Source organism: Fringilla coelebs (assembly GCF_963513975.1).
Source record: "Fringilla coelebs genome assembly, chromosome: 2".
In the NCBI taxonomy this organism is placed as follows: domain Eukaryota; kingdom Metazoa; phylum Chordata; class Aves; order Passeriformes; family Fringillidae; genus Fringilla; species Fringilla coelebs.
In genome coordinates, this window is record NC_140029.1 from 61,486,041 (window position 1) to 61,630,219 (window position 144,179).

A 144,179-nucleotide genomic window follows, 5' to 3' on the forward strand; every position below is an offset into this window, starting at 1 on the left:
CAAGATCCCAAACTTTGCCAGTTTGAGCTATGAAGATATTTTCTGAAATGCAGGGACAAAACCTGAGCCCAGGAACCAAGGCTATCCCAGCAACAGCTGTTCGGAAACTGGGATCTAAGGATGCTTGACAACCCTTTAGCATATCCAAAGGATGCCTGTTAAGGTCTCTGTTGTCATCTAGCTGGCCTAGTAAGGCTCCTTCTCCATGAGGAAATGCACAGCAAACCACCCTGGGTGCGCCAGGGACATGAAATCAGAGCAGTAACACATTCAAGGACTCATAACCTCTAAGAGAGCATCACATCACTGTTCTCCTGATCTGTCTGTGTGGAAACTTACTCTGTGGCAGGAGCATCTGCAGGCCTTGTGCAAATTCAGGAGGCTTTGTGTCTGCTGAAATTGTTCTGTCAATTTTCACTGGAGATTATGTCTCTCAAAGTGCAATGAGCATGTACCAAGTCATTCTGATCCGGTATCACCCCAGCTGTAACAATGAAAGAAAGAGCGGCTTATCTTTCCCAGTAATTAACTCTAATCTGACAAGACATAGGTGAATAATTGCAAGAATAAAGGCTATTACATCTCCAAGAAATGAAATTTGATCTGCTTTTTTTTCAGCTCCAGTCTTCAGCTGGACCACAAAATTGTTTCTGTTGCAAATCAGAAGTGTGATATGATTAAACAGTAAATCTACTATTACTGCTTTTAAGGCAATACTAACTTTTAATATCCTAAGCAAGTAAGCTGGAGATAGAAGCTGCAAAATTCAATTACAATTTCTGGAACAGAGTCTAAGCCATAGGGAGCAAATGGCTCAACTTTAGAAAAACTTACTTTCTTATTTAGGGAAAAGGGGGCTGGGTGTTAGGCTAGTACATAGTCCTAAGTGCTGCTTCAAAACAAAAAATCTGCATATTAAGTCTTTCACTCACTATCATGCATATTATCAAAGGAGTGGACTTTCAACTTGCTAGATGACCATGACCATCATAAATTGCAATGAAACTTTCTCCCAGGGAGTTTGTCAGTAAAGAGGAATTCTGCAGAAACTGCAGGATGAGAAGAAAAAGTGAAGAGATGTTTCCTCAGCACACCTGGTTCTAACTGGTATTGAGGACACTCTATGAGCAAAACCCTGAGGGGCACCACCTCCTACATTCCCAGAAAAACAGTCTAGAGAACAGCTGAGCTTTTAAAGCGCTTGGAAGTGCTGTGTGCAATTTAAAATAAAAACTATAAGGCTAAATGAAGTGAATTGTTTAGCCATAAGCCTAAATTAACAAATAATACAGAGGATAATACTTTTCACCATGTAGCCATATTAATTTCTATACAAAACAGTGTATTTTGAAAGCAACATGATTTGGAGCCACCAATAATATGTGGCTGCTGTGCTATTTCAAATGGCCTGTCTGTGCTGAGGACAATGCAAAATATGATTTTATTAATCTTTCATTCTAATTTCATGGCGCTCGGCAGTGTTTGTGACTGTGCACAATGGCAGGCACCAATCCAGAGGCTGTGCTGGCACAGGCTGGGTTTGTTCCACTGACCCCAGCAGAGCCATGCTGATTTACACCAGCTGAAATCTGGCCCACGGTTTCTGCCTGGGAAGGATTAAACTTAATTAGTTCTTTATGTTTGACCCACAGCACGGGGATATCCCAGCGTCTCGGACCCGAGGGTGTCCATCTCTGCCCTTGGCTGTAGTAAACATCCCCATTTAAACCAACATCATGACAGCTGCCTGGCAAGAAGCAGAAGCTCTGCCGGGGCACCAGGCCCACTGACTGGTTGGGATGGCCACGAGGGTCACACAACAGGTTTCTCAGAGGTGGGAGGGCTCCATAGGGGTCCCAATTTTTGCCCTGACGGAGGCAGCTCTCAAGACCAGCCCTAGAGGACAGTAGCCCCTGAAAACCATCTTCTGAGACTTTCTCCACAAGGAAGAGGGGTTTGACCCTTCCAAGGGATCCTCCTCATGCTTGGTGTGGATGTGCTCTTGGTCTGGTGGTGCTGGAGAAAGGTGAGTGTGGGGTCCTTGTCTGCCTCTGCCACGGCACATGTGTTGTGGCACTCCATCACATCACCCTCCTGCTGGCTGACTCTGCCTCCTTGTTTTTCTACTGCTCAATTACCCTCCTTGAAAGCTAATATGGGGTGGGCAGACTTACACAACTGCTAGCTTTGCAGGATGCTCTGAAAGTTTCCAAATCTCTGACCAACAGGGAAGCAGAGAGCACTTTGCAGGGAAAGATTTAACACCCAGGTCCTGCCACCCAGACAGTGCCCCTGCTGCTTGGGCCAAAATACTCACTGCCGACCCTCTGAGGATATCAGAAACCAAATAATTTGGGATTTTAGAGGTTAAAACACAAGCACCTTAGCTTGCCTTGCTGTGCCAGAACCCAGCAGCAGTCTGCCCCGTTCCCAGCATGATCCATGGCCCGTGGGAACCACTGTTGAATGAGGACACATTGCCACACTGTCCTGTGCTCACTCCAGTTTGACAAATGCTTCTAAGGAGCAACTTACATAGAACCCATTGTAATGCTCATGCCTTGGGGCTGTGTCCCTTCTTTCCAAGCAGAAGGAGCTGAAAGCATGTATGGAAACTATTCCTCACTGGGCACACTGGTGCAGAGAAATCCAAAGGCCTTTTTTCCTGTGCTTCTCAGCCTGCCCTCCCCGCCTCTCCTCACTGCCACTCCTCACTGCCACTCCTCACAGCCTTCTGGTTTATCAATCACAGAATCATTAAGGCTGGAGAAGATGTCTGAGATCATCAAATCCAGCCATTAACCAGCACCACTGCACTCAATATGCAACTGTTATGCATAGGACAGCTTAGGGCACCTGCTGCTGAGCAATTTGCAGTTGAGGGACTATTTTCTGGTCCTCAGTTGAACAGGCTCCCTGTGATGGGTCTACAGAGTGAACAGGAAGAATAATAAATGCAAAACTCATGGCATTCACCCTGTGCAACCCAAGATGAGGCAACACACGAGGGAAATCCTAACAAAGTCAATGGTCATCTCTTCCTACTGCGTTAGGATTTTGCCTCTTTTTTTTTTTTTCTTTTTTTTTTTTTTTTCCCTGTTTGGTACTCAGCAATCTGTTAAGCCAGGAATGGTGGCTGGGTTAGTTCTGCAAAACATAGCCAGGAATGTCACAATGCCTGCCTTCCATGTAGGCACAAACAGCTTCAGTATAATCATATAAAAATCCCCCGCTGCTAAGCTGTACCTTTATGGAGTTGATTTCACTGTGTCCCTTCACTTGAAGACTTGCTGAAATGCAGCTGTTAACCCTAAGGTATATCTCCTTACAGATCTGAAGACTCTACACTGCTTCAGTAATTTTGTCATTTCATCTGGGAAAGATCAAGTCTGGAAACTTTTTTTTTTTTCCTCTGTTCTCTTTAACTTGGTAATTACACTGTCTGTGAGAAAACAGAGCGGAAAGGAAATTGCTTCGAAAGGACATGGTAATAAACGTGTCACGTATATCACCGAGCTGGGTTGTGTTTATTATTAACTCAGAATGGAAGAAGACTCGAGCTGCGGTGCGGGAGCGTGATGGACTGGTTCTCCCCAGAGCGCAATTCCAAACTGCCCTGATTATCCCACATTTGCACCAAGGGGACCCAGCCCATGTCGTGCACCTCATTAGCTGAGCGAGGGACCTGGGAATCCTATTTCTGTGTACAGTTCTCCACAGTTCAGCAGCAGAGAATTCCCTTACCTTTCCCTCTTTGATAATTTCCACTGACTGAGGATATGACTAATTTTAATTAAGCCAATATGTGCTGAGGATTACTGCTCTGATTTCACACTAATGCCAGCCAACAGAGGTGAAAATCCTCCTTGTGGGGACTCCTCTTTGGGAGTCGTCAGCTCCATGAACTTCAGTTGTGAGGTTCATCTGTAGAGATGAACCTAAAGCTGTTGGCTTGATGGTGAATCTCAGACAGGACTCACAGGGTAGTGAATGCAAACACTCATAAATTTCCCTGTAACCAAGATTTCCCCTTTATGTCTTCAAAGTGTATGTATTCAGGATAGGTATGCTATGCTACTCCTTTAGATCAATCCCAAGCTGTAAAACAGAGATACATGTGTTGAACAAGTAGCTACTTTACTTGTGTTTCCCGCTACTTTGCATAAATGAAATGGCAAAAAGCAGCTTGGATGTGTAATTGAATCTGGCCAAAGGTTGTCTGGAATTTCCTGTTGGAATATATATGTTCCTGTATAGACAGACCATGGATGGGCAACCAAGCAGCTGGGCTTTTGGCTAACACTGGAGCTAGAGAATTGTATTGTGGATATCCTTAATTTTTATCAAAACCCAAAGCAGTCCTGCTCAGAGGCATGAAAGTGAGGCAGCTGCACCAGGGCACGCAGAGCAGACATTCCTGGGCTTTGAAAATGGGGGCACCCATCCCAAGACACTGAAATATCACTCAGATTTAGGGAGGACTTTCAGGTCAGCTGGGTTTGGGTCACTTCAGGGGGTTGAGTGCAGATCTACTGCTGAGTAAGGAAACATGCTGTGATGGGGGCTGGATCACAGTGACAGTCAGATCAAACAGGGCCAGTTTAGTCTCTGCGGCCAGTCCTGGGGCAAATACTACACACCATCAAAAAACAAGAAAACAAAAAAACAAAAAACCAACCAACCAACCAACCAAACAAACAAAAACCAACAACAAAACAAACAAACAAAAAAACCCCACATATATTCACACATATATCTTTAGCTCCTCCCTGGTCAAATGAAGCACATCTCTCAAGGCACATATTTTGAAAGCTGTATATTGGCCTTTTTTTGTCCAGGAAATTACAAAGGCGGCATCCATTCACAAAATCTCTTTCTGCCTGGTTTAAGTTAATAAGCTCCACCAAGACAGCAATTATTGTCCTATTTGGCTGCTGCCTGTACCCATTATGTGTGTGTATATTATTGTTATTTATCAGCAATCTCCTTGGAGCTATACAGTGACACAGGATTGTGACATGCGCTGCTCCCAACGCTTGCTATACCAAACAAATGATCAGCAACAACCATAACTACAGAGCTTCTGATACAAGTCAGCCAACTTTTGAGCTGTGTTTGGGGATTCAAAGAATCCAACTGTGGCTTGTCAGATTATCAGGACCTTGAGTTTTTATATGATCCATCAGAAAAAGACAGCGCTTTGGCTAGAGCACATTTGATGCACATTCCTTTGAGGATGGTAGGACTCTTTCTTTGTTTGGTTGGGGCTTTTTTTCCCCACATATGGCATTGGTTTTAAAGCATTTAAGTGGTGATTATCCCTTATTTTCCTACTTTATTGGCAACAATGAATTGTGGGGATAAACAGACTATATGCAATGGTTAAAAAAAAATAAAAACACGTTTCTGAGCTAAGAAAATGAACTGTGGAGCAAAGACCACAGCACAATTACACAAGCTTATTCACTGATAGAAGTAAGTGCTGTGGCAGGCAATTATTTCCAGATTCTACCATGCAAGAAAGGCAAACTGTTTGCTGGAGAGCATTCATGAGGGTCAGATGATGGAGGGAAAGGCCAGGAAGACAAGAAGGAAAGCTTTCACATCCCTTTTTCAAGCTGTCACATGAAAGAAATGCCTGTAGTAACCTTCAGCGAATGTGAACAGGGGGATGTTTGCAAACTGCCAAAATGTCCCTCAGTGGGGCAGAGAAAGGAGAAAGAAAATTATCATGAAATAAAACAATAGGAGAATTGTCACCATTTTGAGCTATTTTTGTCATCTGGAGCTGTGGGAAGAGAAGCAAGAAATGCCCTTCCAGTGTGTTCTACCCTGGTGCTGCTGGGGAAGGACATCCCAATGCAGGTGATAAACCTTGAGTGCTTGATGGCAACAAGGAGAAAAGGAGAGAGCGGAGTTAACAAAGGTCTTAGACCTGACTCACCACCATGTGAGCTAAACAGCAGTGTTAAAAACATGTGCCCTGAGCCCCATCCCAGCTGCAAAATCACCTGGGCTTGTTCAGAAACCACACTGGTCCTAGTTGCACGTGTGCATACACCAAATTAGCCACATGTTCTTACAGACTTCTGCCGAGCTGAGGCTGTTGCTGTTTGCTGTTCAGCCCTGAGTTAGTGGCTGCAGGACTCCCACATGACAGCATCTGCCCTGGATGCTGGGCACAGACCAGCCCCTTGGAGAGTCTGGAGTCGTGGCCCCGCAGTGACTGCAGGGGGGACCCAAAACACACACGTTTCTACCAAAGACACCAAGGCAGTGGGGTGGTTCTGGACCTGCTGGCACATATACCACCACCCCCAGGGTCAGGCAAGCTGGGACCAGCACACCACTCCTGTGGGCACAACAGCTCCATTGGCCCAGGAAGCTGCTCAGGATTAACTGAGGCTGCAGAGAAAGCTCCTCAGGAAATGCAGCCACTCAGGCATTAGAGAGCGAGTCCTGCTATCTACAAGTAATGGGCTGAAAAACAGGAAACGGAGGTCAGGAGAAGACAGCCAGTTCTCATATGGCAGCGAGATAGCAGTGACCTTCCACCGGGGTCTGCCTCTGTGCAGTGACCTCGGCTGCTCAGTCCTTCATAAACCGCCTGGAAAAGGGGTGAGGAGGGACGGGAGAGAGCTGGACACTGATAAGGAGCTGACTGAGGACAAGGACAGGCTGTGAGAACTGCAGACGGGGAGGGGTCAAAGGGCAGAAAGAATTCAACACGTACAACTGCAAAACTAGATATTTTGAGGGGGATAAAAAGAGTCCTGGACTCACATGGGCTCTGCACAGACCACTGCTGGTCCAGAGCTGGCCCTGTGTTTAGTGTCCACCAAAGCAGGACTCAGCCCTCGGCAGCAGTCAAGAAAGCAGGTCAAGCACTAGGAACCTGCAGTAAGTGAGCAAAGATCTCAGAGCCTGGCAGGGGAAGAATTACAAACCCTGTCCTCCCTCCTCCCAAAACAACTGGCCACATCTGGAGATGGGTGCTGGGCTGGATGCGAAAGCAGTCTAACCCACACAACATGGCCTTCTCCAACAGCCATGCTGTCACCTCAGCGCACATCCAGGGTGGGAGGTCTGTGCACCACTCAGTGTCACAGACACAGCTTTTCTCTCTCCACGCCCAGTAAATGAGAAGGCGTGCAAATAATATGAAAAGGAGGCCCCTAGCCCTTGCCACAAAGATAGCTCTGTCCCAATCAATAACTGACCTTTTTTTCCCAGCCTTTAACAATGGGATATAAAATGTCAATACTCAAAGCAAACACCAGAATACCAGCCTTGGGAAGGTCCATCACACTCCTTGTTTGCCAGCCAGAAGCTGGCCTAAAAAGCATGGAGCAATAGGTTTATTGCTTTTCAGTTGTCAATAACAATCTACATTATTTACAGTAGAAGTCACCTGGCCATGGAGCTATGCCATGGGCACCCTCTCTCTCCTGCCATCTTTAGTCATACTTTCACAATACAGATCTTGTTGCAGGGCTACTGCAAGCAGCTGGACAGTTTGCCATGTGTTTTCTTGCTACAGCTTGAAATAATTCCTGGGGACGTGTTACATCCTGAAAGCTGAGACAGCCCCAGACCAAAGCAGCCAGTGAGCCCGCTGCACTCTTTCAGGAACTGGTTTGTGTGTCACAAGCAGGCAATTTACACCAAAACACTCAAGATTGTGCTCACATGGGCTTGAAACAAGTAGTGCTTGTCACAAGAGGAAAGGGGTTTTTCCTTTCATCTTAGATGGTAACCTTGCTGCTTCTCCCAAAATCAGAAACTGACACCTCAGGGTTTGGCAGCACATTGTGCCAAGATGTCAGCAGACTCTACTGCCCAGGGACAGTAGGAATGGGGCAGCTGGCAGAGCTGGTAGGGAACACACAAGGAGGGTGCAAGGGATACGCAGGGAGCCGTAGTGGGAGAAGCATTGGGGACCACTGGGGACATGCAGGGGGTTTGGTGGGATGTGTGAAGGGTGTGGGAAGCATGTGTGGCACACAAAGACACTTAATAAGGTACAAAGGGACAGGTGGGATACAGGGGAGGTGCATGTGGGGCACAGGAGAACCATGGGCATGTGGTGGGGCCCAGGGGAGCATGGCAAGACATGTAGGCAAACATGGAAGGACAGGTGGGGAAAGAGAGCAGGACATATGTGGAGAAGTAGTGAGACACATGGGAGAGCATGTGGAAACATGGGGGAGACACAGGGGTTTGGGGGCCAGGCATGGCATGACACAGGTGGCAGGAAGAATGGGGGTCACGGAGTGGGGACCCACTGGGGATTGAGGGGAGCCACAAGGCTTCTCTAGCAAGGGTCCTCACCTCCCATGGGGCTCCCCATGTGTCCCAGTGCCACAGCCTGTGGTGGGCAGGGGGACTCAGGGGGATGTGCACACTTCAAGGGCCAGGGGAAGGAGCACCAGCAGCCCCTTCTGCACCTCCATAGAAAAGGTGGGTGTGAGAGAATTGTACCCAAAACACAGAGATAACACAAATATATGTAATTATTTGTGTATACGTACTCACAATTAATTAATGTACATCTGAAATAAGAAAGCAGTGGTGGCCAAACAGTGGATCTGGAAGGCAAGAGTGAAGCACAGTGAAATCCCCACCCAGGGGGGAAAGATAGCCCAGCCCTGGTAAGGCGATGCTGAGGTGGTGTGGGGGGTGGTGGGGGGCATTAGGGGGGGCTCTCTGAGGGTCACTCAAGTATGAGTATGAGGCTCCCCTGGAGCCTGGAGAAGGCAAGGGCTTCTTTTTCCCAGACTTCCTCTTCAAAAGGGAGGAAAACCTCCTGCCTGTTCATTGCAAAGCATATCTCTGACCCAGTGAGACCAGCAGAGGAAGTGTCAAGCCACACCCTGCCAGAAAAACAGTCCTGTGTGAACGTGTAGGTCTGTATCTGTGCACAGATGGCTCAGGGCAGGGGAGGATTTGTGGCCCAAGGGATCCAAAATCTGCCCTGTGGCCACAGCAGTTGTGCCCAGGCTCGGGCTCTGGCCCTGCTCCATGGGCTGAGAGCCCACCCGGCCACAAAGACCCACCAGCTCTCCAGCACTGGGGCTACCAAAGCTGGCCACAGCCAAAACCTGGCTTATGAAGAGGGCTTTTAACTCCAGCCTAGTGTGCCTTGACTCAAAACTAATTTGCAGTTCTTCCTTGGTCTAAACCCACCAAGAAAAGGAGATAGGTGGAAAAGGCATGGATGTACTCCTTTCCCTTCCCTCCATCCCAGCGGTGAAGTTTTCCCCAGGAAGGCAGGCAAGGAGATTTTCTGGTGTCCCAAGGGGGTGGAGGGATGTCACCATGATATTTTCTGGAAAACCCATTCGCCAGGATTTTTCTCCAGAGAAGCTGAGAAGCCTCAGAACAGAACTGTAAACAATAATTATCTGATTGCTTGGAATGTGGTCTGGAGGTTGCTTACCAACAGGTGCATCTTTGATTGGTTCCATATGAATTGTTTTTACTTAATGACCAATCCCAGACTCTGTGGTCAGTCACAGGGTTTTATTATTCATTCTCGTCTAGCCTTCTGAGGTCTCCTTTCTCTTTCATTGGTATAGTTTTAGAATAGAATAGAATAGAATAGAATAGAATAGAATAGAATAGAATAGAATAGAATAGAATAGAATAGAATAGAATAGAATAGAATAGAATAGAATAGAATAGAATAGAATAGAATAGAATAGAATAATCAGCCTTCTGAGAACTTGGAGTCAATTCTCATCTCTCACCTTGTCCAGGGGACCCTCACAATGCCACAACAATTGGTGACCACGGAGGGAGACCCACAGGCAGAATTTTTGTGTGGCCAAGCAGAATGACTCACTACACCATGGTAAGTGGGACTCTTCCTCAGATATATTTAGCCACAATCCAGCTTTACTGTTGAATTGTCCTCATGACAAACTTTAAAAGAAGTATGGTACAGCTCTTGGCGTTTTCCAGTCCTCAGGAAAAACTTGTTGATTTGCTTTTCTTACAAAAAAATGCAGCTCAAAATCGGCTGTTGCAGGCTAATTTAACCCACAGCATTCCTGCAGCCTGGTACCTCTCTGATAACACGGCGTGAGGGTTTGGGTGGATTTGTTTTTCTCATGTTTACTTTAAATCAAGTCAGTCTGTTTTTCTCTTTCACTTCTGCCGCTCGCTGATGTGTGAGGCAGCATTTTAGCTCCCAGTGCCCCAACCAACAGCAGGAGGTACCGCTCACAGCATAAACAGCCTGGGATTCCACACTGCTGCCCCCGTGCCTCCTCTGCCCACAGCCCCACGCAGCTCCAGCGCTCACCCCCTGGGGTTAAGGTGATGTTCCTGCTGCGGTGCCTTGTGCTGGTTAGCGGGACTTAACACTCCCTGCGCCAAGATTGTGTTTGAAGCTCAATTTCCGTGCTCAGCATCAGGCAGACACGTTACTCTCCATGGGAGGGGGACCAGTGTGGGTGACACCCCTCAGGCTGATTGCTCTCGACCTCCTTCCCTGCTCAGCGGCTGCCCTGGGGACAGGGACCTGCCCCAGGACCTGCACCTGTGGGGTGGGTACCCAGGGTGGGGGGAGAGGAAACAGGCTGTTGGAAGGCACCAGTGAGGCTGAAATTAAAAAAGGCAAGGAAAGGGAAGAAGAAAGGGAAGCCAAAGTAGAAATTCAGAGCTCTGGAGCTGGGAGAAGGAGTCAGTCTATTACTCTGCCTTTCCTCTGCCGCTGTTAAGCTCTACCCACTGAACGAGTCCAATTAGTAATTATCAGTATATGCCAGCTGTTTTTTCAGTACTGGCAACACCTGCATTTAGAGGACATCTGTTTTTTCTGTGAGCTGCAAGTGCCATAGTTAACATATTGGTATTTAATGTTTTTTGGTTTGTTCTTTTTCCTTTTAAATCTTCAACCTGTAGTGCCATGCTAGCAGTACACATGAAAATGAAACTCAGCAGTTCAAAATTACTATAAATTAATTTCTATTAATTTCTATTATTTCAATATTACTATAAATTAACTTCTCCTTTCCACATTTGTCCCCAGCCTCAGAGCCCTGCCTTATGCTGCTTCATCGTACTCACTCAAAATAAACCCAATAGAAGTTGCAACATCTTAGCATATTTCACATAAGGCTATTCCTGGCACATGCTGAAAAACATCTATTTTAATGGGACTTGGGCGGGGGGAGAGTGGGTAAACCATTTAGCCAGTTTTTGGGAGGAGGTGCCTGTATCAATAGCAACTGAAGCATCTCTACAAGAGAAAAAGAAGAAGAAACCTTCTGAGAGAGAGATGCTATTGAGTTGTTGAGGCTTTCAAATCTCAGGGCATCTTCTGTTTTATTTATAGCTCCTCTGTGACTAAATATTATTTTTCAATTACTATATTATGTTTTTTTCAGTTGGGCTTCTTATCCTTTCTTCGAAGCATTGTGACCACATAGTAAACTGTTTTTGAGGAGTGCTTGCTGTTTGAGGTTACAAGATGAAACCACAGAGTTCCTTATCTTGTCTTTCTGCATCTGTTTTCACATGAGCTAGCAGAGCAAAAGAGCAAAGAAGTAACAACCGAAAACTCCTTTTTCCCTTCTCCCCACCCATATTTTTGAAGCCACAGGAGAAGTCCCCTGTAGGATCCAGCTGCTGGCTCTCTCTGGTTTTTTTCTGTCTGCAGACCAGGTAGGAACATGCTTCCAAAGGGTGGGCAGCAAGGGAAAGCAGGAAAGTGGAAAGCAGTCACCAGCCTGGCATGGTTCCCCCTGAAATTTGTGTTTGTGCCTTAGGAACAGCAGCTCTGGAAATAGCAATAAAGTTTGATTTGCTACCTTTCCTCCCCAAACTTTCAGCGTTCAATATTTAATGGCTACTAAGTCTTGACAGAAAACGTGTCTGGACATGAAAGCTGGTGGGAGTTTGCTCTCCTGGGCAGCAGTGCAGGGGGTTTGGTGGGCTGTTCTCCCAAGGGTTGTTATCTGGTGTTGGGAGGGCAGCAACTATCGCTGCTGCCATCCGGAGTAGCTTTAATCCCTCTCAAGGGAAGACTTTTGGGTGAGCCCCAGTGACAAAATCTGCTCCCTATTTATAGTTTTAGTTTACAAGCTCATTAAAGACTTCTAACAGGGATGAACTGAGCCACCTTTTCAGGCAGGGATGCAGGGTATGGGGGACTGGAACACCTGAGCTGTGCTGTGCTCTGCTGGTACCCAGAGGCCCTTCCAACCCACTCAAGCTTCCACAAACCTTGAGTTGCTCTCAAAGGCATGTTTTACATGTTCCAGCGATCAGGCTGGATGTATCCCAACATGTTTCTACAGAAGTGTGTTGGTACAAATCGCTGTGTAAGGCTATCTCCTTGCAAGGGTTCAGCAAAGTCTGGCCAAGCTGGGATTGGTGCTTAAGAACAGCCATACTTGGACTGATGTGGCTTTTTAATCTTGTGACCTTTATCTAAGAGGGAAATTATTTAAGAAAACATTATAAACAGCTTCTTAGACTATGTCCTAAATTATCATTATCTCCAAACTATTGCTCTATGTCACAACAAGGTGCCCAGCAATTTCAAGGATGCTTAGGCAGACAGCACAAAGCTGCCTCTTGTGCTCTCTTCCCATTTGTTCATCACACTGAACCGGTCCTGAAGGAAAACAAAGTGTGCCCCAGAGCACCTGGGATGCCGAGGAGGAGGAGGCAGTGGAGGAAGCAGTGGGCACAGGACCTCAAGCGTGTTCTGGCAGAGACCAAGTCAACAGCTCACACCTGACTAGGTAGTCTCCTCTCCCTAAGCTCATGGCTGGATTTCAGAGACAACACAATTTTTCTGGCATGAAATTACTTCCTCAATCAACAGATTGATTTCTGAGCAAAAACATTTGTAGTATCGAACTCTGAGGGACCTTCATTGTTTGCACACAGCCTCCAGCAAATCACATGGAAATTTTGCCTGATAAACAGAATTAGTGTCATTATCTAGAGACCCGACTTGAAAAGATAGCACTGATAATGACATAGGTTTAGTGCTGTCTCTCAGAAACACCAACTTTAATAAGATGGCCGGGGGAGCTGTTTAGACAAACATTTCCTGCTGGCAGAAGCCATTTCTGAATCATTTGTCAAGCTCCATGTAAGTCCAGGAGGCTTCACCCCAGCTGGTGACTTCTCACTGCTCAGCCCTTATCTCAAAGTCTGACCTGAACCCTGCTCCTCCTTCAGCTTCAGGCCATTGCTACCAACCTGCCACCTTCAAGAGAGAGCAACAGCTTGCTTTTGTTTCTGTTGATATATGTCACTGAAAGCTCTTTCCCATCCTCTTCCCGCTCACTTCTTCCCAGGGAGGACCCTAAGTGACCCCAGAGGTAATATGCACAGTCCTGTATCTTTTATGCATGGTTCTTATAGGCCTTTTCTAAATACCAAAGGTGAAAAACACACGTTGCATCTCAGGTTGGCTGCTACAGATTCATTAACCTTGTGGCTTTTACCCATAAACCCTTTTTCATAGAATGATAGTGTGGTTTGGGTTGGAAGGGGCTTTTAAAGATCACCCCACTCCAACCTCCCTGCCGTGGGAAGGGACATCTTTCACTAGATCAGGTTGCTCAGAGCCCCACCCAACCTGGCCTTGAGCACTTTCAGGGATGGAGCATCCACAGTTTCTCTGAGCAACCTATGCCAGTGCCTCACCACCCTCAAAGAAAATTATTTCTTCCTAATACCTAAAATAAACCCACCCTCTTTCAGTTTAAAGCTTTGCCCCTGGTCCTATCACTACATATCCTTGTAAAATATTCCTCTCCAACTTTCTTGTAGCTTTCTTTTCCTACGGGACAGCTGTCACTTCTCGTCCCGGTGCTTTTCTCCACAACACCGTAGCATTTCACCTAACATCCTCTTCGCTGGTAACTGCTCCCCATCCCATTCCCCGGAGCTGGGTTCACAGCCCCATCCAGCAGGGGTTTGTTACACCCAGCCCCAAAAGGTGAGGACAACCCAGGATCTTAACAGATCCCTTGGGGTGGATTAGCGTGAAGGGATGTTGGATGATCAGTGTTTGTAAATATATATATATATATACACATGAAGGGTTTATTTTAGATCAATTTGGTTGCAATGGAATGCAGGCATGCAGCTGTTTTGGTTACTGTTAACTACAGTAATATGTCAATGTGAAAGCATAAAAATATAACTCACTTAAGAAAATGTGTAAAGAAAAAGAAAGAAAGAGAAAGAAAAGGTAAGAGTAGAAACATATCCCCACCCATGGATGTCACGGTAAGACTTGATTATTGCAATTTAGCGTCCCTAGGTCAAAGTGATGATTGCAGTCTTGATCTGTTGGGGGTGGTGGGAAAAGCCTGTAAAACACAAAGTTCGATGGGTTCAAATACGCTCAGGCTCAGTGGGAGCACCCAAGCACCTCCCCTGGGGGTGAGCTTTCACTCCTCTGGTGGGAAGCCTCAGAAATGAGTCTGGGGGCACTTTGGGGGTCTTTGGTGGTTTGTGACACCTCCTAAGACATGACAGCTGCCTCTCACTCCAGCGCAGTTGAGCCAGGAATGCCCCATCAGGAGGGATGAAAACCCCCAGGACCTTTCCCAGGTGGAGGTCTGGGGGGAGCTTTACAACTGAGTGACTTATGTAAGGGAGGGCAATTGGCATGATGAAAAGCACCGTCCCACCTCACAGGATCTGCCTCCTATCAGCCTCAAAGCCCGGCTTGTAGCCTCTGGTGGTGATTGTTCACCCCCTCTGGATGATGCAGACCAGAGGTTTGCCATCACACACCCAAAAACTCACCTCCTCCCGCTCTGGGGTGCAAAGCACCCTGCCGCCTTCCCAGACGGGCCATTGTTTTGAGTCATTAACCATTAACATTTCGCAGGGCTGGCTGATTGCAGGACCTGATGGAATTGCCTTCCCACCAGGCATGAGTGGTAACCTTCCCCGTGGGCACACTTATCACACCGGGAAGGCATCTTCTTCCTAACTACTTCAGCTCCTACGCTGAGTGGCTTCTCTCTCTCCTTTTCTTTTTCCTCTCCTGCGTTCCCCCGATTCACCCGTGTCATGAAGGGAGGCACTGACCAGCCTTGCAGGAGGCAGACCGAGCAGCCAGTGCTCGCTCTCCTCCCTGCTTCACCCGGACTGCCTGGGGACAGAGCTGACACAATTGCCAGTGCCAGGGGACATTCCCCATCCAGCCCCATCCACATCCCTGCTGTGCCTCTCCAAGGGCACCCAAAATCCGGCGTGCATGCAGAGGTGAGCTCGGTGCTCTGGCCCTGCCGGAGGTAGAAGGCATCCCTCCGTGTGCCCTCTTTGCCTTGACCCATTTCACTCCCTTTCTCTGCTTTACTTCCTGTGATAAATTTGCTGTGCCGGGTCTGTGGAAAGCAGCTGGAAGAGTTTCATGCCGGCACTGTTTTTCTCCTTTATACCACTCAGCAGGCTTGGATCCATTCAAATCTCCCTTTCTTTTCTTTATTTTTTTCATCTTTTCAGTGCAGCTTCCTACAATTTCAGCTTTTTGGCTGACTCGAGGCTTGAAATCTGTCTTTCCTCTTTCCTGTGCTTCCTCCTGCAGTAACCCTTCATGTGCCATGGCCTTGCTCTCCACAGGCACGTGGAGGCCTGGTATGAGCACCAGAGTGGAAAGCTGCTGGCACCCGACAGAGCCACATGTAAGGAATGTCACAGTGAAAAGTTTTCAGGACACACTGCAAGCTGTGCTGGCTCCCTCCTGCAGACAGGTAAGGCAGGCAGATGCCCAGCATCTCAGCAGGCTCAGGCAGGCCCCCAGGGACAGGCAGGAAGCAGAGCCATTCCACGCCACAGCCGCCACTCCTGACAGGACAGCTGTGCCTCGGGCTCGGACACCCCCAGTTCTGATGGCACAAATGCAAACGCATTTCTGGCCATCTCACGTCTTCTGAGGACTTGCCACAGTCTGAGGCAGGAAGGCCAGCAGTCAGCTGCTCTTCCCTTTGGCAGATGCCCGTGCAGCTGGAAGCCTGTGGTAGGACAGCAGTGGGATGTCCCACCACCAGCCAGCCGTGCTGCTGGCAGCTGCAAGCTCAGCTGTTGCTCTATGGTTGGACTGGATGGCCTTTTCCAACCTAAATGATCCTACAATCAGCAGTGAAGGTTTCACATTATTGGATAACAGTTAAAGCAGGGCAGGATGAGTTATCAGAGGGGAATAGGAACCCTCGCTGGGCTTCTACCAACCTACCTAACTACAAGAACCTGCAACAGAAAAGGACATTTTTGCTTTGTCCTGATTTATTGGTAAGCCAGCCTGAAGCTGGTCTGACTTCCCTCTGCTCTCACCGGGAAGCATTTTGTGTGTCTATTTATTTCAGGATGCTGTTCACTGTGTGCACACTATCATATGTTCCCCTTTGATGCTGGAGGAATAAGAAGAAGAAGGAAGAGAAGGAGAAAAAGAAGAAGAAGGAGAAGAAGAAGGAGAAGAAGACAAAGAAGAAGAAGGAGAAGAAGAAGCAGAAGAAGAAGGAGAAGAAGAAGCAGAAGAAGAAGGAGAAGCAGAAGCAGAAGAAGAAGGAGAAGCAGGAGCAGAAGAAGAAGAAGAAGGAGAAGGAGAAGGAGAAGAAGATAAAGGAGGAGAAGGAGGAGGAGAAGAAGAAGCAGAAGGAGAAGAAGGAGAAGAAGAAGCAGAAGAAGAAGGAGAAGGAGAAGCAGAAGAAGAAGGAGAAGCAGAAGCAGAAGGAGAAGAAGAAGGAGAAGAAGAAGAAGGAGAAGCAGAAGAAGAAGCAGCAGAAGGAGGAGGAGAAGGAGGAGGAGAAGGAGGAGGAGGAGAAGAAGAAGAAGGAGAAGAAGGAGGAGGAGGAGGAGGAGGAGAAGAAGGAGAAGCAGAAGAAGAAGGAGGAGGAGGAGGAGAAGAAGGAGAAGCAGAAGAAGAAGAAGTTATTGTTAAATGATTACACATATGAAGTGACGCTGGCACCCTGTTCCAAATAGCTGGAGTCAGATGTGGAGCTCAGCATGCTGTTTCCTGGAACAGGTCCCCAAGTACCACAGATAACTGTCTCAAGTTAATGCTCCAGATTGAGCAGCTCTTCGGGGTTTTATTTTTGTTTAAGAAACGTATTTGCCAAGAATAGGCATATTTGCTGATCTGGAATTTTCCTTGGACATTAAATGAGCCAATGGCAACAACGCAGGAGTCATCCTTGTCACATGGGTCAACCTCATCTCTCTTTTTAAGCAAGTCAGGCATTTCCAGCCTCACAGCCCTGCCAGCTCCATGCCCAGATCCCAGCAGCAGAGTGCAGGGCAGACTCAGTGCCTGGCAAACCCAGCCTGGACAAAAGCAAATGACAACGGAAAATACCCTTACCAAAAAAAGGTCATTTTCTCTTAAGAAATGCTCTTTCCTGCTTTTTATCTCCGGTTTAGGGCTTTTTTTCATATGATTTCATGGCATTTCATTTGTCCTGCATATTATATAGGAAAACCTTATTTTTTTATTCTGTTTCATTTTAAAACTATTAAAACCATCTGCCACTTAGTAAACACTAACATACTTTCTTTTCTAGATCAAAGTGTCTCCTGTCTGTGTTGTAATGGAAGTTTGACATTATTTTTTTTACAAGACAGGCAGGAGACACTTTGATCAGGTGCCAAACTGCTTCACTACAACAAACAGGCAACACTCTGAGCTAGAAATGATAAGATGTTATTATGCGCCGTGATGATTTCATGACATGTCAGCCATGATATTAAAAAGCCCTACGGAACATATAACTTTAAAAATATCACTGTGAAATTCCAGATTTTTTTAAATGAACAACTTATGAATTGAAAGTGTTCCTATTATATTTTTCCCCTACAGATTTATGACCTTTTTGTACCATAATTTGAGTTGTTTTTTGAGTTATTTTAATTTTGATCAGTATCTTCTGTCAAAAACACTTAATTGAAAAAAATTCTGATGGATTCAACTTAAAAAGCTTTTTTGAAAAGCCTATTTATAGACTAAATATTATTGTCCCTGTCAGAGAACAAAGGAATAACCTGCTAGCTCTTTTGTCATTCCTAAATAAGTTAATTGCTTGAGGATTATTTCATCCATATTTCTCAAATGCACTGCTCCAAAGAGCCCCTCCATACATGTCTGCCTCTTATCCTGGGATGCAGGATCATTCCACAGAGAGCCCGTGGCTTTCCAGTAACATAAATACTGCAGCTACACACTGTGGAAAAACAAACAAGCAAACAAAACCATGCACATTGTAATTTCTGTCTAAATTTGCATTCTGAAGAGAAGATGATCTCTTCCATCGTCACCAATGCCAAGCGCGTGGACACCACAGGCTGGGTGTGAGTGTGCAGCCCCTGAGCACGGGAGCTGCAGGTGGAGCAGGTAAAGTCAAACAGCCTCTCATCCTCTCTCCCTTTTCTCCTGCTTTGTCAGCAGAAGCTATTCCAGCTTTCCACGTGGATGGTCCCAGCTGAGGAAGGGTTGGTTATCTTTGATGGACACGGCAGCTGGAGGAGGTGTCTGCAACCCAGGATAAGTGGTAGCAGAAGGGAAGCAGCATGCACAAGGTCTCACCAGTGGGAAAAGATGGGCACTCCTTCTCATCTGCAACTTGCAAATTATTACCACAAATGAGGTGAGAAACTTCAGGGGCTGAGAAAAAAGTTACATCAAAGAAAAATCTGATTTGGTATTAGGAAAAAAACCCAATCAACATTGGAAGAGATTCCCCTGAACAGCTGTGAAATTTTTGTCCTTGGAGGTTTCCAGAACTCAGGTGGACACATCCTGAGTGATCTGCCCTTACGCTGAGATTAGCCCAGCTCTGAGTGAGAAGTTGGAGCACACAACCTCCCCAGGTCCCTTAAAGGTTCAGTCATTCTACATCCATGCTACTTTGTCCCTGCAATCATGTGATGAATCCCAGGCCAGGAGATAACAAGTCTCAGGTTTTCCCAAGCATGATCTTGTATCCTTACCCACATTTGCTGTTCTGGTGGTGCAGGTCATCACCTCCCATTCCAGGTGCGTGCCGTCGGAGGCACGGCACCCAACCCTTCTAGGAAAAAATCCTTGGCTTCCCAAATAACTGCATTTCAAGCACGCATTTGAACCAGTCTGGGGTTGAAGGACTGGTATCACACCACCCAAGGTTAGGCAGACACCCAAGGCAGCACCAGTCTGGGGGCACAGTGAGTTCTTTGTCCAACACAACCACGTGCTGCTGTGGCACCAACACACAGAGCCTGTCTGAGCACAGCCCAGGCCACTGCACACCGGGGTTCTGTGTCAGTACGTGCAGCACAAACAGGCACCAAGCACAGGTCACTTCATGTTTGGGTCTGTTTTCACCCCCTGATGCTTCAGGTCAGCTGGTGTCACAGCCTGGAAAATGACTTTTCAGCATCAGTGGTACAAAGGCTGCTCAAGAAACAATTAAGCCTTAGATCAGCCTTTCATCCTTTAAAAGCAAGTTGTTCAAAACCAAAAGCCATAGGATTGTGTATGTTTGTCATTTCAACCCAGCAGTATTTTAATGTGCAATGAATCATTACTCACAGAATCACAGAATATGCTGAGTTGGAAGGGACCCCCAGGGATCATTGAGTCCAGCTCCCAGCCCTGCTCAGCACCATCCCCAAGAACTGCACTGCGTGCCTGAGAGCATTGTCCAAATGCTCCTTGAGCTCCGTCAGGCTGGTGCTGTGCCCGTTTCCCTGGGGAGCTGTTCCAGTGCCCAGCCACTCTCTGGGTGAAGAACCTTTTCCTGATATCCAACCTAAACCTCCCCTGACACAACTTCAGGCCAGTCCCTCAGATACTGTCACTGGTCACCACAGGGAAGAGATCAGTGCCTGCCCCTCCTTTTCCTCTCACAAGGAACTTGGGGACTGCAAGGTCTCCCCTCAGTCTCCTCCAGGCAGAACAGACCAAGAGATTTCAGCTGCTCTTCATACGGCTTCTCCTCCAGGCCCTTAAATCCAGAGCCTGGGAGGCTAGAGGTCTGGGTTGGGCATTGCCAACCAACCAGAAGCAATGCTATTATTCTATGATTCCAGTTTTTCAAACAACTCTCCTGTCCTTTGCTGTGCTCCTGATGAAGTTCTGATGTAGTAGACTGGAGATGGGGCCATTACTGCCACTGGAAATGGCTGTGGCTGTTTTATCAGTCTCATTAACTTAGCCAGCAGTTCCTGGAAAACAGAAAAGTCAGTGCTTTCTCTTGACCCTCCAAAACATAACCTAAGCTTTAGGAAACCTGCTGTTGGAAAGTTCTGGATGCACAATCCTGCCCCTGCTGTTGGGGCCACTGAGAAAGCACTGCTGGCTGCAGGGTGGCCGTGCCCCTGGGCACTGAAGGGCATTGGCCCTGGTACCTGGGCTCCAGCTCCAGGGAAGCAATCTTCTGCAAAGCAGTTGGTGCCAAACACTGCCCAGGTTGCAGAGCTATAATAAAAGCCCTCCAGATTCTTTTGGGGTGAGTGAATGAACACCACTGCCTCTGAACTAAATGCTACTTTTAACAGGCTCAGTAGAGCTGTAGCATTCTATAACCCCAATCTGAACACTGTTTCTCCTCACCCATCTGCACAGCTGAAAGAGAGTGGCCCCTTGCCTTCCCCATTTTCATAAACAAGACTGCAACCTTTATTCCTGCCTTGAGGAACAGATTGAATTGCTTTTGCTGATCCAGAACAATGTCATCCTTTATTCCCTCTTCAAAAGCAATTAGTATTTCAGCTTGATTATTTGCAGATAATATGAGTCACCAGATAAAACACACTGAATACAAAATGCTCCTTGGGAGGGAAAGAGATAAATGGTATTTAAGGTTAAAAATCCAGCATATGCTTAAATATCACAAAACTGTCACATATCGAGGAAAAAAATTCAGTCCCACTTCATGAAACAGAAAGATTGATCCTGTGTTTGTTTAACCCCAAACCCTTAATTAATTTGTTGCAGGATCAGGGCACCATGACACCAAAGGCAGATTGTGTCACTGTCACAGCTCACGAACAAGTTTGGTGCAACACGATTTCAGAGTTGTCAAACTACCCAAAATTTCAGGTCAAATATGTAATTTAATCTTAAAAAGACAATTTTGGAATTTTCTTCTCTTATTTCTTTTCTGATTTCTAGCTTGGTGTATTTCAGCTCGTTGATATTTTCAGCTCTTTTACCCAGAAACCCAAGGCTAGAAGCTGACTCATTCTTAATAGAATGTACAAATCTCACAGGAGCAGCATTATTTCAGGAACTCACATTTTAATGGGAACATCAAATCTATCTGGCATTATGATAAGGTCATCAGAAATTAGCAATACTGAAGGTTTATCCTGGGTTTGCTTCTAACATCGATGATGGCTGATATATCCTTTCTCTGTACTGATGCTGCCAAGTAGCTTCATTGGCAAACTTTGAAATATATATAGAAATGGACTTTTGTGACAATTTAGACCAAAAATAAACTTTGCTTTTCTCTTTTTCTGAAAAGAAAATTAATGTCTGAGAGTTTTCATATACAACTCAAAAGGGTGTATGTGTTTTCATTTCAACCTTTCCCTAGATTGGAAATGAAATTCCCTAGATTCCATGGCTGGAACAGCCATAAACTGCCAAGCTTTGCTGGAAGAATTGTTCCCTCCCCTGGGATGTACATCAGTGTGTGCAGAACTGCTGTGGCCTTCTACAGAGTGTTTTATATTTACATTAGTTTTTTAGTAATTTAGAGAGGAAAAAAATCTTGTATCAATTTTGCTAACAACTGATACCTGTACTTTCACATCCCCAAAAGGAAACATTTTTAAATAAAGGGGTGCTTGCCACTGAAGCAGTGTGGTGAAATGCAAAAGGAATTGTGGCTCAAATTAATTTGACCTCCAGATTGCCTATGAATAGCCATGCTGAGATGGAATTAGAAAATCCATGGAAAGTGGAAGTGTTTTCCTCTGGGCTTTAGGGTGCAGAGGTGCAGCCCTCTCCTTGCCCCATTTGCCTCACCGGGGGCTGGGGGCATAACCCTCAGGAGGAGCTCCTTGAGGGAGGGCTGGGTGGGCAGTGGCCAGCTGAAAGCTCCTGTATCACCTGTCTTACAGGCCTTCCACCTCCTGGGACAAGAGGCTGAGTGTGTATGGCCTGGGGGGTCTAGGCACATAGATGTGTTCTGCCAAAACCCAGATTGTCCAGGAGCAAGTTAAAACACTGCAGGCTTTGAGGATGCTCCAGTAGAAAAGCAGCCCCAAACCTCCTCACTGTCAACTCTTTAAAACAGAAAGGGACCCCTGCTAGACTAATTCCTTCCCCTGCAAGATTTCACTTGATTTATTAAAAATAAACTAAGAGCAACAATACTGTGAAAGGCAGATGGAGAGAGCCCATGGCTGCAGGCTTCTCACCAAGGCTTTGCTAAGCCCTGTACTCCGGGGCGCAGACAGGTACAGCACTCCAACCCATCTGCTTCGCTCAGCTGCATTATTCTGACCCCCATTTGATTTTCTCCCATCCCAGGTAAGTATTTGGTTTTCCCCCCTATCAACTGGGGGCCACTTCTCCCTGAAGGCAGGGGAGCTTGCAGCGAGCTGCAAACCAAATCCACTCTTCATGCTCACCTTTACTTTTCCTTTCTCTTCAGATCTGGGGTTTTCATCTACTATACATTTTCTACAAAGAAGCCCTTCTGGCTTCTTTCACTTGTGAGTTTGCAAGTCTTTATAATCAGTTCTTACAAATGCTTTAAGCAAGGCCACTGAAGCACTCTGTAACATTCTTCTGGAGCATTTATAAACAAGGTTGTGTCAGGGACCAGCCTGACATCACTTAGAAACAAACATTTACCTCTAGGGTCATGGAAATCTTTCCAAAGAACAGTTCCTTGCAGAGTTTCAGTGGTCTGGCCTGCCCAGATGTTTGGTCCTCACCTCAGTCACCTCATAGGGTCAGTGCAAGCAGGAATGGTGGCCCTGGAGTAGCTGGCACCAGGGACCATGCCACTTACAGCTCCAGAGACTGAATTAAATCAGCGAAAAAGCCCAACTTCTTTTAGTATGGACGTTCCTATAAATTCATCGTGCTTTCATGTCTATGCAAAAGATGCAATAAGTTACCCCTGGAGCACCTTTGGAACTCCTTAACATCCTACCTTCCACAGCAGAAAGATTCTATCCTGCAGAGCAGAGAAGTAACCACTTCCAGTACATTACAAAGCAGGTTTCATGGCTCCCCCGTGGTGCCAAGTTTCCAGCTTCTCTCCGCTATTCAAGGAAGAGGAAATGAGCTCCTACAAGCCTGCTGTGAGGAATGGATCCTCATTTCAAGCGCCTGTAAGTGGGGCTGGCAGGGCAGGAGGGGGATGAAGCGCAAAGCACGGCAGGCTGCAGCCCCAAGTGAGCCCATGGAGGGCACTCTGTTCTGGCAGCGGCTGGTTTCACAGAGATCATGAGTGTAAGCACAGATCTAATTGAATTGCAGATGTCTTCTCTGATGGCTATCTGCTAGCAAAGCTGCAATTAAAGCAGGAGCAAAGGCAGAACGGGGAGGTTCTCAGTAATAAAACTAATTGGAAGGAAGAGTGGCCATTTACAGCAGCCTCCACAGAGAGCATAATGCAGGTAGATTCTTTTGACAAGATTTTTTTTTTTTGGGGGGTGTGGGGCAAGAGATCTGAAACCTCAGCACAGACACCCACTTCCAAACCCTAGAGATCCCGAGTGTATGTTGGACTGGAAAGCAGCTAACAGTAATTTAAATAATACACAAATAAGTTCATCCCCATTGCTTCCAGTACTCCCTGATGAACAACTTATCTGCTTCCCATTCTGAAGGCCATTGAGGTTTGTTCTTCTTAACTTTGATTTTAAAGGCTGAAAGGTTTCCCTTTTGTTACTTCCAAGATTAAGGCGGATTTGCCCTGAGCTTGCATTTGCCAGATCAGAACCTCTCATCATCTGACAGTGCCTTTGGAGCTCCAAAGAGGGAGAACTTTAACAGAGCTCTCAGTGTACCCAAACTACAAGACTATAAATTGGAGCGTTATAACCCTTTTTTTGGGTTGGTTTTTTTTTTTTTTTTTGCCTGCAGCTACTTTCTCATGATGGCTTGAGCCACATCCAGTGTGCATTACCACATACACATCACTGAAAAGCCACCCCCACCCAAGGCAGCTGAAGGATCAAAAGTAAGCTTCAAGATGGCCTGAGAACCTGGTTTCGCTCAGAAATAAGGTTTTTGAGAACTGTTTTCCCTTTCCTCAACTGCTGTACCCTAATTCCTGTTGTGCAACAATTTGGAGGCCTCTTGCCCATGTCCTACCCAAACCCTCTTGCTTCTTGGCGGAGCACAACTCTCCTGGGGACATCTCAATGGACAATCACCCCCTGGGATTCAGTTTCAAGGAAAATAATCAGAGTTTGGCTCATTTTCCCTTTTGAACTGCTGCCCTTTTCCGATGTATTTACAATGTAAGGAAGTCAGTTTATTCATGGTTTGGCTTTTAACTTTGTTGTTGAGCTTGGCTTTGCTCCTGTTGGAAATTGGACCCCAGTTGAGGAGGGCAGTTGCCAGTGTCTGCTGGAAACTCCTTGCCTGGGATTCTCAAGCAGGGCGTTCGTTGACCTAGCTCAGCACATACTAAATAAATGCAGTCAGAAGAGTCTGCTTACTCATCACAGGAAAAGGACTGGCCCAGTGGCAGGAGTTTTTTCAGAATATCCCCGAACATTCCAAATGCCTAAGACTTCTCAGGAGGTCCCTCCAGCAACCATTCTCCATTTATTTTCATACATCTGAAGTAACACTGAACAGCAAAGGCTGGAATTGGGCTGATTTCCTTGAATTTCTAACTTATTTCAGGTTTACTCCAGCAGAGAATTCACCAGAAAGCTAAAAAACATAATCCTAAAGGGAGAGGAGAAAAGTGACAGATAATGCATCACCTGTAAGATGCGACCTGTTACTAATATGCTCAGGATGCTTTACGCGAGGTTTTGCAAATGGCACATATTAAATAAACAAGTATGCCACCAGCCAGCAAGCTGCTATTTCTCCCTGCAAGGAATAAATAATACTTAAAATTCTTTGAGATTTGTAGCTACAAAAAATCATGGGTGGTAATTCCCAAATAGCCTTGTGGGGTTCTTTCTGCAGCTGAACCACAGGAAGCTGCCTCCCAGGCATTGATTTATTCCGTAAGAATTAGGGAGAGGCATCTCTAAGGCACTGCATTTACTCCCCTGCTGCTGGGAGGTTTTGTCTGGGTGCTCTCTGGACAGTTTCCAGGCATATTATTGAAGAGCATTTCTCCTTCCTTCCACAACAGTCACTTGCTCACTCCCCCCTGACTGGGATGGGGGAGAGATTCGGAGAAGTGAGAAGGCTTACAGGTTGATATCAAGACAATCTAACAGGTAAAGCAAAAGCCATGCACACCAGCAAAGCACATCAGGGAATCCATTCATCACCTGCCACGGGCAGGCAGGTGTTCATCCATCCCCACAAAAGCAGGGCTCAGTCACATGTAATGGTGACTTGGGAAGACAAACCCCATAATTCCAAACATTCCTTCTTCTTCCCCCAGCTTTATATGCTGAGAATGATGCCATATGGTTTGGGATACCCCTTTGGGGTCAGCTGTCCCAGCTGTGTCCCCTCCCAGCCCTCTCACTGGTGGGGTGAGAGGCAGAAAGGACCCCGACTCTGCATCAGCCCTACTCAGGTGTAACAAACAGCTCCCTGTGCTCCTTGTGCTCCCAACACTGTTCTCCACACAAAACCAAACTGTAGCCCCACACTAGCTCCTATGATGAATCCTAGCTCCATCCCAGCCCAAACCAGCATATTCTCCATCCCTGATTCCATACCATTTACATCATGCTCAGGTCCCACACTCTCCAGTACATCCTCATTACCCACCACCACTGTCATCATCCTTTGATATAATACACAGGTATCATTTCCTTAGTCTATGGATCACCCCTGTGAAACGTCTGTCAAGCATCCACAAAATGTCCTTTGAGTTCATTTAGTCCATGACTTTGGTCAGGACAGGAGATGTGGTGTGCTGTGTGGAGTTACTGGGCACCAAAGGCAGGTCACGTCAGGTCACTGCTGCACTTGCACTGCTTCCTGTAAGGCTCGTCCTCCACTGGTTTGGGTGATTCCTGCTGCAGTAATTCCTATAAAATGTAAGCCAAATTCCACATTACAACAATTTCAAGATGTTTCCATTACAATCTCCACCTCTGGTTCATTTGGAGCAGACCATGGGGTTTAAAATTGCAGTTAACTCTTCTGCTTGTCCGGCCTCTGGCTTGGACTTTTCCACAGTACTTTAGGAGTGTCCCTGCTCCAAGTGAAGCCTTATCTAGGAACCACAGACTCTTCAGGGGTCTACCTGCTGTGGCACGGACTTACCCACAGCCACAGTTGCTCTGAGATAGACCAGTTTCAGCATGGTCGTTTCCATGGGCCACAAGGCCTTCAGAGATGTTCCTGCTCCAGCGTGGCCTCACCCACAACCAGTCCCTTGGAAAGTAAACCTGCTCCAGTATGGCCTTACCCATGACTGCAGTCCCTCCAGGGGGGTATTTGCTCTCTCCCGGCCTTATCCACAGCCACACACTTTGGGGTAGTCTTGCATGACCTCAAGTGCAGCCTTGGTGTTTCAAGGTGTGCCTCCTCCAGCAACAATTCTCATGCACTTACCCTTGAGCCGCAATCCCTTCAGAGGTCCAGCTGCTGTGGCACAGACATAACCACGGCCACAGATGTACCTGCTCTGGCATGGCCTTATCCGGGGCCACAGATGCCTCAGGGTGTCCAGCTCCCACGTGGGCTCACCCACAGATCCCAGGCCCTTCCACTCCAGCTCATGCTGGAGTTCCAGCATGTCCAGAGCAGCAGTGCAGCAGCAGCTCTGGCTATCTGCCAGCCCGACACATTGCCACGGCTGTTATCGAAATGTTCCCAGGCACCGCAGAGTAAGGAGATAAGCGGCACAGCAGCGCACTGAGCAGCCACTAACGAGCACTAGACTCAGGCAAGCAAACCCTGTGACAAACAGGAGCCTGTCAATTAATAGCAAAACAGCAATAATAGTGACAAAATCGATCGAGCACATTCCAATCACATCTGGTGGTACTTTGAGCCCCACAGCAGGCGACAAAAAGGACTGTTGTGGTTTAACCAGGCAGCTGCTAAGTGCCACAACAGCCACTTGCTCTTACTTCTCTTTCCTTCCACAACAGTCACTTCCTTACTCCCCCACAGTGGGATAGGAGAGAGAACCAGAAAAGTGAGAAAACTCGTGCGTTACGATGAAGACAGTTTAACAGAGAAGCAAACAAGGAATCCATTCACCACTCCCCGTGGGCAGGCAGGTGTTCAGCCATCTCCAGGAAAGCAGGCCTCCACCACATGTAACAGTGATTTGGGAAGACAAACACCATCTTTCTGAACTTCCTCCCCTTCTTCCCCCCAGCTCTGTACACTGTGCACAACACTGTACTTTATAGGACACCCCTCTGGTCAGTTGGGGTCAGCTGCCCAGGCTGTGCCCTCTCCCAGCTCCTTGTGCAGATCCAGCCCTAGCTCTGTCGGGGTGAGAGGCAGAAAAGGCCCTGACTCAGCATCAGCCCTGCTCAGCTGTATCAAACACATCCCTGTGTTATCTGTTTTGGTCACAAATCCAGCCCATGACCCCGTACCAGCTACTCTGAGGAAAAGCAGCTCTACCCAAGCTACAGCCAGCACTTTCAAACATTTAGTATTTATGGAGACCCCAAAATCTGAACTGCCTAGACTTGCCCCAGAATTATTTGCCAAAAGAAGCATTGGATTTTAAAAAAAAAAAAAAAAAGTCATAATAAGAAAAAAGACCAGCAACCTGGTCTCGGTGATAATTTGCTTTGAACAGTTTATCACATTGCTGTTAAAAATAAAGCCAGTGTGCAGCTAATTGACAGCAAGAAATTAAATGGCAAACAGCTTGAATACAGCCTGAAGAGTTACTGAATTGGAGATATGCAGAGAATAAAAAGGTTGACATATAAAAGATAGGTTACATTTAATATGACTCAGTACGGATGAAAACATGAACATTGCAGAGTTTGTAAAAAGAAAAATTTTGGTGGAAAACGACAACACTTGACCACTGATAACATTTGATTTAAAGTTCTCTGAAAAATTATTTGTTCTAGAACAAAAGGAAAAATCAAAACAATTCATTCCAGAAGTATTACAACATAACTGACAAACATGTACTCTTTGTCTGGATTTCAAGCACAATTTTAATCAATTTGAATCCATTTCATGAAGAGGCTGCATCTTTAACAGAGCTATTGCTAAAGTCATCTCAGCAACAAAACATTGCTTGGCCTCAGGTTGGTAATTAATGAACAGCTCCAAGAACCAGCTCCAGAATCTATAACTACTCAGTACATAAATGATCAGATTTACCAGCATTGATTTGCCACTGTTTAGTACAGTGCAGTAAAATTATTAATGTATTACCTAACCAAAGTCCTGAAGTCTTCCCAATAATTTCTTAAAGAACAGTTTAAAAAACCCCGAACTTGAATATAGAATACGATGATGCTGTTCAAAGAAATTCTGAGGTCCATTTAAAAAAAAAAATCTTTGCAAATTTTGATAGCTGAAGTGGTGAAAAAGCTGATCTGTGTAAGTATATTAAAACAGTCAATTTTACAATGTTACGGCCTAGAAACACTGAAGAGACAGAATATAAAGGCAACTGCAGACAATTAAGCCCTTGAAAAAGCACCAAAATTAGCATTCCTTTTGTCTGATCCAAATAATTCAAGTGTTGTTCTGCCACAAAAGCCATCAACAATTTCTAATTTTAGTTTAATCCATTAGAAAGAAAAACCCTGCACTTCTCATTGGTGTTTCCTCATTAAGAGTGCTCCTAAATTGTACACTGAAATCTCAAGAACACAAGCTATGAATTCAAGTTCACACTCCCATGAAGACACACTCACACAAGCTCTTTAATATGGCAATCCCCAAAAAGTCAATTCAACTACTTGTGATTCAGCTAAGCAGTGCCTTAACTGCTACATGGTAAGTATGCACCAAAAGCAAAAATTTGGCTATGAATTACACAAGAGTGACTTGTCCTACTTTGAACCATCAGCTTTCTAGTTTCCTCTGCTACACTTGATTACACTCAGTAACAAGAAGCTCCACAAAAATAGTATCTCCTGTTTTTCATTACAAGTGAGCAGTCATATGACCCTATAAAAAACCCTTTGTAAATAACCCTGATATTTTAAGTCAAATTAATTTCTACTGCTGTAAAATTGCAAATTCATTTGCTCCTCTGGTTGCAGTGCATTGATCACACCTTCACTACTCATTCACCTAGAAATTCATAAGCTCACATTCAGTCTTAATCAGTATTACTAAAAAGGCATTTTTTCCAAACTTACACAACAAAACTGGAAATCATTCTCAACATTTTTCAGAAGGCACAATTAATACTGGTGGGATAGCTGCAGTGCTTACTGCCTTTGTCAGCCCGAGTTAAGGGTGGGAACTGTGCCAGCATGTGCCAGGGCAGACTTTGCTACTAGGAAATAACTTATGTATTGTTATAGGCAACAGATATCTGTGGCCCCACAGTCCTGACCATACAGGACTGGAGCAAACCCAGCATTTTGCTTAGTCAGGTGCCCTACTCCCTCCTCCTCCGTTTAACTTTAGTATCTGTTTTCAAGAGCTGACCTCACTGCCCATGTAAAACTGCATTGCAACATCTTAAAATCGGCTGTGGTTAACACCAGTACACTATACAAACAGTGATTTATCAACATTGTATGCTTTATTGAAAGTTGACAAGTGCAACAGTTAAATACATTGACGTGTTACAACTGTAGAGAACATGCACAAAAACATATGCATACTACTATACAGATCATATGCAAAAAATCCATACTGGGAAATCCAATTTTTTTTCTTTAATTCTTTGCTAGCAGGGCTTGATAATTTTTGGAGTGGTTTTCCCCATCTTGAACCAAACTACAATGAACAATGATTTACTTCAAGATAATCAGCAGCCAGGGAACTTCAGAAGTTACACAAACAGCATTAATTTGCCAAATTCTGAACAGTTGCGTAGGTGCATTCTTATTTATGTAGCATAAAAAAAAACTTTTCAAACTTCTTCAGATCAGCCAATGAAACAACTAAACTTCAATCTGTACAACCTAAATAGTTACAGTTTTCTATTTTACAAAGTAATTACACTAAATACACAAATATACAGTAGGCAAATAACCTTCATGGTAATAATCCTATGACCCAACAACTGTATTGTCACCTACCTGTTTTCTATATATAATACAGCTTTATGCACCTGTCCACTGGTTCAGAAAACGGTGCAAATATTTGCACTTAAGGTTTCAGGTGACAATTAAGTGTTAAACACTGAGATTACCTTTCTCCCTCTTCCTCTTAGATCCTATGCACCAGTCCACACTTTGGAACCCCAATGCACTACAGGGGGTTGAGCCATCACTTTTTACTCCAGTCTATTTCTTCACGTTTCCAAGTTTGAAAAGCACTTGTATCAGCTGTAGCACTGGATGAGTGGAAGATTTAAAAACAAACCAAAAAAATTCAGGCATGCAGCTTCGTTTCTCAGCCATTTGCAGAAGCTGCTTGAGTCCCCAGTGTACTTGTGCTAATTCTCTGGAAGAAGTTTATTTTATTCAACCAACCTAAGAACACAGACTCCTTCAAGCCAAAGGGGTAAGGGAGGTAAGAGAGAGACAGATGAGTGTGTAATACGAGGGGGAGAAGCCTCTCCTGATGTGTGCAAGGCATGGAGTCCTCAGTCTGGGTTGCAATGTGCATTGAAATGGATGAAGGGTGGCTGTGGCGGATTCCCGCTAGTCCTCCTCACTCTGGACAGTCCAGAAGCCAGCAATCATGATGGCGATGACATCTTGAGCTATGCCGAAGGCCCTGAGCCCTGTGATGCTGGCTGAGCAGGCTGCTGTGCTGTCCCTTGTGACTGGGAAGAGGAAGGCGGAGAACCCGTCTGCAGCTGTGCTTGGAACTGGGCAAGCTGCTCTGGGCTGGCAAGTGTTTTTAGCAGAGTGTTTTCTTGCTCCAGCTGCGAGTTCTTCTCTATCAGCTCTTTGATTTGCTCTTTGAGGACTTCCACTTCCTCCCTTACTGCGTACATCAAGTGACTCTTTACCAGATCCTGCAAGGCAGAACAGAGTGTGTGCGTTAGCAGCGCAGCGCCCGGCCCGGGCTGCCAGCCTGCCCCGCCGGAGCCCGCTATGCAGTGTGACCCCCGGTGCCGGTGTCCCGGCCGAGCCGAGCCGAGCCGTGCCGGGCTGTCACCGCCGGCACTCACGTGCGGCCCGGCCTGCACAGCGGCCCCGCCCCCGCGCCAGGCCCCGCCCCCGCGCGCGCCGGCTGCAGCCAGTTCTGGGCGCAGGTTGCCGCATTTCCCTCCCTCCCGCCGTCCGCGCGCGGCCGCGGGTGACGTCAGAGCGCGGGGCGGCCAATGGGCGGCCGAGTTATTTATAGCCGGGAGTTAAAGGCTCGGAGTTTGCCTAGCAACAGCCGGAGAGGCTCCCGGGAGAGCGGCTCCAGGCACCGCTCCAGTAACAAAGGGCGGCCGGGCCCCCGGCTCCGCGCCGGGCGGGGGCCGGGGCAGCGGCCGCGGCGGCCCCCGAGGCGAAGCCGCCGGCTCCGGGCACCGCAGCGCCCGTGCCGCCCGCGGGGAGAAGGGCGCAGCGGCGGGGGATGCCCCGGCTGCAGCCCGCGGGGGATGCGCTTGCTAGGCTTGCGCTCGCCTGCGCTTAGGAGGAGGAATTAAAAAGATAAAAGTACCCCAAAAACGTCCTCTTTTTGGGACTGTAAAACCCCACAAATACGCTGCTACGCTTTCTACCCAGCAGCGCCCCTCCGCCGCCGCATGGAGCCAGGATCAATCGTTTGGGGAGGCAGTAGCAAAGAGCAATGCCGTCATTCCCTCCCCGGCATCAATACACAAACGTGCGCATTCCTCCCCGCGGGAAGCCTTTGATCAATTAAAAACAAAAATAACAAAAAAAAAAGCTGCCGACGCCGTGCCTCCCCTTCCGTCCCCGGCTCCGCTACCGAAACGCGTCCCAGCACGGCATCGCCGCTCTATCCCCATATTGTTTACTGCTTCAAGCACGAACAAGGTTTTATGCCCCATCGGTACGTACCATCGCTTGCTCGATTTTGTTGTCGATAGCTACTACGCTTGCACCAGAAGAACTGCAAGAGAGAAAGAAAGAGAAAAAACATACAACATTAGCGGCGGCTGAATTATTTAAGAAACAAGAGACGCGAGCATCGGTAGCCAGTTGGCTGAGAAAGTCATCCTCACGGTGCCCTGCCGCCGCCTCACCAGGATGCTCTAATGCAGCAAAGCAACCTGTAAAGCCGCGCCGAGCCCCCCCGCCCTCAGCCCCGACCAAATATCCCGACATTTTGCCCCCCGACGGACCATAAAGATGGAGCTCAATCGCAGGCTGCGGCAGAAGCGCTGGGCGCCGGGGAGGGCAGCACCTCCGGGGGGAGAGGCGGGCGCCGGTGCCGCCGCTGCGGCTCCCCCGGACAAAGGAGCCAGCCCGGAGCTCACCTGCCCCGCTACCGCCGCGCCGGCAGAGCCGCTCGGACACAACACTTATTTACCTACTGTCGAGCCTCAGAGACGAGGTGTCGGTGCCCAGCAATGACGATAAGAACGAAATCGAGAAGTGTCTTAGTTGATAAACTCCTAGATCCATTGCCACCGGTCTACAACATTGGGCATTCATGCAACCGCGGCCAGAAACGCTCCCCGGAAAAAAAAAAATCAGGTCTCGCTCCTCGCAAAGGCGTGTGTGCGTGCGGGGCCGCTCCGCCGGGCGAGGCGGGGCCGGGACCCTGCAGGACCCTGCGGGGCTGCGCTCGGCCGGCTCCGAGCGGGGTCAGCGCTCCGCCGCGCAGCACAAAACCCGGGCATCCCGGCCCCCCCCATCATTTATGCGCCGGCGCCGCCTCCCATTGGCTGCGCTTCCCGGGCCCCGCCCCGCGACGCGCATCTCATTAGCGCGCCCCCCCCACCCCCGCCGCGCGCGGCGCGGGCCGGCGGCGCCCACGCGGAGCGGTCCCGCACGCGCGGGGGGGCGGGGGAGAGAAGGCTCAGTCCCGCCATCTCCGCGAGCCCCGGCACGCGCGCTGCCGGCCCCTGCCCGCAGCGACGGAGGGGGACTTAAAATTAACAAAAAAAATATATATAAGAGAGAGAGAAAAAAAAAAATAATTAGCGGGCCCGAGGAGCGGCGGGGAAATCCCGCACGGCCCGGCGGGAACGCGGGACGCGCCGAGTGCCGCCCGTGGCCGCGCCGACACCGCCACCTATCGGCGCGCGACAGCGGGAAAGTCCCGGTGCCGCCTCCCAGGGCTTATGCAGGGAGCCGTACCTCCGCCTCGGCCCGAAACCCGCACATTTCAGCCCCGCAAAGCGGAGCCGTACCCGGCAGCTCTGCTCGCTTCGCCCATCCCAAGCAGGAAAAGGAGGATGCCCACACACTGCAGATAAAACTCTTTCAGACGGCTACGAGCCCCCTTTATCCCTTACACACACCTTACGAGCCCATAAAGCCTTTAAAAAAAAATACTCAGCCACCGATCGTCTACAAAAGCCCATACAGCACAAACCTGTGGATTTCTAGCAAGCCGGCCTATACTATTCTGCAGTAATAGGAAAAATGCCTATTCACTTATTTTTAGGTTGCACCGTAAGGCACTTAGTCTTAAAAGTTGCAGCACGTGCATTAATGATTTAGGATAAGATCCTTCTCCCACCTAACTGTGGTGTTTTTCTCAACAAATGTTATGCTCTCATGTGTCATGGAACACAGCAACTAAATTCAGTGCCCATCCAAGTGCTCTTCTTTACCAGTAACAGCTTAGAAAGAGACCCAAGGCTGACTAGACCACCATCAAATACTGTCACAAGAAACAGCCAATCTCTAAAACCACTCTTGTCTAGACCTGCACTTTCAGCATGTGTTACACTACTTAAAGGTGCAAAAAAAAGTAAAAAAATTTCTTCCATTCTCTACAGCAAACCTCTTCAAGAGCTACAAGTCACATACATCACAGGTGCTGCTCCCAGAGAAGCAGGAAAGCCAGGAGGCACGGAATAATCATCTTAAAGCTAAATTTAGCATTTGCGTATCTGCATCATCCTTCTTAGTTTATTTATGTTGTCCTAGACTACTATTCTTTCATTCAATAATGCCAGCAGAGTAGTACAAACTAATCCTGTTCACAGGGAGGTCACATTTAAGAATAATAACGCCTCACAGCCACCTTCCTGCTACCAGAGAGGGTTCACATCCTACAAGGGCACAGCTCTCATCCCACCCTTTGGATATGTGGGGAATTTGCACAGGATAGCAGCTAACAGGCTGAAAATTAAAGGAAGTGTTTTAGAAAAATCCCTCCCTGTACTGACTTGCAAACTCGTGACAGCAAGTGAAGTGAGGCAATGCATTTGAACACGTGCATCAGGCTTCGGCTTCCCCTCCAAGGGACAAGCAGCAGGACCCACGTGCTACACGGACACCTCCCCGCAGCACTTTCTCTGCAGAGGTTACTCACTACACACCAGCGATCAAGTGAGCCCTTTGACAGGCAGTGCCAGCAGCACGTCATCTGTACTGGAATCTCTATCAACTCCTCGACTTGGTCTAAATTCATGTTTTATGACAGGCTGGGATTCAAAGTCAGTGATGTCTTAAATGACTCCTCCCCATGGCAGTTACTCAGCACAATTAACAAAACTGCAGTTGGACAAAAGCTCTGGGACAACCTCTGTGCCTTGTAGTTCTTTATCAGAAAAAGGGCAGAGTAGGTGCAAAACCAGCTATTTCCTATCATTGCAAATCAGGCTCTTATAAAATAACTTGGAGATAGCAAACTCACAGGCCTGGACAGACGTATCCTGAAAATCTCCTGCTTTGCTGTTGCAGGACAGACAGCAGACTATTGTTATTTGGTTTCATTCATACATTTAGAAATAAAGTCATGGATTCGTTCCAACAGAGTTTTTCGTTCTGCTGTAACGACTGATAATCATCAAATGCCATTATTCTGTTTACAACGTAAAAACTGTACCATTCTCAAACTAAATTAACAACACTGCCATCTTTAATCTATATTAATATTCACAAAGGAGAGATAACATATATGATCCTAAATCAAATTCCCACTAAACTCATTAACTATCTTCCATTAACTTCAGTGGGCTTTTAACAAAATCTGTCATTTATTTTTAGATGCTTACAAGCAGAGTTGTGATTCAACAGAAAGCTGTCAGCTGCGTAAGTAGGACTGCATATTAATATGCATGCTTTGCTTTGCCCACTCTACAAAAAAGCAAACCGTAAGTGTCCCTTTATGGCTGAGAAAATTGATCATCTAGGGAATTAAAAAAAAAAACATGATATAAATAACTTTAATCTCCAAAACTGGGGTGAAATTTTTTTGGGAGGAGGGGACAGCACCACTATCTCTGATGTTCTCAGTTCAACATCCCTGCCTGACAAGGACAGACACTGAACTCTAAGGACTGGGTTTTTGCTGTTGTTTTTAACAAATGTCTCATTTATAAAATAAGAAAGTATATGGAAGATTTAAGGACGATAGTTCTCCAAACTCAGTTTTTGTCTAGAAGGGCGTCAAGATTACTACTGTGTTGCTCAAAACACTATAACCACCTCTTTTAACACCTCCTGTAAAAGCCTTAATTCCTGGGAGCAGAGGTGAAAAAGGCTGCAGAATTCCTCAGTTTGGTTAAGGCTCTCTAGGTCTGCACTGGGTTGGACAAATTCATGTTGTTAGCACATGCTTTGGAAGCCTGCGTATCTTCAGAGCACCCCAGGTGTTCACAAACTGCATAAAGTAACACAAAAAGACTCGAGATGGGCTCCTGAGAAATCAGCAGGGTAGAGAACAATACAGCAAACGAGTAGCTCACCAGTATCTTTGATCCTCAGGTAAACTGACTTCTTAAATTAAACATACAAACAGTAGTCAAAGACTTTTTAGCACGTGTCACCTTTTGTAATATTTCAGCTCTTAAACACCGTTCTTCCCACTAAATAATTTCCTCTTGTCTCGATTTATTCATGCTAAGAACTTGAAGAAAGTGCTTTTCATCTTAAGCACGTAATGAGGTAAACTACAGCACAGAATCATTTTGTCTCTATGCAAGCCTCGTTTGTCATGTTTCTCCATGCGTGTTAAAAAGTTCTTTAACTTAAAACATTTATCTTTTAAGTACCTTGTCAGTGTATGCTCCCTTCAGATGACAACATTAAAAGCCCTCGATAAGCATCTTCTGAACATAAAGTAAATCTCATCTTTTGATGATGTTACAAAGATGCCACACCAGAAACCATATTAGAAAAACAGCAATTGCTGTCACAGCACACTTTCATCTTAGGCTCAGACAGGCTCAGATGTTGTGAACTGCAACTGCAGCTTTCAGCAGCAGAATGCAAGTACTGAAGAGGTTAAAAATAAAATCTGCTATTTACTCAAGAAAAGGCTACAGTAATTAGATTCTACCTGACATCTGACTGCGCATTCCACTTGGCATCTAAAAATGGAGAATAAATGGCAGAGTACCATTCTGCCTTAAAATTCATAGATTCAAAATTCTTTGTGTAGTGACAGCAACCTTCCCAGCATCCAACTTATGCAAAATTGTGCCAAGCTAATAACTGAGAGTGAAAGCTCTGGCTGTACTTGACATCAAGGACTAAAGGTTTATTTACTTCAAGAGACCGTGATTTTTTTTCTTCGTCTCAGTAAAGGTACATAACTGGAGAAGCTGTCCAAGGAACTTTCTTTCCCACAGTAAATCATACATATTTTTAATAGACTAAGAACCAAAAAAACAACCAAACAAAATAACCCCACCCACACAAGCCCTATCTTCAGATAGCCTAAATATAGATCACAAAATCCCAGCCAACTTCCTCTTCCAGCTCCAAACCTTTAGTTAAGATCTTGATTTAAAGAAACCAAGCCACTAAGAACTTACTGCTCAGCTCCAAAAGACTTCTATTTTATTTCTAGATTGAACTCATTATTTCAATTTATGTACTTCTGCTAAATTTAAAAAGCTCTTTCTACAAGACAGTACTCTCTCAGTTTTCCTAAATGTGAATGTGAGCTTTTCCTCCTCCATAGTAATCTTGCTTGCATCTATAATTTATTTTATTTGTTTGCTAGAAATTGGGGTTTAGTTCCAGGAAAAACAGATAAAAGGGAAAGCTATGCAATATGCCAGTGAAATGAAGTGCTGTATTTGTAAATACTTTTTTCTTTTTTTCTTTTTTCCAGATGTGCAAGCATAACTAAATAAATATTTAGTGGAAAGAATACACACACCCTACTGGGGCTCTGGAAATAACCTGGCAGTATCTCTGATCGTAGTGCATACACAGAAGTATCATGCTGTGAGCTCTGCACAAGAGAGAGAAGACTGCATTTAAAGCAAGATAACCATGTAAGATCAAAAGAAAAACAAGGAGAGGTTCTCACTGGTTCCTCTGAGGATATCCTCTTTCTCTTTGACAGGCAACTAATTACCAAGTCAATCCTAGTTATTTTTAATGAGAATTATAATGATTCTACCAATTTTAATGCTGACAAAACAAAACATACTGTCTACAATCAAGTATCTGGATACAGCCAAACAAAGAGATGACCCACTTGCTACCCATCAGAGAGAACTCTGCAGGGAAATATGAGCCATCTTAAAGCAATCTTGATGCTTGGAGAGGGATGTAGGGCATCCCCTTTCCCGAGATCATCCACAGATAACCATCTAGCAATGCGGCTGAGATGAAGGTCTGTGCTCTGTACATATCCAATGAGTTTCAAAGTCCTCTCACAGAGCCAGCTGAGGTATATCATAACTCAAAACCTGAAATTACATCCAGATGCTACTCCACTTTAAATTTCAAGAAGTTATGCATTTGCAGTAACATGCAGCTTGGGAATCACAGGCTTTCCTGATTTCAGAAACCCTTAAATGAGTAGGTGTGAAATATTTGACTTTACTACAGGTGAAAGCCCTCCTCCTCAGCATCCCATAAAGTGCCCTTGACCAAGGACTGCAAAGGAAAGAATCCACCAACATGTTAGCATCCTGAAAGTTTTAAGTGAGACATCTGAGCCAGGAATATTTTCTTTCCTCCAGAAAGCTCCACACAATGTTGCACTGCATGCTGACATTGTCTCCAGGATGGGTGTAGGAAAGAAGTTAAGTGTCATAATGCAGCATATATAGAAGAGTGATAAAATGTTACAACCTTGAAGTTTCACAACCCAAATTTAGTTTTCCTTTACATGAAATTTGGCTTCAATAATTTAACATCTAATGCATAGAAAGAGTGTTCAATTCCCTAGTCTTCTGTGTACCTTTCATGTGTAAATGCTTTTCTCAAAGGCAAGAACACCCTGAAGTAAAAACCACTTACACAAATATTTAATCCCACTTATTCTAACTGTACAACAGATTTTTCAACCACATACTCCAAAATTAAATGACGAGGGAAGGAAAGAGTCACTGGAGCATTTTAAGTTACACTTAACATAACAAACATGGCAAGCATTGGGAGTGTTTTGGCACACTGACATGACAAGCATTTGGAAAGATGAAATTCTCTGTATTAAAAAGCATCACTGACCCAGGGGACAAACAGCCCAGAAGAGATTACAAGAAAATGGCTGACACCCACCAACCTGGGTTGCCTTCAATAGTACACAGTGGGTTTAGTAATCAAATTAAAAATCAGCCAAATTTACCTATAGTTTAGAGGGGTCATCTTCTATTATTTTTGAACTTGTATTATTTTCTGTTTCCTTAAGGCTGCAGGAAAGCCTCATCAAGTCTCATGAAATGGGAAAACTATGTCTTACTAAGTACTGCTAATTGTGCAAGGGGGAGATGGAGGATCTTGAGGCTCTTCATTTCCCCAGTCCCCAGCTCCTTATAAAGTTTACACCCATTATGCCTTTTTAAAAAAATTCCTTAATCCATTCCTTCCTCTTTTCCCACCTCCTCCCCGGTTTCTAATTGTTATCCTTGAAAGTATATTGAAAATCTTGGATCAGCTAATAATGTAGTCATGCTTATTAAAAAAGTATTTATATAGCATTAACAGTTGGTCTGCACTTCCCACTGAATATCGTTTGCCCTTTGATGGCCATTTTTTGGTGTGACAAATTTGAAATTAAGTCTATGTTTCCTACAGAAGCCTATCACACTAGAAGCCAACTCAGGGTTGCTAGGAAAAAAGGCAAAATTTCTGCAATTAACTAGGGTTGTCCTATGGTCTTCAGGAAGCTGGGAATGAAGTTCCCTACCCCAGCTTTTACAGAAATTATTAAGAACAGCTGATGAAAAGTACAGAAACAAAAGGTAAGTCCTCAGTGTGGGAAAGGAGCACCCGGGATGCGGAATCCGATCTGCCGTGAACGAGGATGAAAATCGGCCGCTTCTCAGCTTTTGTGGTGGCAGATCCCTCGTTACCACCCTGCTGTGCAGAACCATTTTAAGGTCATTCTGTTAAATAATAATAAAATCCCAACACTGCAACTTGTTTACTCGTATAGAAAAATAAAGACAATAAGCTCAGAGTTCAGCGGCACTTTTCTTCCTCAGTAAGTATTTTAAGACAATCGACCTCTATGCAGTTCCCCATTTACATTCCCACAGTTTCAGTCTCTGCAATCACCAGCAAATGGCTTCACACGTATCAGCAGTATCAATGTACAAGAAGGTAAATGACTTTAACTCCCCTGGTTCCAATGCATGCATATTATACAAATTTGAAATGTCGTATTTCTTAATCTCCGAGTGGTCAAAATACTCTGCTCGAGTAATGCCACAACCCACAGTTTATCATAATTTGGTGACTTACTAAGAAAATACAGGAAAAATTCAAGACCTTCTGTACCATCCAAGAAGAACGGTACTTTAACAGGCTGAATTTTCTGTAGCCTATTTAAAGGTATTTTTCTACCCAAATGGAAATTTTAATTTCTAGAAATCAAACCCCATGTACCTCCATTACCATTTAGGAAGCATGGGGAGAATTTCCACAAACAAATAAGAATATGACCTGATTTACTGCAGTGCAGTGTACCCCAAAATCTTACTTTCCTTTTAACAGCCACTGAGTTGAGCATTTGTGGGATAATTTCCTGCCTAACCTGTACCTTCCCCCCATCTGTGAAAACAAGCATATGAGAGGAATTTGATTAATGCCCATGCTTCAAACTCAGTACAGCATTAAGAAACAGGTACAGCTCAACTCTGCAGGGGGAAAGCACTCTCAGGCTTCTTAATCCAGGCACAGCTTCAGTGATTTAAGAGACACAAATCCTGCTGACTCACAATCACAGAAATCCCAACAGAGTATCTCCATTTACACTCTCCTTGCTGAAGGAAAAAATTGTAAAGTGATACTGATTTGAAATAGAATACAAGATATCTGGGAAAGTAGGTACAACTATGAAATGAGGTATGCTTCAAAACTTAAAAATTACTTTAAGAATAGATTGATCAAAAGTATAATTTGACCTGATTGCCTTGTGACTTTAGGGGTGTATTACCTACTTTAGCACAACACTTCTTTCTTGAAACCCTGCCACACTGCAAACCAAAGAGAACAGAACACAGGTGTGCTGGCTCAGCATATTTTGAACATGTCCCTGGAGCACCTTCTAGGCCAGAGACTGCAAACAGCTGGCATGGGTCCAGGTCATCTACAAAAGGCTGTATATCCTGAAGTCCTGGTTCTCCTTTAAATGGGAGCCAGTCTTCCTCAGTACTCTACTGATCCTGTAAAGGAACCTCAGGCAGTAAGAAGCTCTAATTTTCCACAGGACAGCATCATCTAGCTTAAAGGCAGCAAGCACTTTGAGACAGCTGGATCCATGGTGGCCATGCAGGGCACACACCACTGACATTTAGCTGCCCTTGAGCTAGACATTCTGCAAACAGCAGAAGACATTCTCTTTATCTTTTAATACACAACTTGCAAAGGAAAGATTGCAGCCTATCATTTCATACCTAATCAGCATCTGGGTAATCGTCTTTACACAGTGACGGTTACATTTACAAGTGGCACCCTGTTTATGAAGCATTCCTGTCCTCTCCCTAAAACTGCTGATGCATGTTTTTTGGTGAATAGCCAGCTAAACCATTTAATTAGATGTCCAAGGGTCTTTTCTATATATAAGGTCCAAGGCTCATGTATATACTATGTGAGGCACCTAACACTTCTGAAAAACAATGACTTCATCCTCCAGAAACCACTACCATTATAACGACACCCTGAAGCTCTGTGGCTTAAAACAATTCAAAACAAAGCCCAATCCCCACAAAAACAAAACCAAAGTAACTGTAGTATCAGAAGTCTGAGTAATGCAGTTAGAAATGCATGGAGTCCAAAACAGCTCCCAGGAATTGTTTCCTCATTCTTACACAGGGTTAGCCCAGTAGCCACTCTTTTACAGCAACAACACAATGAGCTGCCACACTACTCTCAATATATAGGAAGGAGAGAAAATCCCTACTGCAACACAGAATTTAAATTCCCTCTTCCAGCTCCACTGACAGAACCAAGGAGCCACTGCTGTCCACCAAGCACAGAGGACAGAAGGATCTTTTCTAAAACCCACACTGGGCAATGTCCCATCCAGGGAGGCATGCCTCCTCACTCCCACACAAGATACAGAACAGGGGAATTCCTCTCTGACTGTTCCCCGCTACTACTAATTGATAGAGGCCCTCACCAGGTGGACAGTAACATCAATCAGCAGCTCAGGTACAAGCAGTCATGACAACTACAAACAAAAATATTTGTAAGTGAATGTCTGAGTCACAGGGTAGCACTGCTGCCATTCAGATAGGCTCTTGATTTGCCCAAACCTATTTTTTTCAGCCCTATTTCTGAAGAACTCTGCATTTTATAACAAGCTGTCAACAAACTGTTGCAGGTAGTACAGAAACATTAAACTGATTCCGAGGTTGAGGGAATTTACTTATACTGATAGACTGAAAGATGTCAAGGTACTTGAAAGGATCCTTTAAATCAGTCCTTGGGAGGACTGAGATATGACTTGAGTGAAAAAATACCTTCAAACAGAGAAAACACTTAAGGGGCTATTAGACTTTTGTTTTACTTTTTCATATTAGAGTACAACTACCTAATATTTACTTAATGATGAATTAAAGCCTCTTTTTTTAAAAGAGTAAAAACATTAGCTCATAAACACAGTGAGTTTTCTATCCCTTGATATCACAGTATCATAGGATCATTTAGGTTGGAAACGATCTTTAAGATCATTGAGTTCAACTAAAACCTAACATTGCCAAGTCCACCTGCCCATCACTTAGGTATGCTTTTAATAAATTTAAATTACTGATGTTCCGATAGGGATGACAAATATAACAGCAAGACAGATGCTTTCATGCCTGTCTTCACTATTCATGTATTTTAAGCAACTATAGCACACTTTACACATCCTAAGAGTTAACAGATGTACCCAATGCTCTCTCCTTCCAGTTTATGCCACAGGCAAAGGCTGAAATATCTTCTGACCTGTATTTATCTCCCTCTGTCCTCCCATCTGCACTTCCAGCCAAGTTCCAAAAAGAAATATGGAGGATGCCACACCAGTATTATTTTCTGTATGAATATGGAAAGATGGTGGTGTACATCCAAAGTGGACACAGCCATCTGTCTGCAGTCTGCACTTCACAAGAGGCTGCAGCTCCTGCACACCCATACAATCAGCATTTCCAGCTGTCTAGTGCTAGACAGCTCCCCAACGGCACATAGACATTAGGGATTGCTTTTCCAAAACAACTTGGTGGAGCTCCAGAGCATAAACTCTGAATCTTGGACTCCATTCTGGCAGCCAAACTTAAAATGCAAAATATGCATAAAGTATTTAATTTTATTAAGAGTACAAGTCCTTCTCAGTATGCTGCAAACTGCCCTTGACCAAGGACTGCAAGAAGGAAAAGATTCACCAGCTGTATCCATATTCTCTAAGTTTTAAATGAGATGCCTGACCCTAGAATTGCTTCTCTTTCCTCCAGAAAGCCACATACAACTGCACCCACTCTCAAATTCTGCATCTACACCAGAAAAAGCTGAATGCTTCTTTGTATTTGACCCATGCATCCAGCAGGGTCAGTTTTGAGAAAAAAAAAAAACAGATAGTCACACACAATATTAGCCAGGAAAGGCTGCCATTTGCAATTGCCAGTTAGCATCTGCTATTTATGGTGTCAGGACAACCAGCCAACCTGAATTCACTGAAGAATAACCAGGAGAAAAACAGCATCTCTGCAAGAGAAACTAGAGGAAACAAAGGCAAATGAAAACTAAATAGTAACTTGCAGAGTAAGACTACAGGAGAAACTGTCCCCATTTTCTGTATAATGCTGGCAGATGCAGACTTTGGTTTATGACTAGAGGTGCTACATCTGGCTCCTGTGTGTATCAGTAAAAGTCAGTCACAACAAAACCTTTTAATAATGCAAAAAGATTAAAGAAAGTTACATGTTTACTCCACCACACCTTTTTCATGACACATTCTGTGGAATAGCTTGGTTGATGGTAGGAAACAACCTCCTCAATACTTGTTCAGTAATACATTATAGCAGTCACTGCTGTATACATACATGTGCTGCTCACACATAACATAACTGTTCCCAGTACACATCAATTGCAGTGATAGAATATTATACTTATCCTTATGCACTCAGATTAATTTACTACAATTTTACTGTTCATTTGAAAGCTTAACATGTTTTCAGAAATTATCAATTACTGAAAAAAATTTAAACTAGGCTTTTAAAAAAAGTTTTCCAATGTACAATTTTATATTCTTCAAAGCAACACCATTCACAGAGGAAAGCTGTTCTCCACAGGCAATACCACAAACATAACGTGACAAAAATATGAAGTTGAATGTATTAGCTGATATATGTAAACATTTATATAAGATCAAGAGGTTTAGATTTAAAGGGTGTGGCATAAGAAAAGCACCAGTTCAGAGATCAGAAGTTAGGAACAAATTCCATGCTCCCTCCCACAGATGGGTATTTTCCTTCTGCACACAGAAAAACAACTCTGCAACATGAAGAGTCAGGGCATTTTTTCCCTTCACTGTCATGAATTTTTAACTCAGTAAAATAATTCTTCCAATTCACCAAGTTACTTGGTATTTATTTTAAACACAAGAAAGAACCACATAAAAAACATGCAGATCATATTTCACTGTAAATACGGAAAAGGAGGTTGCAGAAGACTAAGCTGTATTTCAGTTCTCTCCAAACATTTAACAAGACTGATTAACTAAACTTTCCTTTAATCATGTGACAGTACAGAAGACAGTGCATATTATATATGAAAAGTATTTTAAAGTATTTTAATGAATACAAACTTAGTTGATAATGAGTTTCAAATCCTGATTTTTCAAATTCTCTTTTTTTTTTTGTTTAATATTACATTACTTAAGATTTGAAATAACTGGAATAATGGTTTTTGAAAAAAGAAATAAAAGCACTGTAAGAGCAAATGTTTTATAATACGGATTATTTTAAATACTGCAGTAAAGATATTTCAAGGCATGTAGATTTCCTATGAATAAGTAATCAACTCTGCATGACAGTACTCTCAACCAGTATGATGTTCCTAGCCTGAAATAGTTTTAACAAGTGCCAAGCACCTTGATTTAGAAGTTTTAAATACTTGCACAATCAAAATAAAGGAACCTCCCCCAAAAATTAAAACTAAATCAAGCATGTCCATATTAAAAACTTTACAAATACCTCTTCAGATGCTGTTCCAGTTCCAAGAATAACACTTTCATGATTATTTGGTCAGGCACTTGTATCTGGAGAAGTCCCACTTTCATTGATGTATCTTTTTAGTACCTGCTGATTAGTTTCCCCCAGATGGAGGGTCAGAAGAAATACCTCTCAGTCCTTGGTGGCTGTAAGATTAGCATTAGCATTCCACTATTATCTACGGGTCCTGAATTCTGCAGCACTTTAAGAATCGCAAAGCCTTGCCCGTTAAAGATTATCCACTTGCTTCAATTCAAAGTTTGCTGAGTTTAATACTGGTTGGTCATGATCAAGAAAAACAAGAAGGGCAAACAGTGACACCACAGATCCTGAGGTCACATGGTGTTCTGTTACATAAGGCATCAAAAGAGATTAAAATCTTCATGATTACGTTTTCAAATCTCAAACAAATGCATCTTCTCTCAGCAGTGCCAAATCCATCAACTCTGAAGCTGATTCAACTTGCTCCCACTTTCTGTGAAGCACATATTAATCACTACAAGTAGCTAATTCTGCTTAGAGAAAGGCAGCACAAGTTGTACTGTTTCTCAAATCAAAGTTCTAAGGCTTAATGGCAATTCTAATTAGACACAAAAATGACAGTAGCCTGTTTGCCAGAAAATATTTTAGAGACAAATCCTGCCCGTCATTGCTACTTTAAAAAGAGCCAGTGATGAGAGTTGGAGACATGTATCTAGTTAGCCAGATAAAGATAGCAACTCATCATGTATCAAGCCAAAATACAATCAAATACTGCATATTCTTCCTCACAGATTGCCACAAGGAGGTTCTGGTGCATTGTAGTAACTCTCTGCCATGTAACTATGGGCCTATATGCACAGATACCATTATCCAAAATTGCTTCAATGTAAGCATTTTCCTTTCTTGACCCAGTTGAATGCTTTAAGAAAAGAAGTACCCGCAGTACACCGTAGAAAAGCAAAGAAGATTCATTTCCTTACTCCACAGGCAAGCTGCAGAGTGAGAGAGAACCCCTTACCACAGAAACAGCCAGCCACTTGCAGTATGTGTGCAGGAACTCTCACCACAGCAGAGAGCATGGGCATTGATTACAATGGTTACACCCTTCCATCAAACCAAGACCACACAAATGCAGAGACAAAACCAGAAATCCAACCTAGCAAATGTTACTTGGGCTTACTGCTGACTGTTAAGTGATGTCAGATGTGTCTCCTCAAGTAGATTTGCCTTGCAAGAATACATTGGAAAGAAACCAAATGGAAGGGTTGAACAAGTTCTTAGAAGCATAGAATGATTTGGGTTGGAAGGGATCTTAAAGACCATCTAGTTCCAACCCCCCTGCCATGGGCAGGGACACCTTCCACTAGACCAGGTTGCCCAAAACTCCATCCAACCTGACCTTGAACACTGCCAGGGATAGGGCATCCACAGCTTCTCTGGGCCTCCTGTGCCATTGTCTCACCATTCTCACAGTAAAGAATTGCTTCCTGTTGTCTGATCTAAACCTGCCCTCTGTCAGCTGGCTCAGAGCATGGCCATATATTATTTACCTGCACTTCTGCTGTACCTTGCCAAGGTGATGAAGAGGTGATTAACGCCAAGAGAAGCAGGTATTATACAATAAAACAGAAAGGGGTCTGGCTTGGGTGAGGAAGGGAGAGTTAAAACCAATCCTACTTAGAACCAAGAAGTCTGCCATCTCACACAAGGAATATTTTCTTTAGGAGGTAGTAAGGAAGCAAAGAAAAGAAAAAATGCAAATTGTTGGAAATGAGGGGTGCAGTGGGATTAGTTCCCCATTCCCAAAGCCTAGAGGGAATTCAGCTAATTTAAATGGAGCTTCAGATGTACTAACTGTGAAGGAGGGCAGAATATTTCTAAACAGTCTTCCCAGATCCTTGTATGCTTGTTTTACAAGGACAGAGCATAATGTTCCTTTTAAGGCACACCAAGGAGTTGAAGCTGACAAGTTACACTTTACAATAAAAGTTTCTCTTATTATATCAAGTCCATCTCTCAGCACAGCATGGGAATGGGTAACAGTCAAGGCTGATTTTAGCATTCTCCTCTCACTCCCACTGAAAAGGCACAGAGCTGGGACCACTCAGATGGTGGAGCAGTTGTATTCCTGGATCCTGGTCCTTGGAGAAGAGGCAGACTGATACAACAGCCCTAAAAGGGGGATGTTTACTCTGAAAGCAGAGCTACTCTTGAAAGCTTCAAGTGGATACAACCACATATGAGAGGGAGGTGAATCAAAGTCAACAGGCTTCAATGAAAAATAAACAAGGAACAAAGGAAACACCAATAAACAACTACTGAGAAAGTCTGACCCAGTATTATTGAGTAACTTCAGTATTCAAAATGAAGTATTACTTATAGCATGGAATCTTGTTTATTTTGAAGAGCTGAAGCATCAAGCTGACTAGAAGAATGCTCAAAACCAATTCCAAAAAGCTGAACCAAAACAGAAATCTTACTTTGAGTGGCATTCTTATCTATCCTTCCAGAGCTGGAGACTTGGTACAGCAATAACTCCTAATGAATCCTGCTGGTTACACAATCCCATGTATCAGATATGCTACAACCTCCATTGGACATTGTACACAGCTGAGCAGAGGCAGTCAGGCTCAGCTAAGTCTGTGTCCCACAGAAATGCACCAAGAGAGCTGACAGATGTTAAGATGCCATTCTCCTAACGCTGTTTCTTGCCATCTCTGTTGCCTGTAAAGCTGCACAGTCGACACCAGGTAGGAGAACCATCTTTCTCCATACCTACTGTGCATACAGTACCTGCACTGGTCACAGGTGTTTTCCAGGATGCCTGAAACTATGAGTACACACTGACATATGTTGGCATGGGAAAGGGAAGAAAGCAGTGACATTAACCTTTCCAGTCTTTACTTCCTCCTTTCCTGTCCCGAGATGCTCTCTGAACAGGAGCTCCATCATGCTAGCAGCTATCATGAGAGTTAAAAACAGGGTCCAGTAAGCTGTGCACGTCTGAATAACACACCACTGTAAAGCTGTACTGACTCAAATCTGGGTTTCCCATATAGCAACAAAGATCACTAAATGTTAGATTACATGGGGGGGGAAAGGAATTTCTTAAGAGACACAAGTTTAAGCACTGAATAAAATTTATAAAAGATTAATAAATGTACTATCAACACATATTCAAACACAAATTAAAAGATACTACTGCGAATATTATTTTTGCAGCATCCTTCTCATGAATTTCTGCTAAAATTCTTGTACTTTGCTCTGCTTGTTAGAAGAAGCCACATCAGAGTCAGATTGAAAGTGAAAAGTAAATACATATATAAGCTTGCACACCCAAGCATGCATGATGTGGGACTGCAGCATATATGCAGCTGCTTCATTCTGCAAAGCAGCAAGTTCACTGCTGCCCTCACAAAGAAAATCACAGCTAGCTCCATCTCTGGTAACACCAATCACCTTTCCTCATGCTTCAGCCCAAGTTCTGGTGATGACTTTACAGTAAGGCAACACTCACAGACTTGATTTGATGATACTTCTTGAGCTATGTCAAGGAAAATTATTTCCATACCACTGATCTAAAAGCACCTGATTCAAATTAATCAACTTTTTATTTGGGGGATGGTTGTGCGCCAGAGGAATCTATATCAATTCCATTTCTCACCTTCACAAAAGGCAGCAAAGGATATGCTTTGTCAGTTACCAGACTGAAAACAAATTAAAGTGAAAACACAACTGCTTCAGAGGCAGGTATTCTGACAACTATGTCATTTTTTTTGTAAGCATTTCCCATAAATTTGACAAAGTTAGTTCCAATGCATTCAAGTAATTAAAAGCATTACTCAGTTATGTGTAGTCAACAACTTACAGATATAGAAACCACAAAGAAATTGTAAAACACCTGGATTATTTAAGAGATTGAATATTTTTATAGCCTCTAGCTGCAACTGAAAAATGCCTGAAGTACAAGGATCTTTGTTCTTTTCCTGTCACATTGAAGAATTCAGCATCAAGCTATGCTTTCCCTCCTTTGTCCTGAACTATCCTGGCTCTTATATAAAGTGACAGATTGCACACAGATGAATTAACACTCTGGGTACATGAGAACATCAGATACAGGCAAATTTTAACATTTAATGAAACAAAAAACAAGATTTCATGCATGAGAGCATCAGGATACTACCTAGGTTCTCCTCCACCCATAGCTCTTATGTCCAAAGGGGAAGAGGGAGCCTATTTTAAAATTCTTGGTTTGTGGTACTCCTTGACAGCTTTGCTTTAAAAAAAAATAAATTAAGAAAAGAATCAGCCTAAGCTTAAATCTAACCTGTAAGTGAATTAATCTGGCATTCATCCAGCAGAATTTAATGTCAGTCTGAATAAAGTGTAGCACTTCAGCCCACATTCCTCAGCATGTTACACATCACTGATTGAGCTGCCATACCTTCATGGGGTAAACATTTAGTAGGTTCACTTTCCACGTTCTATAGAGGATTTCGGACACTGTTTGAATAATGCAGACTTCACCATATGACAAAGCAGAAAATAGAGCCAACCTTTAGACTACAGACATAAGTACCCTATGGCAACAAACATCAATTTTGACTTCATGCAACAAACAAAGAATAAATTTAAAATTCTGATGTGCCTATGAGTGCTTGATAAAGCATAAAATATACCAGACATTCCAGATCTTCTGGAGACTTTAAAGTTACAAACATGCAATTCTTAAGATATTTAGAGGTTAAAAAAATACTTTACAAATATAGCAAAGAAACCTTTATATGAAGGTACAGTGCTTACTGTTACAGGAGATATCCCATACATCAATTGCATCCTAACCTACAGGATTTTTAATGCCCTGTTACCTAGCACCCTCCTGTTTTGAATCAATCTTCATGGAGTGCTTTGGCACAGGGTTTTGCAAGGCTGCTAGTCAGCAACAGCAGCACACAAAAACTAAAACTGACTTCAGAAAACATTAGAACCCGTGAGTAAAGCAATGCATGCCGGATTATCAAAGGAAACAGTTTTGATGACAAGAAAAGGTAAAAAGGACAAAAAAAAACCCTGTAAAAAGACATCTGCACTGTAGTGAAAACCAAAGCTCTAAAGTGAAAGGCAAGAACATGGACGACAAACTGGGAAGTATCTCATTCCCAAATGCTAGCAGCAAAAATCACTGCTGTATTTTTGCTATCTTTGTATTTTGAATGACTATAATGAAGTGCAGTTAGAGAAGATACTTTCAGTCCATCATTAAGCAAATTTTAAAAAGTCTTTAGCTATTAATGTCCTAATTGAACATCTGAGGAATTTTCTTATACATCCCTCATAGTCAGCACCAAGTGATACCAAGGGTATGGGTTTCAGTTACACGGAAATAAACACTACAATTGCACATGTTTAGCCTGTTACTTTACACTTGATTTTTATTTTCATCTTGGTACCCCTACATATATTGCTGAAAAGCAAATCCTCCCTGTGTGAAACAGCAAGAAACACATATGGGGAAGATCTCACTGGATTGAAACATCCATTTAGCCTGGGAACCACTTCTAGACATGGCCAGAGGCAGATATTTAAGTGGGAACCCCAAAAGGCAAGCAGATAAATGCAACTTTCCTACAGTATCCTCCAACCTGCCAGCAACCAGCAGCTTGAGGAGTTCCTGTACAAGAAGAAATAATTTAATGTTTAATGAAGAAAGAGAACCTTTTTCCAAGGACTGGTCATTTATTTTCCTTTCAATAAATTACTTACATCACATAGTTCTGAAGTTTTTGTAAAATTCTGACTGGTTAATTTGGAGTTAATTACTCAGGGAAGAGACATTTTTTTAAATCATCAAATACAAAGCATCAATCACCCTGGCTTCGAAAGAGACATGATTTTAAATCTCAAGAGCAGCCCTGATTTAAGAACACACATTAGAAACACCTGGAAGCCAGCACAAGCATGAAGGAGCAGCTGCAGGAGTCAGTCTTCTCCTCCAAGAACTACAGTGAGCCATCTGCGAGTGAGTGCTTTGCATTCCACTACCTGAAAGTCACTGAACTTCTGTCATTTAATCATACAGAAGAACAAATGTCATCAAAGCATATTCAAACTGTGCAACTCTGTTAGCATTGATACTGAACAAACACTGCCAATTAGAATAGTTACTGGTTACTGCTTTTTGTACTCTGGAGATGAGTAAAATGAGATTAAGCCTACAGGGGACAAGCTCAGTATCTCTTCCACTTCTACAAGTAAGGCATGTCTCTACCCTGGCTATGCTTTGTTATACTAGTCTAAAGTGAGTGCTCCTTTTCTTTGCTGTAGTACCTGTGAAACACAAACCAGCAGAATCTCTGATTAACAAGAAGCCTGATGAACATGAACTGTCAGAGCACCTAACAACAGCTCAGCATTTTTTTGCTGCAAGGGATTGACAATTTCATTTTGCATGTTATATCGGCTGAATAGAGAGTTGAAAATGAAGGATTTGCAGAAATTCAGCCAGAGTGGAGGGGAAGGACCCGGCCCTCCAAAACACATCAGCATTTAACACAAGCATACAAGAGAGAACTTGAGAATACTATGAAGTTGTAGTTGCCAGTCATACAGTCCATGAAATGGAGCCTCACAGTTTTGACAGACAAATGCACCATGAAGAAAGACTCAGAGCTTCCCATTGAAAAGGTCCATCCAAAACCTCCTCAGGAAAATTGCAGACTAAATCTCTGTCCTGCCTAAACCTCCAAACTGAGACTCATTACTGGGTGTGAGCTAACAGGAATCAGTTAAAGCTATGCTTAGGATATTCTTCCTTAGTAATACTGTAGCTTTACAAAACTAAATTGCAGCAGACATTCCTTGAGCATTTGATGACATCCATATTAAAGGAGTAAATCAAAGATTTAGAATAATGTAGTTCTAACCATTATCAAGATAGGAAAATCTGGGAGAAGACAGCTGTAGAATTCTTCCTTTATTTCAGGTTTCAGAGAGTAGCCTGTACTCAAGCAGCAGTTCAAGCCCAATAAGCTTTGGGAGCCATAAGGCTACTGTCTTATTTTTAACAAGTCAGCCTGATTACAAAAGGAGGCAAGCAGAACATCATCTCTGAGACACTACAAAAGCACCAATTCATACACGAGTAACCAAGCCCTTTTGGTATCACGGGCACAGCACTTTTAACATGACCCTCACTGCTCTAAGCAAGCTGCAGAGACCAGATGGACTGGGGTTCTCTCTGCCATGCCAAGTATTTTCCCATGGAAGGAAAAACACTTTGTTATCCTGTCACTCTTCCTTCAATTAGGCCAGAAATTCTGCAAGGCAAGATCTAGCTAAAAAGTGATTCTCTGATGTTTAAACCAGAATAAAATCCTCAACACATTGCTTCCCAAGAGAAGGTGACTCCACCAGGCCCAAGCACTTGGGTCCTCAACCACCCCAGGACCTCTCATGAGCAGCATGAGGCAAGTGCTGGGCATGCAAAAGAAGGAAAGGTGTAGCTTGCTGCTGAAACTGAAACTTCACAGTCTGACAAGCACTCTGTGTGTTACCTGTTCTTGCCCAAATTACTTCCATCATGCTGTGAAACCTACTGAAATGCTTAAAGAGATTTGACAGAAAAACAGCATCAATGAAGTAACACCACAGGTGGCAAACTAAATACCCTGCCACTTGGAGACACTGATACCACACAGGTCTTTTCCTGTAATGAATCCCATCAGTGGCCCACCAGGAATGATTAAGCTATATTAGTTCAAGTGTCAACAACACCCTAACATTAAGCATTAGCTCCTTTAGCAGGCATTGGAAGAGAGCACTAGTCCAATACTTCATTATTTTTATTATGAACATTTAACTTTTATGCTGTGTCTATTCTGGTATAATTCTAAACTGACTGCCTTTGCCAATGTTTATTTCAGAAAAGACTGAAAGTCATCACCTTCAATTTTCTTATCTGGCTATGTAACAACAGCCAGTAATTCTGAAATTAGCTGCTTTTGACAAAGCTTTTTCTTCAGAGACTTTCTGAAAATATTTTCACTTCTTCCCTTATCAGTCAGAAGCACAGTATGCGACAACATTTCAGATGCATTGAAACTGGGACGTCAGTTCCATAGCCAGTAATTATCAATGGTTTTCTTGAATTGAATTGCTGTAATCAGGTGAGCAAAAAGCTATGAAGGATATTTGGGAGAACAAAATAAGCACTTGGAAGAATATCACTGCATTTCAGAGGAAGACAGATTATTTTTATATACACTACAACTGAGACTAAAAAATATATAGTGAAATTAAATATTAAATAACAGAACCACAGGAAAAACATCAAACCACAGATTTCCCAACTAGAAAAACATGTTAGTGAACTAAAGAGAGCTGTAAAAATAAGAAGCAAAGATTCAAAATCAAAAGGCAAGTGGAAGCAGGGAAGAAAGAGGGGGAAAAAGTAATCAGGGCAAGCCAAACAGTTAGGAGAACAAAGCATTAAAGAGAGAAGAGTCAGGAACTGCATGAGGGAGTGAAGAGAATAAAGGAATTATTGGCTAAAGTACCCAAAAGAAAGGTAGCAGCAGATGTTATTTTTTTGGGACATTTAATACAACATCTGAAAAACAGAAAGAGCATTTCTGGAAATGCCATACTTTTCAAGGGGGGGAAAAAAAAGAAATCTAGGAAGGGAAGAATCGAGAAATTAAATGTACAGCAAGCAGCTGCCAAAGCCCAGCAGTTTCTCTTGGCAGAGCAGCACTTCCACTGATAAACCAATGCCATGGGATCACTGTCTTATGATGACAACTTTTAGAAAAGAGGAAGAAAAAGGGGAAAAAAAACTTTACAAGTTTCAGACTCTCAAGCTCCCTTTTCCATGTACATGATCAAAAACATCCAGCCTGTGACAACTCCCTCTTTAGTTCATACTCCAAATACAGTGTACTAGAGAAACGCTTTAACCTAAAGTACCTGAAGTAAACCAGCTATATTAGCCAAGACCCCTACCATGGCTCATCTTACCCCTCTGGAAAGGGCTAAAGTGACAATGCTAGGGTAGCTCCTTCCAAAATAACACATCCAGCCCTGAACTGTGCTGTCCTGCCTTTTGCTGCCATGCACCAAAGCTCCTCCAGCATGCAGGATGTCCTGCCAGGGGCACTGCAGCTCAGCATGCACCAGCAGCCCCTGCAGCCAGCACAGCAGCTGCCCTTCAGTGCAGGTTGGTTGAGCATCATCCAAAGCAAAAACCCAGCCTACATCCATCTTTCCATAATCACAACTGATTCGGTCACCGCACGTGTGAGGAGTTTTTAGGAGAGCAGCATTGCCGTGTGAGCTCTGAACAATGCGGTGGTGTTTTCACTCCTCTTCCGAACACAGCCATTTTGAGTGGGCAGGACAGATGGATGGATGCAATGCCAGTTTATTGACCTATGTGCATTTCAGCTGCAGTTAATAATGACTAACACTTCATATTGTTCACTGAAAAATGCACCAGAAGTGGCAAAGATGATGGGTTCTAAATGTATTCCAAAAACACTCTGTACTTCTGGCTTCTGAATATCAATTTATCAAATTAAAAGAATGAGGAGTTTTGTTTCCAAGGCAGTTGGGGGGAGGGAAAAAAAAACCCAAACCAATCAAAGTTTATTACTTTCCCCTTTGGTGAACAGTTCAATATCCCATTAAACCTTTGCAGTGATCCTTATCAGTACATACATACTAAGCTAAGCCCAAAGATGTAAGTAACCTGCTCAGCATTCATGGCAACAGGCCTTCCGGTGACAAAGGGTGAACTTTACATGTTTTAATAACAGGCACGAATGCAGCTAACAAGACAAGTTGAATAACATTCCTTTACTCTCACTCCATTACACATATTCCACTATTGTATTTCACAATGGGCTCCGACTAACCACCATGAAAGGTTCGCCTACTTTATTCTGCCCACATGTTTTTGCCTCCTCCTTTTCATTGGATCCGAAGGAACACCAAAAATTACCACCTGCTACTCCATGTGAGCAATATAAAAATGAAGGCAGAAATGAGTGACTGGCAGAGTGGGAAGAGTGAGACTGTATAAACATTTTTCTTTCTAGGCTGCTTTCCCCCCCCTTACATACACGCCAACTCCATTACAAGCATAATGTCCACCAGGAAACACCAGGCAGGATATACTACCGCGAAAAAGCAAATACAAAATTTTGTTATCTTCTATCTGGATATCTATTTTACTGTTGTTAAAAGTGAAGGAGGAAAAAGAAAGAGCAGATAAGGATAGAAATATTCCTGGCTAATTATATTTTCTAAAGATGCATATCATGGCAGTAGCATTTCCCTTTCCCAGTCTACATCTGTGTGGCATATCTGATTCAAGATTCATTGCACACTGCTAATCAAAGGGCATACTCAATAAACACAGATACAAACAGACTGGTATTTACCTGTGTCAGAAGTTTATCAGAACAATTGAAGAACCACATTCCAATGAAGATAAGCAGGAAGGCAGAAATAACAGCAGAAAAAAAAGAAAAAAAATCTCAGTTATAATCAAAGTTATCATATTAAGAGACACACAACAGCAAGCACAATTAACATTAAACCTGTTATTTCAGGGTCACTCAAGAAGTGACGGAATCACTTGTGCCTAGCAAGAGAGAGGTATTGACACAGATAAAACATTATCCAATTATTTTATTCAAAAGTACCATTAGAGTCATGGATTTCTCACTTGTGACTGTGTGGACCATTCAAAGGCACCCTGCAAGGTAAGTGCACAGTTAAAAAAAGGTCTGCTCACAAGCTTAGAAGAAGTAATTCACATACTGGGTATCAAGTGGTGTTTCTAAAGCTCACTTTAGCATAGACAAGGTTAGATGCCCAAAAGATAGCACCCAGGGTCACTGCCTTTTCTCCACTAATCACAGAAACAGCAGAATGAATATCCTGAGCTAAGGTTAGCATCTATAAATATCATTCCTTCCTATAAAGCAGACTTTTCAGTGGCCAGCATAAGCCAAAAGGAAAGCTCATAAAACAAAGCAAAAGCACACAAAACCCCCAAAATTATAAAAGAATTCTGGTAGCTAAAACAGATACTATGACTTTACAAAGCTACAGAAACTGAGACCCTTTCTGGAAAGGATTTTAGTAGCACCTTTTGTGTTCCTGTGCTTTGTGCTGGTTTCTGAGCCCATCCATTTCTCTGTTCCCACTTCTCCTGTATTCTTTTCTCTATTCTTTCAGGTACTTTTCCCTTTGATTTACCAAACTGCCACATAGTAAACCTTCCAGGTGTTCTCCTTTCCCTTATTCCCAGAAGACACAGTTGAAAACAAATTTCCAAGCATGAGAGAAGCATAAGAAGATGAGTAGAAGGTGAAGGCAATGGATGCCAAGCATACAGAATTAATCTGAGCTGCAGATGTCTCAGTAGAGAATGCAGAGTCTTCTAGCACACCATACTGTAAGGAAAGCTGAGATCTACGGCCATATAAAAAGGTCAACCCGGCCCCTTTAGGAAAGCTAGAGATAACAAGATTTAAAAAAAAAAAATAACTGCAAGGAGAAATCATTATATATTATCCTAAGCTGCACAGGCTAACCTTTAAATAATTTTAGCTTCAGATATTTTTACATTTATTTCAACAACTCAAAAAGAGTGTTCAATATCTAGCAACTCCCATTGAAGATGAAAAAAAATTGGTTTTCTAAGATTTGACCCTTCGCTCAATTACACACCAGAAGGTACCTTAAGAAACTGGAACATTATCATCATATTGCTGTTTTAGCATTTATCCCAATTATTTTCTTTTCACCCTGAATTAAGAGACAATTAGACAGTTTTCAGTCTCAAATTGCCACTTGTCCATAAAAGAAAGTGTTTACTAGGATTAAAAGGTATTCTAGATTTTGTTTTTAAAGCAAGTGGTTACTCAGGCTGATTTGAAACTCCCTTCACCAGTTAGGTGCCTATTTTTTTCCTCAAAGCCCCTGTTATATAATAATTCAACTTCCTACAAAACACTCCTTTCCATACAATGAGCATAAAAGACAAATAATTTTTTCAACGAACACTTCTCTTTTGCACCAACTTAGAGCAAGATGGAGCTGCCACTAATATCACCCCTTCAAGTATGCATCTAAAATACAAATGCAGCTTTAAAAAAAACCCAAACAAACAAAATACAAACCAAACAAAATACCCCAAAATGACAAGAAGCCATCCTATGACCACGTACAAAATCTAATGCTTGGAGAAAAGCAAAGAAGTCACACAGATTCTTAAACTTCCCATAGAGTGCACTGTAATTCCCAAAAATAGGAATTAAAAATGCATAATGCTTGCATAACCAGAAATTCCTCACTCTCAGTGCAGAAAGGCTCAATGTTATCAGCACCAGCCTTGCCCCCAGAGAGCTCTCTTATTTGTGGAGTTGTCTGTAACAGTCACGCCACAACAGAAAAGCCTCGCTTGTTTATTACTGGGAACTCAAACAAGAAAGTTATAAAGTGTAAATACAGCTCTAGACCATTCATTCTTTTTCTCACAAGCTTCATCTCATTTGGGAGTTATTCAGCCACTGCAATAATTAAGGATACCTTGAGAATATCATACCTGAGCAAAATTTATTCTAGTACACCACACTGCTGACACTGCTGAACACCACCCTGCCCCGGCAGCTTTAAAGCTTTTATTGCCTTTCCTTCCCTCGATGCTTCCCTCCTTTTGGGGTCCATGGGCTTGGAGAGGCAGATGCTTCTCTGGTCAGACACACAACTATCTTGGAAAGATCAGGCAAGCCCCTACTGACAACTTTGCCTCAGAAGTCTAGCTCTAAACATCTTTTAAGTTAAAAGCTGAATAAAGGTGAAATTTAAATAGGAAATACCTATTCTGCTTCTGTAGAATCAGTCTGGAAGAAAGTGGAATAGTCACCATGACACATACCTGCAAAAAGCAACCTCAATGCTATTAACTACTTCCATCAACCCTGTCCTCCCAAGAAACCCATATATAAGGTCAGTATAAAGCTCTGCCCAACCTCCTGAGTTCATTTCACAACTGTCCTGTACAAACAGAATCTGCATTCTTGTGGGGCATCACTGCCCTTCGCCAGACCCACTCCCCACTAATCTTAACTACCGCTAATTTGGCCAGTTGTGGGTTGAACTTCCCTTCCGACTCACCCACTGAGTCGTTTTCGCTGTGCACATTAATTCGGCACAATGCGGAGCAGCAGAGGCTGCTCGCCGCAGGTGCCCGTGCCGCTGGGATCGGTTATTTCAGGAATTAGCTGGACACGGCCCGGAGCAGCAGAGGCTGCTCGCCGCAGGTGCCCGCGCCGCTGGGATCGGTTATTTCAGGAATTAGCTGGACACGGCCCGGAGCAGCAGAGGCTGCTCGCCGCAGGTGCCCGCGCCCCTGGGATCGGTTATTTCAGGACACCGCGGCCGCCCCGGCGCCGGGCAGCGATGGAGAGGAGGCGCCGGTGGCTCAGCCGCGCCACCTGCCGGCCACGGCCGCGCCGCCGCTGCGAGCGGGACACGCCACCGCACCCGCGCTGTCACCGCCTCGCTCCGCCGTGTCCTGCGGGGCGGCCCTGCCGCCCACCCCGCACAGGATGCCGCTGGGGAGGCAAACATCCCATCCCTCCCGGAGCCGTCGAGCCGCGGGCAGAGTCCGCAAGGCCGCCTGGAAGGCGGCAGCGCCCCGCTACGGCCGCCAGAGAGCGCTGCGGGCCCGGGCGCCGCCGCAGGGCCCGGCCCAGGGAGCCTCCCCGTGCGGGCCCCGAGCCGCGCTCGGCGCCACCGCGCACCTGCTGCGGATAAATAACTACACATATAAACCGTGAGACACGCACACAGAACTGCACGCAGCGGTCCAGGCTGCCCCTCCTTCCTCCCTACAGAAAAGGGCTTTATCTCCCGGAAAACAGCCTGAGAACAGAGGCACAACGACTCAGCTATCTGGCCTTCACCCACAGCGATAACGGCTAAGCGCGCTGGCACAGGAATATCTCGGCTTTACACAGAGACTGGGAATATATATAAGAGCACCAGAGCAGACAAAACCCGACTGACAGCGAAAGGCAGTTTTGTGGATGTCGGTGGAACACAGCCGGATACGGGAAACCACGGCTTGCTGGGCACATTTATTCCCAGCTACTGTGCATCACCCTAGGCCTGGGCCACTCGTCGTTTATACATCCCCTTCTGTTACTACAGTCCCACTGCATAGAGAGAGTGCCAAGGGAAAGCTCACAGGGACAGAGTCCTACCAAAATTCTGAGAGAGTATGCCTTTACACTGAGACATGTTTCCACCAGCAACTCATCTCTCTGCCTGCCCTGAGAAGGAGGCGCCTCCAGGATGCTATACCAACCCCACTACCACTACCAGCCTCTTCCCCTGGGCATCCACCAGGGGAAAAGTGTAGTGAGTGACTACGCTTTAAGGTCTAAAAAGACCTTGGAGACAAAACCTCTTGGTTTTTCCCCCTAACCATATATTTAAGGCTGTGTGCATGCAGGAGAAGCCCAGAAAAATCTCCCTGGTGCTGCATATACAGGAAGCCAGCACAGCTTTGATTGCTGGACCCTGCTAGTGAATGGAGGCAGAAAGAGACCGTGATCTGAATCAGACTGAGCACACCATGTTTTTCTTGGGAGAGTAACCTGCAGAACACCACAGCAGACAGGCTGCAGTATACCATGCTTGCCAATTCAAATCAAGCTAAAGTAACACATTCCCCCTCCACTCAGTCCTCTCATCAGCAAAAAAGCCACAGGCAAGAGTAGCACCAGCGTCCCACCAGAAAATCCACACTTCATGAGCAAGGGGAAAAGTAACAATTTCAATTTATGGTAGCATAATGTATAAGAGACCTAGTTTTTTGTTTTCCTTTCCAAACACTGAATTGACATTATATTTAAGAAACCTTCTCTTTCCTCCCCCTGTAAAGCCATTGTCATTTCTAAGACTAAAGCAATCCTTTTATCGATCAGATTACCAGACTCCCTCTTATGTTTTTCTGAAAACTCCCCTAAATTTAGTCCTTTCTATTGGTAAAAGGTTATTAGCCAGTCCACAAAAAATGCATGCCCACAGCATTGCAGCTTTGAGAAAGGACTCTTATCCTTTGGGCCAGCCTCAGAGCATATGACAGGAAATAAAAACAATCCAAAGAGTTGTTTTAGCAGAAGCTGCCAAAGGGTCATCGCACTCTCACCTCCGACCCAGTCCAACTTTAGTAGCTGGTGGTTACCTGCCAGCAAATACTAAATCAGTGAGATGCTGTGCACTCAAATTCTGCCACTGTTCCCAGGGATACCACAAGAAACAAGCCCTCACTGCACCTAGCTTAAGAAAATACACACAAGTGTGGGTATGTACACAGTGCACACAAGTGAGGCTTTATTTCAGAACACAGATTTTAGAGTCTTAATTTTCAAGACTTTTACTGCTAGAATACATTTTAAAAATTGGGTTTTATGGGTTTTTTTAGCATTTCTTTATGAAAAATGTGAAGCCTAAAGAGAGTGTACTCCCCTGTGCAACCATTTTCAGTGTTGGTGAACATGGAGCTTAGTGTTTTTCCTTTTTATGAACACACAAAACACTTGAAGGTATTGTTGTTTGGTTTTTTCCTTCCTTGTTTTTTTACTGTTTGTTTGTTTTAACAGAGCATCAGCCAACATGGCACAGACTTGCTCTTCAACTGCCAAAAGCATCACTAGTATAAAAGTGATGTCAGCACTGTTTTGTTAGTAACACTGGCCTTCCCTCTGAACAGGCAGAACATACACATTGCCAGGTCAAGCATTAATGGAAACTATTGTTAGTTTTCTTAGCCCAGCAGCGTGAAAGCTTGTAAGACAAAACAACATCAAAAAAAAATCTGGATTCACCTCAGACAATCACTCCAACTCACATGAAGATCCATATGTTCAGAAACTCAAGTGACTGAAGAAACAGCAAAGGTAAACACAAAAAAAGGGATCAAGCCTTGATTTTTTTTGCACTCCTCCACTTCACCTTCTCCCTCACTAACTTACCTATACCTGCACTGGAACATAGTATTTCACAGAAAAAGATGTGCCTGCAATATTGTGAACTCAATGAAAAGCAGGTACTTTATGCAACCTACTCTTCCAAATTTAGTATAGAATCAACTGTCATAACAGGATTTGATACACGAGTCTGAATCTTTTGTTACTGTGCCAACCTGGAGTTTTGTCTACTATGGTAGTTTCAATACAGCACGTAGACTCCACAAGTTATCTGATCAAGCCCAAATGTATACTTTTAAATTATCAAAGCAATGTTTTATTCAATTATTTCACTGAATCATCTTAGCTTTCTTGAGGAAGTCAAGTTCTTTTTACTCTCTACTTCCCAAAAAAAGTAAAGCAGGCAGTAAGTTTTCTTCATGAGAAAAATCTCTGAAAATGGACCTTTGCCAGGATGCACAGGGAAGAATACTGATGGGCAATTTTTATTTGACCAAATGTCTCTTGCTATAGGTTTTACAGGTTTGAGAATTGAAAGTTTCTGCCTTCAAGATATGTGAACAAATAATAGCGTGGCAAGTCCAATAAAATGAAGAAAAACCACTAAAAACAAGTATGTAAAATGTAAGACTTCAAAACCACTTAGTTAAGTATAATACAGGTGTTACCAACCACAAAATAACTGAAAAAAATTAGACTGGAAGGGTCCTTTGGCTTCCATCTAGTCTAACCTCCTGCTCAAATGAAGGTGAGCTTCAAAATTACATAAGGCTGCCTTCTGAAGCAATGGTACAAGAACAGACAGAGCCAAAGCTCATGAGCATACTGCCCTGACAGACCACCACAAGTTGGAAGGTGCCATCCAAAAGACTCAGCTTTAGGAATGCTGAAGAGCAGTGAACAGAAATGGTGCAAACTTCGTATGGACCTTGAAATTCAGACCACCAAAAGCCACACATTTATGATCCTCCCACCCTCAACTAAAACAGCACGAGTTATTTTCTGGAACAGCAGAAAGGAAAAGAGTAGAGTATCGAAAGAACCGGTAATCTATTTCCAAAATATTACAACTCTAGGATATGAGAACCAGGAAAAACTGTATGGCTCATCAAAAGTACAGTTACAAAAGTACAGCAGGCAACTCATCGGAACATACCTTATATTAAGCTGTGTTCGAAAAATTACTTCAGCTATTTGGTTTCTGCACTCCTAGTTGGAGAGCAAACCAGAAGCTCAGCTCTCTGCAAGCAGTAACCTTTAGTATGTCATATTTACTTTCTTGGGACAGTTTAAGGTAAGAGATCACACTAGTCTGAAAAATAAAATATAACTCTCCTCCCTCATGGATGTTTTTAAGGAGGAAGGACTCAGGCACTGGCAAAGGTGATCAAAGCAACAGCCAAAGACAGCAAGAAACTTAGTACACAAAACCCTTTCATAAATGCCCAAATTGCATTTGAACTAGGGCAGGAGGGGTATCAAAGGGAGAAATGACAGTGAAAAACACCATCAAATACATCAGACAGAAGGCAACAGGTTTTGTAGTACTGTTTGCTCTCTTGCCTTGCAAATGTAAATAGGACTAGGTCCTAGCTCTGAAGCACCCTGAAATCTCAAGAAGTCAACACAATAACTGTCTCAGTAGATTGTGCTAATTAGATCCAACTACATATTTAAAAACAACGGTCACAAACACTTATGTTGTAATTAGGTATGATATCATGATCCAGGCTGCAGACGGCATTGAAAGAAGGCCGTATCCAAACTGACAACAGAGATGCTATCTAAAAAATAACCCCAGAGACTGATCCAAAACATTCATGCCAAGTAGAATTCATTCTAAAAATACCAAATATGCAATACATACATATACATAATATCACAAAAAAACCTTGATACAAAGGCAAGAATTAGCTGCTTTGGTCTTCAGTTAAAAACACGCCTATGAATCTGCACAAGTTTTATATGCTTTGGTGCTGTTCTCTAATACTCAGATGACCACCTTCACAAAACTCATCACCTGTGTAGCTTGGGACTGCTTTCTAATTTATCACTTTGAACCGCTGTTTCAGTTCAAGTGTTTAGATGAATGCTGCCTGAATTAAACCACTATTAGCCATCTGCTAAAGTTCAAAGACATATATTTAATTAGTAACTCAGTGGGCATAGCGCTGTACAATCACAAATCAGAAGCAAAATACAGCAGAAAAGGAGGACAGAAACATTAGAGATGTAGAAATCAACATTGCTATTACTACAAGAGAAAAAAAAGCAAGTAGGTTACATGAAGACTGTAAGTGAACTGGAGATGTATCTTAGCCTTACATCATCCCATTTAACATTATTCTCAAAAAACGTCTGTGTTACATAAGTACAATATTAAGTGGCTTTGAAGTCTCTTAAGACCAGTTACTTTTTTCTGCACTCACTGCCAATACTGAACTCACCTTTCTATACTACAGCTTCCAATAGTTAAAATGTTCCAAAAACTTGATGGTCACAAAGTTATGATGGAATTTTCCTTTTTTTTTCCCATAAGTTGTACTCTAGACTGAGCTCTAACAGCAAGGTTAGACATGCTGGAAATGTTTGCAATACATGTTTGCTGAGGTTAAGAATAGCCCAAAGATAAGCAGTTGCCTAAACTTGGCAGTTATGAACTGGGACTCTACACAGGCACAAAACATTCTTCTGATGCTCAGACTCATTTGTTCTCAAACACTGACTGTCCTGGCTCCAAAGCCATACAAAAGTTTAATGAGGTGACAATCCCCTGCTGTCACAAAGTTTTGAGAGATTCAGGTCACAGGAAAAAAAAAAAAAAAAAAAAGGAAAAAAGTAACAAACCATGGGTAATTTGACACAACAGGAACTCACTGAAGAGAATTAGATAATAGGTACTGGGACTTGGGTTTTTCCCATCATCAAGATAAAAATCTTATTTTCTTCCCAACACTAAATGAGAAGTTCACACTTGGTATCAGAAAATGTGTGTATATTTGATCTCTGAATCTTGGGTAGAATTTAAAGAAAACCTCTGATAAAACATTCTTTTCAGGGGAGTCACAGTCATTTCTTCCCCAAAGCTTTCAGAAACATGAAAAATCTTAAGGTAGTCTTACTTTTATATGCATCCACATAAAACTAAACTTGGAGTAGGCTAGTGCAGAAAGGAGAGTTTTAATAAAGCATGTAATGATATCCATGGCAACAAAGTCTGCCTTTCATCAGCAATAGTGCCATATTAAATCTGCCTTCATTAACAGCATAGAATTTCCCATATTTCTCAGAATTATAAATTTTGCAAACTTAGCACTATTTGATCTCACTTGCATTCTCTGCCATTTCTCCTGAAGCCAGTGTCGTATACTGAAAAAATAAAGTCATAGCAGCAATACTTCTCCCAGCCCCTAAAACATATTCATCTTGTCATCTTGTCTACAGTAAAACATGTTTTTTAGTTTGGTTTTATTTTAATATTCCACTTGGAAAATAAAGACTATTGAATGCCTTGTTTTATACCAGTAGAGCCTAGAATAGACTCACTATTTCTATTTAAAATTTGATTAAACAACACTCAAACACCTTGAATTCAGACACTCTAACTTTAGTAAGAGCAATTGTACCTGCCTACTCCAGATTAATTTTATTAAACACCAGTTAGCATAACGTGTAAGGGTCCACTAAGTACAAATGATGCCCTATTAGGAAGCTGTACTGAATCATTTTTCAGCCAATTTTAACTGAACAAAATTTTTCCCTAGAACTCATCATCAGTTTCTGAAAGCAGATATGGCACAATTATGGACAGATCCTTCATCTAAATTAGTCAGACATTAAAATATTTAATATTCTTTCTTTTCATCCCAGATTCTTACTAGGAAGTACCCAGATTTCCATCCATTTTAAAGGCAAAACCAGAAACAATGGTATTTTGGTCCCTGAAAATGTAAGAAACGTCTACATTCAGTAAAACAGCCCTGCTTCACAACAGCATGGAGAACCATTGCAACGTCATTACATTTCCCAATCACTAAGAAAATGGCATTTCCAGATTAAAAAAAGAACAGGCACAACAATCTGGATATTTCCTCATCACATGTAATGGACAAAAACTATATGATAACAATTTAGACTCAAACTTTACGTCAGTAACCATCCCCTTGTCTGTGCACAGAAGATGACTTTTTCATTCTTTTCTAAAATAGCTTTGTCCCAGAATTAGCTTTCCATGAAATGTTCCCCTACCTACTAAAACATACTACCACTATAAATGCTTACTAGAAATAAAGTGTTAAATAAGTTGTAAAGGCTTAATGGAAGACTTGTTTTCTTCCTTGGACTGACTCCCAAACTACCCATATTCAACAGTATGATCCTCAAATATTAGCTAATAAAAATGCTAAAAGAAGTCACAAAAATTAAGAAAAAAAACTTACCAATTAGGCAGAATAAATATTCAAAATATACCACAACACAGGAAAGCATCGTAAACACACACAAAAAAAAAAAAAATATATATAGCTTGAAAAAATCTCAAAATATTTTTATTCCTTTCTTACCCTAAAGGACATGGAAAAAGACAACTTCAGCTTCTCTCCCCTCCATGTCATGGGAAAGAAGTTCTCTGTTTTCATCTTCATAATTGCTAGTTTTATCTTTTGTGAACTACAGTCACCTATTTCCAACTGAAACAAATGCATTTATTATTAACTTAAGAAAGGAGGATTTGGACTTCAAGTCATTAAGGATTTCAGAAATATAGGTTGGATGATCTATAATTAGCATTCCTGATGATTTAAACATGGTTTGATGATTACTAAATTCATCATCTTTAAATAAACACTTCTGACTCAGCATCAGCAAAATAGAGACATTTTCATCAACTAATTTAGCCTAAGACTTTTTGGCAAACAAGAACAGGAAAGAACCAATAGCTTTATAAGATCAGTGAAGGCAGGATTAGACATGCAACTATGTTAACAAGTAGAAGGGAAAATATTATCATGAAACTGAATCCAGAATCACTGCAGACGTTTGTTCCCATACCCCAGTGTTTTGCATTTTAAAGTGACTAATCAGAAAGCAGACACTACATAGACAAGAAAAAAGTCCTTATCTAAGTATTCAGGTAAGTGACCTACCCTTTTTTAATTACGATTAAATACTAACACATGTTAGAAGTCAAGCTGTATCTTGTAGAAGCTCACAGAACATAATATGGAAAACATTTATTTCAGTACTTAGTGGTCAAAGAGGATGAAGCTAATGATTTCTGAATCAAAGTTTTAATCCTATAACAGAGCCACAGTATTCAGTTGTCAGTGACTTCTCAGGAAGTCACCACCTGCTAAGTGAACCAGGAAACGAAACAAATTAAAAGCACTGTGGACCCACAGTGGAAGAATGTACAAAGGCTGAAAGAACATGTGCCCATTATAATCCTCAGCAAACAAACAAAAACCAAAATCAGGTATCACAATTATTTCATCAGTTCATTGTCGTCCAGAACTCAGACCTTCTCACAGCTCTCAAAGATCTGACCCATATTTAACAGCCAGAGCCAGAACATTACAGGTCATCTGAACTGCAAAATCTTGATTCCAATACACTGGTGTCACACAAGGCTGAGTGTCAGCCTTTCTAAATTCTCACACAAGGATCTGTTCAAGGATAAATATAATCCTTTACACTAGATAACTGAAAATACACATACCCCCAATAATTACTTGCAGTAGAACATGAATAATTTTGCATATCAGGTCTTAAACTCTGTTTTGCCTACAGACTCCTTAGAAACTTGGTTTGCATAACATGTTCTTTCCAAAATATTCTTCTGCTGAAATTAGTATCTGTTTGTTTGGCTTTTTTACTTAAAGATAAGGCACTTCTAGTTTTCAAAAACTCATCTAAATTATTTTTTTAAGTTCAGCAGAGGACCCTTCCTTCCATCTTCTTGATTCCAACCTACATATTTTGAATGAACTCATTCTTTCCAGATTCAGTAACCCCCCTCAGCTTTTATATATTGCATTAACTTACTCCCCATTAAGATATCAGAGACCTTTAACTCTCTTTTCTACTGTGTTACATCAGTCTTCAGCCACTGAGCTACATACCATTCCGCAAACAGCACAAGCCATTCTGATTTTTTACCAGTACGTACTTTGTATGAAGCAAACCGTCCCTCATTTTCTCCCTACATCAGTTGCTTTGAAAGAGATGAGACATTAGAATAATGCCAAATGTCTAATGTGAGCTTCTTCAGAGGTCTGAGCTCATTTTAAGAACAAAATAAATAAAGGGGACAGGTGTATCAGGGTACAAGAATAGGGCTGAACTACCAACCTATTTACACAGTGCCTGTGACATTTTGAAACACCCTTGCAGCACAGTATCTGAAGCTTCACAGAGCACAACATCAAACATTTATTCTCATGATTGCTTCAAGGAGCTTTTCACTTTTCCTTGTTTTCTGTATCAAGGTTGAGTTGTTTGGGTTTTTTGGGGGGTTTTTTGCTTTTTTTTTACTGATAGCTATTTCCTCCAGCCAAGCAGGTGGCTGAGAGAATTGACTGAAGTATTTTTAAAAAATTTGTCAACTTATGTAAGTTTAGACAATATTACTAAGTAACAGCTTAAGTATCTAGAGGGTTTTATGAATGATGGCTTTCCTTCAGATGAAGTTTCTTACATAATTCCAGAGAAACTTATTGTAGACTTAATATGATTTGCAACCTCTGCTAAATCAAAATAGAGAACTATCCCAGAAAAGGGAGACACTTAAATATGTGCTGCTTGTATGGGTTTTGCTTTAGGGTACACGAGCACAAAAAAGGTTTCAAGGTCAGATCTAGGACCCATAGAAAAGGTTTCAAGGTCAGATCTCAATGTTTTGAGGCAACTTAGACAAAAAGTGCAACAGTAATAAATAAATGACAGTGTACTACCAAAAAGATTTCATGAACAGTCTGAAAAGTAGAGATCCAGCAGGGGAACAATGCTATCCAATGCCATATGCCATACTTAGTAGCTGTATTTTTAACCCGATTTTATATTCTAAACTGTATATATGTTCTAAATTAGTTATAAATGGTGTATGCTCAGACTTCTGACTTTTTGCAAGCCCCAGCATCTGTGAGTCTTTACACTGAAATTATTTCCCATTATACTACAATTTCTCTTCTGTGTTTCACCAGCACAGTACATTTGAAAACTGGAATTAGTATCTCCTGAAGTAAATTATCTCAGATGATCATTTTGAGTTCTGATAAGGAGAGATTTCTCCTAGAGCCTTGGCACCTTTTCTCAGACCCACAGCCCTTTAGTAGCAGCTGCCGAATCCAGCAGCCCAAGAGAGGCGCCAGAGCCCCAGCTCCCCACCCCAGGGTCCGGCCTGGTAGTGAGGCTGAGCACAGTTCCCCACAGGCACGCACAAAACACGTGCACAGCACACACACGTCTGGCAACACAGGTCACTGCAAACTCAGCACTTGGGTAAATAGAGCCGGCACCAACATCCTCTTCCCGCTCCTGGCTGCTGGGGGTGAAAGTCCATTAGGAGACAACGTACACACGTGCACTCAGAGAATAACCAGCCCTGTAACTGCCCTTGGGCTCGCTCACAGTTCACCCAGCAGCCGGGGTCTGCCCAGCTAGCAGCACAGGACACAGCAGCCCCCGTGGCCCCAGTCCAGGTGCTGGTACTGAGACCCCCTCACAAACACGCAGACACTCATTACAGAGCCCTCTGGGATGTGGTCTTGGACCCTCTCTACCCAGCAGCTGGCCCCCAGAGCCTCTCATTACTTTATGTACAAATATGCACACTAACGGGGTCTCAGCCACACCCCAGAGTCTCTGCAGCACTTGGGCTGGGCTCCCAGCTCCTGCAGCTGTATCATACAGATGCACACAGGTTTTTTTCTGGACTTCATGGCCACTCCCAAGTCTCCTCTCCTGCTCCCTCTCCTGCTTCATTGTCCTCAGTCATCGCACCCCACGCACATCCCCTTACCTGACCCCGCCACGTGGGCCCTTGTGACCCATGGTCAGACTCGAGCTGCTGGCACTGAGACCCCCTATAGGCACACACAGAGTATTGAGCCCCTTACAAAATCAAACAATTAGAGTTTAATGAGACTGCACGGATGAGGCCAGGGCATGGCCTCACAAACATCCTGAGCAGCCACCTGCTTGCACACAAGCAGCTACCTTTGCTCCTCTATTTTACCCATGATTCATTCCCCACAAAGTCACCGACCCCTCCTTTCCCCAACCTTTTCCCTTCCCCAGACATCCCATTCTGAGCTGGGTATGATTCCAAAATGTGCTTACCTGCATCTACCCCCTTCCAGTCTGCAAGCTGACCTCTGTTAACTCAAGTGTCTGCCACCCAGCTCCCCAAGGGCTGATAATCTCCAGTGACAGCCCTGGAAGGAGCCAGGTCAGGGGGCTCATTTCTCTGATGAAGTTACCAAGTTCCCCCACCCACTGCTGTGCCTCAGGGCTTTGCTGTGCACACAGAGAGAAGCCTTTTAATCACATAACCTATCGCCCTTAGTATTTCCAGCCTGAACATCCAAAGCCATTACAAGAGTATTTATCAAAGCCATGAAAATAACATTTCAAAGTTCAAAGCTAGTGTATTTGGAAAACCATCATGTTCACCACTTGTTTCAAGTTGTGGGGGTTTAGATTAAAAAACACTGGCATATAATTTATCAGATTTACTCATTCAAGTTGTTGCTCTTAAGTGTCAGGTGCTGGCTCATGTGTAATCCTAATAAACGTTTTCCAACAATTATCAGGACACTTAAGTAATACAAAAAGCACCACATACCTTGTTGACCATATCGTATTATATTTGCTTTACAAACACTCATGACTGTTAATGTTATTGCTAAGCAACTGGATGATCTACCATACAGTATTTGCATAGCACTGTCTATCAGCAAATAAATGACTTTCAACTCTTTTAGTTCACAATTCACAGAATTATACACCTAACACTGAACAGGTTTTTTAAAACTTATGATAAATTATCCATATCATTGGATGAAAAAACTCATTCACCACTAGTATTTAAGAAATTTGAACTGTAAGAGATTAAAAAATATGGGAGGTTTGGGTTGTATAGGAGATAAGAGGAAAGCTGAAGTTTTAATTAGACAGCAGCTCAGCAAGGCAGAACTAGAACTGCAGACATCATCTGGAATTCATAAAACAGCATTTTATGCTTAGAAGGCGAGAGAACTCATCACTTCTTACCTAGTGGTTACAGTAGCTGCAAAATGCAAATCTGTTCATGTACAGAAAAAGAGAGTTAGTCAGAAGAAAAAGAATTAATTAGAAAATGGAAGAGGAACAGACAAAGAGGAAGCAGGGCTGGGTTTTTATGCTAAGAGTAAAAAGCTGCCCCCTTCTACTGCCTCCTACATATTGCCTTCTCCAGTAAGCCTGTGCTCTTCTTCACCAGTACATGCGGTGATAGCTCTTCCAGATCCTTCTTCCTTTCCATTTTCTCTGAGAAGCATGTTTTATTTGAATCAAAACCTCACTATTTCCAAACTATTTGATCTCAGTGACATAATGTACAACCTAGCAGAAGAGCTACTATTACTGATAACTTTTAACACCCTGTTTCCCAAGTCTCACTGTTAAATGGCTCACAGCCTTGTGCAAAACATTCTACAGAAATTCACATTCTGAGGGAGCAATGAGCTTGGCCAGACAAGCTGAGGAAGGAAGCATGGCTGGGCAAGCCCACTAAGGGCAAGCAAAACAGGCTTTTGTATGGGAGCAAGTTTGTAAAGGCTGAACTTCAGTGAGGGGCTCTGAAAATCTGACTGAATAAACAAAACACACTCTCAACACTGCAGTGATGAGCTGAAACCTTATCTGTCACTGCTATGGAAAGGTCAAATATAGCAACTCAGCATACAGTTTTACATTCCCCATTCTTCCATGCAGAAACATCATCTCACTTCAATGGTGTAAGCAGCCATACACCAGCTGAACAGCAGCAGGAGGAGCTCACATATTACCATTTGTCAGGTCAAAACAGTGGGTAATTTTACAACTACTCCACAAGAGACACATTAAAATAGACAGATGAATGACAGGAATTTGGAGCAGTAGGCATGACTACAAAAATTCTGATTACCAAGTGTCTGGAATTGAATGCTCTACTAGCTAGAGAATCATCCAAATATTAGTTAGGCAGTTTTTCTAAACATGGAGCTCCAAAAAGTCTATGGCCACCCACGCAGCCATATGCTTAGGTTATACCAGACATCCCTAAGTAACTGCCTTATTTTTTGGTTTGATCTTTCCTTTATGATTATTAATTTCCCACCTGTACTATTCCCAAGGAAGCTGTGGCATCACTGTTTGCAGCCTAAAGCTCAACAAAGACATAAGCGCAAGAAACCTCACACAAGAGGATAAGATAACAGATTTAAGCTGCTTTTGCAAAAACATTGACCTCTTAGCATAATTTGGGAAGATCCTAGGACAGAGAATTCCTATATTAAACATGAGAGAGGAAGTTTCAGTTTGCTTGCAAAGTCAACAATAAAACAGCTGGGGCAGAGGGAGGAAGAATTGACAAGAACAATGTCCTACCCACCAAGTCAAAGTGGGCTGCCAAAACAGATAACTATTACTACCCTTTTAAAAAGGAAAAAACTTCCAGGGCAATGCTCTTAAAATTTTGGCTATCAGCAAGAATCAGAAGTAGAAAGAGTAAGGCTGAAGAGAAAAGACAACTCCCTACGTCTCCAGCCCTACAATGTCTACTTAACATGCACTGCTCATTAACAAAAACACATTCCAAGCAGAATAATAGCTTCTTCAGGATAAATACTTTTTTAAAACAATACACATTTAATATGTCTATAATGGCATTACCTGGCATCAAACAGACCTAAAGTCTCTGTGGATAATGGACTATATATCAATTCTGTCTCTGCGTTAAAATGTAAGATATTCTAGAGACTACGTCTTTGAATGTTTAAATCTTTTTCCAGGGAAAGTCAGAAGGATGTGATACAAGACAGAAGCTTTTAAGTACATTATATATGCTTACTCAGATTAACAGTCATGGGTTTTTAAATCCTATAATAAACCTACATTATATTTCAATATACCAATAAAAGAGAATGGAAACAAAGCTCCCACCATCAGTGTCAATGGAGAACTACTCACATACTGATAGACTAGGATACCTTTAGAATTTGAATGCGATAGCATCAAATTTATACAAGTTTAATGCCATTATCAAAATAACAAGTTGGACCAAAATTAATGCTAAGTCCTGACACATTCAATTATGCTGAAACTTGAGTATCACCATGATAACTTGAAGGCATGACAAGAGGCCTTTCATGAAATTATCTTTAGATAGATGCAGTAGTTATGTAGGGCCTAAAATCCTCAGAAGAAAATATATTACTGAAAAAGAGAATGTTATCAATTTCTGTGATGATGATGATGATCAGAGAAACACAAACTTTAAAACTGTCAAACTGCTGAGATTTCAGCACTCAGATTACAGAGGAAATGACTTACCACCCAAAGTCTGTTACATCAACATTAATTACTCTTTGTGCAGATTCTCCTTTCATGTAAAATCATACGTATGGTACTTGGTCCAAAGTATATGCATGATGGAAACAAAAAAAAGTCTTTATGGCTTGGAGGCCATTTCCTATACTGACTTACACTTTCAATCCTACTTTAAAAGGCCATCAGCAAGACAGCAGTAGATTTCTTCAGTAAATTGTGATTCCCTGATTGTAACAACAAACCTGTTAAGAACTTTTAGTTGGTCTACATAACATCAAAATAAGCTTTAGGAAAAGGACTGCAAGCCTTTTCCTAAAGGGATTTCCAAGGGCTGCAAGAACTCCAGATTCCAAGTGTGTTAGCACAATTCAAAAGTTACAACCAAGCTGTGTAACACTGTCATGTAACTGCATGAGCAGAAATCATTTATTTCTGCATGTGAAGCACCACCTGCAAGCAATAAACTGTTCTATCTTATTCTGGCATCCAGAAACATGCCTAATGGCCTTTCACACAAAAGATACACAGCTGGAGAGGGTGCCAAGATAAACCTGGAGTACTTGTGTTTATTGTACGAAGTCTTACACAATTGTTAAGAGTTCCCAGGAACCCTTAGCCTCTCCTTAAGCCTGTGTCTTCTCCCTACACATGCCACAACTACAGCATCTATTCTAACATGCTGTAACAAATAGGTTTAGTATAATCCAAAACCTGTTAATATGCCCCAGATCTCCAGGTGAGATGTTAAAACAAACACAGCAGGACTGCTCAACACAGCATTTGTGGGAAAAGCACTGCTCTATGCACTGCCATCCTTCCAAGCAACAGCAACACTAATTAAGCACATGTTTAGAGTCAGAAGGTACCCCATAATTTGCAAGGCATACAACAGGAGATTATGTCAACCAGGAATGCCAGCATGTCCTTCAAGGGTACATAACTCAGAACAGCATAAATCAAAATCAGTCCCAAGAGGTTAAGATGCTACACATTGGTAACAGTGTTGGAGAGTACCTGTCTATCCATAAGCACCGTATCTCCATGAAAATTCAGCAGCCACCTCTCAAGGAGGCTGCCCTGCAGTAACAGGTCCTCTGTTAAAGCCATACAGAATCCTTATGTTTTTCCCACAGAGCACTCAATGATCCTTGTGGGTCACTTCCTACTTGGAATATTCTATAATTCCATGAAATTAAGAGTGGTATTAATGAATCCTCTTGAATTCTTAGATGAATGTAAGATCTTATAATGAAAAATCTTTTTACAGATGGCCTCAGGACTAAAAAGCACCTTCTCAAAACAGAAATCTTTAGTTCATGCTCTTCAGCATTTAAAACTACTTCTAAAGCATAAGGATTTAAATTTATTTTCTCCTCCAGTGGGACTTTTGGTCTTGATCTTATACACCATTATGGTTGCAACTGAGAAATACTTGGAGTCCACCATATCTGAAGTTGAGAAAGCATGGAAAAATTAGGTTGTAGGTCATGTTATTTCAGTAACATCTAGAGGACACGAGTCCCACCTTCCTCAAGCCCTAGCCCACTATTTCAAGTTTCACTGAATTAGCACTCAGGTACTAAGCCACAGGAGTGGCAAAGCTACGTCTTGCCTAGTAAATCTAGTGTTGTTTTATAAAACAGGAAAATCCCTTCTGAAAACTACATATACAGAGCAAGGCTTACACAAACTCATTTAAAACCTTCCTCTTTAAACAAGTTAGTAACATACCTGTTCAACACTGCAACAGCTACCATGAGCAAGCAAACTCAGCAACTTAACTTCTGTGAACTCCACAGTTTAAGACTGAGGACTAAAACCACTAAAAACTTCAAACGGTTTAGAAATCCACACTGCTTACATAAGCTATCTCTTTAACTTGTAATGCACATCAGTGACCACCAAAACCACGTTAATACTTTATTTAAAAATGAAAGAATTAACTAACTTAATGCCTTGTTAATCAGTCTGTGCTCAGCATTTAAACCTCACTGCCCTTACAGGTCAAGAGCATTCAGGTCAAGTCAAAAAATTAGCACACAGGAATAACAGATGGCATAAAAAGCTTTGACAGCCCTATGTAGTGACAGGACACCACTGCTGCAGAGGGTGATCACTGCTCCTTGTGGGGACAAGACCCTTTGATTATACATTAGTACTGAATCATCAAAAACTAGATAATTACAGTATAATAACACTGCTTTGAAAAGCTGAGGGAAAGTTATAAAGCCCTTAGTATTTAATTATTAGAGGCTGGGTCTGATAGTCTTTCAATCAAATGGAAGAAATAGAAATTCTAAATTCCCAAAGCTGTTTACAAAAATTATATTCCACACCAACTTGCTCTAGCTGTAGAAATAAACATAGCTATGGATCTGTTTATATACAAACATATAATCCCATTTCCACAGACAAAATTGATCCAACACTCCAACTTATTCTTACAAGCTGCAGGAGCTTGGCATTGACACAAATTCATTTTTTTAGTTTACTAAGCACTTAAAAAGATACCAAAAGTAATGGGTTTGGAGCTGAAGAAAACAATATCCTCTCTCGCTAAATGACCTCACTTTAAAAGTAATCATCTGCATCTTTAACACAGCCTCCTTATGACCACTGGATTTTCTTCTCCCAGAATACTCAGAGAACTCACTATCTTGGTGTGTTTTTTTGCAGGCAGTCATGTTAGGTGCTTTAGTTTGAGCTTCTTTGGGGTTTAGCTCTCGTTTTAAAGGTCAGTATGAATGCCTAGTGCCATGAATCAGTTCTTTAATAAGATATGTGTATTTAATTGACCACTATATACAAGACTAGAATGTTTATTAAAAAAAACACTAAAAATATATACCTAGTTCCCAGATCTGTAAGAATGTTTTCATTTAGCAAAAGGCTAACATATTCACAGGTGAAGCTGTCACTAACACCACAGTAAAAAAATAACATATAAACATTCAAATATTTAACAACAACAAAAAAATCTTTCTACTGTCTTTAGATGAAGACACTACTACAACCATAGTAAAAAAGAATAAGGTCAGTGTGCTAAGACAGCAACTAGGCAAAAAGGGCAGAAGGCTTATTAAAAAATGGTGGTCTTCACTAACAAAGCTTCACACCATTCACAGGTACAAATTATTCCTTTCTAAAACACCTCAAACAGGGAGGAGAAAAAACCCAACAGGGTACAGTTCCCAGTCTCTGAAAGTAATTATTTTTGTGCCATGTCAAGAAGAGGTATTGTATCATATACCACACTTTATACTACAGGCCCCTATACTATACTAAACACTTCATACTAGGGGGATTTCTGCCATAGCAAAATCCTTGTATGACAGACTATATTTAAGACAGAATTTTGAGGGAAAAATCTTTAACTTTAGGTGCAAATGAGAAATTGAAATTCATTTGGGGTGTAAATAAAATCCTTTGCCTTATAAAACAAATTAGTTATGTTTGTACTGAAACACCATCCAATGGTCTTAAGTAATAAGCAAAGTCTCCTTGGCATAGAGAGAAAAAGGAAAAAATAACTACATCCTGAATTTTATACAGACTAAGCTGAAGTTCAGGTTTGAGGGAGTAGGTAGAAACAACATTTATATCACATTACAGTCACTGTAATTTTAGTTCGAAAGGTAAATTCCTATATTTTGATACAGGGTGAGGCTTTATTGATATTAATGCACTTTGTAAATTAAATAATGGATCATATTGAAAGCAATTAATCTCCCAAGCTTATCTAACCTACATGGATTCTCCAAATCGTGGATGGAGTTTGCTAAGTAAATAAACCTCTTAATTGTGTCAGAAATTAATGAGTAAACACAGGAGCAAAGAAGGGGGAATAAATACAGGGCTTTAGCAGTTCTATTATATTTTCCTTCAGGTAGTGCAGAAAAAAAATCCTTCCGGCAACAAGAATACCTGCCTCACAGAAAGCCAATCACTACATGATTTATTCCAGTGAAGTCCGCATAAAAACAAATTTCCAAAAAAAAAGTAGCAACCTGAGAATAAGTGAATGCCACAGGTCAATCAAACTGATGAGACTATTCACTAAACCAAAGGATTACACAATGTGGTTCTCAAACATCTCCAATCTAATTCTGCATTCTGTGCTAAGAACCAAATAGAAACAGCTAGTTGAGCCATAACATCTTGCACATACTTTGGTATTTACAGAACAGCAGAAAGGAGGATTTCTTTCAGGAAAAATGTACACAGATTCAAAAAAGCAGGCCAGATTTTGAAACAGCAGGCACTTAAGAAAGGACACAAAACAGATGGCAGTTCAGGGTGACAAAATGTGGCAATACAAACCATTCACTGCTTAAGAGCGATGGCAAGCAAAGATCTGAGATTTATCTCATCCATTCATATGTGGTGCTAAAGCTCAAAGAAAAATGTTGAACTGGCAAATTTGTACAGAATGAGCACGGAGCACAGCCTTTTGTATCATTATTACACTGTCATCAAAATTACAGTTTTTAAAAAGTCTTTGAACGAGGCAGAAAATTAATCTGAAACAGTAACTTGAGTTCAACTACAAGCAGGAATCTGGGTGTTAACGTTGCCTGGAGAGACAAACAAAATGCCCTGTAGCTTCACTACTTCACACTGGAAGCACTGGTTTGACTGCTAGCACTGGAGATACAGTCAGGTCTTCCAAAGTAGCATGTCTTTTTGGAGAATGATGTGAAGACTGACATGGGAACAGAAGTTTTTATTCTCTAAACAAATGTAGCATTACTGTTCATTGTTCTCCTTTGCAAGCTGCTTTATTAAGAAGCCAAACAGCTCCAAGCTAGTTAAAACGGAAGTATCAAAGACCTGACTAGTGTATTCATTGAAAAGGGATAAACAGAAGAAATCTCCAGAACAGGTGCAAGCATAGGGAAGAATAGCTAAAAGCTTATGATAAAATTTAGCACTAATACAAAGGAACAGGTACTCACTTTTAATGTATAGCATATTCTCATTTTTATCACCACTCTTAATTTACTAGGAAAGAAACTAATGTAAGTTCTTTCTTTGAATATCCTTATTCCTATGTTCTTATCAATTTTTTAACCTGTTCCTAATTTCAAGCAGCTGCAAGTGTTGCAGCCACCAAAGCATAAAAGGTCTTAAAAAGTTACATAAGAATAAATGTACAAGTCCAGAAGTCCTTCTAACTTGTCTCTGCTTTCTTTCCCTTAAAAAAAGCTGCAGCATTCACTCAGGTTTCAGACACCACTAGGTGCTAAACACAACTAGTGCCCGAGGCATAATAAAGCTTCAAATCAGCACTTATACTCTATTATACACCAGAGAACCTAACCACACAAGCTATAAATCTAGGAGTCCAGACTTTTCTGGCACTACCTATAGGGGGGAAAAAAAGACCTAGCTGCTTCAAGTGATTTTCTGTCAAGTCTACTGCCTGTTAAGGGAGAGATCCTGCATTAGCTAGCTGCCTGTAAGTCCAGTTCCCGTGCTGTTCCAGTATCCAACTAAGCTTCAATTTCATTGTAATCCTGAAGTCATCCAGGAACATTCCATCTGTACATAGCAGCTGTGCTGATGTCAGCTGTTCTTCATTTACTCTTACACACTTCCGTCTGATTTCATCTCTCCATTGTTTATATATGCACACAAAGATTTTGCAAATCAATTTGTCATGCTTTCTCATGTAATACAAAGTGCTACCAGAGACCAGGAAACCATTTGAAAAAATAGTTCAAATTTTACTATTCTGAAAAGTTCTAAACACAGCAGCAGCAGGTATGTGAAAATTCCTCTGAAACATTCAAATGGATAAGGATGCTTTAATGTGAGCTCTAAAATAATTCCATCCAATGATGAAACTTCAGTTTAAGTCAGAACAAAGTTATAGCTTGGGAAAATCTATACAAATTACATTTCTATCTTTGCAAGCCAATTATGATCTCATTAAATCCATTCATTACCATACAAGTTGTTATTTATTTAAAAGTTATTTTCTTCAGAATTACAGGTGATATCTTAACCTGAATCTGGCAAGGGGAGGTCAGATACTGGTATGGTTACAATTATTGAAATAGTTACCCAGAAGAAAACCACCAAAAGCCACATGTCTCCTTAACTGTGCAACCTCCCACAACTCTCTCTCAAGACAATATTTAATCTTGCCCCCATGAAAGTGACACCCATCTGTGCCAGGTACAATTTCTTCACTTACTGTTTTTTAACACCAGACTAAAACCCACACATCCTTCTGACCTCCACTTCTTCAGTACACAGAAAAAACAAGAAACGTCACTTTCTACCAGGGAGAAAGCAAAGCCACTCATGTGAGAGCAATCAAGGAAACAAAACAATACAATACAGAACAGTTCAGGAGAACAGTAATTTTATATTCTTTAAAAAAATTAGCAAGTGATCAGGGAAGTGTCACCATCATCAGCAAAAGAATCACAAACTTAATATGGTCTTCAAATTGACAACCCAAGTTAAATAGTAGAACAGTAATTCCTGCAACAACCCACCAACTCACCTCATTGCTGACATCAACTTACGGACCTGTCCTAGGAGCCGTGCAGCCGCCAATTCTTCTCAAAGTCCACGCAACAAACAAAACTGGAATGGTTCAACCATTAGTCACCATTGCTTTCAGAAAATGCCTTTTTCCAGCTTTCAGTTAAAAACACTTTTTCTAAACTTACCCCTAAATCACATTGATTCTTTCAAGACTCAGGGATGCTTTCATGTTTGATAAACCAAGATATGCCTACTTTCTTCAATTAAAAAAAGATCTGAAAAATATTTTTGACGCTGTTATCTGCTCAAATCCCCACGTCCTGCAAACTGGACTGAAAGATGAAATCCAACTTAAATAACGCCATTGCTGAAGGAACAAGTCTGGCTTTCAGAAAATCACAAAATTGTTCATGTTTTGTTGCCCACCTCCTCTGTGTAAAGCAAGGGGATACAAACACCCCAAGGGGATACAAACCTATGCTCTTTAATCCCACTTTCTTGTTTATAAAATTGAAATAATTTTCTGGCTTACAAAAATAACATTTTTTGCTACATCTCCCTTCCTGAAACTAAACTGACAAAGCATCTCTCACACAAATGACAAGTTTAGCTCTGGCTGAAGTAGCAACATCAGCAAGAATTTCCCTCAAATTTCCTGATCTTTACAGGGTATTTCCTCAAATCATCCTGTGATAGAGAAAGTGGCTTATGCTGCAGCTCTAAGTGTGGACATAAGGTGAAAAGGAGAAAGCAAAACTTTCAAGTTAAACAAGACAGCTCTTCTGGGACAGGCAAAACAGTGTCAAAAGCCAGGATTTTATTAACTGGCTATGAAACAACTAGGAGGAGCTGGTATCTGGTAAAGAAGACATAAAGGATCAAGTGAAGTGAGTTAGGTAGCTCAAATATTCAAAGAAATCTTTAAGAGAATAGAAAGAGGAAAAATAGGCCTGTTTTTTGAAATTCTGTTAGTACCAGGCATTAAAAATATCTGAAATCATCAAGTGCTTTTCCACATTTCCTGGCATTCCGGAGTTTGTCAGAGGAGTCACTCAATACATACACTTATGGCAAGTACAATATAAACAAGAAGGAAATTGTTTCAGGTATCTTTATTATTTAGTAACACAAAGGCATGAGTTATTGTTCTAAGGATGTATCAAGAACCCAGGATTCCAACTGTAAAACTCAGAGCATGACAAACATGCTAACACTATGGTGAAAGACAAATATCAAAATACCAACTGTAGAATTGCAAAAGGCTTTTTAGTTTGGTTTTTGCTTTTGTTTTGGTGGTTTTGTTTCTTAATTGTGATGGGGAGGAGTAAAGCCATTTTAAGAACTGAGACAGTAACAAACAGTTCTCAGTGCCTGTTTTTAAGTATTTCACAGTCCTAAATTAACCTACTACAGAACAAAATGACCAAAAACTGTGGCTGAGGCAAGTGCAAGTATACCTATTAAGGCACAAAGGATATCAGACATTAAATGGACTAGAAATTTGAAAAACAGGTATTTTCAACTAAAAGCACTGCTGGCACAAAACTCTAGTCACAGATGTTAGAATTCATTTCTGAGACCCACAGATCTTCAGCTATTAATGTCTAGATTACTTCTGTTCAGTACACAATTCATGTCTATATCTGTAGCAACTCCTCAATTTTAAGTTCATCACATACATATTTCCACATATTATAGTGAGATTGAATTTGATACATTAAACTGATTTCATTTTAAACTTCAAAGTTAACAAGTGTTACTGTGCTTGCATAGTTTAACACAGGCATGTGACTATCAGTTCTCTAAAAATACCAGGTTATAAATTCAGCACTTTACTCAATAACCACAGAAGCACCAAGACAAGTTTGATAATCACATCAAAATAAGACATTAAAAAGCCATCCAACAGAAAGCCAATTTCAGAAAGTCCAGTGAAAATGGCTCACTACATAAGTATGTACTTAAACAGCACCATCTGAACAATTATTTTTAGAATGTACTAGGACTGCAGTGCATTCCAGAATAGTAAGAAGTGACAACTGCCATGAAGCAGTAGCCTCAGGGCTATGTTAAGACTATTGAATAATTTAAATAAGCTGGTGAATTTAACAAAAGATCTAGGCATTAGTTAAAAAACAAAAACAATGTTTTGTGGCAACTGATTTAAGAAATTAATTGGATTCAAGTACAAGCATCTGGCTAGTTTACTTCAACTGCCAGAAGCAGAAAACAGAAAAATGAAAGTGCTCTTCACCTAATGCCAGAGGGTCTGGTACACCCTCCTGCCTCCTATTCTCACACTCAGCTTCAGAACAAAACTTTCCCCTTTCCTAATCTGAACATTAGAACTAAGCCCCATTCTTCGAAACTAAATTCCTATAGTGAAAACAACACAAGTGCACAGGCCTGTGTGTGCTGTTCACTACTGCCAAACAGAAGGTTTTTATTTGAGATCTTAGAAGACATTTAATTAAGTTTGACTACAGAATCCCTTAGGGGGAACGACTGAAAGCTTTCTGCTTTCTAACAAACAACTTCTCACTCTTAAAGAAAAATCTAAGATTTCCACTTTTATAGCTCTCAACAGTTCCAACAGACTTTTTTGTGACACAAAGCCACAGGAAACCTCAAAAGATACACTACTTCCCAATTGCCCATTTTGGCTCAAATTTTTTAAGTAAACCCAGCAAGGTAGAAGTCTAAATACCATTTTCACAAGAACCTTTATTATTTCTAATAATTTTAATAGAAGTAGAAAAGGCTTTACAAATATAACAGTCGGAACCACAGCAGAACCCTGTTTCACAGATTCATGTGGCATCTCCTATGCAAGGGACAGCAGGACCCAACCAAATTATTAGACCTGTAAACTCTTAATCTTGGATTTATTGACTTGATCTTCAGATAGGAAGATGCCAGGTTTAGATTTTATAAAGGATATCTGTATGACATTGTAACAAAAGGACCACGGGAGGCCAAACATTTCCTAAAGAACAATGCATTACAAGTAATTTTCTGCCTAGGCCTCCATTTCTAGGGTGATTCTGTGTGATGGAAAAAGGAGACATTTCTTTCCCAATCCCATTTTTTTGCCAGGAGATCCTGCTTAGGGAAGGCCAAGATCCAAACCCAGTCATCTTCCAGCAACATAAGATCTTCTGCTGAAGGCTTGTGGTGCAGTATAAAGGTTAGAAGGTGTCCTGAAGCAATTTGGAGGGAATGAAGAGGGAGAGAGAGTCACAAGATGCACCAAAGTAATAATGCACGTAACATAGTTCCAAATGACTTCAACTCAGCACGAAAGAGGAACTGGTAAAATCTCCTCAGAATTTCATTGCCAGTTTTCAAGTGATTTCTTTTGCTAAAAATCAAAAAGGAATTTAGAATAAACTTCCCATGCCAGCAATGACATTGCTGGAAAAAGAAAGGTCTGACTGTGGGCTACCGATGTTTGCAAGGAAGAGGCTGTTGCTCTGCACAGCATGAAGCGAGAAAGGCAGAATTTACCTGAGCTGATTCCCTTTCTCTGCACCTGAGGGATTGCTGATCATGTGGATTAGCAGCATATCCCCTTAATCAGAATATTCCAGTCTATTCCCTTTACATGAACAAAAGAAAAGGACTTTACAAACCCAGCAGCCACAGGCTCCTCTAAAGGAAGAAACGTATTTATGTGTTTAGAACGGGGGAACTTTTTCAGCGTTGGGAATCATGTCAGATTTCAAACCCATTTGATGATCTCTGCCTTACTGCACATTCAAACCTAGCAGGAGTGTAAAGAGACAGGGAGGAGATGACAACTGTGTGGCTATGGACCATACACAATCACTGGCCTTATCTTGGCTCCAGCCACCAGTTTCTGCTCTTGACTTAGTTTCCCGTCTGGAGAAGGGTCACACCAAGAATGTCATTAGTGCTTCAAAGAACTGAAGTACAAATATGACCCATGGACAGGAAGCTTACACAGAGGCATTCTTTCCAAGTGCCCAGAACATTTTTCTCCTCTCTCTCTCCCCAACACTTTTTCTTTACAATGTTCACACTCTTTCCCTCTCTCAGCTTAGAGAGGTGGAAGACAACATCAACAAAAAAAAATGCATAGAGAAACAGCATAAAGTCATCCTTCACACCTCAGCGGATGGCAGTTCAAAGGGGCCCTACCTACCTGCAACCCTGTTGTTTGCTTCAAGAACTGTTTGCCCAAGGAAAAAGAGACGAGCAAATCCTGGAAGCAGATCCTTCCCCAAAGGAAGTTTCTTTCTGAGTCTGCAACCTGGAGCTTTTGCTTGAGACTCAGTCCTCTGAGCGGATTCTTTCTTCAAACTCTCACACTGGTTCTTTACTTTTGTGGGCAGCTGGAAAAAGAATGAAGCCGTAGGCTGAGGCAGGGACTCCATACTTCCAGGGTAGGGAGGCAGAAAGACTGGAGGGGAAGGAAAAGTGCTAGTTGGTAACTTCTTGAATAATGATCTGTATTCCCTCATTTTCTGCCACACAGAGACATACACATAGTCACTGCAATAGGGGAGGATGACAAGAGATGAGTACTAGTACATGCAGTTTTTTCATGCTCTGATGCCAAAAAAACCAACCCCAAAGTGTTGAACTGCGAACTTTCAAGACTATTAAGACATCTAGCAACAGATGAGATCATTCATAAGATGTTTTGTCCAGAAAGTTCTCTCAGTTTGTTACAAGTAGATGTAGGTGGGGGGGAGGGGGAAATTTAAGTGCTCATTTCTTGGAAAAATAATCCAAATCTCTCCTCTGTTCACTTTTTCTCAAGTGAATTAAAAATGGCATCTATTGCAATGCAGTGAACATCTCCCCATAATCTCTTTTAAGAAGAAATGGTCATACTTACCTGAATGTTTCCCTCACCAATGACTTCCTAACACCTCTCCCAACTCCTCTGTAAATGCCTTAGTCCAATCTCAGGTCTTCTACTTTATTTGCCAAAATCAGACTGATTGAACACTAATAGTAGCTTAATGCTGTTGTGACAACCTTTGATCTAACCTAGGCAGATTATGATTGCTGCGGAAGATAAGAACCTACTCAAATTCCTGCATCATATTTCTGGATTTCTAAAATACTACTCTTTTTGTTCCTGAAAACCCAAATGTCCTAGGAGTTGGGAATTACAAACAACAAACAGAAGAAATGTGCAAGAGAGCTGAAATTTTCTTTTTCACAAATCCTTAAAGCTGGTTAAGACTCCTGTGAAATTTAATAAGTAGCACAGAGCCCACATACAACAAAACAGAACTAGAAGTCACTGAACTTCCAACAGCTACAGGGATAGCTGCTCACATATGCATTTACTGGTTTTTAACCACTGCAGTACCTTCTGCACGACAGCAGTGCCAAGCATTTGCATGTGGGACAGTCATTGTGCTGAGGCAGGAAAGGCACCATCACTTTACCAGACAGGCTCTTCTTTGCTCTCAAGACATCAGGTACAGCATGACCCAACAGTTAACCAAGGTACATTACTCATTATATTTGAGGAATTTCGCTTAACTCATTTTGGGGCAATTGGTGGTGTTTCTTCATCCTCTCCTCTAGAGCACACACCTAAACAAAATAGCTTCATATGGTTAGATGCCTCACATGTTCTTTAATTACAAGCTTTCTGCTGCTCAAAAAAGCTTTCTTTTGTTCATTGTGCTCAAAATAATACAAGAAAATTGTGAGGGGGGTGGGGAAGGCAGAGGGGGGGAAGGTTTTGTCATTAAAACCGCAGCAATTTTGCAGTTAGAGTAGCATCCAGGAAACATTTTTGTTTTTTAAACAAGTGACAGATAAAGCCATCAAGGACAAACCTTGATACTCAAAAGTAATTAACAGAAAAATCAGCAAGTTCTTTCTAGAGAAACTGCTTGGGCACGCAGAAGGACACTCTGCTTCTTTGTTCCTGCATATGGTTACAGTATCTCAAGCTAAGGTAAGAGCGTAGTCTAAACAGAAAGAGTAGTTCACAAAAATAGGGTTTTTTAAATTGTCATTTCATTACTTTTCATCAATTCGAGATCAAGATATGTTCCTATGCCTTTCAACTGGACAAAAACATTGGCTCATTATTTCAGACCAACTTTCAAAGATTAGAGAGTGAGGCTCAGTCTTTTCCTCCCACATGCATGTTCTTGTTTCTTCCTATTCAGAAAGCGTAAGTGATGAACACAAATAAAAATGCACTTGGCCAAGAGATGTCTCCAGGCTGATGTTTGCACTCTCCTCTTCCAGTAAAGGAGACAGAAGAAAACAAAAGATGATAAAATACAATAACCAGAATGTGTTCAATGTAAGTGTCTACTGCTCTGTGTCTGCTGGCTAAGAAAAACATTATAAAAGGACAGTAGCAGTTGAAAGTATTAGTTCTTCTTAAAGACACCCTTGTGAATAGAAGATTCTTTTTAACCAGATAATTTGATAAGTTCCTGAGATTCGAGGCTTTGGAAGTTGCCCTAATCCTAGTTATCATTCAAAACTAAAATGCCATACACAGCACTGCAAGCTTCATTTCAGGTGATGCATTGAAGCCTACAAACACCACTGACTTTCTAAGTCAATACTCTTTTCCAGCAACAGAAGGCATCAAGATATTCAAAACAACAGAAGGTATCAGAGCAGATTAGCCCAGACAAAGCAGCATGACCCAGCTTATTGCAGGGTCCTTTCAAACAGGAATCTGTCTAGGGCCTCTGTAAGAAATAGTCCTTCACACAGAAGATCCTATTCAATGGAAAAACTCCAGATTACCTTCAATACACTAAACAGATTTACATCACCTATTGCAGCTTCAGGAGCATAGCAGTGAGGAGTACTTGGTCTTGTTTGATTTGTGTCTCCTCTTCATCAGAAGACACAAAGATCGAAAGTGAAATTTAAGGAGAAAATAGGCATTCTGAGGATTTTGTCCATTGGTGTTCTCACAGAAACAGCTGAACAGTTTCTGGAAGATCAATCTGAAACAAGCTACTAGGAATGACATGATGTTAAATTCCTTTTCTTTCATCAAGATCATGGTATCTCGCCTTTTAAAACCAAGCAAGAAGTCTTTTATTTTCATCCTTTCATACAGAATTTTCCCTTGAACAGACTTGTCTTGAACTGTAAAGAATTAATGAGGTTGGTAATTTTTGTGTTCTAGCTATCAAAAACCCTAGCCTGATTGATTCCTACACAGAGATATGTATTTCAGTCTGAAACAACTAAATCTTTCAGCATTTTGAGATGAGAAATGTTACTGAATACTCCATTGCCCTTGTGAAAATTCTAAAGAATGAAAAAGAAGTCTAGAAAAGACCATCCGAAGCACCCAAATCCCTCTTATAGGAATTTTCGGAAAAGTTCTTTTGTTGCTTCATATCAATCACCAGAAGTGATTTGTACTACCTGGATGGGATGCTAAGTCAGATTAAGCAGCTGAATATCCAACAGCTCTTCTCAGTCACTGTACTGCAGTTTGTTGATTTACCTCAAGGGCAGGCTCTGATGGGATCCTTTGGGCTGAAGCAGAAAGAAATTATGGCCGTGATGACACAAGAAAAACACGCTGGTGATCTACAGATACAGATGAAGTCAGGAAGGCACCAGTTCTGTTTGTGAGCATATAGAAGATGGTAAGGAATCCTCTAATATCAATACCCTCATCTTTTTTGGGCAAAGAGAGGAATCTCGGCAATGTCTTTCCATAGTGCCCTGACTGTTGATAAATACACCTGGAGGAAAACTCCCTTTATGGCTTTCTTCCTTTTCTATAGGGCACATTCCACAGCCAATTCATGAGTCACTGACGAGTGGTCTCCATTTTTCTGCATCAGTGAGCTCAATAGCCAAGAAATCGAAAGTTTAAACAATTATGAGTAAATTGTACAGGATACCATCTGCAAAATAAGCAAAAAATTGAATCTCCATATTTGGTTAATGGTACAGAATATAAGCAACAATACTTTTCATATTTTTAATACTGCAGCTCAAACAACTGCAGGATCCAAGTGAAAGAACATAGAAAACAGGACAAATTGCCATACCTAATTCAAGTTACCTGCAGTCAGGTCTAGTACTTCCCAACCCTCAAACTGAAATTTTAAAGTATTATGCAATTATTTTAGATCTAAGGTGTAACTACCCCTGCAGAGCATTTGCAGCTCTTATAGTTGCTGTCTCCTGCAACCATTAATTACACCTCTAGACATATGTGCAGGCTACTGCAAACCCACCATGGGATCTACACATCAGCTTCCAATTGAACTGTTGTTCAAAATGAACATTACAAGAACAACAAATTTTAGTAAAACATTTTCCTGGAAACTAGCACCAACGTGGCTCATGTATTAAGTATCAAAATGAATTATATAAGCTGTTTAAATTCCAAGCTACTGAAACTACAAAAAAAATAGTAGCTTTCCAAAACTTTCTGATTTAGGGCATTTTTTGGGGGGAACAGGAAGAGGAGACTTGATTGGAGAGAAGGGCAGAAGTCATTGAACATTATAATAGCTACATCAGATAATGTTATTTAGTCCCAAGATGGATAGAAAAGGCAGGAAAAACCTTGGTCAAAGTGTTATTTTTAAGATTATCATGCAACTTGCCATTAAAAGATAAATATGGCAACAAATAGAATGGCAACAATCTTGACTTTCTAAATTCCAGGGGGTGTTTTAAAAGTATCTGGCCTCTCTCCAGAAATGCTTTGTGCTCAACTTCTTTAAAGGCCTACTAAAGCCCAGAGGATCATAGCATTGTCTAGATTATCAGACAAGGCATCAGACAATACCTAGTTAAGACTGGCATAGGTACCAATCCCTGAGAGACCCTCCATAAACTCCTAGTTTAGGAGTGGCAAAAAGCCCTGGCTTTTCTGAACTCAGCATGACACAGAATTCCAAAATTATATATAGCTATCACAACACCACACATTTGAGAAACACAGCCAATACTTCTTGGCACATATACAACAACAGGAAAACACCAGAGGTATGAAAATGAATGATTGGTTGATTATAGAAAATACTACCTTTTAAAAACAATTCCCATTAATAGAAGCATCAATTTTATACAATTAAAGAAATGGGTATTTGCTAAACAATATTATAATTATTTTTCCTTTTTAAAACTGTTTACATTGCAAGAATATTTTTAAATGTCTTCATTAACATGCTTTTTATTTCTTGTCAGCTTTTATGCCAAGTACAGTTGAAAGCAAACCTTTTTTGGCCTAACTAAACCACATTTTAATCAGATTAACAGACTTTATTGGCACCAACATACATTTCTGTCATAAAAACAGACCTTCTTTCAGTCTTGGGGAAATTCTATGCTTCTGGGCAGACTGCATGAGCCAATATTTTAAAAAAAAATGGTTTTTTAAGACATCATATGATGGCTATTTGTTTGCTTTTTTTCTGCTTAAGAAAGCCATCTAGAGAAATAAAGGCTACAGCATTTCTGTACACCTTGAAATTCCTTGAAAAAAATAAATAAAACTTGTAGTTTTTTGATATTAACAGTGGGTTTTGTATTTTCCTTTGTAGCTCTTGATACATGGCTTGCTCAAAATAATTTGATTCTATTTACATACAATTAGGTAACAGAAATTTCTTACACAATTTTGTTTAAAGCACTAAGTTTTCAATCTTCACATAATTCGTACACTTCTCTGGTCAGTCTTCTAGACTGGCTATCTGTAGAACCTGGAAGCTGAAATACCACACACAAGGAATGTTGGGAGTGATTTCAGCACTGTTCCAACAGCCACATCAGACTGGATGCTTGATTTTGTGGGGCTTTGGGTAGGTTTTCTGGGTTTTTTGGAGGGAGGGTGAGGTCCTATCTGAATTTCCAGATGAGAACACTCAACGCTTTTCTCTGTAAGTTTTAACACTTCATGACTTCCCTCTGGTATCTGCAATCTCTGGAGAATTCAAACACAACAGAGAAATTCCCCTTTCATGCAATATTTACTCCAATATAAATATTTAATAGATTAATGTTAGGAAAAGGCAATATAGGTGCACTGATAAATAAAAGCTAAACAAATTACCTGGGTTTTTTTAAGCAATCAGTTTCACAAAGTTTTATTTTGGAAAGCGCTCAGAAGTTGTATTTCATATTTGAGCACTTATGTTACTTTCCATATCAAGTCCTGATTTCTACAAAGGGTTTCCTTACTCTTAGAGTTAATAAATTTAGAATGCACTCAGAGCAATGGGCTTGATCCCTTCTTCATTTTCAGAAGCAGTAAGAAGTCTACAGCCAAAACTGAGTTTTCTAGTAACTGTTACTGCTCAGGCACAAAGTGATGTCAAATGCTATTGTAAGCTTAGTTCTTCAGCATTAATAGGTCTGTGATGCAACAGAGGCTTATTATTGCCTAACATGAGCAGTTGACAGTGAAGACAAACTGATTTAGTGATGACTTGCAAATGATGTGCAAGCAAACCATGATACACCTCTGTAATACAGTCTGATTCTCAGGTTCAAGATACAAGTTTAAAAAGTCTCGTATGCAGCCAGTGATGCTTTAGATCAGAATTACATTCTTATATTTTTACCCAGTATGTGTTAACAGTACATGAAAAAAGCATTCTACATTGTCTTGTACTGCTACCACCATACAAAATATGCTGTGTTTAATTAGCTAATTAAATGTTTTCTGAGGATTTGCTGACTTAACTTTCCTTATTGGACTAGTGCCTCAATTCACCCACATTTCAGTATTAAATTAAAATGGCGTCATTTTTTCCAAACCACTTGGAATAAGACCATCGCAAGTTTTATTATAAAAATGTTTCAGTCAGCTGATGTAAAGGCCATGTGAAATGAATAATTTTATTCTGCTTATGTAAAACTATTTGTGTTGAGTCCTCTCATCTTCTCTCCATGCAAGCACCTTCACACCTACCTGCTTTGATCGCCAGAACTCCAAGCTTTTGCACTAGACACAATTAACTTTGGCAGTGCCTCTTCACAGGCATACCAGTGTGTAGTGTTTGACTGTCATTCTGTATCTGTTGAAATATTAGCACTTGGTTTAGGTCGTATACAAGAAAAAAAAAACAGTATCAAGTCATACACAAAAGAATACATACAAAGCCACTGACTTCTAGGCTAGGCATACTGTCTTCACAAAAATTATTCAGAACAGGGAAAAAGACAGACATCAAATAACTGTACCAAAATAGCAACTTACCCCACTGACTGATCTGGGCTGGAGAGTGTTTAACCACACACTGAATCTCACAGGACCCTCTTTCCTTCATTTCAGTCGAGATTTCATTGACAAAAATAACCACAATCCAGGGCAGATAGAAAAGAGCTTTCCACGCACTCAGGCAAACATGCAAGACGGTATCTCAGAATCATTATGGTTGGAAAACTTAGGAACCCTCTTGAAAACAACACTACCTCTTTTGAATCATTACCTAACATTTCTGTATATGATGAACATCTACAACATGCAGAGTTTATTTTGAAGCAAGTCTGACAATAACATACAATGGAGATATTCTTGACATGACTCTTTTAGCATGAAATTAGTTGCCTGATCTCTGATTTCTGTACCAAACATAAGGGCAGTGTTTCCTCAGAAAGAGTTGTTACATTTAATAAAATGCTTCTGCCTAATATCAAGTCGCTCACAACCACATTCAAGTAATGATTTGCTTTCATACCTATTGCAGTTCATTACAATATTGTGCAATAAAAGATAGTCTGCACTTAAAAAGTTACTTGGGAGATTCTACCCATCTCCAAAGCTGGGACATAGAGCACTGGGGCAGGGGAGGACATGGGGAAGGGTATAATTCCACAACTCCAGTGGAATCACTTGATCACCTGTTAGAAGCATGTGGCAGACTGTTCTCAAAGAGCTAATAATTTCACCATGATAACCTTGGCCTTTAAGGAAATGAATCATTAACTGGATAGCACAGGTTTTTGAACTCTACTACATCTAGAGTTCTTTAACTGCAGCAAGACGATACTGCGTACAGACTTAAAAAAACTTATGCAAATATATGACAGGCATTGGAACTATATTATCTTTAAGGTCCCTTGCAACACAAACCATTCAATGGTTCTATGACTCTAACTGCAATTTAGTAACAGTGGTAAAAGACATTATTGGCAAAGCTTAAGTATTTTAAAGGGAAAGTTTAGATAAAATGTGAGCATTAACATTCTTCTTACAGACTACCAATCCATCTTTTTTCTCCACCCCATTCCCTAGTATGCATTAACACATCTTCCTTTCCTCCTCTTCATCATTTACATCTGAGCAAACAGTTATTCTGAGCAGTGTCCTAAATAATAATGTAAAAAAAAATTATGCCTGTGCAGCAGCTTGCAATCAGAAAAGCCAATATCATCTGATTATCCTGTTCTCCAATTATCATACGGCAGATTCAAACTACCACTACACATTCATTTGCAGCATGAATATGTAGCAAAACCAAAGCTAGTCTGATGTAAAAACATGATTATTATGGACAAGGACATCAGTAATCCATCTCCCCATGGCTCAGGCAAAATATACAATTCAAAGGAAGGAACTGGAGTTACTACGAGGAAGCCAAACTCAAACAAGTTTAACAATCTGTCTCAGAAATGAAGCTAGCATTAAACACAGAAATGTACAAGTTACAGGAAAAGGGGGATCATAGCTAGTGTAACAACTAACTCATCTCCATGTTTGATTAGAACCATTAATTTTGTTCAGAAATTGACAAAGTTAATAGAAATTTATTTAGTTCACACACACAGTTTGTAACTCCATGGACTTGCAAATTTTGTAGCTATTACATTTAAATAGTTTGCAAACATACACCTCTTATACTCAAGAAGATTACTGCCTACTGCACAATTCTTACTGGGTCCTCAAAAGCAAACAAGCCCAAAATAACAAAAGAAAACCAGTATTTCTACTGCGCATTCCCCACAAAACCACTTTTGAAGCCACTGTTAATTTTATATCCAGTGTCTCACCTCAAAGAGCAGAAGAATGGACCAATGAAGTAGATGAGCATGGCCCTATGTCTGCCTCTGCAAGTACAAGGTGAAGAACATGAAGAGGCACCCCCAACATTACTCATTCTGATGGACAACAGGACACCCCAAGTGGAAAGAGCAGCAGCAGCCCAGCCAGGGTTTCTTCCCAGACAGTCAGCCAGCCAAAATACACAAAACCAATGGGGAACATGGGAAAGAGATATGAGAAGAACTGAAATACCGGGGGCAAAGTGAAGAGCAGCACAGCAATAGAAAAAGGGTAAATGCAGTGCCACAGTCAATGAGACTTCTGACAGAAACCCCTGAAAGTCATGCACAGACTTTTTTCTTTAAACTCCAGTATTCATGGATCTTTTTGTTTCTTTCTCAAATATTAAACAAAAAATACCCAGGGGGGCAAACATACTTGAAAATAAAATCTTTCAAGGCTGGTTCCTACATCCTACATTAATCCTGTAGCAGAACCACTGACTGGATTGAACTCCACTGAATTCAATGCTCCTGAACCAGTAACTTTATTCATTTATGAAGCCACTGGCAGAACTAGAGTCAGTGTTATGGGCATAATACTTAGGCTTCAACATTATCCTGACTACTGAATCAGCCGTGCTATTTTTAAGTACAAATCTTTCATGATCTGATGCAAGGCTATATGGTTTTTATCTGGTTTTTAAATGCTGTTCCAATGCAAGTTGCTCAATACCATCTTATTTGCTAATATTTAAGAACCATTCTAATATCACACAACAGTATCTACTGGTGAGAATATTTATTCATAGATGAGACTGCTATGCTTGACAAGAGAGCCAACATTAAAATCTATCCTTCTAAGTAACACATAAAGCTGGCAAAACATTTTTTGTTATTACTTCCATGTTACTACCTTAGGCTGAATGAAAGATAGTGTAAAAACATCTGGCATCACTGTGCAAAAAAAATTAAAAAGCAACACAGGTACCATGCAATCAAAACTTTTCTAACAGAGGCCCAAGAATTTACTTGAAAAATCAGACTGTATCAAGGTTTAAACAAGCAAAGCAGGGGGATTCTCAGGAACACAGCTTTCAGTCTTGAAGATTTCCAATCTGTAAACAACTACTTGTGTTGTATTTCAAAAGCCTGATCAGCTGAATTTACAGCTCATAATTTTCATGTATTTTTAATTCTGAATTTCTACATGCAATTTTTTTGGATGATCAATGAACACATTAGCACTTACCAGAGTTGGCAATCAAGTACTTGAAGAAATTAGGCCCTGTCAAGAATACTTTGCAATAGATATAATTGTTCTTTCCCACACTTGTTTTAATTGCTAATATTGGGAGAGAAGAACATTAAGTTCCCAGTTTTTATGTACCCAGCATTTTAGAAATCTCTTCCTCCACCAACCAAATCCAGGACAAATGTTTTGAATGTCTTCTCCAATTGCAAATAGCTTTGAGTGAAGAATCCTTGTCCCAGTTTCAGGAGCATTCTCCTTTTGAGACCACCAGTACAAGTGCATTTTAGAAAAATATTAAGTCAGACTAGTCTGTGCTAGAATAAGCATCATCCAAGAGACATAAAATTGAGAATCAACTATAACTCAAGCAGTTATAGAAAAACAAACCTGTAAAAAAAAAAAAAAAGTAATGCAATAGTTAAGTCAAAAGTACAATAGAACTACACGTGACCATATTTTTGTTTCACCTAGCACAAACCAAAGTTCAAAGTATTTCCAAAGAAGCAAAACCACACTTATGAAACATTTATGAAAGGTAGTGCCATACCCTCTCAGAAAGAGCTCAACATTAAAAAATGCTAACCTAAGAGGCTAATTAAAAAGAAGAATTTGGGAATTCTCAATCTAGGACTGTAGCAGAAAGGCAACAGAATCCTTTAGTCAGTTTTGCTGAGCCTTCCACAGTTCCTATGCTGTGTACCTAAAGAAGTGCCTTCCTACAATTTTCAGATAGTCTACAACCTCAGAAAACATTTTAAAGTCTGATTTGTCAGGTAATTTAACAGGAAGCTACCATCATTAGTTTGTTTCTCATGCTGACTTTACCCTTAGACTTCCTTTTCATCAAGACACATTCAGGATGACATTTGCAACACTAGCAGTTTATCAGCCATAACACAAATGTATCTTAAAAACACACCATGGGAAAACACATTCAGCATTTGTAAAACTACAGTTGTCACAATGAAATTATTGGTCCCCAAAATACGGAACCTGGCAAAGGGAAGACACACTTCCCGATACCTCCCTCTCCTGTTCATTTTAATTTTCAACATCCAAGCTTTTCAAAAAAGTTTCACAGAAGTTCATGAAAAGGTAATCAACAGGCTCATGACAAGGTGTTTAGGGAGATACATGCAGTTGCCAATTCCTCCACCTTTGTCTTCCCTCAAGTTACCTACCAAAGCCATTTAACAATTCAGCAAACAGGAAAAAGAATAGTTGGAATAAACCTGAACAATGGTTCAAAAGCATATTCCATTTCCTTGGCTCCAACACACTCACTCTGGTCTGCTCACTGGCCAAAGTAAGCCCACACGAAGACCTAACAAGTTCTGAATTACTGGTCTAATGATAGTCTGAGCATGTTATTTTCACTCCCATCATACATTTATGCCACATTCTCTACCAGATCAGAAGACACAAAATGAGAAAGTGATGAACAGAAACTTTCCAGTTCTAGAATATCCAGAAACAGTAAGTCTGAAGTACTAGGCCTAGTAAACCCTTGAGAATTGGAGATGCATACCATAAGTACAATGGATGTCTCTCCCCTTGTGTGACAGTCCTGCCTATCCAGCTGCTGCTTTCCCTGGAAGGACTATTGGACCTGCACAGGTTGTCAGCTGTCCAGAAGCTTGTAGGCTGCTGCCAAAGCAATGGGTTAACAGTGCAGACCAAAAGTGGAACTGCTGACAGACAGCAGCAAATTCTCTGCTATGCTCTGTCAAACTTTGCAATTCTTTACTTCAAGTTTCTGTTCCCTTCTACAAACACCAGTGAAAAGGAATTCAAACATGGGAACAAAAGACAGCCATTCCTTAGGTATCTCTCCAAAAATATGCATGACAAAATTTAAAATCCTTCAGTCCCAAAAGCTTGAGCTCATAGCAGCTTTGTCAATAGCACTGTAGATTCCAAGACTGTAGGAGACAGAAAAGGGGACATGATATGGCTATAACCAAACAAAGGGTAAAACAGGCAAGCACTAGTTATAGACTGCAGAAGGAATAGTAAGTTTTTTCATGGTCCTTCCAGAAACTTTAAAGAAAGTTAGATGTTCTCTCTCCCAAACTACAGTGTAGTAAATTAAATTCATTAAAAATGTATGTTCACCATCATAACACAGTTTTATATACTGATGGCAAATACTTATTTGTATGATTTGTGTTGTATAAAACACAAGTTTTATCACTTCCTAAAAGTCGTTACTTTTAGGTTAAACTTACAATTGTATAATATATTAGAATAAACCAAATATGGATAATAAACAGTGCCACAACCATGGGTCTAAGAGAGACAAAGTACTATAGCGAATTCACCACATCACCTTTCCTATCATCTTCTCAAAACATCCCATCTGAAGCCTTTCAATAAAACAAACCAACAGCTCAGAGAGAAAGGCAAAGGTACAGACAGCAAGCAGAGAAAGGTAAAGGGACCTCAGGAAGGAAGCATTCTCTTTGAAACAAGGCAGCCACTGGAATTTACAGCAGTATCTATATAAAGTTCCATGAAAAACTTTCCTGGGGGAAAAAAAAATCTAAATAAAATACAGGTGTGTGTCAGGAGCAAGTTAAAGGTGTTCCAGAGAACCAATAATTAAATGCAAGCTTAAGAGAATTAATAAAACTCTGGCCTGCAGTCCATACATCATCCTAAGGTACTTAGGGTTTCTGGTGTCAATTGCTATGTCTATGTTCATTTCTTATTAAAAAAAAAAATAGAATTACCAAACAAGTATCTAATCTCCTTGCTTTGTAAGAAATAGAGTTTAAAATAAAAATTAATGCAATTGTAGTGAGTTTCTTATAGGACCACCAACTAGCTGAGGCTGGAAGGGATGTCTAGAGACCACCTACTCCAAACACCACTGCTCATGGCAGGGCCAGCTAGCAGAAAGCAGTAAGAAGCTACAGAAGAATACACTGCAATATGTCCAGTGTGCCAACTTTTTGGATGCAGTAACAAATGGGGCTAGCAACTAACAGACCACCTTCCTCTCTTCCTGCCCTTTTTTTTTTTTTGAGTGAGTAACAATGATACTTCCCCTTACGAGAAAGAGAAGCTTCATTTTAGAGTCCTGTGTTCTACTTATTGGGAAAACAGGCTGTTTCTTTACAGGAACTATCAAACATTCAGTGATGCACAATGTGCCACCAGCCCACGAGGTAACTATATTTAACATATCATTTTGACACCTGATTATCAAATTGGTAAACTTTCTTGTTTACACATGTGTCACAATTTGCTATTTCCCAATTTAGGGAAGCCTTTCTCTATTTGTCAGCAATTTCTTCCAGGCCATATACCATGCCTGCACTGTCAGGAACTGCCTATAAACTGATTTGTTACTAAAGACTTCTCTACAGCAGAATTAGGGCATCACATAAAAAGCTTGCCATATTAAAGTCTTAATTTCAAGAGTGCAAACATTTAGTGAAGCTGTTAAATTCTTTTCCAACTGATACAGTCATATAACTGTATTTTTTATTTATAACTACTTGTTTTGAAACTGAAGAGCAAAGAGACAGCTACAGGAAATGTGTGATTTTTTTTCTATCTATCTGCAAGACCTAGGAAACACCAAAAGACATGAAAAAACAAAGTGTGAACAGACACAGAAGCTTCAAAGAGCAAGTTCCAAAAAGTGCAAAGACAGCAAGTAATGTTCAGGGACACTATTTTGATTGACTTAAAGAGATTTTCATCAGGATGCTTTGGGACACACGGCTTTGAAAAGAGTACATGGCAAGACTACAAAATAAACCAAAAGAGCAAGAAAGCAAGTAACATAACCACTCTTGAAGCATGAATATTAGCACGAGGGATGTTTTTGGTTGGTTGAGTTAGTTTGCTATTGCAGCATTTAAGTGTTGAGTTATATCAAATCCATAAGAAGAATTAAGGAGACAAAGTTGTTCTTCCCTAGTTGTCAAGTAACTGACAATTACTTGGGACCCACTAAAAACAGTGATTTATTTAAACTGGACCAAAGACTAAAATTGTCATGGGCATTCCATATTACACTTATTATGTATAATAAAATAAGATTTTAAAAATCAAAGGCTTTTCTTAAGCTAAGACATCTCTTCTAGTTTCCATAAACTAATGGCCACATTAATGATAAAGAACACACTATACTGCAAACACACTAGGAGAGATACAACATGTGCAATCTCAGTGACTTCAAAAAATCTTTTGAAGTACATACATGTTTTCAACTGAAGTCATATCAATAAAAATCTTAACTCTATAAATAGCTTCAAAAACTACTCAAAGGTCAAAGTTATGAGAAATGAAAATGTTCAAGGACTGTATCTAGATTCCTATTTTTGAGTTTCATTGTTACAAGAGATAGATGAAGTTCAAAGAACTAATATAATCAACTCTGTGTCAAAACCATGGCAATTCACATTTCCCTCTGTCTTGGTAACGGTCCTTAGAGAGCCATTCTGACAAAAAACCCCAAAACATTGATAAGCAGTTGTAATACAAATATTCAATGATTTTTTAGACAGCTATGAGTAAATTCCAATAGAAAATTCTTCCTAGATACATCACTCTTCCTCCAAGGAAAAATGGGCTCCAAATATCTAGAAATAATAGGCATTTGTCAAAGGCTTTGAAATTCATTCTGCCTAGATACAGCACAGAAATAACTAATCACATACAAATATCTTAGGAATGCTTTTCCTAGCGCTATCTAGGACTGCAAGAATTATTAAGCATCATTTAAAAAGTTAAGGAAAGTATTTGTTCATCTCCCTTCAGCTGGACTTAAATGCATTAAACCTGAGGTTTTATGGGATTTTATTAATTACTAAGTATGCTTTTTATTACATAGCTAATTATCTGAACTGATTACATAAACCTTTAAACGACAAAAACTATTAGCACAGAAAAAAATTTAACAGTTTGTTTTGATGCTGAAATGCAATGTAAGGTTCATTTGTGCCACATCTGAAAGCCTTAAATTACATGAGGGATCATCCAAACCAGAACAGAAAATCAGCATTACACAAATACCTGAATCAGGTCCCACAGTGCTTACAACTGGTCACATATTCCATATGAATTTCAAATAATGTAAAAGTATTTGCTTTTCAGTCTCATATTCCAACAAATAATACATTTATTGATAAACGCAGTGACTGAATTTCTACATCTTTTCTACTCCATCTGATAAATCCTTAAGCTTCTCGATTTTAGCAGTTTCTATTTTTTTTAAGTAAGAGACATACTAGAATGAGTAACAACTTTTGCAGTCAAGATCTACATAACATGAAAGCTTTTCTATTCCCTTTTGCTTTTTTTAAGAGCAATGACATCAGGGGCCACTAATTTCAAAGCAATTTACATACCATAAACTATGCACTGACCTGTACTGGCTTATTTTTTCTTCTGAGTATTGTGTTCAGCCTTACTCTACTTACATTTCTTTGTTTTAGCTAGAAGAACTTCAGTACCATCTTGGTACACAGCTTTTAAAACTATTTAATCCACATCAATTAACCAAACCTAACTATCTAAACTTGGCAATACTAGAAACTCAGCAATCCCTTTCATAATTTTCTTCCATTAGTCTCAAACCCCTAATTACAAGAGCATGAATGTTTCCAAAGCACAAATAGCAGTGACAATTCTTTACAAAGGCTAAACACAGTCAATACAATTCTTGGTTCTAAGTAATTAAAAAGAAGAGTATCAAGAGCACCTTAGCTTAAAGTCCTCATCCAGCAAAAATAAAATTCCATCCATCTCCAAAGCCTATTAACCAATGTTGCATACTTCAAACACGCGGAAATCCAAACTGATTGCATAATAGAAAGTTTTGCAAAAGGCACCTATTAAAATTTCTGGCACCAAGTTATTAGACTAATTAGATTTATAAACTTATCCAACCCAATTGCCACTGTTCCACAGAATCACATGGCTAGTTCAGAGGAGTTTAGTTTCTTATGCTGTTGAGCTGTTCATCACAAGCATATCCGTTTGCATCCAGCAAGCGGCACGTACACAGACATTTCTTACATACACATCTTAAACATCATACAGTACCATAAATATGGAAGAAAAAGACAAGATTAACACTTGTGAGCTGAGCACAATGCTCTAGTCAATGACAATATGGAAAATGTTTCTGAAATATGCTAGCCAATCTAATTACATATACCTAAACATACTCCAGTGGCTTAAAATAACAGGCTAAAACAGCACCTACTGTTAGAGAGCAATATCTGGAGGAAGAAGATATACTTACAGCCTTGGCTTTATCTTCCTACCTGCCCCTTCTCACCCACCAGTGTTTATAAATTTCTTTCTAAAGAACATACTCCTTTTAGTTTTGATTATCAGCATCCCTTCTTTATCCTATATGTTGGGTACTTAACCACCTTCATGAGCAGTCTTCCCCAGCAGTCAAGCTTCTACTCCTGATCTGCAGAGGCCATTTATTGCTCAGCCATATACAAATTGCTGTGTCTTTTGTGATACAGAACAAGTCCAAAATTCACAGATCAATAAAGTCCCAACTTCCTCAGATCCCTTTCTCCTAGGATGCTTTACAGAGCACATCAACAAACCTATATTAGAGAGGATCAGGTACATTTTCTTAAGAGTAAAGCTACACAAGTAGTTTACACACATAATTGCACCACCTTTCTCAATCTTCAGCAGTTTTTCTTTCAAGAACGTAAAATGCTCATGTGTCTGTGCCTCTTGCAGTAGACATGAGCAAGATGTGACACATGGTAAGGACTAATGTAACAAGCATTTTAGTCATTATTCCTTTGTGTGTATCTTATTCCACTTTCAGTAATTCTGCACCTATCTTAAGAGAAGTTTAAAACATTCAAAGCCTACTGAAAAAGTAATCCATCACCTCAGTGTTCCCAGCAAACAGCATATTACAATATCACCCAGACAATAATATGATGTAAATGACTATCCACCATGAGGAAGAAAAATTTCCTGAATAATAGCGCAAGTATAAATAGAACATTTGGCTAATCTTTATTTTAGGCACAAGTAATTTAGCATATTCTAATTTCATATTCAAGATGCTTCTCTAAGGCTATGGAAATATACTTACTACAAAAAATAGGCTATAGACAGAAAAAATGGATGAAGAATAGAAATTCATGCCAAGACTACCACTAAGCAAACCAAATTTGCTAACTGGCCTCATACATTAGCTATTTGCCATGCAAAGCCTTGGAGTATACTACACTGGGTTTTGAATTTTGTATTTTCAGAGTAATTCTCTCCAATGCTATCTCATGTGGCAGCAAACAATATTTGAAGTAACATTTTCTATACAGTCAGTAAAAACTAGGGTTATTTATTGACTTTCATAACTGCAATTAATTTTTACAAAAAAGCCTAAGTTTTGCCAAACATTTTATATTTAAAATACGATCAACAAGCTTCCTGCATTTCTACATTTATCACTCTTTTTAGTGTTGATGTGCAACATTATGCATTATTTCTATATAAGCCACAGTACACTCCACTTTAAAACTTAATCAAACATCCTCTCCAAACACTAAGTATAACCCCTGATAAGTTTGCAGACTCCTCCAGCCTCTGAAGTAGGGGTCTGGAACAGGTGCTGTAGATCAAACAATACTAATATTTAGCCAGAGAGAAACAGCAGATCCAGTACCTGAGCCTTGTCTTAACCCAGGTTTTGACCCAAGTCCTTCCCACAATAGCACCCTTTGGGGGATCATATTCAGGTCTTGTCTAAGCACACTTGTTTCCACACACTGGACAAGATACAAATATCCTTCTCTGCTGTTGGATGGATTAAACAAAAATACAGCACAATGAAAAGAAAGCTACTTTCAATGTATTTCAAACTAGAAGTTATAAATAAAGTCAGAAAAACCCCCAAACGCCTAAGTAGATTACTTGTCTCCTTTAGGGTTTAGTGATCTCTGATGTGCTTCCTGATCTGCAGAGAATCAGATATGCCAGCAACTCCAAAGTCCTGGAAAATGTGCTCCAGTATTTACTAGCAGCATAAAGTCAAATTCCTCCTCTACGACAATTACTTTGAACATTTGAAAAAGGAGCACAGTGATGAGGACATACTTTTAAAACTTATGCCAGATGTCAGAGCCTTGGTAATTAATTTTTAAAAAGTAACTCCTTGTCTTCTGGTTGCAAACATGACCCCAAAGAGACGAATGAACCTAAAACGTCCATTTCTCCTTTTTTGTTGTTTTTTTTTGGGGGGGGGGGGTGGTTGGTTTTCTGTTTGTTTTTTTTACTGTGAAGACAGTTCACAGCAACTTTGGTAACAGCATTTACCCAATACAATTACACATGGAAGCATTTACCACCCTTTATTCCAGGTCCTGCTTTACGCAGCAGTAAAACTGAGAACCTGGTAATATTAAATGCTTGCCATTTGCCTATTTATTCATTAGCAACAGCTAGCAGTTATCCATAGACACTCTAAGAGGGGTTTTACAACAGGAGGCATCCTTCCTACCCTGAGGCAGGATGCAACTACCTAGAGTAGGGAAAAGCAGAGGAGGAGGCTGCTAAAAGCCACCCCTCCCTCTGGCACCAGCAGTGTCCCGCAAAAGCACAAACTCACCTCAATTGCATCAGGTAACCACTAAACCTACTTGTATGTTGAGAAAGAAGAACTGACCTAGAAAGGCCTACCCTGTAACCTGACATGTAACTAAAAATTTGAAAAATACGCAAGCAGGGAGAACAGAAAAATCCAGCTACTGAAATTATTTCTTTTTATCTCATTGGTACAGTGACCACTTAGAGTCTGTACACAAAAAGTTTGAGTAATTCTTTGTAGCTACCTACCTACACGTACTCCTATAATCAATATAATTCTTTTGTGCTGCAAATAAGAATTCTTGCCATCTAGTGTGTTTTCACAGGATTTTAAGCTCACTCTCAAATATTTGACTAAATAGGTATATAATTGGAAAATACTGGAAAATTTAAATTTAAATATAAATTAAAATTTAAATTAAATTTAAGCAGAAGCTTTTGAAACTTTAACATTTAAAGCATTTTCTTCTTTTACAGGCCTCTTGGATATTTGCCAACAAGGCTCTAATGCCAGTGCTATAGCATCCAAAATGCTATTTTCAGCCATTGCTGCGCTGACCATTACATTTTTCAAGCATAAGAACAGCTTCCCAAAAAATAGTTGTGAATAAGTGGTTTTGTTCTTAATGAAACCACAAATATCTTGCTTCTACTTACACAATATCTTAATTTCTGGTTTATGCTTTGACAGGATGGAGCAGTTGCTACCCTTTCCCCTACTTTAAAGGTGCAACAACCTCTAAACTTTTTTTTTCCTGTAGGTCTCCACAGGATCTTGGGCCAATGAGCTCCACAGACAAAAGCTTTCTTAATATTAGCCCAGGCAATTCTACCCATGGCCTCTTGTTCCCAAATTGTTTGAGGGCACATAGGCACATACAGTCTAGCTCATGATCTACACTAGCCCTCATTTATAATTTAAAGCACAAGAAAGTGACTACACTGTCATAGCTTTAAGGCTCCTTATGAGTCAATGTCTCAGTCAGAAGTCTGATGTAGGTTTATCATTCAGCTTTAGAGATTTACTTCTTGGTTTAGGTATTACTTGGTCGTTTCATTTTGAATTCCTTCTAATCCCTGCAGATTATCTTTTGTCATTTAAGAAAAATACAACACCACAACTCAATTTTGAGATGTTGTAGGCAACAGCAGCTTTTTGTTTTCAAAGAACCAAGTTAAAGTACCGTCTTAATTTATAAGAGGGACATTCTGTGATTTTCACCTGTCCACACCAAAACCAAGTGACCCTTCTGGCACATTTAGCAAGCAATTTGAACTCTTCAACATATTAACTCACCACAGTAATAGTGGGTGAGAGCGAAAAATCCTCAGGAAGGCAAAAATGACCAGGGTACAATTCTCCATTGTACTTGGAGAATATATGAGTGACGTAAGAGAAAAGGAAAGCCAGCGACCCTGACATTGGCTCCACTTCCTATAGACACCAAATGTTTGGAGCAAGCAAACCTGGTCTACAAGGACAACACAAAGGCCTTCTGGTTCAGTAAGAATGACTTTCTGAGAATACAAAGAAGGGAAAATAATACAAACGGAGGTCTTCTCACAATCTGATGAGGAATTAGCAGCACACCAACTTTAGTTAAATCGCTCATACCATTCTTTTCCTTACTCCCTTTTATTGCTTCTAGTCTTCAGACTCACCAACAGAAGCCTCACTTTCCTGAACCCAAGTATTTACCATTCATTAGGAGTCCTCAAGCAAACAGCAGATGCTGAACCAAACTGGACAAATGGAAAAAGCACAGGACACAAACCTGAAGCAGAAGAACTCTAAGACATCGTTCCAGGCTTAGAAACAGGATGTATTAGTTCATGCAACAAAACCTAGCTTGGCAAGTGTTGCATTTTGCCAACATTATTAGGAAAGAAGCAGAACAAAGTTCTGAAGCCTGTCCTTCAGCATATAAGCAGAGCAATATAATGAAGCTAAAGTACAGACAGTTCACACCAAGCAAAGAAAATACACTACGAAATCTTGAAATGCAATTTGCACACACATAAAACATACTAACCTAGGAAACCTACAATTAACATCAAACAAATGCTTCTATTGCATACAAATCTGGATGATCTTGCCTCAACAGTTAAGCATTGATTAAAACAGTCACTTTTAAGGACATGTGGCATACCCACTCAGTCATACCAGCCCAACTCCACAAAACCCGCTCCAGCTGGCCAAATGCTTCTCCACTAGCCACTTCTCCCTATGGCAATGGGCTTCCAACCATGAACCATTAAGAGAACAACTCTTCCACCTGCTCCCAGGAAATTATACTGAAGGTATAATAGGACAGAAATACGTTTCTAGACTCAAGATAGTAGGTAAAGGTTTGGAATTCAAAACAAAAGTGGTCCAAAAAGCAATCCAGGATTTCCAAGTTCTTCACCTCATAGGGTGAGGTGAAGAGCCTTATATATTGAGCTTTCTCTTAAGCATCTCTTTTTTCTATTACAGCTATCATCAGTTGCTCAGCTGGGTGACTTAACTTCCTCATCCTTCAAGAAAATCACTCTGCCAAGTCAACAGCATCCACAGTGACATTTCAGGTGTTCATCACCATGTTTCAAACATACTTTCTATTCAGTTTTAAGTTTCAAAACTGCCAGAAGCAAAAAGTTCTAATTTTCATGCTTCCTATCTGGGCCATCTTCATAAAATCCACCACATCAATACTTAGAGAAAAAAATCGCTTGCTTCACCAGAAAAAATTGCACATCTCTTCAAACACAGTATTTCAAACCATTTCTTACCAGTTTGAGATTAAAAACAACCCTTGGTTACCACTTAAGAACAATCTCACAGAAACTAGTCACATTCACTGACAGACACTATAATTAAATAGTATTCAGAAATGGCTGGATCTTCTTTCATGAAGGAAAAAAGCCTGCTTTTCCCAGCAATTATTTTTGGTACATTTTTCTTGTGGTCACATTAGGAAGATGAGACTACCAATGATAGCTACTTTTATTTCTGAAACAAAATGCAAACCTTTCCAGCAATCTCATGATTTCTCAAATGGCTTTGTTTCTAAATCTTGCCTCTTCATCAGAAGCAGACAACATAAATCAGTGGTGAAAAACATGAAACAGATGGGGAAAAAAAAATTTAAACAAAGGGTTACCCATATGCTTGAACAATTCTGCAATGGAAGAAACCATTTCAATAACATAATTTTAAATGCATACCTTGGATTACAATATATCATTTAGGATATAAAATACTAAAGAAAATATTTGTTTCATTTAATGTGATTTCTCATATTATAATTACATTTTTAAAGAATGGTATCCAAGAAAATTGAAGTTTTTAGTAGAAAATGCATTGTTTAAGAACTTCTAGCATATAATTTCCAGAAACTCCACATATCATACATATTACCATCTGTTACAGACAACCAAAACTTATACTTGACCAATTGCGAGCACAGACTTCACACTGCCAAGCTGCCTACATCAAGTTGAGCATAGCTACATGGCAATATCATTTGATGAATACAATATGTGTGACTCTAGTGCTCACAGTAACAAAATCATGAGAAGATTTGTCTGCATTCACAAAGGCTACAGATTTAATCCAGAGCAACCTGACAGCAACTTCAAGAATGCATTTTTAAAGAGTACCTGTAAATCCACAAAATCATAAGATTTTAAATCCAAACTAGAAGGATGGATGTCTGGGATTTAGGTACTGCATGGCTCTTATATTGATCTGACTTATCTTCTGGCTAACATATTATGTAAACTTCATTATTTAACAAAAAGATATCCCAGGGCTTGGGTGCTTTTTCATTCTTTTTTGTTGTTCTTGGAATATAAAAACAATTAGAACATTTTAGATAGTTATAAAATGTACATGTTTCTGAAACATTAAGAATGATTTAGTCTATCATGTTCAGAAGTTGGAATAGGAGGAAACTTTTAAAAATAAAATTTTAAAAATTAAAACCCTGGACAGCTTTCCTTAAACATCTCCCCAGATAAAAAGTATTAAGAGAGAGGATTACTTAGCTTGCTTAAATACTTAAATATCTAAGTATCAAGATAAGCCTCTATTTGAAAATATGTATGAACACTTCATACAAGTTCAATATCCTTTACAAAATTCTTTGGAGAACTTTTTCAGAGAAAATATTTTTATTCAATAATTTCACAGGAATTAAAAAAAAAACCCTGTTCCAAATATTTTAAGAATTTTGACAGTAAACATACATAATAAAGATTCCACATCAGATTCTGATGGTCAGACAAATGCAGGAAGTGAAGATAACTACACCTGTCTGCTATAACATGCTAGTATTTCTTTCTCCCCTTCCATAGATCACAGTGCTCTAGAAGCTGAAGGTATCTTGATGCAAATCATTATCTTCCATTTACACATTAAATTCCAGTGAAATGACAAGACTACTCAGTTTCTTCCCCACCTCCAACACTAAGCAGCACTACAGACCTACGCACCCCAAGGGCAATTGGTGAGACCTCCTGAAGAGGCTGAGCCGTGCCTTCACGGCAAAGCAGCAGCTCCAGCAATTCATTATTAGCAGGGCACAATTCCACAAGAACAGAGATTACTAATCCTGCTTTGCTGCTCTGTTTTTCCATAAACCACTAAAAACATTTAGGATTCTGCCCGCTGTCTTAAAATCACTTCAAAGGTGTATGGATATCAAGACATCAAATCCTTCAACATTATCTTTTCAGCTCTTTGTTATAAAGCAGCCCAGCAAAGCAGGGCACCAATTCACAACAAGTCCTTTTAGCTACTGTCCCATAAATAGGAAGAGGCTGCATTGCCAACAACTGCATATACTTGACTGACACACCGCATGCCTGACAGTATTTCAAAAATTAAAATCCCTTTCCCCACTAGAAATAAAGAAGAAAACCAAAACCAACATAATGAACATTTCTTTCACACCTTCTACCCTCCCTCCTCTCTCTCCAATCAAATAGAGGCTTGGTAACTCCTCTTTTTCACAAGCAATTACAGAACTGGAAGGAATCTCATACACTTGGAAAGAAAAAAAATAACATGGAGGTACACACACATTTTACACCAATCCCTGAACATTTATGAGCAATTCGACATTTCACCCAATTTGGGATATTAGGCCTACTAAAGAAACACTTGGCAGTGCAATATGCTGATCCATTCTTAACATAATAACCTCATTCAGCAGATTAAAGAGGTACATTTATACCTTGAATTCATTTGGGTGCTACAGTAAATTATTTAACAAGTACTTCAAGTACGTAGTCATTAATTCATAGTTCCTTTTATTTTATTTTCACTTGGTCTTATTTTGTAAGACTGCAAGAAATGAGACTGTAAAAGCAGCAATTGCTCATTCTTTCACCAGTAGGCTTGTTTCCAGTTGTTTGATTAAAAAAAAAAAAAGCTTTATATATTCTCATAGGCATACATATAGGTAAGGAACATTAACAATTTCAGACTGAAGGATTTCAAAAGCAAATTAATCAAGATGTTCAGGAGACATTTTAAATTAAGGTCAGGTCAAGATTTTTCACTGAACAGCTTAGAGCATAAACCTTAATGCTAAATATAAACTAATTATTACTATAAAATCCTTCCTTGACAGATTTCAGAGATGTTTATAATTTGAGGATCCTCCACCGAAAGTGACATCAAGAGAAAATTACAATTAATACCATGCACAAGTTGACACACACAATAATCATGAAACATCCTAAGTTGCTTTCCTTCCCCTTACATTCCTTTCTATATGCAGGCATTACAGCAAGAACCCTCACAAAATCCTAAAGGGAAAGAAAAGCATTCCACTTCTGTCAGACTCAATCTGGAAGTACAAATTAAAACGCTGTTTATAGTCCACAGACAGACTTCCTCAGAAAAATATGGAATCTTTCATATGGTACAAAAACACATTATGATATTTCAACACACATACATCCAGTAAAATTATGAAGCCTAAAATAATCTTCCAGGAAATCTACAGAAGCCATTTTTTTCCCTTTGCTTATCCCAGCTCAGTGGCAATATATGCCAAACAAGTCACTCATCATTCAGATTCTGAAAAATTTTTGCTTGCTTTTCTTTAAAAAGAGAAGTATTTCAAAATTGCAGTCACAACAGGCATCAAAGCAATCATACATGAATTACTGGGTTAATTTTTAATCACTGTCTTCCTTAATAGCTATAAGAGCACTAAATATATAGAAGCCAATTTAGTATGGTTACATTCTAATATTTTTGATTTCTACAGTTTCTTATATATAAAAGTCCACTGCCAGTCATCATCTCTCTTTGTTATCTATACATGACTGTGATGGAATTGGGTGAAATGAAGGTCAAAGGAAGCTTAAGAGACATTTTAAGTTTTCTCTCCTCTTGACAGGGATTTCATCTCTCTGCACTGCACAGACTTCAAAGTTATGGGGGAAACACTAAAAGCTATTTCTATAACTTTTATTTGTTTACAATGATTTGGAGGAAAACACCATTTATAAACCAGCATAAGCAACACTTAATGGACACCAAACTCAGAATTTAACACTTCTATGTAACTAAAAGGACTACTAACTAGATATATAAGAACCAAAGACAATTAACATACTGATAACACAGTTACCAATAACTAGGACCCACAAGACAATGGATTACAAATAAAAGACTAACAATATCTGCAAAATAGATGGTGTAACTTGCATCTGATCCACACCTTGTGATCTTACAGGGGGAATGAACAAAGTGTAACAGTGAGGATGAAGAAACAACCATACAGTAAGAGCACTGCATGCTGAAATTACGTTACCTGTGTAACTCATCATTAAGAGCTACACTGCAGTACTGAAGTAAAAAAGAACCCTATTATTAAATGCATTAAGATGCTACAACTATTGTTGAATGTGTATCCACATTTTCAGCAGCTTTCAGTAGTATCCCTAGTACTTAGCACAGTACTTTGACACTGTTGCTTAAACAGCTGCTGGAGAAGTTCAAATCTCAGTAGCACACCGGGAAATCAGAGTCCTGAAAACTTCCTGCTGATATCCATGCTAATTAATATAACCACACATGCAAAAAAAAAAAAAAGGAAAGACAAGACATACAAATAAGAAGGCTAGAAAAATACTTAAATCACACAGAAGCTCAAACAATATCCCTGGCCGAGTCACTTAAACTTAAGCAGTTTATAAAACACTCTACATTCAACTTCCAGTTGCTACCAAATCTATACCTTACTAGAAGTACTGCCTGTCTTTTTTAACAGACTGTGGTCCCATTCACCTAGTAGCAAGTTCATCTCTAAATCTAAACTTAGAGAAGACCCTCTGCTGCCTGTTTTAGCAATTTATAAAATGGTAGTTGTCAGCTACACTCAAAAAAATGAATTATCCAGAAGTATGTAAACAGATGAACAAGATACCCCTTAAATTTAATTAAAACAACTACAGTGCTATTTTCTCAGAATTTCCTTGAGGAAAAAAAAAAAAGCATCAGTGGCAGGTGCATTTGTTGCTCTATGAGGACTACAGTAAACTCCAGAACTGTGTTAAATTCCCAAGCCATAATCATAAACAAAATCCCCAACTACTTTACTTCTTACTCTGTTCTTCTAGTGTATTTTCAAAATTCTGTACCCATTTCAGACTGTACAATACAGTACAAGCCCCAGCAAGGAAGGCTATTTATAAAGAGTATTTTGCTTTGGTAGCCATTCTCTGTTGAAACAAGCAAAGTTACTTTTACTGTTCTGGACCCTCACTAACCCTGCACTGTAAGAAGAAACAGAAATTGGAACAAGAACTTCAAACTTGAATGCCTACGATTCTTAAATTTACATCCTGAGTGTCAATATAGGAAGCCTCACCAACACCTCAAAACAGCATAATAAACCATTAAACACGAGGGACAAGCATCTAACAAAACCCAATGGAAAAGAGAAGAAAAAACTCAGGAGTCATTTTTGGTACACAACAGTACCAAAATAATTTAATGAAAGCATAATCAAAATAAATGTTTGCTCAAAGAAAACAGTGAAAAACTTTACTGTGACTTTTCCGTTAGACCAAAACACATTAAGGATCTTACTTTTGCAAGTGTAAAAAAAAATTCATAAACAAGTTCCCATTATTAAAGCATAAGGATGTGTTTGAACATGATGAGTATCATTCTTCATCTCTGCACAGCACCAAAATCAGAAGCCCTCATTCAGTAGGTACTAACAAGTGACTTAATCCATAAGGTAACCAACAAGGACAGAACACCTAAACTACCACAGGATCTACCACTTGCCTGTATGGCATCATTACAATCCCTGCCTGCCAAACATTTATAACCTCTAAATACCTCTCTCGGGAAAGTCAATTCGGCTTCAGTGGAAGACGGAGATTTTTGCATATAACTGCAACCACAAACCAAATCCTGCTTCCAACACTGACAATGCACAATAGGTGTTTGGAGGCTTGCACAAAATGAGCTGATAAGGATTTCTACACCACTGACTGTAGCACAATTACTATCTTTGTTAGCAAATTCCAAAGGCAGAAAAAGAGTTAAAGTGTTCCCAGACATTAAAGCCAAAAGGATGATCAGGTGCTCCAATTTGATACCATAATTACGCTGCACTTTCATCATGCAATTCTTAAGTCTGAATGTTTTAGAACAGGCTAAAATAAATAAAATGCTGTATCTCCAGTCACTCAGGAACTCTTTCCATCTTAGCTTTAGGGTAGGTTTCCTGTACAACCATGCTCAGAACAAACTAGTTTCTTATTTACAGCAATCATTACCATGAAATAATTTACTGAATAATCTTACCCTTAGTCGGTCTTAAATAGCACTGCTTTTGGTGGTGTAAATGCATAAATGAAAGGTATAGGCCCACTTTAAGAAGTTCTCTGTCATTTGTTAAAATATAATATATATTACACAGTACATTTTAGTCTCATAAATTAATCAAAAGAATAGAAAAAGAACCATTGCATTAAATCAATATGAAGAAAGACGCACTATTCCTTTCTAGTCATTTTTATGTTTCACCTACATCACACTGCAAATCCAGATCACAAATTATTCCCAGAAAAGTCATACCAAGAATCACTTGCTATAATTGCACTGATATTCAGGCATCTGCAGTTTCCTATTTAAAAGACCATACTAGCAATATTGCTGCTTACAATTTGATGTACTTCCTAAGCTGTTAACAAACAGGTCTGAAAAGGCTTATTTACTTTATTTTCATCTGTAAGATGAACAGGTTATAGGGGGTTTCTTTGCAGCATAGGTGTGCTAACTACACACCTTTTTATTTATCCCTGAGCAAGATACATTAACATATTGGGGGTTGCTAGGGGTAGGGTTTTTTGTTTTTTAATTATTTTCCCCTCACACTCTGCTAACTTTGCTAGCTTACCACTGACTGATCCAGTCATTACTCTGTTCCCCACTATATCTAGATCACAGTAACTTGTAAAGGCTGAAACACTTCACTACCAATCCATTCGTCAGTGGGCTTATTATAATTTTCAGATTAGCCTGTAAAGAATGCAAACCCTGAGACAGTAACAAAGATTGTTTTTCAACATTAAACACTTTAAAACCTTGTTTGTTCATTTTCACATACACATACATAGATGGTTTCATATTTATGCACTGCTCCAAAGAGCAACCAAAACTGCAGCACTAAGGAATGGTTTCTGGAAATCACTTGAAGAGATTAATTTCTCAGCATCTGCCTTAAGTGCTAAATCACTGCTTTTATAACCCCCTGGTATCTGTTGGTTCTTCCTGTCTTAAAAGACAATGCAATACCAAGCACTATAGCAACCCTTAGTTCAAAGTCAATCATGGCATGCAGAAAATGCATCTACAAACAACGCCAGGAAAAGCTCCATCAAAAAAGGTATTGCCACCTACAGCTGGTCAGCAGACATACAAGGTGCAGACCCTAAATATCTCATTGCTCTTTACTTAGGGCAGAACTAACAAAGTCAATTCCACCAACAACAGGTCTTTTACTCCATCAGACGAAGTCAGAAACTGGACTTGTCAGCATGACATAACAGCAAGCACATTTTCTTCCTCAAAGTTCTCTCTTTCTACTCACTTGACATTAGTGAGATTAACAATTTTTTCAAGTTCCACAGAAAGCTCAATTGAACATATCAACAGATTATTCAACAGCTCATCTCCTAGAATTCAAATCCCATGGTTTTCAAATGGTGGCAAGACTATGAAGCAAGTTTAAAATCCGCAAGACAGAAAATAACACCAGCGCCCCTAAGATGCAACTAAAAAAAATAAATCACTATAAATCTATGCTAATCCACCAGAAATCCTTTGTTGTAAAGTATCTATTCCCTTTGTCATCAAATATAGAGCAGCAAAACTTTCAGCAAACAAGAAAGCCCATATAAACTCTAAAACCATTTACACACTCAAAGTAAGTATGCAAAATAGTTACTGCACCAAAAATATAATTGAAGTTTCCAGTTCTACCTTCCTTACTTCATTTACTACTGCTTAGTAAAAACTTCAAAAACTATTGAATTACATCTGTAAAAATCTCACTTGTACCTGGTCAACCTTTCCACTATACAGCTGCATACATGATGAACATTAATCTAATTTCCTGGCTGTACTTCACTTTACAATCTAGTACTAGTTACTACTGCTAGAGATCTCTCAAAGGTTGCTCACAAGTCTTGATTCTCATGTTCAGCTTTAAACTTCCAGCTCCTCTACAAACTTAGTAACAAGCCAAAACACGTCCTACACAAAAAAAACATTTCTAAAGGGATCTTTTAATAAAAATTTCTCTTAAAAAATAATGAGATTGTCAGATAATAAAACATATTTTAAATCTCTATGCTTGTTTTGTGTTTACATCATCTTTTCCTCCTTTCTCTTCAGCTTTGTTTGATGACATGCACAAACAGGTGAACACAACTTGCACCAGCCGAAAGAATGCAAACAATTCTGCAGGAATTGTCAAGGACAGGGAGGCAGTTACTAGTTCTCTTATCCTTCATTCACAAATTTTGCTTTTGAGTAACAGCAAACAATGCTTCAGATTAAGTTATTTAAAATTCACTTATAGCAGCCTTCATAGATGCTGTAAAATACATTAACTTTTGAAGTCTTCACTTTACGGGTAATTTAAAAATAATTTAAGTCCATCCAAAATCTTACTGCAAGCATGTACAGCAAAACATTGTTTACAAGGATGTAAAACTGATTTTGTAACACTAAGTATAAATACGCAAAAAGAGTCACTGTGATATAAACATGCATTCTTCCATGCTTAAATATCAAACACATGAAAATAAAAGCAATCCTTCTCTACAGTTCTAAATATGAAATACTAAACTCGAAAGACCATGCGTAAAATTAGCAAGATTTGGTAATTATAGTGAATAAATTAAGGTAACCACTCTAAATCCAAGAAACTAATTAAGAACTACGCACTAAGTCCATACCATGGCTCAAGCTAAAGAGACAAAAAGTATTTAACAACAAAAAAACTGGCCTGCATTTTTGTAGACCAAAAAAATTAAGAGATGATGAATCTACCAACACACAAACATCTTTGGCATACCCAACAGGCTTAAGAAAGACTAGTCAGAAGAACAGAATCTGTTTGGTGATTTTGTTGAGGTTTTTTGTTTGGCAGTTTGATTTTCTTTTTTTTTTAATACAGAAAATACAGGGAGTATTATTTGTATCCTCTATTTATTAGCATTTGCAAATTAATTTTCCATATGGCATTCTGCCAAGCAGCTCATTTTTAATATCTAATCTTCACTATGACTTGAAATAAAAGTCATTCATACTGGGGAAATAAAGGTTACGGTTCTCAAAGCAGATACACTGCACACTGTCTATATTTAAAAGGCCATGCCCTGATAACAGGCATAGAAAGAGCTGCAAATGGCGTTCTAAAAACTGAACAGAGTTAAAGATACCAGCACAGCCTTAAAGGCAGTTATATACAGCTTTAAGGAAAGCTGGGAGTTAATCTATACAAGGTATTACATGGGTCAGATGTTTTTTCAAAGGCACGCTAAATGGAATTTTACAGCTTCTTCGCTGGCCCAATTATGTCACCACTCACTTCTTTTCTCCTACCTTTTCCTTTGCCAGGTTTAGAATCACTCGGGATGTATTGATAGAAATCTTCAGTGATGTATGTGTGTGCAGACAAGAGCAAGAGAAATGGGGATTTCAAACACACATAACTACAAGACACCTGCTCCTGAAACGGTTATGTCCTTTTACAATACACTACCCTTTACCTCCTGCGAAAGAGGGGATAATCAAACAAACCAGCAAAAAAAAACGAACTACAGAGATCCCATGGCCAGAAAAGTGTGAAGCCCAGCAGAGTAACAACGTATCTTGCACTGCCTTCATTGAGTAACAAACTCTCAGCTCCAGCCCAAAATTTCAGTGAGGATGACAACAGAAGTACCCTGCCCTGAGGTCCCCTGGAAGCAGAAACAGAAGCAATCTCACCGGGTTTTTAATGTCACATACAAATATACAGGGAGACGTGCTACTGTAAATGGTCTAACTGTACACAAAAGTAACCTGGCCACTACTGCCGTGAAAAAAACCCCAATTATTTTTGGTCTCCATTTAATAGAGTCATATCCTGCTTTGTGTAAAGAATATAAATGGCTTTCCAACTGCAGCTAAACAAAAGTGTAGCCTACCTGGAGATGACAGATTGAACAAAGACGCAACGTGCATGGGAGAAGAAAGGATATGATCTTTGGCTAGCCAAACAACAGAGGAAGAAGGTATTTCTGGCTATTGTTACCCTGAGGGATTTAAACATTCTGGAAAAACTACCAATCATGTCGAACTGCTAACATATGCTCTTAAAATCAGGGTACAGACATATTCTAGATGTCATGCTCTAAAACCCTATCTTTAAGCTTATGATTTTTCTCCTTAGCTAGGATCCCCTGAAAGCTTAGGGGGATTTTTTGGTTGATAAAAGAAAACAAAACCCAAAAACAACAACCACATTACAACACAAACAAACAACACTACCAAACACCAGTGGAACTCGTGAATAGAAGGATTAGTGTCTTGGTTTACAAAATTCAAATGAAAGAAAACCAAAAAATATTTCTGAAAAACTGCTAACAGCATAATGGTTACACTGTTGGCTTTAACACCTCAATCTGTCTTCTATCACCTTCATGTGCTTATTGACTAAAAAAACATAATCAGAATGCAACAGTGTTGGAACTTGTCTTCTAGCACTCCTGAAGACAAGCTGCTACTCATTACAGTTCTCTGGCATTTTAGAAAGATGTGATGAAAGCCACTACGGCCGTCAACACCTTATGATCAACATAATCAGAGACTGCTGATAGAGTTAGGATTTTCAATATTAAGAAAAGAATCCAGCCTCTCCCAGCAACACATTTCATTTAAAAAAAATAAAATTAATAGAGTCTGGCCACTGGTATTACTCCTGATTTAAGTTATGGCACCAAGAAGGTTTTTAAAAAGCGTTTCACCTCCCATTGCTACAGCATTTTTCCCACCTTGTGTTTAGTGTCTTATTTTGTCTCCTCACCCTAGTCTCAGTTTTTCTAGTGTTTTCTGTCCTGCTCCACATTCCCAGGGAGGGTTATTTATCTTAAAAGTTACTTCTCCATTAATGTAGCTTCTTTGACAGGAAGTTCTTTGGAAGAAGCACCAGTTTTCCTGGCCACTCACAAACCCATATCACAAGAGGTCCTCAACACATTGAGGACTTTCCACACATAATTAATATCAAACCATCACACTTTAAAATCAATGTTTCAATCAATTCAGCCTGCACACACAACGGTCTCAACTTCTCAGCACACACTGCCGAAGAAATGAGAATGTTCACAGGCACATACTATTACGACTAGGCAGTGGTCATTTACTTGAACAGGTGACGGTGAGAGAATACCCTGTAGCTTGAACTGGTGAAAATGGGGAAAAAATATGTAGTTTTCTTACTCCAACAGCACAGAACTGGTGCACCAGATGCAAAGGTTCACCACCCTTTGGCAGGCCTGAGCAGATCTCACCACGCATTAACTCTTTGAAGCAACACCATCAAGACCAAAAGTACTCCAGGTTCAATTCAAAGAGCCACAACAATGTTGCTGAACATCCCTTATCCCACCATACTCATTTGCCTAAAGCATCTCTTGGCTGTCAAAGAGGTTTTGAATACACCACAGAATCGCAACTGGTTCAACCTTAGTAAAGTCAGTATTTTAAAAAGAGAAGCTAAGGCAGGATGAAGTCTAGGCTTGTGAAAAAAAAATATACCAAAGAATAAATATTAATTATTTCTATATAATAAATAATCTAAACTGCAATCACCACTAGTATATCCACACTCTACAGTATTCTTGTCTTCCTCAACACAGTGGGAATATACACACTGAACAGACTGTTAAGCACAATTTACCCACACAGTAATTTCAAAGCATAATCAATACAACCCACCCTCTCAAGTGGAAAACAAGTTCTTTAATACAATATCTGCATGTGCTGAGACCTGAGAAATAGTATTTTAATTAGACAGAAACATCACACTGCTTCATTTCACAGAACGGCTGTAACAAGACCTGCAAGTTAGTGCAAATCAAACTATCAGTGTCCATCTTTTAATAAAGTTACAGGCAGTCTTACCTCTCATCCTCACCATCTACAAGAGGCGTTGTCAAGGGCAGCACCTTCAGCGGGAAGAGGGACGCCGAGGACGGCATGTTGCTGCTACCGCCGTCTGAAGCGGCCGATGCTCCACCACCGCTCTCAACGCTGGCAGCTTGAGGTAAACCCGCCAAGGAAGGTTCTGTAGGGCGTCTGCCATCTTCGATTTGGCTTACAATGGACTGAGCTAGTGATTGTGCAGGGAACTGGGTAGAGCTTAATGGCATCTGCTGTGGCACACTCTGTGCCACTGGCATACCTATACTTGTTGATATCAAGGGAGGCTGACTAACACTTTGAGCCAAGCTGCCATTCTGCACAGCCGAAACCTGTGCTATATTCTGTGGCTGTCCCAAACCTACAGAAGCAGAAGGTATGCCAGGAGGCACAGCTGAACCAGCTTGACTTGGTGCGGGAACAGTACTAGCAGAGGGTATAGGGCTTACCGCAGGCAGCTGTTGGCCAGTCATCCCTTGGACTACAGATTCCACTCCTTGTGCCTGTGGCTGTACAGGTAACAAGGTGTTTTGCTGAGCAATGACCATTTGTTGAGGAAGGCCTGTAGCACTAGCCTGTAATCCTTGCTGCATTATTCCTGTCTGCACAGGCTGCACTACTTGGGAAGATGGAGGAGCAGCCGTTGATGGCATAACTGGAGGTGGAATTTGGTTTGCAGCAGATGGTGGTTGCACCACAGCAGCTACACCTCCTTGCTGCCCAACATTCAGCATTTGACCACTGGCAGCTACACCTGGTATTGCTGCTGGAGCATGTGCAACAGGCTGAGCTGGGGCAGCAGCTGGATGTGCTTGCACTGAAGGCTGCATGCCCTGTGCCTGGGCAACAGGAACCGGTTGCCCAGCTCCTACTCCTGTAGAACTCGGCTGCATGGCAGGGGCTGGAGTCTGAAGGATCTGCTGATGTTGAATGTAGTCTGGCATAGCCCCTGTGACAGAGTTTTGGTTCACCGCCTTAACGTGACCCGCGGCCATCTGCGTAGGAACTGGCTGCTGTTGCTGCTGCTGTCCATACTGCAACTGCTGCTGCACCACTGGCAAAGTCTGCACAGGCTGCGCCGGCTGCGAATACGGCAGCTGCTGTTGAGCCATACTCTGAAGGGCAGGTTGCTGGTGGCCCAGAGACGGGGATACACCTAGTATATTAACTGGGGCTGGCTGAACCCCAGTAACAGTGGTTAGACTGGCCTGTGCAGGAGGTTGGACCCCTGGCTTCTGCTGTGGATAGTTTACTTCTTGAGAATGCAGCTGGACTTGTGCAAGCTGTGATTGAGAAACACTCTGTGGTATACTAGATGCTGGAATTGCTGGAGGAGCAGTACTGCTAAAATCCATCTGCTGCGGACCCACACCTTGAAATGCTTGCTGCTGTACCACAGTAGGTGCTCCCATTTCTCCACTTCCCACACTTTCTGTATAGTGACTCAGTGTGCTTACATTGCTGCTAACAGAACTCCCACTGGTGCTCTCCCTTTCAGAAGTCACTTCAAGCGGGTTTTGTTTTATCGTCTCTACTGCTTTGTTTACTGCTACTCCCTCCGAAACTGCAACAGTGTTTTCTTTATCATAGAATTCAGTGCAAGTCCATCTACCTTTCTTGAAAGGTTCAGAACTAGAATCTAATTTTACAACCCTAAACCTTGACGTGCCAGATGCAGGTTGCTGCTGGCTTGATCCCACTGCCATTCCTGCAGTTGGATTAGTAACATTGTTAATGACACTAGAGGAAGCACTCGTACCATTGCCAACACCACTCAAGATATTCACATTAGCATTGCTGCTAGTTCCAGACAAAGCATTACCAGTACTCATGATGTTGCTTAAATTTATAGTACCAAGCACATTGCTTGCCACACTAGAACTACCAGCACCAATATTGCTTAAGGTACTAGTTCCAGCAGCAGGACTTATACCTAAATTGCCAGGACTACTTGTAGTGCGGATATTAGACACGGCAGATGCCGGGGAACCAGTGGATGATGCAGCAGAAACTGGTGCAGTTGATATAACATTGTCAGAGCTTCCAGTTGTTGATAGTTTTCTAAACGATGGACTGGGCGGTGGTCCTCCAGAAATTGGGGCACTACCCACCCCAGGATGGGATGGATGATGGTGTCCATGATGGTGGTGGTGAAGATGGTGGTGATGATGAACATGATGGGGATGAACACTTCCATTGATCACAACACTCTGCTGTGGGTGATGAGGCAGAGGAGCATGCTGCTGAGGAAGATGAGGCTGGTTTGGAGAAACAGCCCCAGGAGTCTCTGCCTCTTGGAAGTTATTTAGAGTCTCTTCAGAAGAACTCCTCTCAGGTTCTCCCATATCAGTGGCTCTGGATAAAGACACATCCAAGATTTCTGAAGACGACAGGTCTTCAGTGTGAGACTCATCCAGGTCATCGTAGCTTTCTGTATCCTCAGCTATGCTGTTATTAGAGCTCATACTAGCTGATATTTGAGCAGGGGTCACACTGGTAATTTGAAAGCCACTTTTCTTTTTCATTTGAGCTCCAGTCTGTGCAAGGGGCTGTGGCTGGAGCTGAGACTGCGAGAGGAGGTTCAAGCTTTGTGGATGAGGGGGTGTCGGCTGTGGACCCGCTGTTGAAGCTGCTGCAGGAGATGGAGGCGGCGGCTGGACCAGCAAAGGCGGCTGATAATCCTCGGCGGAGAGGGCAGCGCTCCCAACGCCGGTACCTGGTGCAGTGGGAGCAGTAACGCAGCTGCTGCCGCTGCTACTGCTGCTGCCCCTTCTAGGAAACATCGCCGGGTGCGCCATCTTCCTAGCACTAATGTCTGCGGCTGAGTCAGGCTGGTGCATTGTATCGAGTGTATTTTAAGAGTGCAATCCCCCGGTATGGAAAGAGACAGACAGACACACACACACACACAGTTAGCTGTGTGCTCAGGGCAGGGCAGACACCACCACGCACAACCCCCCCCGACTCCCGCAGCGCACGGGCTGAGGCGGCTCGGCACCGCCGCTCACCACCACCCCTCTCCCCTCCCCTCCTCCTCCCCTCCGAGACAGGGAGGGGGCGAGCACCGGTCCTCCGCCGCCTCTGAATGTGACACTTTCAATCCTCCGCCATTCACTTTCTTTCTCCCTACCACCCTCCCCCCCCGCCTCCCTTTGATTTCTACCACCACCTCCCTGCTCGGCCGCCCCCCCCTTCCCCAGCCCCCTGACTGCGCCTCACCCGGGAGGGCAGCCAGCCGGCCGACCCGGGGGCGAGCCCCTTCCTCCTCCCCGCGGAGGCTCCGCCGGGCGCCGCGGCTCGCCGGCAGCCGGCAGCACCGCCCTCCCGCCCTCCCTCCCCACCTCGGCGGGGCGAGGGTAGCCGGCGGGCCCGCAGGGCAGCCCGGCGAGGCGGCCGGCGCCCCTCGCCATCACCGCTCTTCGTAGTAGGAGGAGGAGGAAGGCGCGGATACGTACAGGACTGGCGCAGAGCAGGGCGGCAGCGGCAGGCTGAGCCGGGCAGGGACATCCCCGTCAGTGGCAGCCATGGAGCTGAATCATTTTGGGTATTAGAGAGACGGAATAAGGACGGAAGAAAAGCAGCAGCAGCAAGCCGACAAAAGAGTCCATGAAAAGGAGAGAGGGAGGGAGGAAGGGGGAGCCAGCCAGGCAGCCTCTCTCTCCTCCCTGTGTCTGGCTGTCTCTGGAGGAGGCTCCGCTCCGCACGCTCTTCCTTCCCCCTCCGCCGCCTCCTCCCCCTTTATAACAGGCGGCACCCGCTCGTCCTCCGCAGAACCGCGCCTGGAATCTGTCCTCCTCCTCCTCCCGCGTGTGCGTCCGCCCCGTCCTTTCTTCCCTCAGGGTTCTACTCCCGGCTTCCCCGCCGCCGCGGGTCTCTCCCTCCCCGTGCCTGCCCCGTCTCCTCACGGAGCGCTGGAGGAGGCGCCGCGGGGGGGAGGAGGGGAGAGCTCGCCAAAGGGGAGGGCGGGCGAGAGACAACGTAAGATGGCGGCGGCCGCCGCGCACGCGCGGCCCGCCGGCAGACATAAAGCCCGTCTGGCCGGGGCCGGCGGAAATAGGGCTCGGCTCGCGTGGCGGAAATGGCCGAGCGGCGCCGAGCCCGCGGCGGGTGGGGGTGTCCCGGCTGAGGAGGGGGCGAGGCTGCGGCCACGGCCATGACGGGCGGTAGCCCGCTCCCCTCCCCGGCCGCGTCGTGTACCCGCCAGGTGCCCCCTCTCTGCCCGCAGCATGACTGTGCCTCACATGACCTGCCGCCGCCGCCTCCCTCCCCCTCTCCTCAGCTCCGCTGCAGATTTATTCAAGTTATTCATCACCTTCTCTCCTTCCTCCCCTCCCTCGGTCCAGAATATTCCTGCCCGCTCCTTCCCCCCGCGCAGGGGGAGGAAAGCGGAGTGTGCGCGCATCCCCCTCGCTCGGGGCCGCCTTTCCCTTTGTGCCCGGCGCGGGCGGCTCGCCCCGGCGCCCCGCTCCGTGCCAGACCCCGCGGGGGTCGCCGCCCGCACCGCAGGCGCCCTCGGCGCCGCCGGTGCCGGGGCAGGGATGCCCGGAGGTCAGGTGGAATCGTTCATCCGCATCCACATGCGGTGTGTCAATGTGCGGGTGCGTACGTGTGGAGGAGCTTCTCATGAAAGCTCCAGACAAACCGTACCGAAGCACTGATTAAAAAAAAAAAAAAATTAAATGGAATCGAGGTGAAAACAACCGACCTTCCTTCATTATTCCAGTGCCGGCATTGTCAGAGCTGGGTGGCAAAGCTCAACACGCCCACCACGGCGAGGCTGCTCCCGTCCCATCCCAAAGGGAGCTAGCTTCTCCCCTTCCGTGAGCAGCAAGCACCTGATCTCCAGAGGCACTCGATGCACCCACATCTGCCCAGAGATTTTCCTTCGCCTCCTTGTGCCTGCTAGCTTGCACAGAGCTGCCTGGCAGGTATATCTCATGGCCCCACCATGATCAGTGGATCCAACCCAATGGATCCCCACCAATGGCACTGCTCCACCTCTCCTGGCAGCAGAACCCTCTCCAGCCAGACTTTGAGAGCTTCGATAGGTGGGGTGTCCTGCATTCCCGCAGAGACGGGGACAGGTTCACACCCTCTGCCCTGTTTCTCCGGCAGCCTGATGCTACATATGGTGTGCACCATGCCTGGAGAGCTGCTCGTATTCCCAACTCCTGGCAGCATGGCTTTGTCTCCAAACAGAGACATCCATGATCAAGCAGGAGGTGTCTCAAATCACTGCTTTGAGATTGGTGTGGTGAAGTGTTTGCAGGACTTGAAGGGCTCAGGCTAATGTTGTAACCTGACTGTGGAGCCCACTGGTCAGGACAAACAACAGGGCATGGAGTAAAAACAGGGCTTGGCTCTTGCTGCAGTGAATATTTAAGCACATAAGGAAGAGTGGTAGAGCTTTAATGGGGAAAAAAGTTGTGAGAGTCCAAGGTATTATATCATATAGCTGAGTCATTAGAGAGTTCTTATGGGAGATGTAAATGTTAGTTCCTTCAGGCAGAGAGGAGATTTGAGTCTCCCATGTTTAGTGTGTGGCGTTCAGTCACTGAGAAACTAAAAAGCTGCTTTTCTTGCTCCATTTTGTGAAAAGGGCAAGGATTCAAGGTCACACACAGTGAGAGCTTTTGCTGCCTGTTCCTGAATTTCAGACTTCCATCTTGCCTCTCCCTGCTAACCTGGCTTATCTAGCTCTCATTTGGTGTGGGGATAGGGGTGACTTTTGATAAAACCCTTACTTTTTAATTCCTTTTGGAATTCTGGAATGCAGGCACTCAGCTCAGGTCTCCAGGTATCTGAAAGGTAGACTTGCGACCCTTCCATGGTCGTACTGCCTTTATACAGAAACTAAAGAACAAATGACACATAGTTGAATAACATCCTTCTTTTCCTGAGGGCAAGCCAGTGTTATTTTTTAAAAACTGGTCATCAGATGGAAGCCTATACTTAAAAACCATACTACCTGAAAGTGACCTGCCTGCATGTAACCTTCACAGATTTCAGAACAGCATTACAAAGGTGCCCACAACCTGTTTAACCTTGATCCTAACACTGCAACACTGAAATCTTAGATTGTCTTTAATGAGATACTCACACATGTAAACATTTTTGAGATGAGAGCTTGACACTGCAAGTCAACTGCCACTAAAAATCCCTGTTCTGTCTGCTTATAACTTTCCCAGAACAATTTCCTTTGAGGAATTGAGTCTTCTATGATGAGTTGCAGCTCAAAGATGATTTTTTGAATGTTTGAACAAGGTCCAACTACTTTTAAAGCACAGAGGCTATGAATACAGATGGTTTCTAGACTTAAAAATTTGCGCAAAAGCAACCTAAAAAGGATTGAGCTGTAAATTTTGTATGTGCCTAATCAATATCGGCAAGACTGAAAAAGAAATAAAAGAGCAGTACTGTTAGTAATTAAATGTTTGCTTTGCCTATGGTAATTAACTCATATTCGAGTAGTTAGGCTGCTTCATACTACCGTGTGTGAAATGGGGTTTTTATTAATTGGGTCGTCTATATTGTTCTCTTCTTATAAAGAGAAACTGAAGAAAAAATGAAATTTAGATAACAGTGTTAACTTATCTGCATAATGTGGTCACTAATCTGTTAACAATCAAAATAATGGTGTAGACCAGACAAAGCATATCAGAAGTGGTACATTTGAAATTAATTTTTTAATGCTGTTTGTAAATATGAACATTTTCATGTTACACCCTTTTTCTTTCCTTACCTATTTTCTTCACGTATAAACTTACTTCTCCTTCTTTCATTTTTTGTAAGCATTAGTCTAAGCATAAAAAATGGGATTCTCAGATTAACAATTTTAATTCCTTTTCACGTCCATTAAACCATATGAATTTAAAATTAAACCACTGAAATTTATAATTGTTACGGATTGTGTTCTTCAGTTGTTCAAGGTGGGAAAAGAAATTTCATCATATACCTAATTTACAAAACACCATATATTTCAAAATTCAGCCACCACACAACTGACCATGCGTAGAAAGTAAATTAAATTACCCAGTAGTTAATGCAAGCAGGTCTACCTGCTATTTTTTAATTAACTGTATTGATCAGCCAGTTGGAACCAGAGTTACTTGTGTCATCACTGGATGGATTCAGCAGCTTGTTGACCACGATCACTGCTCATGACTACAAGGCAGACAGTCCTGCAGAGCCATCATTACCTCAGCTGCAGACCAAAGAGTGCTGGAGGGCTGCCAGGTTAGAGGAATCCCTTTGGATTGCATCTCTTACATACGTGTGCTTCCTAAATGAACAAGCACAGATGAGCTTGATGCAGTCCTCACTGCCAGGCAGGGAGAGTGAGTGTCTGGAATAACCCTTATTTCAACTTTAAAATCTTATGATTTGGGCTAATGCAAGAGAACAAGATCTTCACAGGGTAAATATTTAGAAATCTGTCTCCTGTATATGTAATATTTCTTCAGACAGGAAACAACAAACCTTGTTACCACCACAGATTCTCCAAGGATACCTAAAGAAGCAGTATTTTAATATTTTCTTTCTTTGGCTCCTTTATTATTTGACACAGTTGTGTGCATTAATCCTATCATATGCAGTAGTTTATTTCTTTGTACCAAGTAATTATAAAGCCAACAAGCAGGAATACTATGGGGTTTTTACTCAAAACAGTCAGAATTATGACAAATCAGTCTGATGTATGCTTTAAATCCTGTGTGACTGCTTCATAAATAATTTTTTTAAAATTTAATGAAAAGATTTTTTTTCCCATGAAGCTGCCATTGTTGGTTTAGACAAAAATCTTCTCTCTGTTCATTAATATTGCTGACTGTAGTCTCTCAGTTGATTTGCAAAGATGTATGCATTTTTTTTCTTCCTTCTAAGAGAAGTAGTCATAAGAAAATTCTCACCTTTCAGCCCTGAAAAAGTGGTAATTCTGCTTCTGCATTTTCTTAGAAAGTTCAAGTCAAGTCTTGATCTTCCTTTCTTGTTTTGTTTTTAGTTGGCTGGTTAGTTGGTTGATTGAGTTTACTGATTCCAAAACGCCTACTGAGACATTTTTCATCCCTTATTTTAATTTTTATTAAATAATGTTGAACATTTGGGAAAGGGAAGTTTTCTCACAAGTTTTTATTAAATAAATGCTTGCAGAAATTAACAATTCAAGACTGCAATCTAGCAGTCTTTAAAAAAAAATCAGTTCTCTTTAGACTAGTAAGGTGTATTCCAATGCCAATATACACAAAATCATATCTTTCTAGATCATCTGGAAAAGTTATTTTAAAATATTCATTATACCTGTATTTGGGGAATGTGGCCAAGTAGGCAGTTTTTTTTAAATGGGGATTGTATTCAAATTCAGATTTAATGAAAGATGTTTAGAAGCTTTATCATCACTTTAAAGTTTATAGGTGTGTAGACTACATACAGGATTATAGTGACTGTATTGTGGGAGCAAGGGTTAAAAGTAAATCCTCCACCAGCCCATGACTAATGAATTAACAGCCAAAAGATCACCATGATTTTATCACTGTATTCATCTTGCTCTCCTTTTTTCCTCCATTTTCTATTGAATTTGTAGTCAACTAATGAATTTGCATCTTATAGAAGTGCCAAGTTCTGGAAAATATTTCCCAGATACCTCAACATGCAACTGTAATGAATGCAGTACCACTGTAGTGTGAGATCATTTATTTAATTAAGTGTTTGTAGAGTACAGGTCTTAGATTGCTAACTGTTTGATCTTTGATTAGTCAGCCAAATGGTATATATAATTAGGCTGAAGATTAAATAAAATAGATGATCAAATCAATGGAAAATGGTCATATGGTTAAATAGAGCCTCATCCTTCTTTTTTTTTGGGGGGGGGGGGGTTTGTTTTTTTTTTTTTTTGGTCTGGTAAATCAATGGGCAAAGTAATGGGTCAAACATTTTTTTAGATTAGTTTTAGGTTTAAGAATTAATCATAAACATTTGCATAGGACTGTTTAAAAATGCAGAAAATGTGAACTCCTGGCTTGAAGTTCTCAGTTGCAAAGATTGTGTGGAATTGTTTTCTTCTGATTGATCCTAACCTGATAGAGAAAAGCACTTAGGAAAATGCTTTGTTTGAGAACATACTTTGTGTTCCCTCACTACACTGGGAATTTTGTGATGTCTAAAAGTTCTGTGATTTATGTGTTGTTTTCTTGAATGGTCAGGAGTGAATGTGTCTGTTGCGATAAGACACAAATCTTTAAAATCTCAGCCTAGAATTAAATTTTGTTTTTCCCCTGAAGAGATGGGTTTCTTCGATGCTGAATTCTTTGGAAAAGTAGAATGTATAGTTAGTATTTAGTACAGCCACACAATTTTTGTCATATTGTCAGACAGTAACTGGAGGCAGATAGGATTGTACAGAGGCAGAGGGTACAGAGAAATTATTCTTAAACTCATTTAATTATCTGAAGCTTGTGTATCTAGTTTTCATCTCCCTTTTGGCTGTGTCAACAGTATTTCTGGCCATTTAAAGCAGATTCTGTGGAAGCAAGTGTTTGTTTGCAGAAATCCAGAATTTTCTATGGGAGAGTACTTGAGCAAACTTCAGCTTTGTTTTTTATATGCATTAGTTGTAATGTAACTGAACTGCTTATTGAAAGTAAGCATAGACTGGTCATGGGCACATCAGAAGTAAACATATTTTTTATCAGTAGTCGCTTGGTATGTTTCCTGATAACTCCAATAATAAAAATTATATATACTGCACTGTTTCTCTGCTAAAGGACTTACAAACTCATTCACAATAACAGTAAATTTAATTCTTCTATATCTGTGAGGTCTTTGGTTTGTTTCCCTATATTATGATTTTTCAGGTGTTTTGTCTCTGATTATCTCTGCATTTTAAATACTGTACATGTCACTTTTGTTTCTGCACACATACACTGACAAGCTTGAAAGTTATATTAAAAATGCCCTTGTGACAAATTTCAGTGAGAAACAGGTTTAGGATTTCTAACTCAAGCACAAGAAAAGAATTTGTCTTTATCACTTTCAGCAGAACAAAAGATGTGCCAGGTCCTGACAGTTCAAACACAAAGTCAGAGGCTTAACTTCAGTCATGTGAATAGTTCCTTTGATTAACATTTGGTCGCCAAACCCCTAAAAACTTAACATTAAATGTGTAAATATTTGTAGGCTTAGAAGACAAAAAGATGAGGTATGTGCTAAGGTGTGGCCTTATGGAGACTTAGGATTTTGTTTGCCTTTAGTTGGAACACTGTTGAGTCCTTATCAAGAAGAAGGTTACTTCTCTTGCTGCCAATATTTTTTTGAAAGATGCTGACATTATATCTGATGGAGCTTTGTGTCTTAGCTTAAAAGCCAGTCCTGCAATATTTCATGGCTTTAGGATCAAACTACATTACCTCGTTTCCACTTTTACCTGTTATTAAGGCATTTTAATTGTTCATAAGAAGTCAGAAAATTCCCTATTTTAAATAGGCCATCTAACAAAAATGTATGCTGCTATTGATTGGAAAGTGCTTTATTCTTCCTCAGTCTTAATACCTTTATTAGTAGTTTCAGCATGGAAGCAGCGATGAGAGTTTAAAACCCACAGGGGTTACTTGCCGCATCTCAGTGCTGAATGAATTCTTAGATTAACACATGAGGAAAGTCAGAAATAGTGTCAAAACACACCTCAGACTGTGCTGATGGAGCCCATCCTACTTGAATAAAGGGCAGTATGTCACTGTGTCTGTCCTGAGAGACAAAATATGGTAACATTGTGAGGGAATTGCTTCCTGCAGCAAACACCCCCTGCCCTGTGTTTCCCAGTTGTCTCTTTGAAACCATCTGTGGGAAGCAAAAGGCAAACCCTGGTCAGCACACGTGCTGAACTGAGCTCAGTAACATGCAGAACACTTGCCCTCCAATTGACAGGTGCCTCCTCAGCAGCCTAGTGAGGATGGGCAAAGGGGAATCCTTGGTGAGAGGACTTCAAATGACTCCCTCTTGGCGTGGGCTGCAGGAGATGGTACTTTTTTCTTGGTGCATAAAGGAGGAAGTGAATGGGACACAAATTAAATTAATTGACATGAAGATGAGAGGTGGTGTGTGTCAATCACACAGGTCCAGGAAATAACGTGTTGGCTTAGTAGTTCCAGAAGTGTTTGCTTAGTTCACATGCTTAGTAAACACAAAATTAGACCTGATTTTGGAATATAAAATGGATGCAAAGTGACATTTTTAATGTTTGGTGACATTTGTGAAGATGGTGTTGTTGTTATGCCCTGTGAATTGTAATAATTTTAGAACATTGTAGAACTAGAAATATATTGGAGAACAGCAAATAGCCCAGAAGAATGCAGCAAAATGTGATGTTAGAAAAAGCAGGAGTTTCAGTCATAATGTGTGTTTGTTTGTGAGTGTCCTCAGGTTGAGGCGTTAAATCACAAGATAATCATCTGTGACTATTTAAAGGGGAGGGGTAGTATTTCAAAATCCAAATTCAGCTCAGCCCCAGTGAGGTACCTGAATTAGAAGTGTTGCTGTAACATTGCTCAAACAGAGCAGGAACATTCATCTACAAGCTCTGCATCCTCTGGAGCTGTCTCCACTGGCTGCTAGGACAATCCAGGGTAATTAGATGTCTAGTGTGTGTCTATCAAGAGGGACCTTGGGTAAGGTGGGAAATATGTGAGCCCATGGCATCAGAAAAAGAATATTTAGACTGAACATCAGAAGAAACAGTTTGGAACACTGTTCACTGTTTCTTCTTTCACACCAACAGTGAAAGACAGCCCATGAGAAAAGGGTAGAAAATCAATTACAGTGACACTCAAATTCAGCCAAGATAAATTACTAAAGAACTGCCTGTACTGAGTAATCCTATGCTTACCAAGAGAGGGTTCATATAATCCGTAAGATTATTCCTACCATTAATATATACAATACTCTTATCTGGCAAAGAACAACAATCAATAATTGAAGACTTTTACCTGACACCAGGATTAAAGTGACAAGTGATTATCCAGAGCAGAAAGGAATGTGATTTTATTCTTTAACATTATGCTGGGGAATAAAATCACATTCTTTATATAGATAAATCGAAGCATATATATAAATCTGTGCATACATAAGTAAATATTTTTATCTGTGGTTTTCTGTTTGAAAATATGCATTGTATTATTTTATATGCATAATCTTAATATATGTTTCCTAACATAAATGTTAATATATGTTAGGAAATAAGCTCAGTAATGTTTCCTAACATAACTTGGTGGTGCTCTCATTGTCTGCTGATTGACAATTCCCACTCCTCCTGCTGTCAGATGCTATTAGCCAAAGGTGCTATGGGCTTGGTTTAGCCTGGCCTGCGCAGCTGAGAGCTCCTTCCCATGTTTCTTGTCTTCCTTCTTCCCAAACTGGACGTTTCTCTACAGTCCACATGAACATGACCTCCCAAACCCACTGGCAGGTAGATGAAAGCAGATTTTTGGGTTCAGACCTGGCTTCATGTTACTGATGTCATCTTTTCTCTGCTCTGGCATCCACTGCATTTGAGGGCAGTGATGCTTCGTGTTGATTTGAAAAGTGCTTAACACCAAATCAGTGTTGTACAAATTTCTTCACTGTGCAGCTTCTAACAACTATCCAAACATACCTTTAACCTATCATTTTAATTATATACCATGTTCCTTATCCCACTTAAATGCATTTGTTAATGTGCTGATCCTGGGATTTTTTCTTTGCTTGTCTTCAATCCTACTTCTCACTTACTTTCTGTGACTCTTTCTCCTTTCTGATGCTTAGAGTATTTTTGTTCTCTGCAAAACTTCCCCTTAATTTCAGTCCTAGAACAGCTACACATAGCTGCCACCACTTTCAAAATGCTGCTTTCAGGCTTCCAGTTAGACCAGCTTCTTCTCGGGTAGGGTCACACAGAGGTTATGCTGCTTCTCAACTAATCCTCTGAGGCCTAGAAACAGGTTTTTCAAGCAGAATAAATAACTCTGCTGAGCCATTACACTCATTGCAAAGTGTTAAATAGCTGATTTCAGTGTTTTTGTAGACAATGATGAGTGAATACTGCATTTTGTTTCTTTTTTTAGCCTGCTTTCCTAAGGAAACAAAGCTTACACAACTGTTCTGCCTGGCTGTCTGTCTGCTTGTCTGTCAGCCCCTCTTTAATAACTCTGAACCTGTTTGTTCATTTCAGACAGGAATAGAGATCCCAAAGGTATGCTAGCACTGAAGATCCTGCACTTCTGCAGCCTTGGAAAAGATGAGGTCCTAGCACAGACTCCAGGGAACAACAGGTGACCCCACAGCCATTTGGGGCGGCAGTGGCCACAGCACTGCAGTTCAGCCAGCAAGGTCCGGCCAGCCACCACACAGCCCTCTCTGGGGCAAAAAGGGCTTGAGGAGGGGCAGTGTTCTGGTGGGGAGAAAAATGTTGATGAATTGGGAAGGATGGAGGCCTGCTCTGTACACAGGAAAAGTCTGTAGGCAAGTGTTGTTATAGCTGTTATTCATGGAACAAGCGCATTTATGACGAAGAAAGATGCATGCAGGAAGAGTTTCCTTCTCTGGAGTCTTTCTCTTCATGTGAATGCACATCATGGACCCACAGTGCATGTGTATTCATTTTTCAGTTGGTTGGCTTAGTCTCAGATTTGGGTCACTAGGTGCCAGTGAAATACAAACAGATGTTAATAATATCGCAGCAGGAATATGAGATTTCGTTCTGTGGTACCCAAGAGATAGAGCCTACAGCTTACAATTTGCAGAGTCCTCGTGGGCATTCAAGTTTCCAATTCCTCCAAGTCTAAAGTCTTCTCAGCATTGCTACGATTTTCAGCTGTTTATCCTTGCAGGAGGCTGTTCTCCAGATACCCAGTGTGCAGATACTTGGTATTTGTCTTCTGTCTCTCTTTGTGCCATGGAAGATGAGACTTTGCAGCTGCTGGTTAGCAGACTTCATGCTCTAAGATTTTAACATCTTCATGCTTTAGCTATGGAGGTTACAATCTGAATTCTCAGTTGCCTCTACAGATAGCAAATAAGATAAATCATCTGATTCACATGTTAAGTAATAAAGTGCGCATAATTACAATGTCTTAAAAAAAAACCAATAATGGTGGCAGCTACTACTAACACACTATAGAACAAAATCTGAACAGCTAAATAAATACTAAAAAAAAACCCCAACTCATGCATCTGGCATCCAGGGCTGAGAGTTTCTGTATGATATCTGAAATGAGTTGCTAGTGGGAGTGAATTCTAAATAAGTTGCCATCAGCTAAACAAGTCATTCTGTCAGAAACAGATTTAATGAGGCCTATTCCCTGAAGGTTCCTACTTCATTCTTGGATTCTCCCTTGTCTAATATGGTAGTGACCTTGATCCAAGCTTTTCCTATGGATGGGACATTCTTAAACCCTTCCCTTTTGAGTTTCTGTACTCCATCAAACAGTCCCAGGGAACAGTTCTGGCCACTCAAATTCAATGCTCTGTACCATCAAATTATCCAAATGGCGTTTGGCGTGGTGCTGGCCTGTGTATGTAACCGCCTCCCAAATGGATCCGGAACACAGTGTGGGTGTGAGCTTTGGCCAATGCCATTTCCATCAGGTAGCTGGCCACCCTGTTTCAGAGGGCAAGAGCATTTAGTAGTATATGGCATGGGCTGTTCACAGCCTGCTGCCCTTAATGGCAGAAAATGGTCCTGGAAATTTAATGGAGGGATATAGACGTACACTATAGGAGTTACACCTCTTCCTCTGGACTACTGATATACTACCAGAGCTTTTATCCATTAACTAACTGCCTATTTATACAGACCCATAGAAAATAAGCATGTTAGAAATCTCTGCTCTGCTGTCAGATTTGTCTGGAAGTGACTGAGAGCTTCAACATTACTAATGAGTGATGGACAGTGATGAGAATTCATAGACATGCAAATGTGCACTTATGCATGTATGTGCCCTTGCTTGAAGGAAGGCTGCAATCACAAACCTTTGCCTAAGGAAATCAGGCTCAAAATGTCATGGCCAAACACAAACTGGTCAGTCTGGTGGAGTGTGCTCTGTCACAAAACTCAGCAGTTTTGATGGGGCTTAGGTAAAGTAAGCTGTAACCTAGGAACCTGCCCCTTTGGAGCTCTGTATATGCTCAGGCCATTGAAATTGCTTCAGCTGAACTGAATTTTATGTGGAAAAAGGCCACTGAGAATGACACACACTTTTTGAACACATTTGACTACATTGCTTAGCAAGCAATGTACGACTGTAGGTGTGCAGAGATGTGCGTGAGCTACCATTAAGCCATCTTGGAGTCTCCATCAATGTAGTAATCTGAAATTTGACACAAGTAGTAGAAGCCACTTGAGGAATGGGGTGTATTCTTGGCTGGTGATCTTGCCCTTAGCTAGTGCACATGTTAGCATGTACAAGGTGGCTCATACAAGGTTGGGTCAAGGACACTGCAGTGTGTTGGAATGGACTACCCAGACAGTGCCAGCGCTTGGCACAGTCTAGAACTTGTGTGCTGTTGCTGGTAATTTCCAGTCTGAAGTGCCCTCCTGCCCTTTGAAGTTGCAAAGAAACTTTGAAAGCATGATCTGCTATAAATTTGGGTAGCAAATCCTCCTGAGTCTGCAAGGAGCTGAACCAAAGGTTGTAAGTAGCAAGAAAATAGCTTGTACTTTCTGTAGCATACCATCTTCAAGGGAAGGGTTTAAGAGGTCGACGTTAGCAGGCTACATCTCGTCTTTTCCATAGGTATAGTTTACACTCAGAGCCCGAACCTGCCGCTTCTGCTTCCCTTGATATACTATCCCTCCCTTCATCCTGCTTCCCCAATGCCAGAATGTGGAATTGTTGATACTCTACCAGCTGGGGGTGGTTTATTTATTGTGCACAAGGGAAAGAGAAAACATTTGCACGTTGTTGTTTCACCCGCGTTCTGAGGAATTTCCAAACAATCTGTGCTGAAAAAGTTTCCTCATCGACTTCCAGGGGAACTTGTGAAAAGCCAGGTTCTTCATTATTTGGATCCTGATTATTAATTTTTTTCTCTCACATCAGCAATCAACAGAAGATCAAAATGGCAGCCTTAAAGATAGAGTGGCACAGCTAGAGAGGGTACAAGACATTACAGGCTGTCAAGATGGTCTTGTTCAGGGCTGTCAAAATTAAAGGCAATTTATGAGCTGTAAGGGCAAGCTAAAATCAAGGCCTTGTAACTGCAGAAGAACCTAAACATTGTAGTAGTCTAGCTTCTAGAAATATTTCATTGACTGAATGTTAATGTGTCTGTGGGATTTTCAGGAGTGCGCATTGAGGGCAGCAGAAAATGGAATGGAGTTTAATCTGGAAAGAGACAAGAAAATTATGTCTTTCCCTGTTAGAATCAAAGCCAAAGAGAATTTGGACACTTTCCATTACTTAGAACTGACTAAGCCTCTCTTTTGAATTTAGTGTAGTGTCTATTGCAGAGATGCCAGCAAAGCTATCCATCAAGTGCTGGGAGGGAAAAAACACAGGTGCTCTCCTGACCCAGCTATTTATAGGAAAGGCTGGCAACTGCATGTGATACAAATGCCCTGGTTGTGTTTTCACATTTCAGAGCTCTAAATCCAGCTCTTTAGCTGAAAACACAGCTCAAGAATGATAATTGGCCACCAGTTGTTGTTGTTTAGCAAAGTTGAAAAAAACAGGAATTAAATTTAGCTACCAGAGACTGGGAAAGGAGAATAAAAGTTGGGAATCTTTGTAGAAAACATTCTGGTTTGAGACAAAGGTGTAAGGGTACCAAAGAATTTGCGTGGTATATTAGTGTAAGTATAATAATATTTTATCAAAACCTATATATCCAGTCATCTGCAGGTTTAGGATGCAGAAAGTGCTATGGCTTCTAGACGCAGGCCAGGATTTGAATTGGCAGATATTTCATTAAACTTCTCAGAAATTTTCTATTTGTTCTGCTATTTGAGGAAATCCCAGGTAAATTATTTTTTTCTAAGATCATGATTGTTGCCATGGGTTTCTGAAAGTTCTCATAATTTGTTAATTCTTAAGGCTAAAAATTATAATAAATATGAGAAACATCTGGGATTAAATCAGAAACATTTCGAGGCTACTGAAGGAATCATTTAGAGCTTTGCATAATGATACAAGCATGTTGCTTCCTTTCTCAACATGACTGCTATTGTCTCAGTTCCTATAAAAATAGTTTCACTATATTTTTAACCACTTTTTAAAGTAAGTCTTAGCAGATTGCAAAGCCAGCAACAAATCAAGCAGTTTCAGATTTTTACCTCTCTCACAAATCTTCTAGCAGTTCTGCTAAAACTGATGTGCAAACACATTGACCTACTTTGGCAGAGCTCTCCACAGGTCTTGAAGGACTTAGAGTTCTCCACTCTATTATTATTTCTTTCTATATGCTTTAAGCAAGGGATTTGCTAGAAAGTCACATATTCAGCAGCATAAATTGCTGCTGGACAAAAAAAAAGAAGTGCATATTTATGAAATAAATCAAATTTTAAAACCCCAAACCAGCTCCTATTCTGTATTGTGAAAGGGATTCTGCTTGTTCAAAGGCAGCTGACTCTATGCAGACTACCTGCTGACCTGATAAGTTAGTGGAAAAGACAGCATAAGCAATGGGTGTGGACAAGAAATCCAAGGATATTCAGTTTTGTGGTAGTACAAGAAATCTTAGATCCTCTGCCTCAACTGATCTAAAAAAACAGAAAGAGTTTAAATGGAAGGAGTGTAGATTTGGATTGGATATTAGGAAGAATTTCTTTACTGTGAGGGTGGTGAGACAGTGGCACAGGATGCCCAGAGAAGCTGTGGATGCTCCATGCCTGGCCGTGTTCAAGGCCAGGTTAGATGGGCTTTGAGCAACCTGGTCTAGTGGAAGGTGTTCCTGGCCATGGTAGCAGAGTTGGAACAAGATGATCTTAGAGGTTCCTTCTAACCCAAACCATTCTATGGTTCTCTGAAATCATATCCTAGAAGTACTCCATTCTGCCTTGTGTGAACCCCCATCTTTCTTAAAAGCGCTTGAATACCTTCAGGGAGCTAAAATGTAACTATAACTAAATCCAGATTTTGGTCACAACATGCCACAGACAGCATTTAAACCTGTGCCTCTGGTTTCTGGCGTGCCCAATATCGAGGAACAGTATTGTAGGGCAGTGATGGTGACTGGCATCCTACTCATGAAAGGCTTTTTCTACAGAGCAGAAGGGCCCCTGCCAGCAGGATGTCCAGGAGCACTGCCCTAGCACTGTTTCTATAAATAGAAATGTGCTGTGACCATATTACTCATCTTGAGAGCATGGTAGAAAGTGAAAGCCCTATATCTCACGTAGGATTTTTTTAACCTACTTTCCAAAAGATTCAAAATATCTGCGAGGACGTTTTTTCCCATCTTTTTCTCCAAATTCCAGCAATTACATATATTCCCAAACAATATGAGAATTTTAATGTACTTGATAAAAAGAGGTCCCAAACACCTTTAGTTTGCACAAGCTTAATGAAGTAGAGGAGAAAGGTTGTAGTGTAATTTTTACTCCTGATAGGACACGAGGATGGAGAGACATGCGTAAGAAAGAGAGAAAAGCTCTATTGCATAAAATCCCTATAGCCATAGCTCTCCTGAGTTTCACAGACACAGAGCTGCAGGGAGCCAGTCTCTCCTAGCCCTGCTGTGGGCCAGCTTGCCGCCCTGAGCAGCAGCAGCTGCAGAGGAAGGTGCTGTAGCCAGTACTGATGCAATAGCATGTGTGGTGATTTTATAATACTGACGTAAGGTAGGTGGGGAGGTGACACACCAAGCCCCACACCTGCCCCAAGACCGTAACGTCTCTGTGGAAAGCCAGTGGCAGTCACTCATAGCCCCAGAGGCTGTCAAAAGGCTTTGAATGGAACTCTCTGTGTGATAAGCAATGTGTACATTGCTATGACACTATCGGAAATTCTCCGTGCAGGTCATGCCAGCTGGGAAGGGCAGTCTCATTCTGGAAGGTAAGCCTGGCACTGGCTGTACATCCCACATCCAGACCATTTCTAAAGTATGCTTAAATGCTTGCAAAAATAGTTCCTTAGTAGCTTAGTAGAAGAAAGAGTCCTGTGAACTCTAGGGTTTGTTGGCACACAGTGAGACCCTGGTACTGTGGGGTGCATTAGCAACCTGGGAAGATCAGAGTACCAAGCAGAACAGCAGCTCAGAGACCTGCTGCTCACCACTTCTGGCCTGGACTCCTGTGGAGTCCTGGACTCCTGGACTCATGCTTCAAAAGAAGTTTAAGTGACAGCTTGGGCATAAACAGCTATCAAATCCACTTGAAGTTCCTGGGTGGGTTTTTGTTGGGGTTTTTTTGGTGGGTTTTTTTTGTTTTGTTTTGTTTTTTGATGCTTTACTTCCATAGCAATGTTTCCACTTCATAATCAAAGGTGAAAACCTTTCCTTAGCTATAGCAAAACCACTTTTATTTGGAGAGTGTCCAAAACATCTAAAACGGATGTGAGTGAATCTGTTGGGGTGTGGCACAATTTTTTTTCTCTGATGGAACCAAGCCAAACAAATAGGTATTTTTAGGCAGAGTCTGTGGGTACCTTTGAGCCCTGACAGTTAATCAATCTCAAGATCCACCTCCAATCAGAAAAGTCAATTTAAGGGCTGGTCTTGTTTTACACTATGGAGAGTTACACAGAAGCCTTTTGTCTGTTTTATCTGGGGTGTCTCTGTGAGGGGCAAGGAGTAAAATGACATCCTACAATTCTGAGAAATATATGGCATCACGCTATATGTTCACAGTGTTTATGATGAGTTACTTGAAATACACAGACCAAGAAATGCAGGATTTGAAAAAAAACAAAAGACTAATATTGGTTTCTTAGAGTGCTGAAATTGCAGAAGATAAGCTTATCAAATGAAAGCCTAGCTCCACTGAAATCAGTAGGAGTTTTGTTTGGGCTTTCAAAAAAAGGAGAACTTCACTGTGAGCTCGTTTATGGCTTTCACTAGGTAGGAACTACAAAGTGAAACTATATCCTTATACAGTAGACAGGTACTTGCCAATCGTGTTTGGGTTGGGATTAGGAAGAAATAAAATTTGCTCTGTTCTTTCTTTTTGTTCTTCTAATTAATTTCTGCTTAGTTCTGCACTGCCTTCTTCTGCTGCAAAGAGCAGACATTGAATTGGGACTGTGTGTGTTGACAGTCCCGGCTTGAGCCTTCCCATGGGTTGGCTGAGATTTCACAATACATTTTTTCCCATGGTGTTTTCTGTCACATATTTTTTTAAACAAACACTATTCTGTCAGCTATAGAGGACACAAAGAAAAGATGTGCTGTAGAACAGCAAGCAAAAGGCAATTTCAGGTTTAGGATTTGCAAGATAATATAATGGTATTAGCAGCTCTCCTTTTCTGTAATCTCTTTATAAAATGTATATTCTATTTATCAAACATGCTATTCAAAGGAAAAAGGCAATTAAGGAACATTTCATTAAAAAGAATGACACAATTTACCTTTGGCCACAGAAGCATAAGCTCTACTGACATTACAGAGTCACTGCCAACAGATCTGGACTTTGGCTTCAATCTAGAGGAAACAGACACCTGAAAATGAGCCCAGCTCATGAGCATCTACTTGCTGCCACATCAGCTGTGAGAACTATGACAGACATGTGGGTCCACATGAAGTCATATGGCAAATATTTGGTGCTAGTACACATACTATAGTTCTTCCTATTCAGGGAACTTCTGTTCAGGTATTTTTTCCAAGAGAACAGCGTTATGATGCAGTTGATATTGACACCATTGGTATGAGCTTGTCCCCTTTGAAATCCCTGATAAAATTTCTGTAATCTTGGACAGAAGCAGTATGGGGCCAGGAAGCCGTAAAGATAAAACACCACACACTACTTTGAAAGTTAAGGAAGCGTTAAGGTCAGAATAATAACTTTCATCAAGTATGACAAAAATCAATGCCATTTGCACTGTCCAGCTATTCAGCTTTGTACATGCAGATTATCTGCATCTGGTTATCACACTTCATAATCCCAGCCTGGCACTGATTGAAAAAATGCTTTACAAAACATACAGCCCAGGGCAGAAGACTCCATAAAGTCAATGTTTTTACTGCTTTTCTTACTGGTGTAACAACCCTCTTGTCATGGCTTTTATTTTATTATTTTTAAGAGAGGGAAAAAATAGATTATATAAGATGATAGCATAAAATTGATCCAAAATTTGGGACACAGCCAAGAAAACTGCTGAGAAGATGGATCCTTGGTATCATGTGCTGAAGGTCAGCATAGGACCCATTGCAGAGCTTGTCTATGGACTATGGCTCCATCTCTGTAGGCACCAGTGTGTCCTTCTATAAGAATCACTATATTAGACCCCAGGAATCAGTACTGTTAGCTCTTAAGGTGGGAGAAAGGTACTTTCAATTAAAAACTGCAGAGAGGCATGTGTTAAAAAATAAAAAGAGGTGGGGTAGAGGATAGAAGAACCATCCAGAAAGAAGTTCTAGCATTTCTGCCACTCCAAAGACCTGTAACAACTGTAACAAAAAAAAAAACTGAGTATAGGAACAGAGCTGGATCAAGTTCTTCTCCAACATGTCTCTCTGTTGAGGTGGCAGCAGCACATCTCTTGCTGCTGGTGCATTAGCTGGCACACTGCTGTGGTTACTGATGGCATCAACATTTATTTTGGGATGATGTGCATGTAGGGAGGAGGGAGGGGGGATTTTGCTCACAGCAGCTTGCCCAGACACTCTGGGCAATTCCTGTACTTCAATCCATTACTTCCAGAAGAAACACTGGACAATCATTTGCACTTGGGCTTGCAGGTTGAAGAGGGATTGCAGGTCCCCCTTGGTCTGTTTGTTAAAAGGAAAGTGGCAGAGTGCCTGCTCTAGACTGGTCACACGTGCTGCAGTGATGCAGCTGCCACTGGGTTGTAGAGGAGACTGGCCAGGATGGAGCTGCCCCCACCCTCCCAGCAGCAGCAGCTCCCTGCAGCTCCCATTCCTGACTGTGCGGCAGCAACCACAATCTCACCTCACCTTTCTCCTTCCCACCTGCAGCATCTCACGCTTGACCCCCAGGGCTGATGAGGAGGAGGTGAAGGCTTGCTAGGGATGAGGGGGGAGAGGGACAAGCAGCTCCAGATACAGATTTCAGAAGAAGAGGATGCACTGCAGTGTGGGGATGAACAATCCCAAATCCCAGGTCTGAAGTCAGACTCCTTCCTACTCAGGAAGGTCAGCAATGTACAGCATTGTTCAAACTACAGTGGCAGAAACCCAGTTCAACAGAAGTGATGAGAAAATCCTGGTGGAATGAGGCCAGAAGGAGCAACAAACTCCTTAAACTTGTTGGGCAAAGCCTGACTAGCAGCTTCCCTTCGTGGCCCAGGGAAAAGGGAAAAGGTGCAGTATGTGCACCTGAACTCTCCTTCCAGAGGTCACATACTGAAATAGTCTTTTGAAGGGATTTACACAAGCTGAATAGCCATATTTTATATCTCTAATAATACCAGTATTTGTAACCAACTGCCACAAAACCTGTATATAAAAACTGTAGTATAAAATACTGTGGCATACCTCACAAGGCTCCTCACAGCAATGAGTGTCCACGTGAGCTGGTTGCTTTTTTATGTGCCAGGAACCTGCTTGCTGTAGGAGGTATTAACTTGCAGTGAGCATAATGAAATGCTATATTGAATAAGCCTGGATGGATGGTGCATTTCCAAGCAGACATCCCATCAGCAGCAAGATTCAGGCTGCTAAGAGGCACTGTGTCATGGGACCCTCCTGAGCTTTTGGATAAAGTAGATTTTTAATTGCTTCTTTAGGCAATTAAAGGCACAGCAGAAAGACCTTAGTGGTTATGTCTCTTAGCTGAATTAGATTGGTACCTGGCCAACCTTGGTCACAGATTTTTTTTCAAGAAACCTCGTGCTGTTGGCTGCAGTAAGTGCTTCATAAGTGGGTGATCATTGCTGACACGCATTATATAATAGAGGAGTTATCCTTCAAACAATGATTTTGACCAAACAGGCATGGCTACAACTTTGGCCGAAGAATAAAAACCTATCTCTTGCAAGTTTCTCTTTTTCTAGTGTCATAAAATATGAGACTGAGTGTATCATTAATTTTATAGACCAGAAGAAAGATAGCTTTAATAGTAGTATTCATTATTTTAAAAAAGGTTTTAATTATTTTAGAAAACCAAAACCAAACCCAACAATATCTGTTATTTATTACAGCATTACATACTGTCTGACCATGCAGCACAGCTTGCCTCTGACAGCTTGGCTCTAAGAAGGCTTTCTTAGGAGATGGAAAATCCCTTTGGACCACAATCTAGAGGAGTCCAAGCCCACAGTGTCCACATCCCAGGAGAGAACACAGTTCCACAGGTAGTCCAGTCTCTGTCCTTGCTGACTATAAACCTCCCTGGAACACAGGTTTGAGGAAGCAAGATGGTAGAGCTAGCTGAAAGCAACTTTAAAGGCTCGGGATTTAGGAACAGAGAATGTTAGGACTCTTTTTTTTTTTGCTTTACCCAAAATTAAATGCAGATGCTGCCCTGGGATCAAGGACCTAAACCTCAGGGTCTCCCTTCCTGTGCAAGTTCTTTGCTTACTGGTGTTATTGACAAGATACCTCCATGGATTATGCCATTTCTTATGTAATAGCAGAAACAGACTATTTTTTCAAGGTCATTAATTGCAGTCAAGCATAACACTCAATGTTTTTTGGGGGGCATGCCTATGTAATCTGGAAGTAGTATTTATTGAATTACACCTCTGCTCATTGTGGTTCCTATAAAGTGAACATTCATTTCTGAATTTGAGGAAATCAACAGCTTGGTATCCTAACTCCAGGCCAATGTTTTATCCATAATGTTGACCAGAGTATTTTCCACTTGTGTTGGCATAAAGAGCTACTCAGTTAAGATGCAGTGATTTACAGTAGAGGTTGCTTTACACAATTATTACCAATATCTGTCTCCATCCCAGTATTCCTCACTTTTGAACAAATGTTACTGAAGCAGTTCTGCAGGAGACTGAGTATCCTCCCTTCCAGCTGAAGGTCCAGCCCACTGCTCTCTGCAGCCTCTAGGAAGTTTTCCATGGCTTCAGGACGCACTGGAGCTGGCTCAGAGTCTGTTCCTTTAAAGCTGCAAACTGGTTTAGCTAGCACAACCAGCGCTTTGCAGACAACTCAGCAATTACGGGATCATGTAACTACAGCAAGAGGCTGAGCTGCAAATTACTGTAATTATGAATATTTCTGTTGCAAGGCAAATTTACAGCCAGATATGTCACATCAAAATTATTTTATTTTGTGGGTAATTCTAATTTTGCAATACATTTCTAGAACTTCATTTTCCTGTTGAACAGCATTTTAATTTGAAGAGTCTACTACAGTGGTTGTGGTGGATTATTTTAGAATTCAGAGGCAGATTATGAAATGCAAGCATGCTAAATCCTGATCTGAGACTGAACAGTACAGTGGGGAATGGTGATTAATATCATTCTAAAGGTATTGGACAGTGTCTCAGAAGAGGCTGAGTTGTATCCAGTGCCTTCCATGTACCCAGATGAGGCTCCATCTGCCATAAAAGGGAAGACAGAGAGATTAATACCCCCAGAGCTCAGCTTCTGAGGGTATTAATCTCAGAAAAGAGGAGGAACGTGGGGTGAGACTGCTGCCAACGTGTGTACCTGGTTTGAATGCCAAAAGCAAGGCAGCGGGTCTTTTGTGTGACCTTGAGTAAGTCACTTTATTTCCCAGGGCCTGTTTGTATTTAGTTCTTCACCTGTACAGAGGTAAATACCAGAGCGGATTGGGGAGGATATATTCACTGATGGAATTTAGGTTCCCAGAAACTTTGGTAAAATGGTCTTGCTCATTAATAAGTGGACAATTTCCCAATAATTTTTTATTACAACGTAATGTCAGGTAATCTGCATCACTTCTACCACCTCTGACCTTGGCTCCAGGACTCTGAAAGCAGTACAGACTGCAAAGTGGTGATTTCCATGGATTTAAGTCTTGTGGACCGTACCCAGATTCCACCCATAGAACCATTTTTTAGGTAGATCTCCATGTTTCTGAAACAGCAGCCTCCTTAAGGGGGCTTGAGGCCTCCAAAGCTTAAGGCAGAGCTCAAATGTTACTGAAGCTGATGTGCAGCACAGCACAGCCTGTCTTCTGCCTGTTCATGTTCTCACCATGAACGAGTTCATGGCCTTTCCCTGCCCCATCCCTGATTGACACTGGGCAAGTGCAGCAGCTTCGCTGCTCGGCACAAGGCTGTGACCCAGTGCCAGTGGAAAGAGCTGTGACCTGGGGCCGCCCAAAGCAGGAATGACCTGCTCACCTTTGTCTTCGTATTTAGTTACGGTAGGCTCCCTCTCAGGAAGAAGCCAAAAAAACAACCCCCTCTCTTGCCAGCCCGTTCATTAGCACTTAATGGCACAGGCTTGACCCGGTTTCCCCCGCAGCTGCCCCCCCTGTAGATTGCAGGGGGCTTGAGGCATGCATGGCATGCAGGGCCAGGCTGGGGGGCAGCTCTTGTCCAGTCCCAGGTGGAACCAATGACCTGGGATGTTGTTTTCAAGGAACAGCTGCAGGCTGGGGCCGGAGCTGGGAGCTAGCTGCGGCAGCACGCAGTGTTCCAAGGCCTTGCGCTGCTCAGATGTGAGCAAGAGGCGCTACAATCTTTCAGCCCCTGACACGGTGACAGAGGGTACTTTTGCTCTGCATCCCTGAAAGGTCCCAGCAGTCATCGCTGTGATACTCAGGAGCTCTCAGGTCTAATAGCCTGTCCTAGCCTGTCCCTGAGAAATAAAAGCTTTGTTATGTCTCCTTTTCCTGTGGCAGAGATTGCTGATAAAGATGTGGGGTGGATTTACTTCCACCTGAGCCTGTTTTTCTGCTGCCTCCAGAAAATCTCTCTTCTAAATTTTAGGTGCTTGCGGACAGATCCAGAGCATGGGAATGTAGAATCAGACCAAGATATGCTGCCGTGTCATAGAGCAGCCTCACTCACTGCCTTCCCTGCAGTTTTTGTTGTAGTCCCAGATGATTTTCACATCCCTCATCTAGATTCTAAGTTGAGTGACAAGGCACTGACTCTGACCAAATGGTTTGCAATGAGATTTTCTCTTGGTGAAGTGTTTGTCCCCAGGCCAATACAAATGAAACCTGAGGTTACAGGCTTTCCTGCCAATGGCCATACAGCCAGTTTTCCCATCCAAAGTCATGTCCTTATGTACAAACTGGTGGGTGACACTGAACCATCCTGTTTCTGAGGGGCCATTGGCAGGATCCTGACCCCGAGCCTTCATTTTTAAAAATAATTTTAGTATTTTCATTCCCAAATGCAGAAACATCCAATAAGCTTTGCAAGTGGAAGTAGCCTGTTCAGTGTCTCTCTTGCCTAGATGCTTTTCAGAGAGCTGTTTTGTTACAGCAGGAATGTCATGACACCCTTGTGACCAGGCCACTGGGGTCAGAGGGCTCCAACAACTGCAGCGGTGACTGGAAAGAAATTACTTTTCAGACACTGGAAGGGTTTAATGAAGAGCAGAGAGTAAAATGGTGTAACAAAATACTGACATGTCATTGACTTCTGCATTATGTCACAGCCAAATTGCTTATCAACAGTATTGCCTATGGTCTGGCCTCGCAAACATCCCCTCCAATGAGGCTAATTCCCATCAGCTTGACGGCTGAGACGTGATAGTCCCCCTGGTGAGGTATCAATTATTTATTCTGTGCACTCCAAAAGTCAGTGGGTCCCTTTGATATGCAATATGACTGTTAAATTAGCTGCTGAAGGACTGCCGCTGCTTTTCAAGCTCCAGCCTCAGCGAGAGACATTTCCACCTCATTGCTCCTTATCTCACTCATTTCCTCATGCAGCAAAGCCCATTTAAGTGATTACAGCCCCGGGTGCGCCTTCCCGCCTCCACACGGCAATTCCCTGTCCCGCGCTTGTGCCGGTGGAATTGTCTTGTGTGGGCAAGAAGTAAATCAGGTCTCTGAAGTATTAGTGCTCCTCCGTGGGATGCTGTCAATTATTTCATGCAGGAGCTGGCTGTCCCAACAGTTCCTTCTGATGTTCCTCTGCGCAGGCAGCTTTTCAGAGGTGTCCTTCCACAGCCAAGGACGTGCGCTTGAACCGCCAGGCAGGACACACCTCCTGCATCACTGCTGTCTTTCCTTCTAACATGGCAAACTAGATTAAATTCCTCATGAAATTCACTAGCAATTTAACTCAGAATTAATGTAAATAGCCAATTTAAAATATGCCCAAGAGGAGATATTTAAATACACACTTACTGGTCATTTATATTCTATTACATTACATTAGGCTGGAATATCCATATGTTATTAGGCTTGCCCAAGACCTTTCATTAAATAAAATTGGTACAGTTTTTATAATGCAGAATTTGGTAATTTGCTGGTTAATAGCCAAATATTTCATTACCATTAAGAGTAAAGATAGAAAAAAAAGTGTGTGATCTTTTGTGAAAGAAATAGTCCCTCTATTTCCTTTGAAAGTGTGAGGTGAAAACCTATACAATTTTCAAATTTTAAATGAGGTCAGTCATCTTGGTTTTGTC

General features: G+C 41.5%; 1 protein-coding gene across 8 annotated transcripts; it reads right to left on the bottom strand.

The window, feature by feature from the left end:
* Positions 1 to 29,809: 29,809 nt before the first annotated feature.
* Positions 29,810 to 120,417, bottom strand: TSC22D1 (TSC22 domain family member 1). Of its 8 annotated transcripts, none has more exons than XM_084227186.1 (4): positions 119,985 to 120,417; positions 116,512 to 119,360; positions 32,218 to 32,269; positions 29,810 to 31,217 (listed from the first exon to the last, which is right to left on the bottom strand). In XM_084227186.1, exons 2-4 carry the CDS (start codon positions 119,325 to 119,327, stop codon positions 30,960 to 30,962), a joined length of 3,126 nt encoding a protein of 1,041 aa, XP_084083312.1. In that variant the 5' UTR covers positions 119,328 to 119,360; positions 119,985 to 120,417; the 3' UTR covers positions 29,810 to 30,959. The 8 variants fall into 8 exon arrangements, 6 of the variants coding, with proteins under 6 accessions (XP_084083312.1, XP_084083313.1, XP_084083311.1 ...); XM_084227187.1 differs by lacking the exon at positions 119,985 to 120,417 and adding an exon at positions 119,749 to 119,826; XM_084227185.1 differs by lacking the exon at positions 119,985 to 120,417 and having other exon boundaries at positions 116,512 to 119,364.
* Positions 120,418 to 144,179: the final 23,762 nt, after the last annotated feature.

Coding starts and splice junctions, on each gene's coding strand:
- TSC22D1 (XM_084227186.1), bottom strand. CDS start 119,327: ATGGCGCACCCGGCGATGTTTCCTAGAAGGGGCAGCAGCAGTAGCAGC. Junction 32,270..116,511: donor GTAGATGGTGAGGATGAGAG/GTAAGACTGCCT, acceptor TCTCTCTTGCAG/TTCTTCTGGTGCAAGCGTAG. Junction 31,218..32,217: donor ACAAAATCGAGCAAGCGATG/GTACGTACCGAT, acceptor TCTGCCTTGCAG/GATCTGGTAAAGAGTCACTT.